This window comes from Papaver somniferum, chromosome 8 (assembly GCF_003573695.1).
Source record: "Papaver somniferum cultivar HN1 chromosome 8, ASM357369v1, whole genome shotgun sequence".
Lineage (NCBI taxonomy): Eukaryota > Viridiplantae > Streptophyta > Magnoliopsida > Ranunculales > Papaveraceae > Papaver > Papaver somniferum.
In genome coordinates this window covers 174364804-174508982 of record NC_039365.1, presented here as the reverse complement: position 1 = coordinate 174508982, position 144179 = coordinate 174364804, and the positions used below count along the sequence as shown (strand labels likewise).

The 144179-nt window shown below is 38.3% G+C and overlaps 9 protein-coding genes, 3 non-coding genes and 2 pseudogenes across 13 annotated transcripts; 9 read left to right on the top strand and 5 right to left on the bottom strand.

Annotated features, from left to right (window-relative positions):
* Positions 1–16896: 16896 nt before the first annotated feature.
* Positions 16897–16968, bottom strand: TRNAD-GUC. The gene has a single exon. It is a non-coding gene; the product is annotated as a tRNA-Asp (tRNA).
* A 32842-nt stretch (positions 16969–49810) lies between these two features.
* Positions 49811–50472, bottom strand: LOC113302761 (ethylene-responsive transcription factor ERF107-like). The gene has a single exon (XM_026551701.1). It carries the CDS (start codon positions 50456–50458, stop codon positions 49949–49951), a length of 510 nt encoding a protein of 169 aa, XP_026407486.1. The 5' UTR covers positions 50459–50472; the 3' UTR covers positions 49811–49948.
* A 3064-nt stretch (positions 50473–53536) lies between these two features.
* LOC113304019 (NADPH-dependent diflavin oxidoreductase 1-like) lies at positions 53537–63485 on the top strand. 2 transcript variants are annotated; one of them, XM_026553118.1, is made up of 14 exons: positions 53537–53731; positions 55194–55315; positions 55433–55572; positions 56878–56955; positions 57043–57147; positions 57549–57640; positions 58104–58288; positions 58622–58704; positions 59879–59953; positions 60107–60217; positions 61453–61587; positions 61765–61884; positions 62128–62344; positions 62575–63485. In XM_026553118.1, the coding sequence occupies exons 2-14, from the start codon at positions 55243–55245 to the stop codon at positions 63102–63104; spliced, it is 1944 nt and encodes a 647-aa protein (XP_026408903.1). In that variant the 5' UTR covers positions 53537–53731; positions 55194–55242; the 3' UTR covers positions 63105–63485. The 2 variants fall into 2 exon arrangements, with proteins under 2 accessions (XP_026408903.1, XP_026408902.1); XM_026553117.1 differs by having other exon boundaries at positions 58607–58704.
* Positions 59518–59669, top strand: LOC113307374. The gene has a single exon (XR_003339151.1). It is a non-coding gene; the product is annotated as a small nucleolar RNA snoR137 (small nucleolar RNA).
* Positions 63486–64209: 724 nt separating the features above from the next.
* Positions 64210–66127, top strand: LOC113304796 (slit homolog 2 protein-like). The gene is made up of 6 exons (XM_026553937.1): positions 64210–64497; positions 64640–64816; positions 65052–65138; positions 65232–65357; positions 65500–65595; positions 65698–66127. The coding sequence occupies exons 1-6, from the start codon at positions 64392–64394 to the stop codon at positions 65772–65774; spliced, it is 669 nt and encodes a 222-aa protein (XP_026409722.1). The 5' UTR covers positions 64210–64391; the 3' UTR covers positions 65775–66127.
* Positions 66128–68003: 1876 nt separating this feature from the next.
* LOC113304017 (cytochrome c oxidase assembly protein COX19-like) lies at positions 68004–71545 on the bottom strand. Its single transcript, XM_026553116.1, has 4 exons — positions 71412–71545; positions 70062–70150; positions 69850–69947; positions 68004–68454 (listed from the first exon to the last, which is right to left on the bottom strand). Exons 1-4 carry the CDS (start codon positions 71419–71421, stop codon positions 68310–68312), a joined length of 342 nt encoding a protein of 113 aa, XP_026408901.1. The 5' UTR covers positions 71422–71545; the 3' UTR covers positions 68004–68309.
* A 362-nt stretch (positions 71546–71907) lies between these two features.
* On the bottom strand, positions 71908–77977 carry LOC113304016 (exosome complex exonuclease RRP46 homolog). The gene is made up of 8 exons (XM_026553115.1): positions 77846–77977; positions 74010–74134; positions 73725–73838; positions 73470–73591; positions 73159–73231; positions 72996–73063; positions 72397–72529; positions 71908–72292 (listed from the first exon to the last, which is right to left on the bottom strand). The coding sequence occupies exons 2-8, from the start codon at positions 74113–74115 to the stop codon at positions 72189–72191; spliced, it is 720 nt and encodes a 239-aa protein (XP_026408900.1). The 5' UTR covers positions 74116–74134; positions 77846–77977; the 3' UTR covers positions 71908–72188.
* A 188-nt stretch (positions 77978–78165) lies between these two features.
* LOC113304015 lies at positions 78166–79897 on the top strand. The gene is made up of 3 exons (XM_026553114.1): positions 78166–78300; positions 78623–79670; positions 79764–79897. The coding sequence occupies exons 2-3, from the start codon at positions 78723–78725 to the stop codon at positions 79764–79766; spliced, it is 951 nt and encodes a 316-aa protein (XP_026408899.1). The 5' UTR covers positions 78166–78300; positions 78623–78722; the 3' UTR covers positions 79767–79897.
* Positions 79898–80813: 916 nt separating this feature from the next.
* On the bottom strand, positions 80814–81054 carry LOC113304018 (annotated as a pseudogene).
* A 28895-nt stretch (positions 81055–109949) lies between these two features.
* On the top strand, positions 109950–113670 carry LOC113304014 (probable glycosyltransferase At3g07620). Its single transcript, XM_026553112.1, has 4 exons — positions 109950–111224; positions 111316–111446; positions 112040–112388; positions 112523–113670. Exons 1-4 carry the CDS (start codon positions 110382–110384, stop codon positions 113189–113191), a joined length of 1992 nt encoding a protein of 663 aa, XP_026408897.1. The 5' UTR covers positions 109950–110381; the 3' UTR covers positions 113192–113670.
* Positions 113671–113980: 310 nt separating this feature from the next.
* Positions 113981–116955, top strand: LOC113304013 (probable glycosyltransferase At3g07620). The gene is made up of 4 exons (XM_026553111.1): positions 113981–115273; positions 115361–115491; positions 115674–116025; positions 116144–116955. Exons 1-4 carry the CDS (start codon positions 114842–114844, stop codon positions 116801–116803), a joined length of 1575 nt encoding a protein of 524 aa, XP_026408896.1. The 5' UTR covers positions 113981–114841; the 3' UTR covers positions 116804–116955.
* A 151-nt stretch (positions 116956–117106) lies between these two features.
* Positions 117107–117180, top strand: TRNAI-UAU. Its single transcript has one exon. It is a non-coding gene; the product is annotated as a tRNA-Ile (tRNA).
* Positions 117181–118390: 1210 nt separating this feature from the next.
* LOC113306488 (iron-sulfur cluster assembly protein 1-like) lies at positions 118391–118750 on the top strand. The gene has a single exon (XM_026555417.1). The coding sequence runs from the start codon at positions 118391–118393 to the stop codon at positions 118748–118750; it is 360 nt and encodes a 119-aa protein (XP_026411202.1).
* A 15338-nt stretch (positions 118751–134088) lies between these two features.
* Positions 134089–134188, top strand: LOC113307234 (annotated as a pseudogene).
* The last annotated feature ends 9991 nt before the right edge of the window (positions 134189–144179 follow it).

The following is a 144179-nucleotide window of genomic DNA, read 5'->3' as shown; positions in this document are numbered from 1 at the left end:
TAAAAATATTTTATTAAAAATAATAAAATAATAATAATTACTTTATTTATTATTTATTAATAATATATTTTTTTATTTTACTGTAATTATTTTTATCATTAATAAAAAAAATTATGATTACGATTTGCTTCAAAAAAAAATATTACTGTAAACATTATTATAGATTCACATTTTTCTTTAAAGCAAAATAATTAAATTACAGAGTTTTTAGCTGGTAGCCGAGCAACAAGCTGAGCATTAACTTCTTTTTGAATAACAACACTCAATCTGTGAAAAATAAAACTACCTATACCACTACCAGCGTCATGGCTAGCTAAACAAGTCTTCAGACGCTTGAAAAAACAAATAGTATCTTCACTAAGTTCCCCTAAGGTAGTAAAAACTAGCACACCCAAACCATAACCATGTGAAGTACACTCGTTCAAATATTTAGAAAGTTTGCGCGAAATTGCTTTAGAGATAGCCTGGCCTGGGACAAAAGAGTGAACACCGTCTCCAATAAAGGGTGAGACACCTGTGACATCCATAAACACATCTTGGTCGTTTTCCAAGTTGAGAACAACGATATCCGCTGGGCGTAAATCCTTGTTATTATCTGACACAAGACCCAAAGCAACTCGTGCAGGGACACCAACTTTGAAACAAATATTCGCAAATACATCATGTAGTAAATCATGGCGAAACTTAATTTAGACCAACGTCGGATTATCAAAGATATCCATAGGCTTATTTCAACAAGAGCACAACCCGTCTTCAACAAATAAAGGGATACCAAGACGATAACAAACTACATCTCTGAACGGTCCGGGACCAAGGCACTTATCCAAACCACTGATTGGAATCTATTAAATCGAATAAAAAACAACAAAATAACAAAATAGAATTTAAAAATGTAATGATAATTTTACAATATTCTAGGGTAAAATTTGTCTTTATAATAAAATAAAACAAGATTAAAATAGAGAATCTATTAAATCGAATTACTTGGGCCCATAACTTCTACTTTTATAGCTTGCTAGTGCTGAGTAGCTTTTAAAAGCAGGCCTAAAATGAAAGTACTTCTCTTAAAAAACACTTTCGAAAAAAATTACCAAACACAAATTTTGATAAAAGTTTATTACAAGTCAAGAATACAAAGCACAGCTTGGATAACTTAGCCTATATAAAGAGTGTTCAGGATTATTTCTCACAAAAGATAAATCTATGGATGTAATTGTTTTTCATAATTGATGGTTGTGATTAGAATTAGAAATGCATCTAATGGATAAAATTTACCATGTCATTAATGTTCCATTAACTAATAAATATTTATTAATTTGCCATAATAAATGTCAAATTAAAAATGATAATAAATAAGTTATTCTACTAATGATGATAATAAATATGTTTTTATACTTAGGATTAGTTTGGTATTGTTGCGAGCTTTACAAAAGTGCTTTTACAATGTACGTTATTGTGTCGAGCTATGTAAAAAAGCAATTGAATGGTCGCCGATGTACGTTACTATGCCGAGCTCTATAAAAAAATGCAATTGAATGGTTGCAAATTATAAACTAAAACCAGAACTTATTTTAATGGGAAAACATCAGGTTTAGATATAGTTAGCTAGAAAATGACAAAAGCAGACATATCTCTGAAAATTGTTTATTCTATTTTATTGTGCTTAAAATCAATAATTGCTTAATCTTTATTGTTGATAAAATTAAAGTTTATTTAAGTGATACGGTATAACATAAAATGTAGTTTAAAAATAAAAAATAGTTATCTTTAAAGAATAAAATATAACGAAAAAATATAGATCCAAGGCTAATTTTTGTCAGTTATAAAAAAAAGATAGGATAAGATTTGAAAATCAAATAGGAAATTAGGATGAACCGTAGCTTTTGCTTTTGAAGCTTTAAAAAGCTTCTTCTCTTCCACTTTTAAAATTGATAGATTTTGGATGTGTCCTGCATAATAAACACTTTATGAAATCTTTACCAAACACCAGGATGAAAGAATATTGCTATTAATATGTTTTCAAAGTACTTTTTTTTTTTAAAAAAAATGAAAAAAAAGTCGTACCAAACTTAATTAGATTGGCTAACAATTATATAAGTGGACCATAGTGACGGTTGAAAGTATTGGTGCCCAATGAGTAATTTCGCATCGTCTCACGTATTTCTTGATAAATGGTTTAACATTATTTTTATTCAATGATGATGGATAATAAAGTTTATTGTTAGTAGAGCGCATTGTTATTAGATTAAGTACTTAACAATTTGACTAACTAACTAATCATGGTTTTATTATTTTTATCCAACGAATAACCTCACGTTTGGAAGCGTAATGTCGTAGAATGTAATGGCCTGACTCTCTAACGATAATGTCCTTACTTAGCCACTGCAGTCATCTGACAGTATGGGGTTTTCAATGGTCACTGCTGCGGTCATCCAACAACAGCTTCTCAGGTGGCCACCCATTCCAGGATTACTCAGTACCAAGCATGCTTAACTATAGATATTTTTCTCCAACTATGAAGCCAATTATGCTGAAAAGGTCTCGATATTACGAAAGGAAAAACCATTATCTATATTATATTTGACAAATCCTACCTGCCGAGTCGGAGAACTATAATACCACCAACTTAATTTGAAACCATCCTCAGCTCCGGAATATGTTCAAACCTTGACTCTTGCATTTTTCTCACTCATGAGACTCTTTACCCATATAATCTGTCAAGCATACTCTTTCACCCTCAACAGGTAACCTGTGGAAACTCTAATATCATTTGTAAAGATCTGATCCTCCGCCAATACTGTCCCTACTTGGTCACTGCGGTTATCCGACAATGTGGGATTTCAACTTACACTGATGCGGTCATCCATCAACATTTTTCCGGGAGGTTTCCATCCTCAGATTACTCTCGCCCGAGAACGCATAAATACAGTGTTTTTTACCAAATCTGGATCCAACTATGTTGAAAAGTCCACAATGTTATGAAAGGACAAGCCATTACCTATATTCCTTTCAGTAAACTCTTCCTGCCGAATCGAATTACATACATAATATATCTGGAAATTTTGAAAAACTAGAACTGCATCGTATGGGAGTAAAATGGTTGTCATCTAAAATGACTTAACATTTAAAATATAATAGCTTAAGTGAATGAATTATCTTTTCATTAGGTCATTGAAATAGTAAGAACATACTATAAATTATGTGTTGTTGAGTCAATTTTAAGTTTTACTCTTTTCAGACTATTCTTAAATGGGAAAAGAACAACAAGGATCCGAACACTGTTAATATTTACATAATTATTCTTGATACAAATGAGTTCGGTGTTGTAATTTTGTTACACCTTACATAGTTTAATTTTTTGGTTCCACCCGGTTGTTGGAGTATCTGGCGCGATAGACCACATATGTATAGCTAGGGATAGTCCCTCATGGAATGAAGAGGAGTACATGTGGATCTTAATAAGCTTGGGCATCTACATACATATCACTGAAACCTTATCCCAAGGTGGTCAAGTGACAAGTGGGGTTCGGGGTTATTGGATCGGGCCCCGAGTAGTGTCCGATGGTCCGTGAAGATTCTAATAATTGTCCTTGGTTGGGGATACTGTCCAAACGTATAAGTGGTTGTGGATGTCAACCAGTTTTGGGCGCAAGTGGATTCTGACTCAAGGTGGAGCAGGTAAGGCACAAAGTTGAACTGGCGCTCAAGGTGGAGTTAGTGTCTCACCCATTAACTCAGGTGGTGCATGGTTCTAGATCCGCAAGGCAATGCTCAAGGTTGAATTGGCGCTTAAGGTGGAGTTAATGTCTCACACATTAAATCTCAAGTGGAGAAAGGTTCTAGGTGAGCAATAAAATGATCAAGGTGGAGTTAGTACTTGCCTTATCATTAACTCAAGGTGGAGTAGGATTCCAGGGCGCATGGTAACAATAATCATGATCGATAGGTAGCATATACAAATGGTAATCATATGATGGAGTCTGATTGGACTGGTGAAGTGGTTTAATCTCTCCAAGGTGAAGATTGTTGGAATATGTGGCGCGATAAACCACATATGTATAGCTAGGGATAGTACCACATGGAAGAAAGAGGAGTACATGTGGATCTAAATAAACTTGGTCATCTCCTTACTTAGCACCGAGACCTTTTATATTAAAACCGCACACCTCTTATCCCAAGGTGGTCAAGTAGGGACAATACCAGTGCTATGTGGTCGGGCCCATAGTAGGTTCCTATGGTCCATGAAGATCCTATGGTCCATAAAGATCCTAACATCCTTCACTAAAATAAGGAAGATGCAGGAAGGTAATACCATTTCAAAGGATCGATAAGATATCTTTGTAAACTAAAAACATATCAAATAATGTTTTTGTTTTTTTTTGGGGGGGGGGACAAAATATTAAAAATTAATTCCGATATAATTTCATGGCTGGCTTGAGGATGCAACTCGAGAAAGGAGAGGCATAGTATGGGACAATGTCAAAGCGGAAAATGTTAGAAAGGATCCGTGGAGTGAAGAATAAAAGTATCTATCAGGTTTTTCTTTACTTTTGTAATGATAAGAAGGGTAAACTTCCTATTAAGAAATATTATTAATATTCATATATTGGAAAATGCATAACTAAATAAAAATTATGCATGTGCCGTTACGGCACGGGTTAAGCCCTAATTTGTTGCAAAGTGTTTTTGATAGAAAAAGAAACAATCCCAAACAGGGGTTTAAGCTGGGGAGTTGGACAGTCCGGAAGAGTTTTGACTTTATCTTGTTTTCATGTCGAAATAGGTTCCAAAAACTCTGTGTTTTGTTTATATTATTGTTTGAGGGTGAAAACAGTTTCAGCTGGTTTCGGTAATTTCGTGTGATGTGGGTGAGAAACAAATCTAAACCCTAAACAACGTACTGCAAGGGAGTACTTTAGATTCGAGAGATCAATCTGTACAAGTCCGTCCTAAACCAAGAAATGTCCATTCCAGACTTGCTTCGGTCACAAAGCGATATGTGTTTTGTGACTTGTATCAGAAAATGGGAAGCTAACAGATGGGAAAGCTAGCAAACGTTTTCTGATTGTTGTATGCTCCTGACCATCACTTGTTGTTCGGTGGAAATAGGTAATGCCTATTTATACAAGTCGAAGTGAAACGTACTCTGGTCTCATTAAGAAATGGAAAATGGGTAAGTAAATGGGAGGAGGTGATAACCGGCAACGCTTGGAATTTATGTTCCATAAAAGAAAGCGTTTCACCATTACTCCCTGTATTTACTAACCGCCTCATCCTTATGACACTTTCTTATAACGAGCGTAGTGTACGCCGCACGCTGTAAACCTCCAAACCAATACCCAATGAGCATCCCCCAGTTTGTGACATGTGTTGATGTCTCGAGTGTTTTCGTGGAAAACATGTATCATGTTGTTGTTGTATGGAAAGTTGATCTTGGGGGACTTGCCGGCTCGGTGGTAACCTTCAACGGTCGAGATTTTGCATCTTAAGAGGAAGGTAGCCGTTGACTATTGCAACCTTTCGTTTGGTAGAAAGTGGCATGAAAGTATGATCAGTATGGCTTTAATATGGTCCAGTTTAGGCGCGGCCAAAAGTTAGGGTTTTTCGCTTTGTTTAGGCGCGACCAAACTAGGACCAAAGGTTTCCATGCGTTAGATGGTAACCTTGGACGGCTAAGATCTGCATCTTAGATGAAAAAGTGGTCGTTGATTGTTGCAGGCCTTTGTTTTGGTAGCCGCATAGGGAAGGCCGGCATGGTATGGCGCGACAAGGTGATTGGCATGCCATTTGGCACATGTGGCATGGCATGCCTTGGCGTGGTTTGGCGTGGCCAGAATTAGGGTTTTGGGCCAAAGGTTACCATGCGTTGTTTGGCGACCTTAGACAGCTAGGATTTGCATCTAGGATGGAATGGTGGCCGTTGATTATTGCAACCTTTCATTTGGTAGCCAGTGGCATGAAAGTATGATCAGTATGGATTTAATGTGGCCTAGTTTAGGCGCGGCCAAAAGTTAGGGTTTTGGCTTTGTTTAGGCGCGGCCAAACTAGGGCCAAAGGTTACCATGCGTTGTTTGGCGACCTTGGACGGCTAAGATTTGCATCCAGGATGGAAGCGTGGCCGTTGATCGTCGCACGCCTTTGTTTTGGTAGCCACATAGGGGAGGTCGGCATGGTATGGTGCGGAAAGGTGGTTGACATGCCATTGGCACATATGGCATGGCATGCCTTAGCGCGGTTTGGCGTGGCCAAAACTAGGGTTTTGGGCCAAAGCTTACCATGAGTTGTTTGGCGACCTTGGACGGCTAGGATTTGCATCCAGGATGGAAGGGTGGTCGTTGATCGTCGCACGCCTTCGTTTTGGTAGCCGCATGGGGAAGGCCGGCATGGTGGGGCCAAGGCCAATGGCGCGGATGGCTTTTCATAGTGGGGACAAGGGTTTGGTACGGGCGGCTTGGCATGGTGGGGCCAAGGCAAGGTGCGTTTGGCTTGGCATGGTGGGGCCAAGGGTTTGGCATGCCATTTGCGCATGGTGCGGCTAGTATAGTTAGAATGCCTTGGCGCGGTAGACGTGGCTGGCATGGTTGGCATGCCTTGGCGCGGAGATGTGGCTGACATGGTTTGCCATTGGCACAGTGGTGCGGCTGGCATGCCTTGGCGCGGAGATGTGGCTGGCATCGTTTGTCATTGGAACAGTGGCGCGGCTGGCATGGTTGGCATGCCTTGGCGCGGAGATGTGGCTAGCATGGTTTGTCATTGGCACAGTGATGCGGCTGGCATGGTTGGCATGCATTGGCGCGGAGATGCGGCTGGCATGGTTTGCCATTGGCACAGTGGTGTGGCTGGCATGGTTGGCATGCCTTGGCGCGGAGATGTGGCTGGCATGGTTTTGCCGTTGGCACAGTGGTGCGGCTGGCATGGTTGGCATGCCTTGGCGCGGTAGCATGAGAATTAGGGTTTTGTATGTACGAAGATGATGTCGGTTAATACTAAGGGTTCTGCCGTGGAACATGACACATGTATATATAAAAAGGTACCCTGGTAATTCTTACGTAGGTATGTTGAATGATTCAATAAATGCTCTATTGGTTGTAATGACGTCATGTCAGATGTAAGGTTTTACGATTTTAACCCTAAGCTAAAAACCACCATCAACATTAAGTCCTCTTCTTAGCTCGGAACAGGAGCATTGTTGCGTGGTAAACATAAGATGGTGACAGGCCAGGACAAAATCGAAATGGAAAGTCATGAAAAGGTGGTCCGGAAGACCCAACTAACCTTTTTCGAGAGGTAAGGAGAATTCCTGATTCTTGTGTTGGCGGTCTTGCGTAAATTCTACTCGTGGTGTTGCTGGCTAGACCTTGAAATGGTAGAGGAGGTTGCTGGTTGAGATGCATATTATCGGCTTGGCTTGGTCACGTGTCATCTTGGCTGGGCTAGGGAACGCAGAGGTGCTGTATTAGCGAGTTGTCGGTGTTGGTGCAGCTTGGAATGGGAGCCGCAGGCATTGGTCAGCTTGGAATGGGATCCGCAGGCGTTGGTCGGCTTGGAATGGGAGCCGCAGGCGTTGTTCGGCTTGGAATGGGATCCGCATGCGTTGGTCGGCTTGGAATGGAAGCCGCGGGCATTGGTCGGCTTGGAATGGGAGCCTCAGGCGTTGGTCATCTTGGAATAGGAGCCGCAGGCGTTGGTCGGCTTGGAACGGGAGCCGTCAGCATTGGTCGTCTTGAAATGGAGTTGCTTGCATTGCTTGGCTTGGAGTGGAGCTAGCTTGAGTTCCTTGGAAAGATGAAAACTGGCTTCAGTTCCCTGGAAGGATGACGACCGGCTTCAGTTTCATTGGATGATGGCAACTGTGTCTGAATTAGGGTTTGGCATGCCGAAATCCTAATTAGCGCCCTTTATTAGAATCGCTGTAGAATTATCGTACGAACTCGTATTTTGACGGTCTTCTCTTCCATTCTGAACGGAAAACAATTTCCTATCTCCCCTCATGGGAATATTTAGGTTTTGACCTCGTTCGGGAGGTGAAAACAGCTCGACAGTAAAATTCAGGAAGAATTGTGGGACCGTGGAATGATGGCAGGTTGCTTTAGTTCCGTGGGAAGATGATGACTTGCTTTGGTAAGATAACAACTTGCTTCGGTTCCCTGGGAAGGTGACGACTGGCTTCGGGAAGATAACAACTTGCTTCAGTTCCATGGGAAGGTGACGACAGGCTTCGGGAAGGTACCAACTTGCTTCAGTTCTATGGGAAGGTGACGACTGGCTTCAGGAAGATAACAACTTGCTTCAGTTCCCTGGGAAGGTGACGACTGGCTTCAGGAAAGTAACAACTTGCTTCAGTTTTTAGCATGCTGCAACCCTAATTATCTCCGCTTACTAGAATCGTTGTAGAAATCTCGTACGAAATCGGATTTTGACGGTCCGTCCATCCATTCTGAACAGAAAAGAATTTCCTATCTCCCCGCGCGGGAATATTTTGGTTTTGATCTCGTTCGGGTGATGAAAACAGCTCGACAATAAAATTCAGGAGGAACTCAGGAGAGATGTTGCGGGCTCGAGGTGGCATAGTCGCGCCCAATCATCCATTTCATGGAGCAAGAAAGGATCTTTATTTTGGTCAAACTCTAGAAACTCCGTCCGCATGAAAAGAGATATTGACCTTCTTCTGTTTTCTGTTGCTCGTCCGGATCCGTGCTTTCGTTTACAGTGTCTCTCCAGTTGATTCCAAAATTTACCAAACTCCATTGCATTCTTGGGACGGATGGATGTGGTTGCGTTTTCGGTCCATCCTTGATTTTAGGTTGTTCAGTCCTGGACCCTCTGATCGCGATGACAATATGTTGTGGATGTTTATATTGGTCGAAATCTTCCGGAGACACTGGATGAAATAGATGAGTTGGGAGACGTTTCGTTGGCGATGCGCTACTATCAAGTCTTCAAGGACTTGGTCCAAGTGGCATCATCCGAACCATCTTCCGAATCTTGGACTATCGTGTGGAATGGGATGTGGTAAGCAGTCCCCAGTTATGCTTCTGTTAGGTACGATAGCTTGGCCGAATATGTGAATGTATTTTTGTGGCGTGCATTTGGAGTCTTCGGTGCACATGTACGGCTTCATGTTGAGAAATTCCTGCGGCTCGTAAAACTTCGACAGTGATGATGTTGAAATCAGAAATAACCTGGTTGAGGGGAGTGAAAGTGTCCCATGTTGGTAGTCCCCATGTGTATCCTACTTTCATTGCATCTCCTTGAATCCACGTCCACGGGATTTGATATAATCTTATCGTACTCTTTTGGATGTGACGCTGGGGTGATCAAAATATCACATGATGAAATATCCTGGATAGTGAAGTGGTATGAATGAGAGAGTTATGTTGTTTATCATAGATCCCTCTGTTTCTTCAAGAAAATGTTTCAGCCTCGTCTCTGGAGTTATCTCATGAGTCTTTGATGGTCGTCGGGATGGACTGCGATGAGCAGTCCCCAGTCGCATTTTTCTTCAGTTTCTGAAGTTGTTTTCCTTTGAGCAGGCTTGGGATCCTCCGCGGCCTTGTAAAGTGTTGAAGGCGTCTTCTGGACAGATAGGTGATGATTTTCTTGCGCTGCACCCTTGAAGAGTAGATGACCTTGTTGTGGCTATGACCTTTTGGTTGAACGTGTCTTCTGAGCTTTGACAATGAAGGGATTCCGTGTATATCCTCAGTCCCCAAGTACGGTTTACATGTTTCCATCTTGTATGGTCAGTGGGTTGACCATGATAAAGACATCACCATCGTGCGTTCGTACTGGTGATTTTGTTACTTCTTTCACGTGGAACTTAAAACATGGAGGTGTACAGGTTACTTTTGTAGTGATTACTGCTGTGGTGAAGCTCTGGGTGGTATCAACAAATGAGCGGAACAGTTCTTGGTAGTAGATGTAATCAGAAGAGACTACATTGTCGTGGTAGCAAAGTAGGTTGGCTGGAATTGTATGGGCATCCATGGAAGTAAAAGGATTGGTTGGACGCATAAGCGAGCAAACTGTCCATGATCACGAGTTTTGGCGAGATGGATCAAAAGGCGGTCATGACTACGAAGGTTGGATGGCTGTGTTCATGATCCTTGACATGGGAAGCGTGGTGGTACGACCCTTTGCAGGAAGAAACGGCATTGAAGCAGCTTCGGCTCTTGGAAAGGATGTTGAAACTTAAGGAGCCAAACGTTGAAGCTTCGGCTTCGGATTATGGAGCAACTTATGGAGAAAATGTTGAAGCGGAGCGGCTGCTTGAGCGAGTGTTGAAGCGGAGCGGCTGTCCGAGCAAACGTTGAAGCGGAGACGCTGCTGGAGGACGTTAAAGTGAAGCGGTTGTTAGAGCGAACGTTGAAGCGGAGCGGCTAAGTTAATCAGTGTGGTGTCAAACTGGACACCCTTCAAGAGAACAATGGCTAGGAGTCCCCAGTTCCATCTATCAATCGTGCTTTCCAGGAGAGGTTAGGGTTTGGGAACAGCTTCTCTGGTTGGAAACAGCTGCTTCCCTTATGCAGTGCGGTTTAGGGATGCAAATATGTCTTGATGCTGCGCCTACAGAATCTCACATAAGTGTTTCATCATAGACTGTACGATTTTGTGGGCGAAGTCCCCGGAAATCATGCATCTCCTGACAGGAAGAGAGTCTTTGTGAACTCAGGGGGGTTGCTGATTTTCTTTGCTTCGATTTTGGAAAAGTCTTTCCTGATCTTTACATGTGATGAAATTAGATTGTTGATTCCGTTCTACTGGGCATTCAAAAGGCAACGCCGGAAGGATGCAAGCTGCTGGCACTGGAAAGATGCAAGATGTTAGCGCTGGAAGGATGCAAGCTGCTGGCGCTGGAAAGATGCAAGTTGTTAGCGTTGGATCGGCTTGGGGCGATGGCTTGGAGTGGACGCGGGCTTGGATTTGGTATGGTGCAGACTGTTGGCTGGGCATGGCGCGGACTATTGGCTTGGCACGGCGTTGGCTTGGCACGGCGCTGTCTTGGCGTAGCGCGGACTTGTTCTTGCGGGCCCAGTTGCCTCTTTCCATACGTAGCTCAAATAGAAAATCATTTCCTTATTCAAATTCCAAAAGTGTTATGCGTATGAAAGGGGTTGGCTCTCCTTTTTATCTCGTATTTTTGTTATCACGTCCTGGTGTTAGCGGTAGCGCGGTAGCAATAAAGTGGGCAAGCGTATTCCAGCTATGTACTCCAACGTTTCTCATTCAATTTTTTTTCTTGTTTTGGGGAAAATCCTAGAAATAGGTATTCCTTCCATGAATGTGTAGAAATATTGTTCTTCTCTTCGAATATCACTGTAGTAGCATCGGCTACCTCATGAATAGTGACTGGTAATCGTTATAATGCAAAGTAGGTACGTACGGGTAGGTGACAGATTCCACGAGGAACTGGGCGTTAGGGTTTCTCTGAGATCCAAAATTTGCAGGACAAGGTGACGGAAAGTCCTTCTGCGGACGTGGTCAAACAACAAGAAGCAAAGGTCGAAAGGTTGTCCAAAAGGTTGGAGCTGAAACAGGCGGTCCTCCAAGTGACGAAGGACGCCTTCAGATCAAAACACAGTTGAATGGCTTCCTTTGAATGCATTTCTGTCTTCTGAAATTCTTTTTTTTTTCTTTTTGAAAGGCAAATGAAACACCTGGCTTTATGGTTTTGATTTTCTGGATTTTTGGGTTGATAGACAAGTGTTAACTATGAGGGTTTTGGATTATTATTCGGGATGAACTGTTTTAGGATGATGCCGTTTTTGGTTATGATTGTAAGTGACACAAACATCCCAGGGAAGATATGGAACCGTGAACGTTGCGTGTCGGTAGATGACATGGGATGAAACATAACATAGCTATCGGTTTTATCATTCCCGTGAAAACTTGAAATAATAAACCATGTATTTTTTCTAGGCAAGACTTCCTCGGTTTTTTGGATCTGCGAACGAAAAATGAGTCAGGTGCAAGTTCGAGTTTTGTGAGAAGCACCGCAATATTGGAAAGTCCCCAGTCGTCCCTGAGTCACTTGATAATCGAGTCGTTAATCCCTGGGCGGATCGTTTGCTTTTAACCTCTGGGAAGTCCCTAGTCGCCCCTTGCCGTGTCATGACTGGTAATCGAGTCGTCAGGTAACTGAGTCGTTGATCCCTGAGCGGATCGTATCGGGCCGTCTGGTAGCTGAGTCGTCGATCCCTGAGAGTATCATTTGCCTCTAGCGTCCTGACGTCTGGGTCGAAGTATGAGATCGAGGATTGAAAATTGACATTGTAACCGAAATACCAATCTCCCACTGTGGTCGCCAATTTGTTTGAGGGTGAAGACATTTTCTGCTGGTTTCGGTAATTTCGTGTGATGTGAGTGAGAAACAAATCTAAACCCTAAACAACGTACTGCAAGGGAGTATTTAGATTCGAGAGATCAATATGTACAAGTCCGGCCTAAACCAAGAAATGGTCGTTCCATACTTGCTTCGATCACAAAGTGGAGGAGAAGGGTTGGTTTTGGGGTGGGAAGCGAAGAATAGTTGATTCTGGAAGAGTAGTTGTTTTGTGACTTGTATCAGAAAGTGGGAAGCTAACAGATGGTAAAGCTAGCAAATGTTTTCTGATTGTTGTATGCTCCTGACCAGCACTTGTTGTTCGGTGGAAATAGGTAATGCCAATTTATACAAGTCGAAGTGAAACGTACTCTAGTCTCATTAAGAAATGGAAAACGAATGAGTAAATGGGAGGAGGTGGTAACCGGTAATGCTTGGAATTGATGTTCCATAAATGAAAGTGTTCCACCATTACTCCCTGTATTTACTAACCGCCTCATCCTTATGACACTTTCTTATAACGAGCGTAGTGTACGCCGCACGCTGTAAACTGCCAAACCAATACCCAATGAGCATCCCCCAGTTTGTGACATGTGTTGATGTCTCGAGTGTTTTCGTGGAAAACATGTAGCATGTTGTTGTTGTCTGGCAAGTTGAGCTAGGGAGACTTTCCGGCTCGGTGATGACCTTCAATGGTCGAGATTGTGCATCTTAAGAAGAAGGTAGTCGTTGATTATTTCAACCTTTGGTTTGGTAGCCAGTGGAATGAAAGTATGATCAGTATGGCTTTAATGTGGCCCAGTTTAGGCGCGGCCAAAAGTTAGGGTTTTGGCTTTGTTTAGGCGCGACCAAACTAGGGACAAAGGTTACCATGGTTGTTTGGCGACCTTGGACGGCTAGTATTTGTATCCAGGATGGAAGGGTGGACGTTGATCGTCGCACGCCTTCGTTTTGGTAGCCTCATAGGGGAGGTCGGCATGGTATGGTGCGGCAAGGTGGTTGGCATGCCATTGGAACATGTGGCATGGCATGACTTGGCGCGGTTTGGCGTGGCCAAAACTAGGGTTTTGGGCCAAATGTTACCATGCGACCTTGGACGGCTAGGATTTGCATCTAGGATGGAAGAGTGGCAGTTGATCATCGCACGCCTTCGTTTTGGTAGCCGCATAGGGAAGGCCGGTATGGTGTGGCGGAAAGGTGATTGACATGCCATTGGAACATGTGGCATGGCATGCCTTGGCGCGGTTTGGCGTGGCCAAAATTAGGGTTTTGGGCTAAAGGTTACCATGCATTGTTTGGCGACCTTGCACGGATAGGATTTGCATCCATGATGGAAAGGTGGCCGCTGATCGTCGCACGCCTTCGTTTTGGTAGCCGCATGGGGAAGGCCGGTATGGTGGGGCCAAGGCCAATGGCGTGGATGGCTTGGCATAGTGGGGCCAAGGGTTTGGTACGGTCGGCTTGGCATGGTGGGGCCAAGGAAAGGTGCGGTTGGCTTGGCATGGCGGGGCCAAGGATTTGGCATGCCACTGGCACACGGTGCGGCTAGCATGGTTGGGTCCAAGGCAAGGCGCAGTTGGCTTGGCATGGTGGGGCCAAGGGTTTGGCATGCCATTGGCGCATGGTGCGGTTATCATGGTTGGGGCCAAGGCCAGGTGCGGTTGGCTTGTCATGGTGGGGCCAAGGGTTTGGCATTCCATTGGCGCATGGCGTGGCTAACATGGTTGGGGCCAAGGCAAGGCGCGGTTGGCTTGTCATAGTGGGGCCAAGGGTATGGCATGCCATTGGCGCATGGTGCGGATAGCCTGGTTGGGGCCAAGGCAAGGTGCAGTTGGCTTGGAATGGTGGGGCCAAGGGTTTGGCATGCCATTGGCGCATGGTGACGCTAGCATGGTTGGCATTCCTTGGCGCGGTAGACGTGGCTGGCATGGTTTTCCATTGGCACAGTGGTGCGACTGGCATGGTTGGCATGCCTTGGCGCGGAGATGTGGCTGACATGGTTTTCCATTGACACAGTGGTGCGGCTGGCATGGTTGGCATGCCTTGGCGCTGAGATGTGGCTGGCGTGGTTTGCCATTGGCACAGTGGTGCGGCTGGCATGGTTGGCATGCTTTGGCGTGGAGATGTGGTTGGCATAGTTTACCATTGGCACAGTGGTGCGGCTGGCATGGTTGGCACGCCTTGACGCGGAGATGTGGCTGGCATGGTTTTCCATTGGCACAGTGGTGCGGCTGGCATGGTTGGCATGCCTTGGCACGGAGATGGGGCTGGCATGGTTTTCCGTTGGCACAGTGGTGCGGCTGGCATGGTTGGCATGCCTTGGCGCGGTAGCATGAGAATTAGGGTTTGGTATGTACGAAGATGATGTCGGTCAATACTAAGGTTTCTGTCGTGGAACATGACATATGTATATAAAAAAAGGTACCTTGGTAATTCTTACGTAGGTATATTGAATGATTCAATAAATGCGCTAGTGGTTGTAGTGACGTCATGCCAGATGTAAGGTTTTACGATTTTAACCCTAAGCTAAAAGCCACCATCAACATTAAGTCCCCTTCTTAGCTCGGAACAGGAGCATTGTTGCGAGGTAAGCATAAGATAGTGACAAGCCAGGACAAAATCGAAATGGAAAGTCATGAAAAGATGGTCAGGAAGACCCTACTAACCTTTTTCGAGAGGTAAGGAGAATTCGTGATTCTTGTGTTAGAGGCCTTTCCTAAATTCTACTCTTGGTGTTGCTGGCTAGACCTTGAAATGGTAGAGGCGGTTGCTGGTTGAAATGCAGACTGTCGGCTTGGCTTGGTCACGCGTCATCTTGGCAGGGCTAGGGAACGCGGAGGTGCTGGATTAGAGAGTTGTCGGTGTTGGTGCGGCTTGGAATGGGAGCCGCACGCGTTGGTCGGCTTGGAATGGGAGCCACAGGCGTTGGTCGGCTTGGAATGGGAGCCACAGGCGTTGGTCAGCTTGGAATGGGAGCCGCAGGCGTTGGTCGGCTTGAAATGGGAGCTGATAGACGCATTTATGTGTCTATTTTCATCTCTTTTGTGTATTTTGTTAGTACCCATTTTTGCTTATTGTGGTGTTTTTATGTTTGTTTAGGTGTTTTTGGAGAAATACCCCTTGTGTAGAAAGAGTTGCTCAATAAGTAATGTTTTACACCCCGGAGAAATGCACTGAAAGGCACCCCAGAAATGCACCGGAAACGTCCCAGAAATGTACCGGAGGATCCCAGAAAAATTATCATTTCCACCCCAAAATTACTATTTCCATCCAAATTACTATTCGCACCCCAGCACTCTGGATAAGGGGCACCTTCTTCTCAAATTCAAATAAACTTTTTGGCGGGAAAATTGGTTCATCAACTGGCAGAATTTCAATCGACAAAATGAAGGTGTTGTGGTGCGATTCAATGGCTCAAACTTGGTAGGAAGATGTGATATAGGTTAAGGAACACGTTTTAGGCTTTTGGTTCGATCAAATTTGGCCATAATTAGCTGGACAATTCACGGAAGCAAAACAGGGAAACACGGGTTGGACACGGGATTGGAGAAGATTTGAGCGTGTTCTTCTCATGCATGAGGGCTCTAGCAACGTTTTGGGTCGTGTTTAAACACTTTTAGAGTGACCAGGATGGAAATCTATGCGTACCAGAGCAAGAATGGAAAGAAAATATTCCCAAGAATATTTTTCTTTACTGCCGAGTTAAAGAGAATTATATGGAGTAATTGAGGGAGATTCAACGAGCTGTAGGTGTATAAATATGTTCCCTGGGAGTACTAGAGAGGCTGTCGAGAGTTGGGAGTCGAAAGGAGGGCCAGAGGAGCAGAAATCAGAGTTTTCAGAACTCTGTTGCTGCTGCTGCTGCTGCCCGTGAAGAACAAGGAATCGGCCACGGTTCCTTCATCCATTTGCAACTGTTTCTTCAACTGCTCTGCAACGTTTATCTTCATCGCAACAGTTTCTTCATCATATTTTGCAACAGAGAAGTAAACCACGGCATTTAATTTTCCGTCACCATTTGTTTCTCTGTAACAGTCCAACATCGTCTTCGCAACAGGAACTGCTGTTGCGATTTCTCTGTTGCATTGTTTACTCAATTGTAATCAACTTTGGAGCAATAATAAAACATTTTGAGATTATGATTAATATGAGGAGCTAAACCCAACATTGGGACGACGGAGGGAGTCTATTTTCGTCATTGTGGTAAATTTAATTTATTCTTTTTATGACTTTTGCACTGATTAAAAATTGAAAAATGATTTTAATTAATTAGTTATCATTTTATTTGATGCGGCATGCTTGCTTAAATGTTTGATGTCCCATGCTTACGATTTATAACTAATATTCTGAGAATCTATTTTGGCAAAATAAGAGTCCATATATTTATGTTTTGAGCAGTAATTGTTAAGAATAAATAAAATATACCACATGCATGAAGAATTGGCCAAGTCCTTAGTCCCAATACATCTCGAACATCTTGTGACAAATTTGTACATATATTTTCGTTTTAAAATCTATTCAAGTCCGAGCAACGAAATTTTACTTACCTCTTGAAAAATACTATAACAAAATGGCGCCGCTGCCGGGGATCGAACCCGGGTCACCCGCGTGACAGGCGGGAATACTTACCACTATACTACAACGACCCACAGTTATTCTGGCTAGTCTTGTACATTTTCTTGGTTCACTGCAGTTTCCTTTTGTCAGCTCTTTTTGGTTTTAAAGACCCACAGTTATTCCGGCTACTGTTATACGGTTCGAGTTGACTAAACCTTTCCCACGTCTGGCTGAAGACTTTAAACTTAGCACTTCTTGGGAGGTAACCCAATCTCATGCAACACGGTAATATCTTTCCTTAACTCTTTCGCTTCAAATGGTAACAGTTTCTCCTTGTTCATGCTTTTAGTTTCATCTTTAGAACATTGAGGACAATGTTAGATTTAAGTTTGGGGGTATGGGAGAAACTTTTTAGTTGCAATAAATAAACTCCAGAGCCTAGAAATTTACGCCTATTAAGGATAGCACTAACCAATCTAAGTGGATGGAAACATTTTTGTTTTAGGAGTTGAGGAACCAATCTGACTAGATGGAAACATCTATAGAGTCTATTCATAAAAGCACAGAGCTCAGGTGTTAGAAATAACATGATAGTTTCGCCATATCTCGTCGAGTCCTTTTCACTTTCTATTTTTAGTTTTCTTTTGTTTCAAGTGATTTGGTGGGGCACACGATTCAAGTTGTTACCTTTGCTAGGGTGAAATAGAGTAACTGAGTTACCCAAAAAAAAAACCAGACCAGTTAGACCAATCGGAATAAGTATTAACACTTGGATAGCAATATGCGTGTGTTCTCCCTGTTTCCGTCGCCTAAGCAAGCGTGGAATGCAGGACCCGTGGGAACTATCGTGTAATCTGCTGACAAGAAGCATGCGCTTGGATCCAAAAGATCTATTCATGCCGTTAAGTTAAAAAAAAAAATGGTTATTGTTATGTGTAGTCAACTGCTGGTTCCCTTGTATTTGCCAGTTTGTTGATCTAGATTTAAGTTATTAACTACTGGTTCCCTTGTATATGCCAGTGTGTTAATATTAGTCAGACCGGTATCTCAGTCATTTAGGTTAGGTTCATCTTGGCAGAGGCCTTCAGACAGATATGGGAAACACCGTTCGCTTTTCAACCATCTACATTTTTCTTTCCATCTTCTTAATCTTTTCATGTGATTAGTCTGACTCCGAGTATGATGTCCATCATGAAACTATCTTAGTAGAGCTCTGTCACTTATATGAATTTTAGTATGCTTCAGTGCAAACTCGTGTACAGCAATTGGAATTTCGCATCAGGGTTCTTCCTCTTAAAGTCAATAATTGTATGCCAACCAAGGAGGTTCTTTAGTGCTTTCCAAGATTTTTCGTAGATAGCTAGGGTCTGGAGTATTGGTTTTTGTGGGTACACCTCTGATAAACCCACCCGAGATTAACTCGGTCACTTTTCAAGAATAAATTTTGCTCGAGGACTAGCAAATAATAAGTTTGGGGGTATTTGATAGACGCATTTATGTGTCTATTTTCATCTCTTTTGTGTATTTTGTTAGTACCCATTTTTGCTTATTGTGGTGTTTTTATGTTTGTTTAGGTGTTTTTGGAGAAATACCCCTTGTGTAGAAAGAGTTGCTCAATAAGTAATGTTTTACACCCCGGAGAAATGCACTGAAAGGCACCCCAGAAATGCACCGGAAACGTCCCAGAAATGTACCGGAGGATCCCAGAAAAATTATCATTTCCACCCCAAAATTACTATTTCCACCCAAATTACTATTCGCACCCCAGCACTCTGGATAAGGGGCACCTTCTTCTCAAATTCAAATAAACTTTTTGGCGGGAAAATTGGTTCATCAACTGGCAGAATTTCAATCGACAAAATGAAGGTGTTGTGGTGCGATTCAATGGCTCAAACTTGGTAGGAAGATGTGATATAGGTTAAGGAACACGTTTTAGGCTTTTGGTTCGATCAAATTTGGCCATAATTAGCTGGACAATTCACGGAAGCAAAACAGGGAAACACGGGTTGGACACGGGATTGGAGAAGATTTGAGCGTGTTCTTCTCATGCATGAGGGCTCTAGCAACGTTTTGGGTCGTGTTTAAACACTTCTAGAGTGACCAATATGGAAATCTATGCGTACCAGAGCAAGAATGGAAAGAAAATATTCCCAAGAATATTTTTCTTTACTGCCGAGTTAAAGAGAATTATATGGAGTAATTGAGGGAGATTCAACAAGCTGTAGGTGTATAAATATGTTCCCTGGGAGTACTAGAGAGGATGTCGAGAGTTGGGAGTCGAAAGGAGGGCCAGAGGAGCAGAAATCAGAGTTTTCAGAACTCTGTTGCTGCTGCTGCTGCTGCCCGTGAAGAACAAGGAATCGGCCACGGTTCCTTCATCCATTTGCAACTGTTTCTTCAACTGCTCTGCAACGTTTATCTTCATCGCAACAGTTTCTTCATCATATTTTGCAACAGAGAAGTAAACCACAGCATTTAATTTTCCGTCATCATTTGTTTCTCTGTAACAGTCCAACATCGTCTTCGCAACAGGAACTGCTGTTGCGATTTCTCTGTTGCATTGTTTACTCAATTGTAATCAACTTTGGAGCAATAATAAAACATTTTGAGATTATGATTAATATGAGGAGCTAAACCCAACATTGGGACGACGGAGGGAGTCTATTTTCGTCATTGTGGTAAATTTAATTTATTCTTTTTATGACTTTTGCACTGATTAAAAATTGAAAAATGATTTTAATTAATTAGTTATCATTTTATTTGATGCGGCATGCTTGCTTAAATGTTTGATGTCCCATGCTTACGATTTATAACTAATATTCTGAGAATCTATTTTGGAAAAATAAGAGTCCATATATTTATGTTTTGAGCAGTAATTGTTAAGAATAAATAAAATATACCACATGCATGAAGAATTGGCCAAGTCCTTAGTCCCAATACCTCTCGAACATCTTGTGACAAATTTGTACATATGTTTTCGTTTTAAAATCTATTCAAGTCCGAGCAACGAACTTTTACCTACCTCTTGAAAAATACTATAACAAAATTTAAATGGAGCCGCAGGCGCTGGTCGGATTGGAAAGGGAGCCGTCAGCATTGATCATCTTTAAATGGAGCTTCTTGCGTTGCTCGGCTTGGAGTGGAGCTAGCTTGAGTTCCTTAGAAAGATGAATATTGGGTTCAGTTCCGTGGAAGGATGACGACCGGCTTCAGTTTCATGTGATGATGACAACTTTGCCTGAATTAGGGTTTGGCATGTCAAAACCCAAATTAGCGTCCTTTACTAGAATCAGTGTAGAATTCTCATACGAACTCGTATTTTGACGGTCTGCCTCTCCATTCTGAACGGAAAATAATTTCATATCTCCCATCTGGAGAATATTTAGGTTTTGAGCTCGTTCGGGAGGTGAAAACATCTCGACACTAAAATTCAGAAAGAATTGCGGGACCGTGGAATGATGGCAGCTTTCTTTAGTTCCGTGGGAAGATGATGACTTGGTTTGGGAAGATAACAACTTGCTTCAGTTCCCTGGGAAGGTGACGACTGGCTTCGGGAAGATAACAACTTGCTTCAGTTCCCTGGGAAGGTGACGACAGGCTTCGGGAAGGTAACAACTTGCTTCAGTTTCCTGGGAAGGTGACGAATGGCTTCAGGAAGATAACAACTTGCTTCAGTTCCTTGGGAAGGTGACGACTGGCTTCGGGAAGGTAACAACTTGCTTCACTTTTTAGCATGCTGCAACCCTAATTAGCGCCCCTTACTAGAATCCCTGTAGAATTCTTGTACGAACTCAGACTTTGACGGTCCGCACCTCCATTATGAACAGAAAAGAATTTACTATCTTCTTACGCGGGAATATTTTGGTTTTGAGCTTGTTCGGGTGGTGAAAACAGCTCGACGGTGAAATTCAGGAAGAATTTAGGAGGGATGTTGCGGGCCCGAGGTAGCATAGTCACGCCCAGTTATCCGTTTCATGGAGGAAGAAGGAATCTTTATTTTTTTCAAACTTTAGAAACTCCATCCGCATGAAAAGAGATATTGACCTTCTTCTGTTTTCTGTTGCTCGTCCGGATCCGTGCTTTCGTCTGCAGTGTCTCTCCATTGGATTCCAAAATTTATCAAACTCCATTGCATTCTTAGGACGGATGGATGTAGTTGCGTTTTCGGTCCATCCTTGATATTAGGTTGTTCAGTGCCTGGACCCTCTGATCGCGATGAGAATATGTTGTGGATGCTTGTATAGGTTGAAATCTTCCGGAGACACTGGATGAAATAGATAAGTTGGGAGACGTTCCGTTAGCGATACGTTACTATCAAGTCTTCAAGGACTTGGTTCCAAGTGGCATCCTTCGAACCATCTTCCGAATCTTGGACTATCGTGTGGAATGGGATAGGGTATGCAGTCCCCAGTTATGCTTCTGTTAGATCTGATTGCTTGGCCGAATATGTGAATGTATCTTTGTGGCGTGCATTTGGAGTCTTCGGTGCACATGTACGGCTTCATGTTGAGAAATTCCTGCGGCTCGTAAAACTTCGACAGTGATGATGTTAAAATCAGAAATAACCTGGTTGAGGGGAGTGAAAGCGTCCCATGTTGGTAGTCCCCATGTGTATCCTACTTTCATTGCATCTCCTTGAATCCACGTCCACGGGATTTGATATAAGCTTATCGTACTCTTCTGGATGTGACGCTGGGGTGATCAAAATATCACATGATGAAATATCCTGGATAGTGAAGTGGTATGAATGAGAGAGTTATGTTGTTTATCATAGATCCCTCTGTTTCTTCAAGAAAATGTTTCAGCCGCGTCTCTGGAGTTATCTCATGAGTCTTTGATGGTCGTCGGGATGGACTGCGATGAGCAGTCCCCAGTCGCATTTTTCTTCAGTTTCTGAAGTTGTTTTCCTTTGAGCAGGCTTGGGATCCACCGCGGCCTTGTAAAGTGTTGAAGGCGTCTTCTGGACAGATAGGTGATGATTTTCTTGCGCTGCACCCTTGAAGAGTAGATGACCTTGTTGTGGCTATGACCTTTTGGTTGAACGTGTCTTCTGAGCTTTGACAATGAAGGGATTCCGTGTATATCCTCAGTCCCCAAGTACGGTTTACATGTTTCCATCTTGTATGGTCAGTGGGTTGACCATGATAAAGACATCACCATCGTGCGTTCGTACTGGTGATTTTGTTACTTCTTTCACGTGGAACTTAAAACATGGAGGTGTACAGGTTACTTTTGTAGTGATTACTGCTGTGGTGAAGCTCTGGGTGGTATCAACAAATGAGCGGAACAGTTCTTGGTAGTAGATGTAATCAGAAGAGACTACATTGTCGTGGTAGCAAAGTAGGTTGGCTGGAATTGTATGGGCATCCATGGAAGTAAAAGGATTGGTTGGACGCGTAAGCGAGCAAACTGTCCATGATCACGAGTTTTGGCGAGATGGATCAAAAGGCGGTCATGACTACGAAGGTTGGCTGGCTGTGTTCATGATCCCTGACATGAAAAACGTGGTGGTACGACCCTTTGCAGGAAGAAACGGCATTGAAGCAGCTTCGGCTCTTGGAAAGAATGTTGAAACTTAAGGAGCCAAACTCTGAAGCTTCAACTTCAGATTATGGAGCAGCTTATGGAGAGAATGCTGAAGCGGAGCGGCTGCTTGAGCGGGCGTTGAAGCGGAGCGGCTGTCGGGGCGAACGTTGAAGCAGAGCCGCTGCTGGAGGACGTTGAAGTGAAGCAGCTGTTGGAGCGAACGTTGAAGCGGAGCGGCTACGTTAATCAGTGTGCTGTCAAACTGGACACCCTTCAATCTAACAATGGTTAGGAGTCCCCAGTTCCATCTATCAATCGTGCTTTCCATGAGAGGTTAGGGTTTGGGAACAGCTTCTCTGGTTGGAAACAGCTGCTTCCCTGATGCAGTGCGGTTTAGGGATGCAAATATGTCTTGACGTTGCGCCTACAGAATCTCACATAAGTGTTTCATCATAGACTACACGATTTTGTGGGCGAAGTCCACGGAAATCATGCAACTTCTGACAGGAAGAGAGTCTTTGTGAACTCAGGGGGGTTGCTGATTTTCTTTGCTTCGATTTTGGAGAAGTCGTTCCTGATCTTTACGTGTGATGAAATTAGATTGTTGATTCCATTCTACAGGGCGTTCAAAAGGCAACGCCGGAAGGATGCAAGCTGCTGGCGGTGGAAAGATGCAAGTTGTTAGCGCTGGAAGGATGCAAGTTGTTGGCGCTGGAAGGATGCAAGTTGTTAGCAATGGATCCGCTTGGAATGGGAGATGGCTTGGCGTGGACGCTGTCTTGGATTTGGTATGGTGCGGAATGTTGGCTGGGCATGGCGCGGATTGTTGGCTTGGCACGGTGTTGGCTTTGCACGGTGCTGGCTTGGCGTGGCGCGGACTTGTTATTGCGGGCCCAGTTTCCTCTTTACATACGTAGATCAAATAGGAAATCATTTCCTTATTCAAATTCCAAAAATGTTATGCGTATGAAAGGGGTTGGCTCTCCTTTTTATCTCGTATCTTTGTTCTCACGTCCTGGTGTTAGCGGTAGCAATAAAGTGGGCAAGCGTATTCCAGCTATGTACTCCAGCGTTTCTCTTACAATTTGTTTTCTTGTTTTGGGGAAAATCCTAGCAATTGGTATGCCTTCCATGAATCTGTAGAAATATTGTTCTTCTCTTCGAATATCACTATAGTAGCGTCGGCTACCTCATGAATAGTGACTGGTAATCATTATCATGCAAAGCAGGTACGTACGGGTAGGTGACTGATTCCACGAGGAACTGGGCGTTAGGGTTTCTCTGAGATCCAAAAGTTGCAGGACAAGGTGACCGAAGGTCCTTCTGCAGATGTGGTCAAACAACAAGAAGCGGAGGCCGAAAGGCTGTCCAAAGAGTTGGAGCTGAAACAATAGGTCCTCCAAATGACGAAAGACGCCTTCTTCGAGAAGATCAAAACACCGTTGAATGTCTTCCTTTGAATGCACTTCTATCTTCTGAAATTCTTCTGTTTCGTTTTTTTTTTTGAAAGGCAAATGAAACACCTGGCTTTATGGTTTTGATTTTCTTGATTTTTGGGTTGATAGACAAGTGTTACCTATAAGGGTTTTGGATTATTATCCGGGATGAAATGTTTTAGGATGATGTCGTTTTTGGTTATGATTGTAAGTGACAAAAACATCCCAGGGAAGATATGGAACCATGAACGTTGCGTGTCGGTAGATGACATGGGATGAAACATAACATGGCTATTGGTTTTATCATTCCCGTGAAAACTTGAAATACTAAACCATGTATTTTATCTAGGCAAGACTTACTCGGTTTTTTGGATATGCTAATGAAAAATGAGTCAGGTGCAATTCCGAGTTTTGTGAGAAGCACCGCAATTGTGGAAAGTCCCCAGTCGTCCCTGAGTCACTAGATAATTGAGTCGTCAATCCCTGGGCGGATCGTTCGCTTTTAACCTCTGGGAAATCCCCAGTCGCCCCTTGTCGTGTTATGATTGGTAATCGGGTCGTTTGGTAACTAAGTCGTCGATCCTTGAGAGGATCGTATCGAGCCGTCTGGTAGATGAGTCGTCGATCCCTGAGCGGATCGTTTGCCTCTACCGTCCTGACGTCTGGGTTGAAGTATGAGATCGAGGATTGGAAATTGACATTGTAACCGAAAGACCAATCTCCCACTGTGGTCTCCAATTGTTTGAGGGTGAAAACAGTTTCTGCTGGTTTCGGTAATTTCCTGTGATGTGGGTGAGAAACAAATTTAACCCTAAACAATGTACTACAAGGGAGTACTTTAGATTCGAGAGATCAATATGTACAAGTTCGGCCTAAACCAAGAAATGGTCGTTCCAGACTTGCTTCGGTCACAAAGTGGAGGAGAAGGGTTGGTTTTGGGGAGGGAAGCGAAAAGATTGTTGATACCAGAATAGTTGATTCTGGAAGAGTAGTTGTTTTGTGACTTGTATCAGAAAGTGGGAAGCTAACATATGGGAAAGCTAGCAAACATTTTCTGATTGTTGTACGCTCCTGGCCAGCACTTGTTGTTCGGTGGAAATAGGTAATGCCTATTTATGCAAGTCGAAGTAAAACGTACTCTAGTTTCATTAAGAAATGGAAAACAGGTGAGTAAATGGGAGGAGGTGGTAACCAGTAACGCTTGGAATTGATGTTTCATAAAAGAAATAGTTTCACCATTACTCCCTGTATTTACTAACCGCCTCATCCTTATGACACTTTCTTATAACGAGCGTAGTGTACGCCGCACGCTGTAAACCGCCAAACCAATACCCAATGAACATCCCCCAGTTTGTGACATGTGTTGATGTCTCGAGTGTTTTCGTGGAAAACATGTAGCATGTTGTTGTTGTCTGGCAAGTTTATCTTGGGAGACTTGCCATCTCGGTGGTTACCTTTAACGGTCGAGATTTTGCATCTTAAGAGGAAGGTAGCCGTTGATTATTGCAACCTTTCGTTTGGTAGCCAGTGGCATGAAAGTATGATCAGTATGGCTTTAATGTGGCCCAGTTTAGGCGCGGCCAAAAGTTAGGGTTTTGGCTTTGTTTAGGCGCGACCAAACTAGGCCCAAAGGTTTCCATGTGTTAGCTGGTAACCTTGGACGGCTAAGATCTGCATCTTAGATGAAAAAGTGGTCATTGATTGTTGCAGGCCTTGGTTTTGGTATCCGCATAGGGAAGTTCGGCATGGTATGGCGCGGCAAGGTGATTGGCATGCCATTTGGCACATGTAGCATGGCATGCCTTGGCGCGGTTTGGCATGGCCAAACTAGGGTTTTGGGCCAAAGGTTACCATGCGTTTTTTTGCGACCTTGGACGGCTAGGATTTGCATCTAGTATGGAAGGGTGGTCGTTGATTATTGCAACCTTTCGTTTGGTAGCCAGTGGCATGAAAGTATGATCAGTATGGCTTTAATGTGGCCCAAGTTAGGCGGGTCCAAAAGCTAGGGTTTTGGATTTGTTTAGGCGCGACCAAACTAGGGCCAAACGTTACCATGCGTTGTTTGGCGACCTTGGACGGCTAGGATTTGCATCCAGGATGGAAGGGCGGTCGTTGATCGTAGCGCCTTCGTTTTGGTAGCCGCATAGGGAAGGCCGGCATGGTATGGTGCGGCAAGGTGGCTGGCACGCCATTGGCACATGTGGCATGGCATGCCTTGGCGCGGTTTGGCGTGGCCAAAACTAGGATTTTGGGCCAAAGGTTACCATGCGACCTTGGACGGCTAGGATTTGCATCTAGGATGGAAGGGTGGTCGTTGATCATCGCACGCCTTCGTTTTGGTAGCCGCATAGGGAAGGCCGGCATGGTGTGGCGCGGAAAGGTGGTTGGCATGCCATTGGCACATGTGGCATGGTATGCCTTGGCGCGGTTTGGCGTGGCCAAAACTAGGGTTTTGGGCCAAAGGTTACCATGCGCTGTTTGGCGACCTTGGACGGCTAGGATTTGGATCCAGGATGGAATGGTGGTCGTTGATTGTCGTACACCTTCATTTTGGTAGCCGCATGGGGAAGGTCGGCATGGTGGGGCCAAGGCCAATGGCACAGATGGCTTGGCATAGTTGGGCCAAGAGTTGGTACGGACGGCTTGGCATGGTGGGGCCAAGGCAAGGTGCGGTTGGCTTGGCATGGTGGGGCCAAGGGTTTGGCATGCCATTGGCTCATGGTGCGGCTAGCATGGTTTGGGCCAAGGCAAGGCGCGGTTGGCTTGGCATGGTGGGGCCAAGTGTTTGGCATGCCATTGGCGCATGGTGCGGCTAGCATGGTTGGGGCCAAGGCAAGGTGCGGTTGGCTTGGCATGGTGGGGCCAAGGGTTTGGCATGTCATTGGTGCATGGTGCGGCTAGCATGGTTGGCATGCCTTGGCGCGGTAGACGTGGCTGGCATGGTTTTCCATTGGCAGAGTGGTGCGGCTGGCATGGTTGGCATGCCTTGGCGCGGAGATGTGGCTGGCATGGTTTGCCATTGGCACAGTGGTGCGGCGGGCATGGCTTGGCTCGGAGATGTGGATGGCATGGTTTTTCATTGGCACAGTAATGCGGCTGGCATGGTTTGCATGCCTTGGCGCGGAGATGCGGCTGGCATGGTTTTTCATTGGCACAGTGGTGCGGATGGCATGGTTGGCATGCCTTGACGCGGAGATGTGGCTGGCATGGTTTTCCGTTGGCACAGTGGTGCGGCTGGCATGGTTGGCATGCCTTGGCGCAGTAGCATGAGAATTAGGGTTTGGTATGTACGGGGATGATGTCGGTCAATACTAATTATGTCGTGGAACATGACACATGTATATAAAAAAAAGGTACCCTGATAATTCTTACTTAGGTATGTTGAATGATTCAATAAATACGCTAGTGGTTGTAGTGACGTCATGTCAGATGTAAGGTTTTACTATTTTAACCCTAAACTAAAAACCACCATCAAAAATTATCTATGTCATTATTGCAATGGTTACGATTTATTTTTTGAATCCATTGTATACATCAAAATGTTAATCGATACACTCTTGGAGGCTTCAAGGAAAATATTCTTTTACCCATGACATACAACAAAATTTTCAAGAGTTGAGAATCATTTTCCAGCAAGGTGTCTGGAAACGCTTCTAGGAAGAATTGACGGGAAGTTGTTACTTATTGTCAGTATATAGGTTTGACAAAGCGTGGCAGTCTTCCAAGCCTTTAGAAAAATGTTATGTACTCGTGGAGCTTGTAGTCTAGATATTGGGTTTGATCGAATCTGTCTCGATGGTAATTGAAAAATAGAAAAATGTTGTTCTTTGAAGATTCCCCGCGTGTATCCGTTTTTGAAATTAATGAAAAACTTTGTGCACCTTCCCTTTCTTCTTGTTCCATTTGTGTTTCTCTCTGGTAATTATCACCACCAATCCCTTTTTCTTCATACTGTCTTTGTTTTATCTTGTTTTTAGAATAGGCTATTGTTTTTAGAACTTTTGAAATTCAGAAGGCCCTGTTTCGTCATCAGTCAAGGAGGTTCGTTGGCATTGACTACTTTCTTCATGAACCTTATGTTCCAATGTCTGTTGACGACAAGGAGTTCGAGGACGATAACAATTTTTTAGAGATCTTAATCTCTAGAAAACTTCTTATGAGAATTTTATTCTTGTGTTTTAAGAAGAATAACTAGGGTTTGGAATAACAATTAGTGTGAGTACACATAGCTATTGCCAACATTTTGCATCTTGCAATGTTTTTTGATTTATTTATTCAAATTCTAAAGTTTATTTGGAAGATGATTTTGCAGTATTAATCTTTATTGGTTTTATATATTGCAAATAATGTTATGGGATATGTGTGTTTGCGTCAGTGAACTATGATTGTCCCATATATGCCAAAAGTTAAGCCTATTATGTCTTTATCAAATATTGATGGAAGATAGGATGAACTTTCGATTGCAAAGATTAAGTCTATGAAATCATTATGCAAATGTTGATGAAAAATAGAATGAATCGTTGAATATTCCACAGTATTGGTCGTCCCTGATCCACTTTTTGTGATATATTGTGTGGCTCCGTAAGTTCTCTTATGTTGGGCATCTCCGATGAAATTAATCATGGGTTCTCTTGTGGTTAATTTAATTGAGTATTTTGGATACAAATTCATGTCTTCATGTTATTTTTTAATGTCCAAGAAATTCTTCTTTTCATGCAAAAGTAAGGTCGCTCTTGTTGTTCTTTCTGGAATGACATTTTATGGGGGAGAGTTCTTAATTAAACTTGTAATTAATTGATAAATTTTTGTGGGGAGTGCGGCTGCGGAATATTATATGGGTTATCTTGTATCTTTATAAACTCCTCGATGAAAGCATTTAGTTTCAGATATATGATTGCATCTTAACAAAGTTGCTATGTTGTTTTTTAGTCATGAAGTATCTCTATGAGAATTTCATTATGATTTCATTAGTTTTCGTACATTTGCCAATTTTTATTGAAAAAAAGGGGGAGAATTAATATGTACTTCACACTACAAATACATGTCGTTTACGGATCATTATGTAAGGAGGAGTGGTTTTCACGTGAGATGAAGTATCGACTAAGGGGGACTTATACATATCACCATAATATTGTTGTCAAAGTTGTGATAAATTGAACTTTGATATTGTGTAATAATACTATGACACTATATAATAATGATTGAGAACAATTGTTTTGTTATTTTTATGACTACGGATCTTCAACAACAATGATGTTGGGTTGAACACGTTCAGAATCACTGGAGTACTTGGAAGTGACGAAAATTTCGAGTAATGTTAAAGAACCAAGGAGATCAAACATTTAGATGATAAGCTACAAAGTTTATTTATTTTTTAATCCATACGTATTGATAGTTTTGTCACTAAAATTGACGAAGGGGGAGATTATTAGATCATTGCTCGGTCGAACTCGCAAGGTATTGCTATCCAAAGCATATAAAATATGAAATTACGTATCTATTTGCCGATTCATATAAAATCAGTGTAGGTTCATTTAAAATCAGTAACCCATAGAAATCATCCCTTTTTATATAAATCTTTGAATTCAAATAATAACCAAAATCTCTAATAGAATGAACTCGTTCTTATCATTGTGCTTAATTTATATTTTTGGAAAGTGAGAACGTGAATTAATTTTGATAGATAGGAAACCTGTCAGCTATCACAATTTAACAACAAAGACTATGCAACAAATATATATTATGCTCGTGGTTTGTCTACTTAGCTATACGATTCCACGTAAGTTTGTGATATTGTAATGCATATTTGGTTGTAAAATTCTAAAAAAATGTTTGGACTATTTTGTGTTTCCTCCCCTGCCAAGATTGTTAATTAGCGTTTTTTTTCCAAAAAGATTAAAATTAATGTTCCCTCCCCACGTTAGTTTTTGCGTCCATTCCTCAGTTAGCTGAGTCGGCACCTGTGCACGCTGGCATAAATTGTGCACGTTTTTCATGATCTTCCGAAAATACCCTCTAATGTTCTCCTCCTTCTCACCAGTACGCCGGCCTTTTCCTCCATTAAGCAACACCATAACTTTAATTAACCCCAGAAATCAAATCCACCATTGTTACTGATAATGCAGCCATCTAATTCATCCGGTAAAATAATTAAATCAGCTCTGACTCGATCAATTTCTTCTTGGTATTTTCGTTGTTTAATTTCTCTTCAAGATCTTTCATCTCAAATTCAATTTCGTACCACATCAAAACTCCAAAACAGATCCATATGATAATCCCCAGATTTTTCTGTTGTCAAACCATCAAATAGGAATTAAAGCTGTAATATTGGGGAGGAAATTAGCGTAATGTTTGTTGTTGTCAAACCCTCTACAGCAAAAACAGTTGTTCCATACACCACCAACATCAATTTCATTCATGTTTCTTCTTTATCCAGCTGGAATCACTAGCAAAGAGGCAACCATTTTATTTCCCAATTACAGAATCATCACGACCCATCTCCTCCAATCATACTCAAATTTCATCTGTTACTGTGAAACCCTAAATCCACCAAACAAGCAACATCCACAAATTAAACGCATATACAACCATAAACTCCTCCAATTCCATTAAATATGAACCAAACCCATCTTCAATTCATCACCTGAATCATTCAATTCCATTTCTAGGTTTTGGTTTCAAAAAAGAAAAAACAGAAAATAAATCGAACATATTAGAGAATCGATTGACCTTTTATGTAGTAAGACTTGACGATGATGGTGAGCGTAGTTCAAATCCCACCGTTGTTGTTTTTTAGGGCCCTAGAAATACCACAACTGCCTCAATCAACCACAACCATAATTAATCTAATTAGGGTTATAATTGCAGCAAAAAAATCAACAAGAGTTTGGTGGATGCGATTAAATCAGCCATGGAGTTGAAGCTTGAGATTAGAGTGGCAAAGCAATAGAAGAAAGAAGAAAGGCACTGGTATGGACGGGAACATGAGTTGAGCAGAGAAAACAAAACTGGTTTCTATGCGTTTATTAGTGAAGAAGGCGAGGGTATATTAGGAAATTCACAGAAATAAATTTTATATATGCCACATGTGCAAGTGCTGACTCATCTAACCAAGCAACGGATGGAAAAACTAACGATGGGAGGAAACACTAATTTTAATCTTTTTGGGGAAGAAACGCTAATTAGCGATCTTGGGAAGGGAGGAAACGCAAAATAGCCCAAAATGTTCCTTACATGTGAGCCTTTTCTTCTTTGATAGGACATAGTTGGGCATTGTTAGAGAACTGCTCTGTTGAACCCACCAAATGTTGGTATGTGAAAGTTGGTTTTCATATTTTAGTATCAATACTCATAAGTCGCTTGAAGTTAGTAATGTATTTCTTGACTTGTTTTCATTTCAATATCGCTTGTTTTCAAGTCATTTCTGATTGAAACATAACATGATAAGTTATATATGTGAAAATATAGTATAATAGACTTGATCGTCATATTGTGATCAAGTGTCAAGGACCAATATAGCAATAAGTAATAAGCGTTTTATATTGGTATATTGATGTACGAAGTATAATGCTTATCTTTTGGACTTCGTAATGCCGACATCATCATAATCTTTGTAACTCGTTACTTTTTTTTTTTTTGATAAACAAGGAACCTTTTCATTAATGAGATTTCAAGGTTACAATGAGTTTAAGATCGAAAATAAGAGGATATAAAGTAACAAGAACATACTGTAAGTGTACAATACCGAGAAATCCGACAAGAGAAAGAGAAGGATTACCGGAGTAAGACAAATACAAGTATGAATAAGATCCGGTTAAATCGGAAGAGGGGTGGTTTTTCTCGGAATTCAATTCCAACATTTAGTTTTTTTTCTTCTATAAAAAGAAATGCTCCAAAAGTAGGAGTGATTTGCTCAAATATGTTGTAACTAGTGATGAAGCATCCGTCGTCAAAAAGACCATCTATGGATAAGTTGATGATGAACATTCCGTCTCCGGAACAACCAAGATGAATATTTCGTCGTTGAAGAGCATGGAGAGCATCACTATTGATCTTAACACCCAACCCAATAACCAAAAATTGCCATTAAAGCGAAGATAAACCTCAAAAGAGTAGATAAAACCACAAAAACAGTGTAGATAAGTAAAAAATATAATAAAAACTAAACTAAACTACTAGCCAACCTAGAAAGAAAGGAATAATGAAGAAATCTGCTCAGATCTAGTTCAAAAATGGACTAGATCTAAGCAGAGAGGGGTTGTTTTTGATGGTTTTGTTGGAGAAGAAGAAGGGTGAGAGAGAGGAAAGAGAAAAAATGAAATTATTAGAGGCTCAATGAAATCTTGAGACCACGTCACATGTAACTCGTTATTAGATTGTGTAGTGAACATAGGTTTTATTTCATACCTAAAAAAATAGGTTTAATTACACAAGTTCAAGGAAGTAGATATATGAACTTGTTTCATAGTAGAAAGGAAACCAAAAGGATTATGGTCTCGGTTTCATTGAAAATCTTAAGTATGGACCAATCCTAACCTATATAGGGAATCAAGGTAGAACATATCCTAGCTTATGTTGGGAGTCAAGGTAGAACCGATCCTTACCTATATTAAGAGTCAAAGTATAACCGATCCTAACTTGATTTAGGTATCATGGTAGAACCAGTCTCAACAGGAAAAACCGATTTCTATAAGTGAAGTACACTTTTGTGTTTGTGTGATTTGAAAATTTTGTTTGCAAAAGAAAGTTCAAGATGTCGACATAATGAGTAATTTTAACATGTGTTTTAATCTTATTTCTTAATTGTTTAAACATATTCCTTGATATTCAAGGTGAGATCCCAAACAGAAATTAGTAGATAATCTTTTTGAGATTTTCAAAATTAATATATTCTTTTTCTAGTAATCAAAAAATATCTCTGGAATTATATATTAGTTAATTGATAGCTAATATTGAGGTTTCCATGGAGATTTCGGGTTATACAGTTGTGTTGGTTGGAATTCTTAGAATCAAATATAAGTGTTTTATTGCATATCTTTTGTCTCTTGGTTGGAATTAACCATGATAGAGTGAATCTAAATACGTATCCAACTTAATTCCGAGCATCTCTATCTAAAATATGGAAACCCTAAATTTTATGACCGTAGAAATTTAATTCTATGAAAAATCTTGAGTTTTCGTCCTGAAGTACAAGTGCAAAAATAGCTCCAAGATTTTACCTGAGTCTTTCTTTCTCAACCTTTATTCACAATGGAGACATCATAAAATTTACGATCAATGGAAGCAACAAAAAATCAGAAAATAAAAGATCCAAAAAACTTGTAACTACTGTAATCGTCTCATATAGTTGTGATTTGCTTATATATTTTATATACAATAAACATAATTTGTTGATACATGTAGGCAAAAACATTCAGAAGGTAGTTTATACACCTTTTAAATATCTCAACCCGGATTACACTCATTGGAGAACAAGAGAACAGATAAGTTGTGGAGTCTTGACCTTCATCGTTTGGATCAAGATGTAAGTTAACAACTATCATCACTTTTATTATTTGTAAGATGATAATAACATTTAAACATATGCAACAATGAACTCAAATACATGCTAAGGTAAAGAAGGAAGATGTTAAGCTAACGTATACTCAATTGACATAATTTTTGTTTAAGCACAGGAAAATATAAAATTGTTTCATATAGATATGTAATGTACTGAGAAGATACTAGATGTTGATGTGTCAACATTTCCAAATCAAGCGTTCAACTTTTTGAACTAAAGAACTTACAGAGCAGAAAGAATAATTTTACATACTACACGTGTATCACTAACTTAATTCTCCTACTCAAACCCACAGCTGCACTAACAAAAATGAAAGAATGGCCTTTAGAAAAAGAATATGAAAGGTTCAAGAAGATTATAGCCAACTCAGGGTTATCTACTGCTGCTGAGAATCAATGTTGTAACATGATCGGGTCGCGATATCGGATTTTGTGGAGAGATTGTATACCGAGATTGACACCTTTCATATGTCTTTTTCGGAGATGACCATTACTCCGGATGATGTGTAGAAGATTCTTAGTGTCAAAGACCATGGTGTAGTTGTCAAGTATAACTGCACAAAGAAGTTAAGTTGGGTACAACCTTGATACTTTTTAGTCGAGTTATATTGAAAACATAACCTACGAAGATGTATATATAATGTATATAATACTCTAACGATGAGACTTGGTCATAATAGCATGATCAAAGTATCAAGGAAGCATAGTATGAAGTATAAACGCTTATCTTTTCGAACTTCGCTAAGACGAATCGACATAATCTATTGTATATATTTATTTGATTATGTGTGCATCATATAAGCTTGATTTAATCCTATAAAACTATGTATCTTTACATTAGTTTAAGGAAGTAGATGTATGAACTTGTTTTCATAATCGAAAGGGAAATCATCATTGGTCTTGTTATTCTTTGAATATATTTTTTGTATGACCAATGGAGTTGATAGTGGTAGAACCTATCTTGACTATGTTAAGAATTGAGGTATAACCAGTCACGACCAATAATGAGTAGCTAGTTTGGTTCGGTCACTTGAGTGTAACCGATCACATGCTATGATGGGATATTAGATGTAACCGGTCAGATAAACACTTTGGATCTAAGTGTAACCGGTCATGATGTATTGATGGTTAGTAGTAACCAGTCATATAAATAATTTGGATCTAAGTGTAACCAGCCACATGATAACAAGTGTAACCGGTCACGTGATGGATTCGGTAAGCAAGATATAACCGGTCATATAACCGATTACAATATCTTGGGTATCTTATTTTATCCGATCACGACATTCTTTGGAGTGTTGACAAACATACCTAATCTTTTATCGCCAAACAAACTGATAATAAAAAAAAAGAATACAATTTAAATATAAATAAACTATAGATACTACCCACCATGACTAGCCTAAATCCAACAAGAAAACATTGTTTATCGTCCGAACTTCACAAAGGAGCAAAAAAATTACTAAAGATGGCGACAACAACAACAAGAAGTATCAGAAAAGTTTATTGAAAATGAACTTGTTAATTATCTTCAAACTTGGCTCTAAGCAGAATATTTTCTATATCTCTGATAATCTGAGATGACTGCGCTGAATCATCCTCCTTTCATTCCTCCCAACTTCTTCACTATCTTCACCACCACTTGATGTTGTGGTACCATAACCATCGGAAGCACCTCCACAACTTACCTCATCCTCTTCAATTTCGTCAACATCCTCATCAGTATCTCCATCAATGTCCTCAGCTTTCTCTCCATCTGATTCTCCATCTAATCGTTCCCTCATGGTTCTTGCGAAGATTGGTGGATTTGCCTTTTTAGCTAAATACATCTCATACCGTGCATCATCTACTCTCTTTTCCTTATTTTCTCCTTATTATTATTTTCTGCATTCTCTCCATCTTCTTTCTCATCTTCTTCAAGCTTACTTTCTGTTACACTACTAATATTTATCCAAACTAGAAACGCATTCCTATCATCTATTTCTTGTATATTTCTCTCATATCTTGCAATTTTCCTCACCTTCCAGAGAGCGTATTCATGAGAATTATCTTGACGCACTCTAGCAAAAGGTAGGTGTTAGCCACAACATATGGTGAGGCAATAATGTGAGGCAAAAGGGTATTTAATAATTTTTATTCAATATTTATTTATTTTTATTTTTTATAAAGTTTTCTCTTGCAACAACATAAGTGTGGCAAGAGGACCTTCATTAAGGACATTTATACCGCAAAATCCTATTAACAGAATCATTTTCTATCATAGTTTATAGACCAATCTTTTGGTATATGATTCATAGACAATAAAGTAATATCTAAATCAAGCATTTCATTGACAAAAACTGCTTCTTGGCACAAAGATTTCAAATTTCATAAATATAAGTGATCCCGAATTTCACATAATAAATAAGAAGAGATAAACTAAATTTACACAATCTCAGACTCTAATACCATGCAAAAATAGACAGACTTGATACTTCAAATTAGACATATACTGTGTTAAATCCACACCACCAGTCAATTCCCAGGCCACAGAATCCTGCTAAACAATCAAAACAAACACCAGTAAGCAAAACACATCAACAAATGGTCAAGTTAATCGAGCTTGAATTGTAATTATGAGATTATCATCATATTAAAATCTCAAACTTATGGAATCAAGTACGTCAATTTCCAAAGAAGATGATGAGTGCACAAAAAGCTCGAACACCTTGTTCATATTTCGTAAAATTATTTGATTTTAAATTTAAATTAAATTTTCAATATAGGTATAATTGAATACCCTGATATTAGATTCTTGTACAACTATTTGGCTTCACTTCATTCTCCTTATAGCGTTTAATAACTTGTAATGCAATCAAACCTTAATAACAATCACTATTCATTACCCTGTGGACACAGACGAATGTCGAACCACGTAATATCATGTGTTGATTGTTAACTTAGTTGCATTTAATTTATAATCGTTGTGGTAACTATTAGATATTTATCGTCATTATTAGATGTATTACGAACATACCTTTTATTACTCGCATATCTGCTCTATTGAGATATATTTGTTCAGTCCTATTAGAAAACTATATTACGTAGACTATCGGTAACAATAGTAGTCACAGTTGGGCGGTAGCAACAGTCTTAGAAGTTATATTTTTTTTGTTATTTCATCTTTGTTTTTCTCTAAGATCGTCTTTCCAAAATCATATCTAAGAGTAATAGAGGTAGATCTCGCTTCCTAGTGAGGAATCATCTCTTTTCTACAACTTTAATGAGGGTTTAATACTCAAGAATCTTGTTTACTCAAGGATCTACAAAATAGTCAAAAAAAAGGTTCCTTCTAGGAACTTAAAGGTTACTCTACATAAGGTTGATCTAACTCGAGCATATATCTTTTGAATCTGAGCACCTTTGTTACCAGGGAATCTCAGTTACATTTAAAAGTGTTTTGTTCTCAATTGTGTTTTCAACTAGGAATCTTTAAAAATCAACGCTCTTTTTCGAGACATCTTTACGATTTTCCTTTACTTTTTCATCTGAGGGTCGTTTAAGAGCTAAGTCCCAACGATTGGACAGTTCTATTAAATTCGAACTTAGAAAAATTACGACACCATCCGTATGAACAAAATCGCTAACTACTTTGTAAGAAGCATATACCACGTACCATACTTGTGTTTTCGGTGTGAAGGAAAACACTCATAAGGAAATTGACAAACCAGATTACATACCGTCGAGCTTAAGGCTTTCTATCACACGTGGGAGGTATCAAACTTTGGAAAGAACCAACCTAAGAAATGAAGTTGAGGATGTACAAAGCGAAGTATAAAGATTGAAACTCTATAAATTTGTTTCTATTTTGAGAATTGTTTAATAGTTTGTAAAGTAAGATTGATTATTTCAGTATCCTTGTCCTAGTTGATCTTTAACCATAAAGGAGTATATTTTTATTATATGAAAGATCCTTTGACTTATCTCTGATTAAACTCCTTTGATCTTGGATAATTATAGGTGAGTGGTTACTGAAACGGTTTAGTTCGTTACTGTTTCGAGTTACAACATGAGTCTTCACAGCAGGTGAAGCGACTTCAGATACATGACTTTATCTTGGGATTCATGTGCGTAGACCAGATTGGTTGTAAACGCATGGATACCGAAGGAACTAAGTAACTAGGAGTAGTTTAATCGGTCTCAATTATACGATGTTGCGGTACTCAATTCATATAACGACTTAATTATGAGAGTATTCAAAACTATACTAGGTCCCGAGGTTTTTCTTCCTTGCAGTTTTTCTCATTAAAAAAAGATCGTGGTTGCATGATTTATTTTACTTCTGCATTATAGTGCTTTGTCTTTATAATGAAATTAAACATACTTGTACGTTAATCAAACTTGGTACGATCCCATAGATTGGGTAGGTCACAAACTTTAGATATTTACCAAGTTTCATCTTGTTGAAATAATATCTTGACATTTAATGTCTTTATAAGATTATAGAAGGTGTACTTGGTAGGTTGGTACGAAAATATTGTGGTGTACTTAGTACCTATATCATTTTAGGATTCTCATCAACCACCAAATGAAAACGAAAATGATGTTTTAGTTCACAGTGCATGATGACTGGGCTCAATTTCATGAATAACAACTAATATATGGGGACATATAGATTTTTCACCACCCCTTTCATTTCATAACTTATAAATGGTATGGTAGCCAACCACTAGATTCTTTTGCACCATCTGTTCATTTCTAGGATGTTTCATTATTCATTTTTTTTTAAATCTCGTAACCATGATATTTCTAAATAATATATTTAAGAAGAACCAAATTTTTGCAAGGAAAATGTAAAAATAAATTGCAAAATCCAGTCCGAGTATACATGTGGTAATTATATTTTAATTTTCATTTAATAATTATTTCTCTATGCATTTTATGTGGGTGAATGAGTTTGTTATATTAGGTGATCGTATCGTATTTTGGTTAAATTTACAATCGGGTTTTGGTAAATTTATTTATGTCTTGTGCTGGCAGGTAATACTAGTCTAACATATCACCATGGAAAACTTTGGATGTCGTAGAAAATGATAAAACTTCCAAGTAATGTTGATGAACTCAATACATATATGTTATGCTACAAGTTTCAAAATTCAGGTGTGTTAGAGAATAGCTTCGTTGAACTCACCAAGTGTTGGTATATCAAGTTTGGTTGTCATATTTTAATATCAAACCGCATCTAGAGTCGCTTGATTAAATACTAGAGTCAACTTTGTTTAGGTTAGAATAGAAAGTTCAAGAGTGTTGAGACATACAATTATTACTCGGAATATCTGGATAATGTGAAGAAGTAACGACTACACGAAGACATCATCCTTCTGCTTGAGGTTAGTAATACTGACTTGAACTGTTTCAATTCTCAATGTATCTTTCAAGTCTTGCTATATTGAAAACATAACCGCGAAGCTGTATATATTATAATCTAGTAATGTGACATGATCATAATATATAATATGATCATAGTATTAAGGAATTAGAATACGAAGTATAACGCTTATCTTTTGAACTTAGTATTATCATGACATCGACATAATCTTGTATATAATTTATGATTATATGTATGGGTTATGGTGAAGATATCACCTAAGAAACAATGTTTTACATTTATTTAAAAGAAGTACGTTCGTGAACTTGTTTCATGAATCGAAAGGGAAATCATAAATGTATTAGTCAGGGTATTCATTATATATTCATTGGAATGACCAATATGTGACTTATGGTTTGGTGTAACTGATCCTACGTGAAAAAACGAGGGTCTAACAACCACACCTAATATTTCGTTTGGAAATCTGAATAGACAAACTCCAATATACTTTCAAGAGAATCAACTAGACAGTTAGACTCAATCTAAGAAAAGTATATCAAAGAGTTAATATCTCTATCTCTTGATTCAATATGCAATCATAAAATAGGAATTTTCGAGCCCGATTGAATATAAGAGAAAACAACTTGAACGGTACCAAGGACCAATTTTCAAGGATCAATCAATTTCAATCAACAACCAAAGTTTGGATTTCTCAATTGATCGATTCAACGCACAACCTGTGATATTTCAATTATATAACAAAATATAATGCAAAAAATAAATAACACAGACACCAGAAGTTTTGTTAACGAGGGAACCGCAAATGCAGAAAAACCCCGGGACCTAGTCCATATTTGAATACCACATTGTATTAAGCCGCTACAGACACTAGCCTACAACCAATGAACTTCGGACTGGACTGTAGTTGAACCCTAATAAATCTCACATTGATTCAAGGTACAATTGTGCTCCTTACGTCTCTGATCCCAGCAGGATATTATGCACTTGATTCCCTTAGCTGATCTCACCCACAACTAAGAGTTGCTACGACCCAATGTCTAAGACTTGATAACAAATCTGTCTCACACAGAAAAGTCAATAAAATGAATAAATCTATCTCCCACAGAAATACTCAATAGTTTTTTTTCCGTCTTTTGATAAATCAAGGTGAACATGAACCAACTTATAAACCGGTCTTATATTCCCGAAGAACAACCTAGTATTATCAAGCACTTCACAATAATCTTAATCGTATGGAAACGAAATAAGATATTGTGGAATCACAAACGATGAGACAAATATGTTTTTGACTTCTTTTTATTTTGCCTATCGGAGATTAAATCTCGAGCAAATCTTAGAGAAGATAGTACTCAACACGATAGAAACAAAAAGATCAGAACAAACAACTAAAAAGAAATAGTTGGGGTCTGGCTTCACAATCCCAATGAAGTCTTTAAGTCGTTAACCTACAAGGTTTTCTGAAAAACCTAAGGTTAAAGGAGAATCGACTCTAGCTTATGAAACTAGTAACACACAGGAGGTGTGGGGATTAGGTTTCCCAGTTGCTAGAGTTCTCCTTTATATAGTTTTCAAATCAGGGTTTGCAATCTAAGTTACCTTGATAACAAAGCATTCAATATATTCACCGTTAGATGAAAACCTGTTTATATTAAAGCTATAATATATTTCAACTGTTAGATCGAACTTAGCTTGTCATACACAAATGAAATGCACTTTTCATTTAGGTTTGAGTAACCGTACCTAAAGATGTACACCGGGTTGGCTCAACCGTAGTTAACCGAGGTTAGCTATATGAACACTTTTATATCAGCCTTATTCATCTTAATCACAACTAGTTCAAATGACTTCCAATGAACTAGTTCTAGAGTTTTTCAATTGATATCTTCTCATAGACGTATACAAGAACACAATTGAAGCAAAATCGGTTTGACTCACATGAATCGATTCATGAACAATATAGTCACGGTTTGAAAATATTGAATTCCTTATTATATAAATGTATTATGTATTAGTTCATGAACAAACCGATTTTAGAACAATAACCACTCATGTATGCAAATAGGTACGCATACTTAAGTAGCCGGTCTGGGTTTTGGTTCGCCGGTATGCGAACAGGTACGCATACCTCAAAACTCAGCAGAAATTTCCAGACCCAATACCTTACGCGAGTACGCGTACCGGTATGTGTACTTAGGTACCCGAACTTTCATAACCAATAGGTACGTATACGGGTATGCATACTTTGGTTCCCGACTACGGATTTACATATATGCAAGTACGTATACTATGCTTATATCCACTTGCTCTAAACTCTATTTCAATCACTGAAACTTTCGTCGAGGATGACAATAGACATTTTCACACACTATTAGCATCAAAGCGATTTTCAAGTTATTGAAATAATCATAACGAAACATTCCAAGTCTATACCAAATGATTGTATCACACAAACCATGTAAGATGTTACTCGGCAATTTTCACATGATCATATTTTGACTTTTTTCAAGAATTAAGATGAACTTGGTTGAAGCGAAATCTTACCAACACATATTTCGAGAAATAGATAAGCTTAAACTCAGCTCGAAGTCTCAAATGTGTATAGACGAAAAGTATCGTAATACGACATTTGTCCCAATATAGGAGATAGAGTAGAAATAGACTTTCCAAGTGATAGATGAGTTTCAGTATCCACATAGCTTTTGTCGATGAAGTTCCACAAGCTCTCCTTAGTAGTTCTTCTTTTCAAATGATGAATGTCGGGAAGTCTGAAACTTAACTACACAAAAATATCCTAGTCTGAGACATCACTATAAGCAGACTACAAATCAAGACTTATAGTTTTTATCACTAACATTGACAAACAAGATTGATATAGCAACGCTTGCAAGTTCGACCGAGCATTGCTCTAACAATCTCCCCCTTTGTCAATTTTAGTGAAAAAATTACCAATACATATGGATTACAAAATAAATAAGACTTTGTAGCTTCACATCCAAATGCTTGATCTCCTTGGTTCTTCAACGTTACTCAAAATCTTCGTCACTTCCAAGTATTCCCATGATTCCATAGATGTTCAATTCAACATCATATTTGTTGAAGATCCATAGTGATAACAATAAACAGTTGCTCTCGATCATTGTTATACAATGTCATAGTATGATTATACAACATCAAAGTTCAATTGTACCACAACTTTGACAACAATACTATGGTGATATGTATCACTCCCCCTTAATCACTATTTTATTTCACATGAAAACCACTCCCCATTATATAATGATCCGTAAACCATATGTATTTGTAGTATGAACTACACATTAATTATCCCCCCTTTTGTCAATAAAAATTGGCAAAGGTACAAAAACTAGTGGGATCCAAATGAAATTTTCATAGAGATACTTCATGACCAAAAGAGAACAACATACCAACTTGTTTAGATGCAATCATATTTCCGAAGCTAAATGCATTCATCAAGGAGTTTATAAAGATACAAGAAAACTCCTACAATATTCCGCAGCTGCACTCCCCACAAAGATTTGGCAATTAAACACAAGTTCAATTAAGAAATCTCCCCACTAAATGTCATTCCCGAAAGAACAACAAGAGCGACCTTACTTTTCCATGAAAAGAAGGATTTCTTTAGACATTAACAATCAACACGTAAGCATGAAATTGTAATCCAAAGTATTCAATTAAATTAACCACAAGAAAACCCATGGTCAATTTAATGGGAAGTGCTCAACATAAGAGAACTTACGGAGCCACACAATATATTCATAAATATATGGATCAGGGAAAGACCAATACTGTGGAATAATCAAAGATTCATTCTATTTTTCATCACTATTCGCACAATGACATTCAATAGAGTCAATCTTTGGCAGTCTTATACATAAAATGGTGCAAATTTTTAGTTTTGAGTCCTTATCTACAAAGAACTAACCAAAAAGATTTTGTAAAAATAACATACAAGTAATGGAATCTTGCAAAATTTACCGCCATCGTCAGGAGCGAAGCCAAGAATCATGGGAAGGGGCTATAAAAATTTGCTATATGTGCAAACAAAAAATTTAGGGGTGCAAAAAATGCAAAAAAGGCTTATTTTTAAAAATAATATTCTTAAAGGGCCTAACATGGGCTTTGATTCCCAGTTGGGCATGGGTGTAAGTGCACACCCATACAAATTACAATGGGCTTGCTCCTCCCCTGGCCATCGTTGCTATTTATTAAAGGGAACACCATTTCTAACGAGGTTCATACCATTTCATATAGTTTTGGGAACAATAAAAGAAATGAGGACGGTGTAGTACTAGGAATAAATCAATTTCCTGCCTCGGGTGAAAGTTTTTTATTCTCAATCTGATTTCTTTGATGATTTAATGTGTTCTTGATTGTTTCCTTCAGCTAATTTTGTTTCTGTCTTGATGATTTTCTTTCTTCACTGTTGATTTTAGTCTAATGATAATATAGGTCTCATATTTTTCTCCCTTTTCTAATCTTTATAACTTTTGCTTGTACCAAAAAATTTCTTTCTCTCTTGTGATTTATGGAATTCTAATCGTTGCGACTTGCAGCACGTTGTGATCTAAGTAGTGTACCGGTTCGTGAATTCGTTCACGGGCCTTGTACACACCGCCCGTCACACTGTGGAAGCTGGCCATGCCCAAAGTCGTTACCTTAACCGCAAGGTTGTGGTCTTTTAAGGGGGCAGTGGTGCAGTTTGATTCTATCTTACTCATTAGGAACTTTAGTGTTCCCCATATTGGAAATATGGTCATGGTCATCATCACCAGTGTACGTCGTATATTGGTCTCCGTCATTATGATCTCATTCATTTTAATCCATGAAGCAGTAGGCTTCACCATCAATTATAGATATATTTATCATTCTTGCCTGGTTCATTATCAAAATTAATCGACTTTCCTTTGTTACGCTGATAGAGATGGGGGTATTTTAGGTAAGAGCTCTTGTTATCGGGCGCACTTCTTGGAAAATTCAAAAATTGGAAACCACTTTCCTAAATTAAAGCTATATTCTGGCGATACTCATAAGAATAATCACTGGAATATCTCAACAATATACAGTATACTAGGAAAGAATATCTTCAAAATCAAAGTCAAAAGTCGTAACCCTAATTCATATCTTGTATATATAGTTAGATACCTTAGGAGAAAATCATCACATCCTACAATATATTCATTCTCAGAAAGCCTTTCAACCCTCACAATGTCTCAAAGTTCTAGACTCCAAATGGATGCTCTTACCAAAAGGTTTAATGAATTTACTCTTGGAGGTGCCAATCCAAGTCGTTCAAGAGGAAGTCTGATTTCTGTAGAAGAGATAGCTGCTGCTGCTAACAGATGGAGAAATAGTCTTCTTGGTAAGATTATATCTAAAGAGGATATTGACTTTGAAAAAGTCCAAAGAGACGTCAACATAGTATGGAGGAAATATAGAAGAGTTGAGATTAATACCATGGGAAGGAACTTGTATGTGTTCAAGTTCAGAACTGCAGAAGATGTTGCTGAGGTCATGAAAAATGCTCTGTGGATCATTCATGAACATTTGGTGGTGTCAAAACAGTATGATAACTCAATACCTCTTGAGAACTACACTTGCACCCACCATATTTTTTCAGTTATGATAAAAGGATTATATCTCGAGCATCTGGATGAAGGTATCATTAATAAACTATGTGAAGACATGGGGAGGAATATTTTTGAGGAGGGATCAAGAGGTTACACTATTCGGGGTAGAGTCGTCTTAGCTAAGATAGAAGTGGATCTCAGTATGCCATTAAAAAGAGGTAACTGGCTCCTCACAGCTGTTAATCAAAAAGTATGGGATCGATATCATTTCGTGAAACAACCAAGGAAGACTTGTACTGAGTGTTTCATAATAGCGCACAATGATACGTTATGTGAAGAGAGAGCTTGGAATATTTTCATTTTCGGCATGACAAAATCAGCATTTGAAGCCTATTATGCCCGAACATCCCCACAAGGTCTAAGAAATGCTTGATAACTCAGCTGATAATAATGGGCAGAATGAAATGGGTAGTAATAGTTCGGGTACTGCAGTCGGGTCAGCCGGGTCGGAGGATAAGAAACGGATCTAAGGAAATACAAGAGAAGTAGAGACTAGGGTTTAGAAGATAACTATGTTCTTCTTGATATGAACTCCTCTAACCCTAACTCTCTCAGCGACAATTATACTTCTGTTACTGTTAATGATGAAGGAGATCAAACATACATCGAGGGTACTAATATTAATAGTGGTGACATGAACATGGTAGATGTAGAGAATGGAGAAAGAGGATCAAACAATCTGGTGTTCCATCCCCCTGCTACAGATCAAACAACATGTGTAGCAAATCATGTTTTTATAATCCCTTTTTCTACCTATACGAATTACCCAATTATTTATCCTGCAATCCTTTATTTAATTCATGGTTCTTTGCTTGATTTGAGAGTAATTTTAATTTTTAGGGTTTCCCATTATATTAAAACAATTTCTCGAATTTGTTTTCATATCTTTAGGATTCAATTCTCTGATTCCCTCTAGATTACCTTGTTGGATTAGATTGTATGCGACTCGTCACCTAAATGATTGTCGTTGTTCTGTAAATCGTCCTCATTGGCTGTACGTGGTCAATAGTCACTTCAATCATATTTGCTTGTATTGTTTCAATTTTAAGTCTGGTAGTAAATCCAAGCTCAGTTTTGCCATTTATCTTTTTTCTAAAATGAGAATCATGTCATGGAATGTTCAGGGCTTTGGCAACCCTATTACCAGGAACTCACCATGGAATTTGATCAGAGGTCAAAACCCTGATGTGATTTTTCTACGTGAAACCAAAAATGAAACTGCTAAGATGAATCAATAACTTAGCAGATTGAATTACCCCAACTCTTGGGCTTTTCCATCTATTGGTAAAGCTGGTGGAATTTCTTTAATTTGGAAAACTGGTTTTCATTGTGAAATTGTTCATTATACTGATAAGATGATTAATGTCATGCTCTCTGATAATCCAAGCAAGCCAACATTCCTTGTCACTTTCCTTTATGGTTCTGTATACCATGAAGAAAAGATGACACAATGGAATTTCATCAGTGAAATTGGTGCTAGAGCTAATGTTCCTTGGGTTATCATAGGGTACCTTAATATAACTATGCATGATTATGAAAGATCTGCATTGTCTACTCCAATTATTGTTGAATATCCTGAAATTCAAACAATTTTAGATAATGTTGATCTTTCAGACCTAGGTTATATTGGTAACAAATTTACCTGGAACAAAAAACAATCTGGGGATAATTGCATTTATGCAAGACTAGACAGGGCTTTAGCTAATGGTCACTGGCTGCACCATTATGGTAGTACACCAGTACATCATATTGATACCATAGGCAGTGACCATGTACCAATCATATTGGAGACTAACTCTGTGTCTTACCAAGGTAGTAAACCCTACAGATATTTCAAATGTTGGAGTAGAGACCCATCTGTAAAAGAAGTCATTAAAAATGCTTTCTCAATAGATGTTAGAGGTTCTTCTTCTTTTCAGTTCACTAATAGATTGAGAAATGTTAAACATGAACTGAAATTATGGAATCTCAATCATTTTGATAATATTAATTACAAGGTTATTGCTCTGAATAATCAGCTCCATGATCTTAATAATCTTCCACATTCTCCTAATAATATGGAATTGACTAAACAAGTAGAGTTTGAGCTAGAGCATTGTCAAAAAATTCAAGAAGACTTTTATGCCCAAAAGTATAGACAAGAGTTTGATAGGAACAATGGATTCTACCACAACTATGCCAATTTGAGAAAGCATTTTAATCACATTAATGCTCTCAAACTGGATAATGGTCAGCGGGTTAATGATAGAGATTTTCTTGAAATTCTCTTGGTAAATCATTTTAGTTCCATTGGAACTAGTTCCAATCCTTATAGAAACCCGAATATTCTTAATTGTATTGACTCTTGTATTACAAATAGTGATAATACAAATCTTCTTAGGCCAGTCTCTAAGAAGGAAATCATGGATACAATTAACCAAATGACCCCCTGGACTGCACCAGGGCCGGATGGTTTTCCACCTGGGTTCTATAAGGAAAATTTGGATCTTCTTTTTTATGATGTTTGGAAGATAGTCAACAATTTCTTTGAATCTAAACACCTTTTAAAAGAAATGAATCACACTTTCCTTTCTTTAATTCCAAAAATAAATAATCCTTCTAGTCCCACTGAATTTAGACCAATTTCCTTATGCAATTCTATTTACAAAATAATTTCAAAAATCATTGTAAATAGAATGAAACCTCTCTTGAGTAAAATGATAAGTCCTTTCCAAGCTGCACATGTCCCTGGGAGGAATATACAAGACAATGTCATAATTGCTCATGATATGGTGCACTCCATGAAAAGGAAAAGGAAAAAAAGATAAATGGGGAGTCATGGGTCTTAAACTTGATATGTCTAAGGCCTTTGACAGAGTGGAATGGGCTTTCCTAAGGGATGTTCTTAAAGCTTTTAGATTTTCAGATCACTGGTGTGATTTAATTAACCAATGTGTTAGTACTACTAGCATTTCTGTAATGCTAAATGGTTCTCCATGCAAATCTTATAGACCAACTAGGGGTCTGAGAAGACCCCTTGTCTCCATACCTGTTTATCATCATCATGGAATCCTTTTCTAGATACATTAAAAATGCTGAAAATTGAAATTTAATACATGGTTTTAAGGTTACTAAGGATGCACCTAGCATACGTCATATTCTTTTTGCAGATGACTTACTTATTTTTTTCTAAAACATCTCATTCTGAAGCTTCAAATTTACTGAGTTTAATAAATGATTTTAGTATGGCCTCTGGCCAAGTTATAAATCTTCAGAAATCAGGTTGTTTCTCCAGTAGTAATGTTCACCCTGACCATGCTGTTTCTCTCATAAATGATTAAAAGTTTAAGAAGATAACTCTTAATGAAAGATACCTAGGTATTCCTTTATTTATATCTAGGGCTAGGTATGATTCCTTTAATCATTCAAATGGACATTTTGATAAAAGAGTAGCCAAATGGATAGGTAAACACTTCAACCAAGCAGGTAGGTCAGTGCTGGTTCAGAATGTGTTAAAGACTTCCCCTATTTACCACATGAACACTTTCACTATTCCTGATAAAATAATTAATACCATGGGGTCTGATCAAAGAGATTTCTGGTGGGGTAAGTCTAAAGCAGGAGGCATTTATCTTAGGGGTTGGCCTAGAATCTGTACTCATAAGTATCAAGGGGGTCTAGGATTTCGTAATCTTACGCATGTTAATCTATCACTTTTGACCAAAACTGCTTGGAACATTATTCATAATCCCGATAAACTGTGTGTGATTATCTTGAAATGTAAGTATTTCAAAAATTATCATCATATACATGCTGTTAGAAAGATTGAATGTTCTTGGGTTTGGAGAAGTATTAGTCGTGGCATAGAGGTGATCAAACAAAACTCTATCTGGGAAGTAAAAACGGGTAATTTTATTTCTGCTTTCGATGATAATTGGATTCCTAATCTTGTGGAACCCAAGTGTGTTGCGTATCCTAACCCTAAACCTTCTGTTTCCGATTTTATTGTTAAAGAAAACAATTCTTGGAATAATGATCTTGTCAATAATTTATTTTCAGCTCAGAATGCTAGTCAAATCCTTAGTATTAGGATCCCAGTTTCAGGTGAGGATAGACTTGTCTGGCCATATACTAAGAATGGACAGTTTACTGTCAAATCAGCTTATAAACTGATTTCTGGTCAATATGCTTATATCAACAACCCTCTGAACAACAATCCTGATTATAAAACTTTGTGGAATCTTGCTATTCTTCCCAAAGTTCAGATTTTCGCCTGGAAGTGTTATGAACATCCTTCCTGCTAAATCTGTTCTTGCTAGATATTCTCATGGTCATGACACCTCTTGTAGTATGTGTAATGCTGGTATAACTGAATCCTCAGAACACATTATTCTACACTTCACTTTTTCTAAGAATGTTTGGTCTCTAACTCCATATGCAGATGCTATTGAAAAGGATTATGCTTCAAACATAATCATTCATGAATGGGTACATAAATGGCTATCTGATGATAACCTCAAGGAGAAAGCAGGAGCCATCTTCTCCATTGCTTGGAGTATATGGAAAGAAAGATGCTTTAGTACTTACCAGGGGAAAACCCTGAATCACCAATCTACAACTAGACTTGATCTTAAGTTAGTCAATGATACCAAAATGTTCTTGAATAATAACAGTTCCCTGGTAGCTAATAGACCTGAACCTATAGAAGACAGAAATATTACTAGCATTATTGACACACTACCGCAGGACTGTCATATTATCTTCAGTGATGCTGCCTTTGACAAGAATTCTAATCTTTCTGGTACTGGTTTGGTGTGGGTTGAACTTGCAGGTGCATTTCGTGGATGCAAATTACAAGCAGGGAAACTTAGAAACTCGGAAGAAGCTGAGAGCCTAGCTTTGTTTGAAGCAGTGAAGTGGGCAAAAGCTAAAAACCTGGAGAAAGTCTGTTTTGTCAGTGATGCTAAGTCCATCATTGACTCTATCAATTTCAATAATAACCAATTACATTGGTATAATAGCCAGTCTTAGAAGACTGCAAAGCAATTTCATCTACTTTCAATTTTGTTAAGTTTGAATTCTTGCGTAGAAATCATTTAGAGATGGTTGATAAAGCAGCTAAATTCAGTAGAAGATCTAGAACCTCGGGTGAATAGATGGATCAAATTCCCGAATTCCTTAACCTGCTATGTAATCGTTTTTTTTTATCAATACAAGTATTTTTCTGGCAATTTAAAAAAAAAAAAAAGCCATTCCATATAGTCCTATTCATTCTTGGCCACCAAATCAATCAAATGGTATTTCTTTGCTGGTCGCCAAACCAGCCTATATGGATCATGAAACAATAGATAAAGAGATAACCTTGAAGAGTGATTTAAAAATTACAATCATAGTTTTTTTCCATGTGATACGCACGTAGACTAAATTTAGAGGAAGTTTTATTATTATAATAAAATTGCCAAGTATAATATCGGTGCACGGCCAAACTGAATTCCACTAGACTTTTTACGGCCGTGTTCCCACAACTATAAATTTGGGTGGAAATACCAAATTACTATAAATGGGTCTCACTTGATGAGTCATGCCTCTGTTTAGAATGCAAATTTCCAGCTTCAAGTGGGAAATTAAGAATAGCTCTACTCCCTCTCAACTGAAATGCAGCAACATCGTAAGCTCTAGCAGCATCAATATCAGTATCAAACGTACCTAACCAAATCCTACATCCTTTTTTATTAGGGTCTCTAATTTCTGCCGCAAACTTCCCCCATGGTCTTCTTCTTACTCCTCTGTAATGTTTCCATTCACCCAAACTCTTTGATGCCTTTTTATTATTCTTTCGATAATTATCATCATTTGACGACGTCGATGATGATGGCGTGCGAATAGTATTTTGAGATTTTGGTTCGAAGATGATGGAACTTTGGGTGTGTGGAATATGAGTTTCTAGTTTGGGGTTCATGAGAGAAGTTGGAGTTTGAAACGAGAAATCTTGATGATCATCAAATAAATATTTTTCAACTTGATCAAGAGTTGAAATATCACTGTTCTTCATACCCATATCCATTATACCAGGAGAAGTGTAGGAAGTACCAACTTTGAGAGTGGAAAAAGAGGAGTGAAGCAAAGAGGTTTATATAGAGAGGACGGGTCAAAATGTTGACTTTGACTTTGAAAGTAATTGATCGAAGGGGAAGGAAGCTTCTGTTTACTTTTGGGATATTTTGTTTGTTTCTCTGTTAAGGTAAGGTCCACGGAAACGAGTACGGTCATTAATTCACAAGCCTCGAAGTACACTAATAAGACCTGATTTGGTCTGTTTTGGTAGTCTTAGAGCAACCACAGTCAGGAAACCCAAATTTGGTCCCAGAAAATGCCGCAGTGGTGAGGAGTAAAGCCATATTTAGTCCAGAGAATTAGGGTTTGTGACCAAATGTGGTCGCCAACCCAGACTAAAATGATCAATAGTGGGACGGGGTTATTACGAGCGTATGAATCGAGACGGAAGTATAGTGGGCGCTTCACACCGGGCGTATGTATAAAGAACGTATGATATTGGGGCGGATGTATACAGAGCGTTTGAGTTAGGCGTATTTATAAACACCGCCGGGCCATACGGAGATAAAACATACGCCCCATAGCAGGCGTAATTAGAATGTACGTCCCAATGGGGCGCAGTTATTAAAAACGCCTGGTTTGGACGCATGTATTACGTGCGCCTGTGTGAGGCGCATGTATTATGAGCGTCTGTGTGATGCGCATGTATTATGAGCGTCTGGAATTCCTGTCATTTTCCTGCTCCGCGTATCTACCTAGCGACCACCACCTTCCTTCACTCATGATTTATTTAGATTTTTTTTCCTTCTATAATCCTGTACCAAAAGATACCTTATATATATATTTTTGATTGATCAAGAGAATAGATTCGAAAACACATAAACCATGTGTAGACGCATACAGCTAGAAGAGAGCAAAAAGCTCTAGAAAAAGCAACAAAAAAATGGTAAAGCTAAGACGGGAAATTCAAAGTACACAGTGAGTATCGACAGAAACAAACACAACTCGATGTACTTTAAAATCAAACCGTAATTTTCGAAAAAGAAAGGAGACCATTACCCATTATCATTTAACTCGCCAACATCCCCTGCAACTAAACCATTGTGATTTTTCACGAGATTTGTAAACATTTCCTCACGGCGACTCTTAAAAGAGGGAAAGTCTAACCCCCATGAAGATCCGAAATCCTATTAGTTTATCTGTTGAGATTTTGTCAGGAGCTTCAGATTTTGGATTTTATTTTTTATTTTTTGTAGTTAGAGAACCATTTGAAACATACCTGTTGCTTTGGTTTTTGAACTTGCTTCCTAGAACCGAAAATTGGCTCGGAAGATGATGGCTTTGTAATGCTTATCTCTGGATCTTTCAAGACTAATTGAGACGTCGTTATCTCCTCCTCCTCTTCTTCTTCTTCTTATTGGATTCCACAAAATCTGTTATGGATTTCAAAGCCGGGGGGAGCGGAGGGATCACTAGATGATGAGCTTGCACCTTCTACTACTGGTTGAACATTCGTAACTACATCCATATGCATACCCTCTTGAATCTCCTCAACAAAAAGTGTTTCCTTGGTTTTTCTGGACCATTTTTTTTCTTCTTCTTAATAGTCGTTTTTCCCCCGCACCCAATTAACGAATTAGATTACTCGTTTCTTTCACAAGACCATAGATTAATGGCCATCACATGAGATTTAGGAAGAAACTTTGCCCTAGATTTTTACTTAGGTTTCGTCGTCGTTTTTTTTTTCTTCTGTAAACATAGGTTATGTAAAAAGAGGAGGAGAAGAGATAATAACGTATATATCCAGACGGTCTTTCTAAAAACGCCCCACTCAGACGGATATTCTATGCACGCTCCACTCAGACGCTGCTTCTATAAACGCCCCACTCAGACGCTGCTTTTATAAGCGCCCCACTCAGACGCACCTTCTATGTCCGCCCGAGTCATACGCACTTTCTATCTCCGTATGTATCACACACACATAACTTCTCCGTCCCAGTAGACGCACTTCCCATCGCCGTCCCATGTTAGGCGTGAACTATACCTACGCCTCAATCAGGCGCACGTAATAACTCCGTTTCATTCAGACGCATATTTTAAAGAACGCTCGGTCAAGAAACGTGAGTATAAGTTCCGTCTGCACCAAGCGTTCGTATAAGTTACGCTTCACCAAATTTTGGTCGTCCCCCATTGCGCTTGAATACCCAGAATACCAAATTTTTTTGGCTTTTAGTCTGGCTTTTGGTATTTGGTCCGTCTCATGACTGTGGTTGCTCTTAGAGCGTCCACAGTGGTATGATCATAACCAAAGATCAAAGACCAAAACAAACGATCAAATTTGAGTTTAGTCTGGTGTGTGACGTTACGGGTGGAAGACTAAATTTGATCGAGCGTACACTATATATTCGCCTGATGTGAGGCGTGGGCTATACGTCCGCCTGATTGGGGAGATTCTGAAAAAAGAAAAAAAAGAAAAAAAAAAGAAAGAAGTGGGGCGGAGGTATAAAGCCCGCCCCACTAAAATTGTTTTGGAAAACAAAGAATGGGGCGGGGTATAATGCCCGCCCCATACAAAATTAAAAAAAAAAAAATGGGGTGTAGACTTTGCGTACGCCCCATGTGGAGCGTAGACTTTACGTACGCCTGGTGTGGTGCGGGGACTTTACGTACGCCTGGTGTGGGACGTAGATTATATAACCGCCTGGTGGTGGGACGTGAATTATACGACCGCTCGACTATATTTGGATTTGGTCTTGATCGCCGACCAAATTTGGTCTGGGTTTTACTCTTTGATTAAATTTTGATCGATGATCCGTCCCACTACGCCTGCCCACTCGACTAAAAATTTGGATTTAGTCGTCCACTGCAGTTGCTCTTAGACAAGAAAGTGTCCGAAACACTCTTCTAATTTAGTAGACTGGCTGGTAGTATTATTATTGTTCCGGTCAGAACCAAAAACTTGTTTGTTGGACGTATTCAGTTTAAGTGGCAAAATTGTAATTATGCCAAAGAAGTAAGGGTTATTACTTGACTATACCGCAGGACGCGTCCTCTATTAACAAAGATTTTCCAATTCAAATAAACATTGTTTGTTTTTTTTCCAAATCAGGGTTCATTGCTGCTGCTGCTGCTTGTTTTTCAGTGGGCAAAAAGGGTTGTAGCTCGGCATAGCAGAGACGACACTGAACTAGTGTTTGTTTTTAACCAGAAGTAGAGATTTTGATTGCATCTCTCAAAAGATACTCAACACTTTTTCCACCCAGAAGAAGCCGGATTTACACAGGTGGGTGAGGTAATTTAGGTTTTCGTTGATTACTTTAAGGGTTTTCTTTATAATAGTTGGATTTATCATGTTGATTTTGTGGGTGAGTTTTCTTTATTTGGTGATTAAAGTCTGATTTGAGTTATTAGGAATGCATGTTAACTGTTTGAGGAAACTATGAAGAGAAAATTAAAGTTAGGGTTTCTATTAGCTGCCGCATCATTAGATTATCTAGGTTGTACATGATGTTAAAATTGGAAAAGAATGTACTTCATGAAAGGAAATTCATTTATTATATCTGAATTGCATCACTTTGCTATTGGTAACTGCGGAACTATGGTTATAGGATATAGTTGAAGTAGACGCTAGGCTAGCCTGTTGTATATGTTGGGAGATCAAATCCTCATGATGAAATGGTCTCTAATAAGCCCATAGTGGGGAAATTTTTTACGGAGGAATGAATAAATGCCTTAATTGAGTTTAATAGCATTTTGGGGTCTGGCAAGTGACTGTTGAATGTGGTAGAGAGTTTTAAGATTGGTGGTAAACATGTTTTCTGTCAAATGCTTGCTTGAAGATCGATGTCCGCAGGTCCAAAACTTTCGTCGGCCATCAGCATGCAACTAGTTGTATCCGTCCCCATGTTTATAATATTTCGGTTTCTTCTTCATTCTCTCAGTCTCACATGTTTTGTATTTGTCCATTTGAACCAGTAAAACTCTCTCAACTTAGCAATCTAGCAAAAGCTATGTTTGTTACCGACTAGCTATTAAGTTTTGAAAACAAACGGCAATAATTAACAAGTCTTGGAAGTTTTAGGTTATTATTTTGTCTGACAAAATGATGCTTTCATATACCCTCAATCATATTCATAGGACTGCCTATAGTATATTCACAAAATTGGTTAAAAAGACCAAAACCAATAATTCCTGGGTGAAAAGGACACTTAGATTTTAATACTGTTTAAATGGACAAAAATGTAAAAATAGTCAGGATGTAAACAGTTTCATCCTGCCAATTTTCAAATACTTTTTCTTATATTTTAATTTACACAGGATGCATCCAGTTTCATCCTCGCTATTTTTTAAGTTTAAGCCAGGATGAGTCCAGTTTCATCCTTGCTATTTTTTTTTTGTCCATTTCACCCATACTAATTTTTACTCGTCCATTTGAACCATGTTTTAAAAATATTTGGACAAATGACCCATTTTCCCTAGTATATTTCCTGACTTCATATGATTGGTAGTTCTGTTGAAGTAACAGAGGCAACAGGTTTGTCAATGAATAATGATCGAGAGTATGGAAACAGAAAGAGGGAAAGAATGCAGGTTACCTTTTATATATCATATCCATACTCTCATATATGAACTGAAGGAAACAAGTTTTTTCATTTTATTGAAAGAAACTGTGATGTCCTTTTAGCAAAATTAAAGTTCTCATCTTTTATATTGATTGTTGGATACTGACTTGGTATTGATTACAGGGGACCCTGCATTCTTTTCCCTCTCTTTAATAATTCCTGACTGTCAACAATGGGTTTGAAATCAAATGGCGAAGAAAGTCAATCACTTGACGAGGGCGAGTTAAGTGTGGCCGAGATCAAAGGTTTGGTTTTAGTTTCAGATTTTGTCATCTTGTTTCTTGTTGATCATATGAATGATTTTTTCTTTCATGATATTCTAAATGAGTAAATATATGTATTTTGGTGTTTCTAAATTTTAGGCATGAGAAAATCTAGACTGTTGATTCTGTATGCGTCACAGACTGGAAATGCATTAGATGCTGCAGAGCGTGTAGGTCGTGACGCAGAGCGCAGGGGTTGTCCTACTACACTAATCATTTCGATGGATAAATTTGATGCTGTAAGTAAAACCCAAACCTTTTTTCTTTCTTGTTTATTTCTTTATGTTCTGGTTTATATCTTTAATCATGTTTACGCCTAAAGAAAGCGTGGTTTAAAAGAAATTCCAATATATGTTACTTACAGATAAGATTTCTTCCAACAAACCCCATTTGTTTTTCATTCTCAAACTACCCAATCCCAAATACATCGGAATGTCGGTGGTGTTAGGCATGGGTTATACCTTATATGTATATTGGGTCCTGTTAACTTATATACCAGGATATAGGTTAAGGATGATTAAAAAATTATTATCTTACATTGGATACTATAATCCTCGTTGGGAAGCTTAAAATATTGGGAATCAAATTTTATTGTTTCTTGAAAGGGCTATTTCCACTAAAACCCATCTAAATTTAATCCTTTTTTAGTTAAATATTGGTGTCTACTTTTTCAATGGCCTTGCGACGTGGCACTCAAGATCAGTTCAAACGTTAACAAAATACAGACAAAGATATTCAAGATCGTTGACATTTCTTATTTCGTCACCTTCCGTTTTTCTGTTTTCTTATTTACTTATTCTATTATTTTGAGATTCATTCCATTATATTTTTCCTGTAATACTCTTGCATTGTGCAGAAAATATTACTATGTAAATTGTAAATTAGTCAAATTGTAAATATTACTTTAATCTTCCTTGACCTCTATCCTGGTATATAAGTTAACATTTGCCATGTATATTATAGAAAGGTGAGAAGAGCTCAAACTCCGTAGGTAGTTTAAACATGTGTAGAACGCTGGTAAACAGATGCTCTAATGGAAGATATGGTAGTAGTAGCAGTAGTTGTAGTCTCATATAACGAGAAATCGGATTGTATTGCAACCTTAGTCCTCCAGATCAAAAGGTATAGGCTTTCGGTTAAAGTGGAATCGGATTGTATTGCAACCCTAGACCTCCGGATCAACCTATATAGTGATTTATAAAGGTATAGTCGTATAGGCATCTGGTTAGTGCACATTTAATCATTTGCTGTCCAATGTGAAAAATGTATAGGTGTTTCTTTAGCTCATAGGCTCGTATCCGTGGCTGTTTTTACATCAATGGTATTGTTGAGAAGTTTCTTATATACCTTTAATCAGGCAATGGCTGCTTTTGGCAGTGTTCAGATCAGTTCTGTCACATTTCAAAGTTGTAATACCAAAGCGGTCGATTTATCATGGGTTATTGTCAGTTGTCAATGGACAGTTTTAGAAACATGATTCATAAATTATATTAGGAGACCTTGACCACTGGAATTTTAAACTCCTTTCATGTTTATTGTATCAGCATTGTTTACCGTATGAAGAGACTGTGGTCTTTATTGTCTCTACAACCGGGCAGGGAGATATACCAGATTCCATGAAGGTTTGTTTATCAATTTATGTCTGTCACCTTTTAACAATCCTCGAGAGTTTGTGATTTTAATGTTCTATTTTTGGGTGAAATTTGTAGGTGTTTTGGAGGTTTCTTTTGCAGGCAAAACTTGGTAACCAATGGCTGCTAGGAGTCAAATGTGCGGTGTTTGGGTTGGGTGATTCTGGTTACCAGAAATACAATGTAAATATTCGATTTTTTAGTTTTTGTGACATACGCTGAAATGTTGACACTCTAGCCTGTTTTTTCTTCAACTCGGAATCATCTCAGTTTTCTATATGTAGTTCAGTCAATCGAGATTGCTGAGATATCATAGATCATGATAAAACTAAGAATATGTCGGGAAACCGAATAAACCGCCAACTAATGCTAGTTCGAATGAATGATAATTGCTCTGTCTTTATATATAGGTTTAACATGGTCCACCTAGGTGGCAAGCAATTCAATCTTTATTCGTAATGCACATTAGCTCTGTATCAACTCTCTATATGGTGCTTTTGCGGACTTTTCCTGTCCATCTGTATCTCGATGGGAAACAAAATTATGTCCAGGATAGCTAATTTGTTTTCATGAACTGGCTGCAGTTTGCGGCAAAGAAGCTGGACAAGAGACTTACAGATCTTGGGGCAAAGCAAATAATTGAAAGAGGTCTAGGAGATGATCAGCATCGTTCAGGGTATGTTTGCCTTTTGATTCTTTTTATGAAAGTCCGCTATAAGTGGAAAATACATTCAAAAGGGTGTTTCATTCGTGCATATATTGTTGGTGTATTTTAGTAAATTAGAGTTTTTCTCTATTCCTGAGGTAAATATTAAATAGCTGTACACTTGTACGAATTTTAGAATACTGGTACCTAATATGCTTCTCGTTCATAATATATCAATTGTTTTGGAGTGGCTATGTTCTTTATTATGTTTCCCACTTTGTGATAGAACATTTCTATAGAAGACGCTCTCGTAAAACTTATAAAGTTGTTGGGTATTGATATCGATGACCCGAGTTCCAAACTCGTCAGCACCCTGTCCTCGTCATGAATGTTGATGTTAATGTTAAGATATTGGACACCAGAGCTAACTGCGTTCCTATTTTTAAGATACACCTCTTTTTCAATTTGGAGTATAAAGCCTTGTTTTTCACAGATATGAAGGTGCTTTTGATCCTTGGTTGGCATCTCTATGGAGTGCACTGCATCAGATAAATCCTACTATTTTACCAAGAGGTGCCGGGTTCATTGATCCTGCAATGGCAATTTTAGATCGTCCCAAGTTTCAAATTATATATCATGAACATGACAAGATCGAGTCACTATATTCATATAATTCAGGTAATGTCCTATCTCATGCAATTTCATTTTTGGATGCAAGAATTGCATATTTATCGATGCTGTCTGTTTAGGTAAAATCAAATCCCACCAAGGAAAACTTAATTCTAAACAATCAATTCTGTGGAAAATTGATATGTAAAACACAACCTACTACTGGGTGAGTAAGGTCACATTGCACTCTTATAGGCGAATGGTGTGGTTACATAATTTAATGCCCTAGACCACGTAACTAAAAAAAACATATTGTCTTCATGCTGAATTTCCACTCATCTTCCTGAATTGGTTTATATACTAATCAACTCCTAATTATTGTCTCAGATTTTGATTGTGCAGAGAGGCAGATTATGAGTGCTCGCTCAATGTCCCCTGGAAAACTTTTTCATAATGAAAATAGGCCTCCCTGCTTCTTACAAATGGTATAGGTAACATGCTCTATCATCTTAAACTCTGCTCTTCCACCTCAAAGTTACTTGTGGGTGGAAAATGAAAATTGTTTCTCAAATCTGTCGTGTTAGGTTTTACGTTAACATATCTGGTGAGATTTTTTGTTGGTTACCTGTTTGATGCAATGCCAGTCAGATTTGGTCCGCACTCTCCAAAAAGTGTCCATGAGACATTCCAGACTTATCTTTTGATTTAATTTACGTTGTCATAAAACGAGGGATAGATTCTTAGCACGTGGGGTGGTATAATCAATCGAAAAATACTTATTTAAAACTAACTAATTAAATGTGAATGTTAAAGAGTGTCCAAAAAATTGATTTGTACAAGCATTGTGATGCTCTAGGGACAAAACACCCTGTCTTTGTTAATTGGATGTCAACTGTCCAATCATTAGTTTCTCCATTCATTATTCAATGTATTACATTAGGACAGATTTTAGAATGAGGTCTCCTGAGTTGATTCTAATATCTATAGTAGGTAATTTGGTGAAGCATGTTTATACTATTACCTTTTCAAGCATTACCCGAAAGACGCAGGACTTAGCCACCAAAATGTAACTTCTAAGTTTCTAATGATATCCATTATATTTTTCTTTGATGAGGTTCAAACTGATAATGATATTTATTAGATCAATCTTGTTTTCTAATGATATCCATTATAATGATATTAAGCAGTTTGGCTATGATGATCTCAATTTTTTTGAGCTTTTTCGAGTCTCACCTTTTCTCTTCTTGTTCTTCAGTTCCTTTTCTGTATTTTTTTTTTGGTTGGTATTGTCTTACTTTGTTGCTTCTTAGAATCTTAATAGTTGAACTCTCTTAAATTTTGAAATAGAGAAGTTCATGTATTTGGAAGCATAAATCAAATTGTGATCCAGTATTAAACAGCATGATGCACTTTTCCGTTGCACCATTGTTACCTGTCTTCTGGTACATTTTTCATTTGCATATGCAAGGAGAAGTTATCTACCGGTACTTGTCGTTTGGTAGTAAACACAAATGGTTTAGCACTACCAACTCTGTTAATTGAAAATTGAAAGTCATCAAAAAGTATTTCCTAGTACTTTTGACAACCCCATGCTTTGCGTGTGGTACAGAGGCTTTATTTTCTTATGATTCCAAGATGCTAACTAATTATCTTTTGTAGATAAAAAATAAGCAGCTAACCAATGTGGGTTCTGAGAAAGATGTACGTCACTTTGAATTTGAAGCTGTTTCATCTGTAAGTCATACACCATGCTTCAGAATTTTAATCTGGATTGTAGTTTTTCTGCAAGACCTTTTACACTTCCAGCTCCATAATCCCCATGCATCTTCATATAATGTTTCTTTATGCTCTAGAACATGATCCATCCAATGTTATTTCATTTTTCAGACTATTAAATATCAAGCAGGCGATGTTCTTGAAATTCTCCCTGGGCAAGATCCTGTTGCAGTGGATGCTTTCATACATCGATGTAATCTTGATCCAGAGATGCTTATAACGGTATCTTTCTGCGGCCTATGTTTCAGTTTCTTCTTTGCGTTTATCATCTTTTTTCGGCATGTCATAGATTTGTAGTGCCAGGAAGCTACTATTTTGTCCTGTAAATTCTTCATTATTCTGAGGAAGCACTATTTTTCTTTTTGGGTACGTTTGAAATCCAAGTGTTCCCTTGTAGAGAGTTGATACTTATCTCCATGCTGCAAGCTTCTTTATTTCCAAGTGCAATTGACTAAATTTCATAAGTTAGAAGATTTGAACTATATCACTGTGTGAGGGTGCTGTCAAGTAGTGAACCTAGGGTTTTTATTTTCCATGTCTTTCTCTAAACTGAACCTAGGGTTTTGGTATCAAAAACTGAACTTAAGGTTTCAGTGTCAAACCAGACAAAATGATCAGGACTGCTCTAGTAGTAACTTCCTTCCGATTTCTTCTTCTTGATAAAGACAAAGAGATTGTTGGTTATTTTGGTTGCAAGGTTGTTCCTTGTTTTGGAGATGTTGATTTTGATCAGTCTGATGTCGATGATGCTGATGATGATGATCCAAACCAAAAGAAGTGTTTTGGATCATCTAAATCATCCTCCTCCTCATCATCCTCTTTTTGATACTGAAACCCTAGGTTCAGTTTAGAGAAAGACTTGGAAAAGAAAAAGCGGAGTAGTACTCTCCCTTCCTTGCTCGTGTTTTATACCCCGACACACGTTTTTCATGGTTTATTCTAGTCTTGTACAAGTGTTATCCTGTTAAAAACGGTTTTTGCTAATTTGGTCTGCCTTATCCAAGAACATTATAGTCAAACATCTTCAAACTCAAGTTCTAATGAGACTGAATATACAAAAAAGAAAACTCCATGTTTCAGGACTATATTCATAGGAGTTCCAAATTATGTCGCCAGACCTCCTAGAGGCAGTTTGTACTCTTCTTAACCAATTTAGTATCTGAAAGAAGATACTTATCTCCAGGATTAGTCACTTGATCTAGTTGAAAAAATATCAATTTTGAGACCCATCATCTTTTACTGTGTAGGGTAATGTTCATAATCTGTTTTTTCACCTCCCAAGTAATATCCGAATTCCAAAGGTCCTCTGCAGTACATTGTCGTGAAAGTGCATGGTTCTGATAGCCTACATTCTGGTACCGCGTTCATTGAAATTGGGGTGTTGAATTATTTGGTCTTTTAATTCTCGGAGGAGTCTTCACCACTCATTTGAAATTTTATCATATTCTCAATTTCAGGTTCAGCCGATAGATAATGAGAATGGAGGTCTTGAATCTGCCATAAATTCTCAAAGTGGTCCTGTGAAACTGAAAACCTTTGTTGAACTGACAATGGATGTGGCATCAGCTTCTCCACGTCGATATTTTTTTGAGGCAAGAGTCTTTTACACTCAGCACTTACTAATACATGCTATATTTAGTGTCTTTTACATCCTGGTGAGATTTTGTAACTCAGCCTTATCATAGACTGGATGAACGAAGCATCTGTATGTTGTCCATAGTTGTTTTCTCCTTTCATGATTTTATTATTTTCCTCTTAAAAAACTGCAGGTCATGAGTTTTTTTGCAACTGCTGGACATGAGAAGGAAAGGCTTCAGTATTTCGCTTCAACTGAAGGAAGAGATGATCTATACCGGTACAACCAGAAAGAGCGAAGAACAGTTTTGGAGGTAAATTATTTGTTATTAATATTATTTCTCGTTGCATGAAAGTGATTATTGTTGTTTTTACTTGGTTATTCTTAAAAACTACCCATGCTTATAGTAATTATAAATAGCACCTTGTCTATTTGTTCTCTATTTATTTACTTCTCCATTTTGTTTTATCTTAATCAATCCTCGTGTAACAGATTTTCGGTTTCCTGCTAGTAAAATTTTCTTACCCTTCTAATTAAAAAATGGTTTTTGATACAGGTTCTAGATGATTTTCCCTCTGTGCAAATGCCATTTGAATGGCTTGTTCAATTGGTCCCACCACTAAAAACAAGGGCATTCTCCATTTCTTCATCTCCTCTTGCTCATGCAGATCAAGTTCACCTTACTGTGAGTGTTGTTTCATGGAAGACTCCTTACAAGAGGTTGCGATCTGGTCTTTGCTCAGCATGGTTGACCGGGATTGATCCAAAAGAAGGTATATACTGTAGAGCTAATATACAGTTTAAGGGTCAAGGTCTTAATTCATGCACCAAGAGACATAAAAACTGAAACCAACTAAACTGGTACTGAAATTTGGAAGCCTAATTAAACTTCGGTTCTCAGTAGTTGGGGACCCCAAATTATGAAACAATACATGAACCATTACTACAGATTGTCATAAACCCCCGGGCCTTGGCTGACGCTGTTTCCATTCCTTCTGAACAGGTGTTAATATTCCCGTCTGGTTCAATCGAAGTTCTCTTCCTCCACCTCCGCCGTCACTTCCTCTTATTCTCATTGGACCAGGAACTGGGTGTGCACCATTTCGTGCATTCATATCCGAAAGAGCTGCACAAAGTACTTCTGAGACTACTGCTCCGATACTCTTCTTCTTTGGTTGCAGAAACGAGGAAAATGACTTCCTATACAAAGACCTGTGGCTATCTCACACAAAATCTGGTGGAATACTCTCAGAAGAGGACGGTGGAGGCTTTTTTGTTGCATTTTCAAGAGACCAGCCGAAGAAAATTTACGTGCAGCATAAGATGAAGGAAGAAAGCAAAAGGATTTGGAACCTACTGATGGGCGGTGCTGCTGTTTATGTTGCAGGATCATCAACCAAAATGCCTGCTGATATCTTTTCATGCATGGTGGAAATAATAAAGAAAGAGGGTGGAGTTCCTGAGGAATCTGCTATAAGGCAGCTGCGGTTGCTGGATAAAGCTGGCCGGTACAATGTAGAAGCGTGGTCATAAAACAGGATTAATTTTGCTCTGTCAATTTTTTGATTTTTTCCTGGATGGCCGTTAATTACATTTTATTCAACAAGACCTCTACTCAAACAACGAACAAAAATCACGGGTTTGGTGTAAGAGTGAGTAGAAAAAAGCAGTGTGAGCAGGACAAAGTGAAACAGCTAGCGGACAGCCAGTGGTGCCTGAAGCAGATTTCATAGAGTAAGACAATTTATTATTTTAGTTTTTTTGAAGCATAGAGTAAGACAAGTTATGTCAGTATGAGGAATGTAATTAGCTTCCATCAGCATTTACAACATACTATGACATTCTAACTACAATGGTCGTATTCACCTAAGATTAAAGGTTGATACGACTCACAAGGAAGGAAATATTTATACACGGAGCATTCCTAATTTCAAGTTATACTTTCACCTTTTCAGTTTGGCCTAAAAATAGGTAAAAAGGAAAAAACGAAAGTATCACTTTTTTTGAAACGGAGATGATATTTATATTATCAATGAATAAGGGCCTGATAAGATACTTGTTGACACATGTTGGCTTCGTTATTAGGTCGGTGAGTGGATCCTTATGTCATAACGGATATGATCCTACATTTATTATGAAAGGGAGACAAATTGAGATTGTTGAAGGTTGGTCAGCTATCACATAGTCAAATTAGAAGAAACTCGCAGGACCATAAACTTCAGTTCCGTAGGAATGGAATTTCTGGTTAGTTGTGTGGTAGTTGTTGGGGCATCAAGTAACATCAGCATCTCATTCTTAGACGTGATGGGTGCCTGACTCGGTCCTAGTCTATGTCAGACTTGTTTATTTTCTAACTCAACTGATTACTCACCGGAATCTAACTCGTTACATCTGACTTTGACTCAAAAATAATAAAGTACTATGATTATTTTTTTATTCCAACTGAATAAAAACCTAGAGTCGGACCCCAGAAAAATAAAAAAAACCAAACAACTTGACATTTGACTCGGTCTGAGTCCGATCCAAACAAGCACGATGTAGTCAGATGCAACTCAAACGAGTCACACTAAACTGAGTCAGAAAAAAAAAAAAAAAAAACTTGTTAGTTGTTAACAGGAGGAGATCAAAATGAAAACACGCGATGAAGTATTCAAAATTTTCTTAGTTCATACTCCTAACCACCCTCTTTAATTCTCTCCTCACCCCATTACTCTCATTCTCTCTGTTGAAATTTCAAAATTTTCCTCCTCCATTAAATATCCCACCCACACACTCTCTTCACCTCCTCCATCTCTGTCTCTATTTCTCCCAAACAGTACTATGGCTTTTTCCAATGGTATCATCTTGCTTTTTCTTGTCATCTTTTTACAATCACATCTCACTGCTGCAGACTTCAGTTTATCTCCACTCCTCTCCCCCTTCTTAGGTAATACTTTGATCACTCTTCCATTAATCTTTTAATTTCATTTTTGATATTTTTTCTTTCTTTTGTAATTCCAATCTGGCCATCTGGGTGTTCTTGTAAATCAAAATGATTGCATCTTTATCAATGTTTTTATTTCTAACAGAAGATGTATGTAAAGAAATTGGGTGTGGAAAAGGAAAATGCGTAGCTTCCATGAGTAGTACTAATGATCTACTTCATCCATTCAAATGTGAATGTGAACCTGGATGGAAACAATCACTTGGTGGTAACAACACTGACCATGAATTTCTCCAGTTTATGCCGTGTGTCATCCCTAACTGTAAGCCTCTCTGCAATCACTTTTACTTTGATTTTGTGTGCTCATGGTTTTGGGGTTAGTAGTGGCAACTGAAATCAGCATTTTCTGGATTTGGCAATTAGGCCCTTCATAGAAATTTCTCAATTTTCATAGAAATTACTGTAAATTAGCTGACATGGACTGACTGACCAGTTCAATTACTGCCTGCTACTATTGTACCATGTAATGCATGCGGACTAATTTTTGGAATCTGCAGGTACAATGGACTACGCATGTAACTCAGCTGCGGAGCCCCCAATGCCGCAAACAAGAGAACCTCCAGCGAATGAATCTTTATTTGATCGTACGTTAATTACCCGCTGTGCACTAATTATATTCGCTAACCGAAGAGTTAATAACTTGTTTCTGACTGACACTATTCTACTTCTTCTTCTAGCTTGCAACTGGGCATATTGTGGACACGGATCGTGCATCAAATCGAATGCATTCGGGCACAAATGTGAATGCATGGAGGGTTATGGAAATCTTCTAAATGTCACTGCATTCCCATGTCTCAGAGAATGTAAGAAATACTTGAAAGTCATAATATTTGGTTGTGGATATGTCAGCTTAAATCTTCTTTTTTATGTGGAATTAGTATGATGTTCTGACTAAGTACATTTAAAATGATTGTTACATAAAAAGTTTGTTGTTTGGATGTTAAGGTGCCATTGGAATGGATTGTCTAAAACTTGGAATCGCAGCACCGAACAGAACCACAAATTCAACACCAAATATGCCTGACAGGAGTGGGAATCATGGTAAGCTCAACAACTGCCTAATTCAGTAGTATGTGAAACAAATAAGGCTTTGAATTTAGAAAGCAGTCTCTCACAGCTTTTGTTCTATCTCTGTTGCTGCAGCTAGCACAATTTTACACGGAACGTTTCTTTCGTTAGTGATCTTTGTGGTAACCATTGTGATGGTTCCATGGAAATAGTACAGTGATGAGGCGAATGACAAGGACTTGAAGGAATGGGTGGTTTCAGATGTTTGAGGTTCCAAAACCACTTTTTTTTGGTGGATTTTGTTTCACATGTCTATTAGAGAAAGTAGGTTTCAGATGCTTCATCTATTAGATTCTTATATATTCCTGCAGTTTATATGGATTATTTATGTCTGTCACTTAATTTTTACGAGGATTGGGTGCGATGGCATTATCTTGAGTCTTCACATGTCTGAGGTTTGGAGATGTATATAACACTATGTTGAACTTTGTTAAGAGCTACTAGCTAGCTTTATTGAATTTGAACATGTTCTAACTAAGATATACATGAATCGCCCATTGGCCTACGGAGACTTGAGCTCTTCTTTACTTGAAATATATCTTTTATCTGCCCACCACATTGATTCTGGCTATCTGATCAGATCACTGGAAGAAGCAAAACCAACATTAAGTTAAATTAACATGATAAATTATATGTTGAAAAATCATAAAATGAGAGAAAGACCCAGATCGGACGGCCGTCTTGGAAAGAAACTTTGTTAGTTACAACATATCCATAGGCTGCATAACTTCCATTGTATTCGTGCAACATATTACCAACTGCATCAGGCCGCTGGTTTGAATCTAAATGCTGCTGAACCATACCAGCAAATGGATCCTAAATTTAGGCAGATTAGTATGTTACCCATGGATAGGACACTTGAATAGAGCAATATTGACCGTTCAGTTCAGTCAGTGACCTCATCTGTTCGTCTTTATCAGCAAATCTAACAAATCCATAGCCCTTTGAACGTCCAGTGATAACAACTCTTGCACCCTTGACAGAGGTATACTTAGCCTTAAATGTTTCTTCCAATGCGTAATCTGTAACTTCATCAGCCAAATTCTCAACGAATACTGAGAATTCAGCACTGTCATCCTGACGCTCATCTGCCGCAGCATGACTATTAAATCCAATGGACCCTAAACTCACAGATTGACCTGTAGCCATGTTGCGGATAGCTTCCGCATCCGGAACCTGTTTGCAAGAAAAGAAAAACACCATTAGCAAAAAAATTAATTAAAGTAATCAAGAAACAGATGAATTTGATTACTGTACCTGCGAGGATTCTGCATCTGCTGCGTGGCTTTCTTCTGTAAAACCACTGTACCATCCTTTTGCATATGATTCTTCGTAATGCCTCTAGAGCTTAAGACACGCGGATATTAGTGTTGTGCATGAAACGAGAGAGCAGAGGAGAAGAGGGAAAAAAGAAGAATTGAATAATGAAGAAGAAACCCGCGATCTGTTTCCCTTTTATACATGCGTGGCCAACTAAACAAGGGATTAGGTCGGTTCCAATTTTTTGGATTCCGCTTTATCATCAATTTCCTTTTCCACTGCTAGTGCTCTGCAGCTTGCTAGGTAGGGGTGGGCCTAGCTGTATCAAAAATATAAAAATATTTAACCAACACAAGGACTCTGCTACTTCCGGCTAACTGACACAACAGTGCCCATTGGGGTATGTTTAACCTATCTTTCTAGTCAGGTTGAGCATGCATTTCCTCCATTGTTTACTCTTATAAGTTTTCTAGACTTTATATCTCTCTTACTGCTCAACTCTTTGTAAAAGTTTCCGGAACTAGGCTTTGCGCAGACGGCAAAATTGCTTGGTCCATGGTCTTCCTTTATGGTGACAACACAAAGCTCTCAATCAAGGCTACTTTCATTTCAGGTATTTTTCTCTCTACTAATCTTCACTTTGACTTGACATTCCTAATTTGTATCCATATTCTCTGTTGGACCATGTGAACTGGTATCTATTGATCTCAGATCCCTCTGTTCATGAGATGCTTTAAGACATTGGAGGAAGCTAAAAAATCAGTGGTAAAGAACGTTGTTTTACAAGTTCTTTTAGTTAAACAAATCCAATATTCACCATAGCGTATAGGGGATTTTTTATGACTAATTTTTCTGTGTATAGACTTGGAGCACCCTAAAACATACCGGAGATTTATCCAAAATACTCCCAGGAACATGATGCGAATGTGGCTGGAATGTCTTATTGTCACCAAATTGAAAGATACCATGTGGATATTCACCGAATGATGATTTTTTCTTGGTCACCGTATGAATTGTTTGTTAGTAGTGAAACTGAAACCTAAACATTTTTGAGCTGACATTGTATTGGTGAAACATAGTACAAAGTACACCATTATAGTAAACCAGTTTTAAGCTAAATAACTAAGAAAATCTGCATTCATAAAATAAACCAGTGACAGAATTTAAATACACGCTCCCGACAACCTACAGACCATTTTACTCAGTCTGCAGAGACAGAAAAATGTAAATCAGAAAAGGGTTCATCAATGACACGGCATTTGTTCATTTGATATGTCAGAGAACATCACAAAATTCATTTACAGTGGAATTTTCCACTAGTTCACCTATCATCTGACATTATGTTACAATAAATTGTCTATTCTATGTTTGAAATCTGAAGCTCTGTTTGAAGAAGTCGTCAGAACACAGTCCCAGTAATTCCAACTTCACTTAACTAAAGTTTTACCCTGTGCACCAGGTGATTTGACGTCCTTGCCATCAATTTTCTCAGTCTTGCCTTCTTCCTGCTCTTCGTCATCATAATTTTTCCCAAATCCAAGCTCTTTCATGTCTTGTCTAGCCATCAAATTCCTGGAGAATACAGGTAGTAAATAACCCTAAGAATATCAGCCACAATGTCTGATAACAATTGTATGAATTATAAAATCATATACTTCCTCCGTTTTAGGAAAAGTGATACTTTCACTTTTTCATAGGTTTGTGGTCTAACAATTTTCCTGCATATCGCCCATTTAGTGTCAGAACTCAGAAGCTCTATTAAGGTATCTATACTACTAATTGTGGTGGGGAAACTTGGCAATGGCTGTCTATACTATTACGTTCTCAACCATCCGAAAACGTAAGGCTTTAATCACCGAAGTTTTAACTTCAAGGCAATACCCTTTTTGATTTTCCGTTTGCGAGGTTAAAAATATACTAGGAATGTGAAAACATATAACAACAATGTAAGTAGAAGTAAAATACTTGATTAACTGTTGTGGGGAAGAGACCATTTTATATAGGCCTTCCACTATACAGAGCCTCAATTCACCAATTACACTAAATAGAGTTACAAGGTAGAAGAAGGCCTGCAGAAGTGGTCTCTTCCTGTTTGTTTGGACACAACAATTAACAAAATAATTGTCTCCCACTAACACTGCTAGTTCTTAGTTTTTTTTCACAAGCAATGATATTTGTAGATCAGCAAACATCAACAAGTTTAATTAACATATCCCAAAGACACTAAGATACCAGTGTCGTTAGATGACTTGGCCGCCACATGTCATTATTCAAATGCGCACTTGCTTTTCGGATTACAAATAATTTTAGACATCCCTCGAGAGAAATCCCGAGATTTATCCCGACACTCACAGTTTTCTCGGCCCTCCATCCCCAAGAGATTAACAGGGGGCAACTTGATGGGTGGGCAAGTCCCATAAAGTTGTGAGGGTCGGGAGAAATCTCGGGATTTCTCCCTTGGGACGTCTAGAATCATTGTTTGATTAGACAAACGATTTATGGGTAACACTAAAAATATCATGAATATAAAACTCACTAAAAAAAATCTAGAATATAACTGTAAGAAAAGCCCCGTATGCTTTACACAAAGTACAGAGACTTGTTAGTTCAGTATAGTATCACTTATCTTTTCATACTTATTGTGTGTTTGCCATACAAATTTATTAAGAACAAAGGGGTTGGTTTATCATTTGATGAATCATAGTTAAACAAGCACTGTAATATAGCTTCTCAAGATTTATTTTTTGTTTACAAGTCTCAGCAAACTGCCTCATTTCCTTTACATGTAGTAAGAATTTATGCAAGCACAACCCAGTTCGACAACAGCAAACATGTATGTTTGTATATAGTGATGAAGATTGAGAAGTATATTTTACTATTAGTGTTTTAGCTAAGATCTTTGCTAAGGCGAGGTGATAACGTGGAACCAGAGTGTAATATACATAAAAGCTATGATGACTTACTCACTTCTCCATACGGCATTCGAGGTATTTCTTTGAAAAGCGTCTACAAATTTCTGATTGAAAGCCTGATGTTTTAAGGCAGCTGATGTATTCCTTTTTCTCCTGATTGTTGATAACCAAAAGTGTATCAGATACGTCATAATGGGTTTGAAATGTAATATTTTACAGAGTTCCACACAAGTTGGTATGTCAGTGAATAATTTGAGTGTGTAATACCAAGTCACATTCATGCATGTGGTCCAACGGGAAAACACCTTTCTCAGGGGCAACGGGTCTCATTCCCCTGTTACCACCAAATGCACCACCTGCAAAATCGCAATATCAATAGACAAATTGTAGGATAAAGCACAACTAACGGCCTTCTTTTGACCCTTTCTACCAAGAAATTGGGATAACATGAATAAAACAGGATAGCTAGGAGAAAAACCATACATGTATTCGTGATTTCACGAATTTTAATAAAAATAGGTTTCACAAAACATATGAAGATAAAAACTGGAGCAGAAGGAAACTACGACTGTCAAGAATGGCATTTGATGGGGTATGAACTTCTAGGTAAACTTATCCTATTACACACTGATAATCGGACAAGCAAGAGTCTAGAATCTTGCCTGGATTCTTCCACTCGGTAACTAAGCATAACAATATCAGATAGTGTATGTGATATAATATTAAACTCCTACACATGATGTTTGTGTGAATAAGTGTCCTCACATGCAGGCAAACACCTACAGTTTCCCAGATCACATTCACTAGATGGGGAAGCCGAATGTACTCATCCATTAGAAATTCAGATCTTTTTTTGTTTGCCTGAGGCACAGCCCGACAGAGGCTTGAAGAACCCAAAACCTAAACGTTCTCCCCCTTTTAGTTCAACAAAAAAAGTTCAGATTTTCTTTTCGTCTGGTCAATAGTGATAAAGAGGGAGCACAACAGCACGTGTTAGAGGCTAGAGCCCTGCAGAATGGAATTTCAGATCGAGTTGCAATAAAGAAGCCTACTTCTTCAAATGAACAAACTTACAAATAGTCAGTTAATGGAACCGGTCTTAGCAAAGCAGGTTAATGTCACATTCACAATCATCAAAAGGGTCATTCCGTACTGATTCCAGTGAGTAAAATCCCTAACTATCCAACATTCTATATCATCAATTCACCAAACAACAAGAAATAAACATTGGGAGGCGAAATAAATATAAAACCCTTAATACCAAGTAACAAAACATTAACCTAAAACCTAATATTCAACACCTAAATTCAGACCCAGCAACACAAACTCCCTACAGAATCACAAATTTCTTCCATAACCCACGGAATTAAACTAACCCTAGAAATCTAAAACAATCCCAATTTTTCTAAATGACGATTCTCCGTTCAACTCACACTTCAAATTTATCTATCTTATTAGATCATTATGATTTTTCTACACTCAAAATCAGTTCGTGAAACTAAAGTAGAAAAAGTTTCGAGACCAAATCGAAACAAAAGATATTAACTTAAGCTTTCCAAATCAAAACCCTAGAAAAATCGGAAGATACAGGGTTTTAGAAAGAATTTTGGTAATTACCTGCACTCATCTTGTATTGTTTTCTGCTCCAGTAACTGAAGATCCTAATTTAACACTAGCTAGGCTCCAAAACACGACGGGTGCATCACTGTAGAAGAAGTGAGCAAAGTTTGGCGCACAGAGACATGTTCGGGCCGGGCTAAATGAAAGAAGAAATTGTTATTGTTTTAACTCGAGAAATGGTAGAAAACACCCGAGGTGGAGCTGCACCCATACGAAGGCTGTCGGGCGATCTGCCTCAACAATTCGACCAATTTCATTCGTCTGATTTCACGTAGAATCACTTACGGACATTGGGAGTTGAATCTGATGCAAAATTATCATTTTGATGGTGGTATAATTTCCGACTGGAACAGTCTTAAGAGATTTTGAAGCATCGTTGGTATGGTATTTTTTGTGCAATATATACAAGGCATAGAGTGATGGCCGTGTGATCGAGATGGTAAGGTTCACAAACAGGAAGAAGTAATTTCATTACTTTAGGACTACTAAAGAGAACAATGAACAGCCAAGAGCTTCAATACCTGTGGATCACAACCAAATCTAAGAGATTATAACAACCGAATAGAAAAAATGAACAGCCAAGAGCTTCATAACACCTGTGGATAACAACTAAATCTAAGAGATTATAGCACTAACAACTGATTTTGGCATTACCCGTAAAACTGAGGTAGCCAAATATGCATATACCATGACCCGTTAACAGTTAAGGAACACAATCTATTTCTTCTTCATCTTACAATCGATACCATGTTATCACAAGCTATATGCAGCCTTTCATGAATCAACTGGGGCTTTTGACTGAAAGTTCCTTCTTAGAAACTCTGACAACTTTGAACATGCAGATCGTCCTCCTCCTAGGCAGTTTAGGTAGTCATCCACTGAACATAAAATAAGATAAATCGGTGAATAACACAAACTTTCGTGAAAATGGTATTTTGTATTACTAGCAAATGGAAGAGAACTTCAATGGCATGCACTGTACCTGACATTGCACCGCGGGTAACAGATGTGATGATTCCATGTTCCATATGTTCACCTTCAGCCTGTTTTGATTCCTCGGAAAGGACTGACTCAGTAGAGTTGGGGAAGACCAAATAACTGAACGCCTGTAGTTTCTGTTAATTAACCCAAATGAAACATTTAAAGATCAGTTCACTTTTATGCACTGGATAAACTAAGAAACGCAAACAAGTAGAGGGATTCTGATAGAAGATAAAAGGTACATCTGGCGACGGAGAGTTACATATAACTAAGAAGCCAACAAGTTCTCATGTAAAATAAATGAAACATTGCACAAAAGGGGTCTCTTTTTTCAGGGGTACGTATAAATTCCCACAATATATGAAAAAGACACAGAACATTTGTGGTTTGACAGTCTAAACTCAGGAACATCTCTGGTCACTCAGGAAGCTATACTAGAACATCATGTCCTCGGGAAACAAAACAAAGGAAAAAAGCAAAAAAGATCTCAATAGTGAAAGAGTTGCACTCAAGATCATATTTGAACTGTAAAACATAAGGTGCAAACAGAAAAAATGTATAAGGAGATTGAGAGCAGTCAAGTTGTAATAAGATACTAACCTGCTCTTCAGCCTTGGTGGGATCCAGAACTAGGGATCCTGCTGCTGACACACCACAACAGATAGAGACTACGAAAACAGCAGCGAAACAGTAATTAGGTTCGGAATATAAAGTTTCTACAAAACAAATTGGTAAGTAAAAAGGAAAGACACCCCATGCTTACCAGCAAGATGTTTTAAAGGAATCCCAGCATCCACAAGAGCTGCACAAGCAGCATTAACTGCACAAGGAAGAAGCTAGGAAAAATCTGTGTCAAGGAAGTGTTCAACACCCTAGGAAAAATCCATTACCTAACAGAAGGAACTCATATGACAAACTGACCCAGGAACTTTAGGTATATAACAAGATGATATCAGAAAAAGCTGCCTACTTTTACAAGCATTGCCTTATTGGTGGTTCAGACTACCAGATGTATGAACTCACGACTCTTCTACAGACAACGTGGAAAAAACATAATATATGTATGAAGGATACAGCGCCGTCATCGTTAACAACCTGAAGTATAACAGAAGTTGTGGTATTCGGATTAATAGTCAAATGACAAATACTTAGCAAGGTCCTTCTTAGTATCATTTCATACTCCCTTTCTGCTTTTCCTGGAAAAGGTGAGAAAACATGTTAAACATGACGTCATGCAAACTAAGAATGAAGCATTTGTTGGGATCAGTCCAGTTGTATAGATTAAAGACAAATAAAGCCACGGTTTCTGATATTATATCAAAATCTCACCAATCTGCCCCGTTTTAGGCTTCCAAACGACCTCTATCGAAGCTTTTTCGGGGTTCTCATTCTTTTTTGTTCCCGCTTTTGGCCCGTAAACCGCAGCTAGCACTATGGTATCCCCTATGTATGAGAAATAAAACATGACAATAAAAGTCAAAACTTATCATGTTAACAATATTAGAATTTCGACACAGAATGATGTTAACCTGAAAAGGCAAATACAGGAAAGAGCGAACAAAAAAACATCATCCTTCCATTTTCAGTTTTAACATTATTGCGTTTACAGAATACCTTGAGACCAACGAGCTGAACCATGAGCTCGATTGAGAAGATTACGAGAACAAGCAAGCGGTCTTAGCTGATATGGTGTACGGCCATCCACTCTATCTACCTCCATTTTCCAGCACTAGTTTTATCTAGTTTCAAACAAAGTAAACAAAATCAGATAACTTAACCGTATACACTTTATCAACTAAAAACAGAAAAACTCTCACCCATTTTAATAAACATGGGTGAAGCAATAATTTAACAAGATAACCCGTTACAACCTTACAAGTATGAGCTACACAGGAACTTGCTTCTGAGGGTCTGAGGCAAACTCACGAAATCGCTAATAAAAATAAGTACTAATAGCCCAATTTATAATATTTCTCCAAAATACTAAAAACCCCAAGTTTAAATTTCATAGTCAGAAGATATTGGCATAAAAAAAGAAAGAGATTTTATACATCCAAGCTTGAAAACAGATCACTGCAAACAGTACTTGTAAAATCAAATAAAACGCCCAAGTATCTAACAAAAAAGAAAACAATACACCTTGATCTTAAATTTGTTTTTGAATGTAAATCATGTATAACACAATCAACCACAGTCAGGAGTCAGCAATGTTGACGCGCCAGAAAGATGCAACAGTTCCATCCTCAGGAAATGAATTCATGGCACCTAGGAAGGGACTATTAAACTTTCATATTTTATCTGTCTCTGAATATAGGGCTTAATATCTTGGGTGTGTAGGGCTCTGACGGCACATATTCTGCAGTTTAAGAAATTTAAGTTCTTCTAGTTCAAGAACCAAGAACGTGGACAAACATCAACTTGGTATGTCTTACTTGTTACCAGCATGTCTCATTCGATATTTAGATGAGATCGAAACTGAAGGACCCTTTTTTTGTCTGTTTAGATGAATTTCATACCAAAGCAAAACAAACTGCCTAGTTAAGAAGTGCAACATCCATACTTAAGTCGGTAAGGGTTGGAAGGTAGGGGGCAGTCAGCTCTTAGATCCAGCAGTATTAACTTCTAATTCAAGTCAATTAAATCGCAATTCCCTTTCTACACTATAGTAGTGATCAAGTAGGTAAATTCATAACTATGTAGCCAAGTTATAACCATAAGATGAGCTCTCAAAACCCAACAGTAGAAGTCCCTAGTGAAGTTGTGAAAATACAGGTCCCAGCAACTATCCAATAGACTGTACTGTAATCAGAACAAGTCCCTCTCTGATCAGTGGTAATCCTAATCTTGTAATCTAGTTGAACGATAAGCAATTCCCCAGAAGTGAAAACTGAGCCATATTCAAATATTACAATTACTACTAAAAGTATTAGACCAGCCATATTACAAAAATAACAGATTCTTGTTTAATTCAAAGTGAAGGCTAGCATATTAATTAGGGGTGTAATACTAAGTTTTGATGATTTGGAAAAGATAAAAGAAGAAGAATTGAGCTGATAATGTGATACATGCGCAAATGCCTTTCATTATACACAGATGCAACTCTTGCATCTATTGCGAACCTATATCCATTTATATACAACAAGACAATCAACCTGCTACCATGTACAAGCTTAAAACCTGCAGCTTTCCTACCGAGGAACCTAGTGGCCAACTTCAAGGATATAAGACAGACACCCAGGGGCTCACATTGGCTTGCCCCGAGCTTCTTCCCCGAACATATATGAGTTGAAGGGGAAGACATTCATTTAAGGTTTGCAGGGGCTCTAACATTTCCATACCTCCACCTCACCACATAACATTCCTATTTTGTGTGAGACATTTACTTAAATTAAAATAAAACCTAGACTTATTTTTGTCGCGTTCCCATTTGAGTATGTTATGTAGTTGAACTGAACCACATCAAAAATATTTCCATGCCTCTACCTCATCCCAAAATTATAAATACACATGCTAACCACCATAACTACCAAAACCCCGTTTTACATTTCAAAAATCTCAGATGAATGGACGACGACAAAGAATGGCACAAAGAGATAACAAATCCAGGAAGTACTGACTTTCCCTGACAATCGACAGATATGGGGACACAGATCACAGAATACTTAATTGAAAGGTGTATATTGGCACCAACAAGCGAGAGTGTAGATGACTAAACTATTTCAACTATTCCCGGAAAAAAAGCATAATTTCTCAAGTTCAGACAGTATTATCCTGATGAAAAGATTCATTCAAGATCAAGATATTCTGTATCCTAACGGATTTCTGAACTCCGTTCAATTTCCTGGAATACCGGACCATCAGTTACAATCTTAAAATGGGAGTACCAGTTAGGCTAATATGGAAAATAAATCAGAGCATGGATCTTTGCAATGGAACACGGTTAATTGTCATGGGTCTTTGCAATGGAACACGGCTAATTGTCATGGGTCTTTGCAATGGAACACTGTTAATTGTAAAGTAAATTGGTAAAAGATGAGTTACTTAAGCACATATCATAGCAGGGAACCACATAGGATTGCTGGTGTATATTCCAAGAATAATAATGTCTCCTAACTGCAAACTTACCTTTCCTATTAAGAAGGTTACAACCAATAGACATCATCAAAAAATTATAAAGAAATCCATTGTCTCCTACAGCCAAGGTCAAACTGAACACAATGTGGGAATTATTTGCCAAGACCAATTTTTACTCATGGACAGTTGTATGTGGCAGTGTCAAGAACGGCATCAGGTGAGGTTTGAAGGTTCTGATAAAGAACCAACGGGTTTCGCACCGAATATTGTGTACAAAGAAACCTTCAATGGCTTACACTCAGGTAGCAGTCCTTTTAATAAACAATTTCATCTACATGACAATATCTATTATATTAGAGGTTAGAGCTACTTTGTTTTATCTATCTATCAATCAATAACAAAGAAAATATCATGGAGTCGTATGCCATCTCTTATACATAGTCGAGGTTCCGCTACAAACGCTATCTACATTCACACTGAATATTTACTATGGGAAACGGTTCTACGACTCGCATTACAGGGCTAAGATATTACATATTTTAGAAGACAATATATGATAGAATACTCCACACTGTTAACTGATGATGGATACAAAGACTACAGAAAGAGGTGGTCTGGTCCACATCAACCAGATCCGACTTCCCCAGCCTATAAAAACAGAAAGCTACTCTCTTAGAAGAAAACCATCTTCCTCCTTATTCTTACAACTGCCAGTTCATAAAAACCAAATTTCTTCGCTACACTACTCGATCAAATGTCAAACCCACTTTGATTTTCATGAGTCGGACAAAGTGGATGCATACTAAAAAAGGATGGTGGTGCGGACGAATTATCGAGAAACGAAACACACTAGTGACTTTCTCGAATTGAGGCTACACTACGATGATTGGATTGGCTTGGCGGTACCGTGCGTTATGTGACTTAAGTTAGAATGGTTGTTGAGTACTATCGCCAGAATTTTCTTATGCTTAAATGTAATACTATTATTGGAACCACAAAACAAACACATTGTTGTAACATAGAAAGAATGCCAGATAAAATACCTATATCAAAAATCACTTAGCTCTACAGAAACTGCCGCAGCGGTAAGATAAGAAGTCTAAAATTACACCCAAACTAGTTTTAAACTTCAATAACCCTAAGAATACCATAGCATTGATTTACAAACCCTAAATCCTCTCAAATCGGTAGTAATTTCATACCTATCCTACATTAATCAGAGCCAGAGATTAACAAACTTCAACGAAACCAATTACTTTTGATACAGATTCTAAGTAAAACCAGAAACCCATTTTCAGGGAAATCAAATTGCAAAGATAAACACACAGTCATGGAAGAAGAGAAATTGACAGAGAAATAGGAGGTTGAGGACATACCTTCTTGTTGCAGAGAAAGAAAACCTTCACTTCAGATTCTGAGATAATCCCAGAAATTGATACAAGAGTTTTTACAGAAATGGAGAAAGACAGATGAGAGAGACGAGGGTTTTGTTTTTCTGGGCTTGAAAAGGGTTTATGAGGCTATGTTTGTCATAGACTTTCTTTACGGGGATATTAGTGTCCAAACACGATATTCACCGACTAATCCCAGTGGCATTTATGTAATATGTTGTAAATAAAGGGGTAAATCAAATAAAATTTGTCGTAATAGCATTTTTTAAGCTGAGTGTTTACACTTGGCGGAAAAACAAAAATAAGAAACTTCTTTCAAATCTAGGACAGCAGCAGAGAAGAAAAACACAAACTCAACAGCTGAATGGGAAAAATCACGAGAATGGCAAAATGGAAATTATCATTTTTTGATGAAGAAATTAAGATACAAAAATCTTAAGGTCATAATCAAATCCTTAATTATACTTGTTTTTGATTTCATTTGTTTTAATTTTTATGTTAATTAATTTTAGATTGAAGTTTAGTAGATCTTAATACTGAAAATTCATAGTTAAAAATCTGATAAAGAATATGATTATCGGTTCGTCTCGATGATTCATAGTTAAGCAATTTGCATGTTTAGTGTAGTTCTAATGATGTATGAATGGGTTTGGATTTCACTGATTTGAATTTCCTTGAGAGATTCATTTTTTGGAAATTTTGAAATTCTTACTTCAAATTGCTTTAATCATTACGCTTAATTTTTGGGTGATTTTTTTACAGGTTTTAAAGATGTTGTAGAAGTTTAAGCTTGAGACTCATTTAGTGCTGCTACTACTGTGTCTAATAGGTTATTGGGAAGTTGTTGTCTTAGTTTTACAATATGGATTTCTTGTATCATTTTCAAAAGTTGTGCCACGTCGAAACGAGAAGATCGATTTTAGCTGTAGGGATTGTACTAGCTATTGTTTTAGTTTATCAATCTTCGACCCTCCCTGATGGGGATGCATTGTTCTCATTATTTTCTTTTGGTAAGAATTCATTGTCACTTGGGAGAAATAGTTCATTGGTTGAAGATTCTACGATGGTTAGTAATAACTCAAAGGCAATGAATTCTTCGATAGTGTTAGAGGGGTTAAATAATACTGAGGTTTCTGTATTGGGGAACAATGATAATCTCACGAATGGAACTCAAGGAATGGATGAAAGCCTGAAGAATGACTTTGAACAGCCAATTAGAGGTAATAGTTCAGTTAATGATACTTCAAGTGAGAATGTTGCAGTTGTAGATAATAACGATACCGGTTTGGGGAATGCCACAACTCAAGATACTGGTTATAGTCTAGATAAGGCAAGAGAACCTGAATCCGCCCTTGCTCCAATGCAAATATCAGATTCTGGTTTTACAGAAGGGAATGTTGGATCTCCAGAAGTTAGTGTTTTATCTGTACCACCTGAAGTATCGCTTTCATTGTCTTTGAATAGCATGACTCTGCCGAATTCTTCAGTGGGAAGTGGTCAAAGATCAGATTCTGGTTTTACATTAGGAAATGTTGGAGCTCCTGAAGTTAGTGTTTTATCTGTACCACCTGCAGTATCGCCAACATTGTCTTTGAATAGCATGACTCTGCCGAGAGATTCAGAAGGAAATTTAAGCACTTCAGAGGAGAAACAGGCAACTCCAATGCAATCGAGTACTAGTTCGGTTACTTCAGATATTAACCTTACAAAGTTTCATGAAGCCAACATCAAGAAAGGATGGGCACCACGGACATCTTTGTCTAAGATGTACAGTTTATTGCTTCAGAGTCGAATTTCTTCTCACTCCGTGGTATGGATTTTTGAACTTCGGCACTGATTTGAACGAAGAGGTTAAGTTGAACTTCTATTGAGAAAGCTGTTTGCTAACCCTGGTCTTTTGCAGTAGAAACCGCAATGGCCTTCAAAATGTGATGATGAACTTCTCTATGCAAAAACACAAATCGAGAATTCTCCAATTATAAAGGAAGATAAAGATCTTGACCCCAACATTTATCGAAATTTTTCAAGATTCAAAAGGTGAGTTAGTAGCATAGATTGTAAAAATTGATCTTGTCGGTGAAATTCCTTATGTAATTTTCTGTAATCACATTTACAGAAGCTATGAAATGATGGAACGCACACTAAAAGTCTATATTTATAAAGAAGGAGAAAAGCCCATCTTCCATGAGAAAACAGAACCGATTCTAAAGGGAATTTATGCTTCAGAGGGATGGTTTATGAAAGTCATGGAGGACAACAAACAGTTGGTAGTGAGTGACCCAACAAAAGCTCATCTATTCTACATGCCCTTTAGTTCACGCATGCTACAGCTGACATTATACGTACGTGACTCTCACAAACGGAACAACCTAGCTGATTATTTGAAAAATTATGTGGATATGCTTGCAACAAAATATCCCTTCTGGAACAGAACTGGCGGTAGGGATCACTTTTTAGTCGCTTGCCATGATTGGGTATGTTTCATTACTGCGCAATATTCAGATGATAACTCAAAGATTGATTACCTCATAATATAATATCTATTTTTGTTATTGTACAATGATTTTCTTCAGGCACCCTTTGAGACAAGGCACCACATGGATAATTGTATCAAAGTTCTTTGCAATGCAAATGCTGCTAGAGACTTCAAAATTGGAAAAGATTTGACTCTTCCGGAAGCACAAATACGCAAAGTGGAAGACCCTCTTAGAGATCTTGGAGGAAAACCTTCTTCAAAGAGATCCATTCTTGCTTTCTTTGCAGGGGGGATGCATGGATATCTTCGTCCCATTTTACTTCAGCATTGGAAAAATGACCCTGAGATGAAAATCTATGGAGAGCTTCCTCGCTTGAATAACAGAATGAGTTATGCTCAGCACATGAAGAGTAGTAAGTATTGCATCTGCGCAAGGGGTTATGAAGTTAACAGCCCACGAGTGGTGGAAGCAATTTTCTACGAATGTGTACCTGTTATCATTTCAGACAACTATGTTCCTCCTTTCTTTGAGGTTTTGGATTGGGACGCATTTGCCGTATTTGTCGCTGAAGATGATATTCCAAAATTGAAGGATATACTCCTTGCAATCCCTGAAAAGAAATATCGTGAGATGCACAAGAGGGTGAAGAAGGCGCAACAGCATTTTCTTTGGCACAGTAAGCCTGTCAAGTATGATATTTTTCATATGATTCTTCATTCTGTTTGGTTCAGCAGGTTAAATCAAATTCAAGTATAAATTCAAGCTTTACAAGTATAAGCTTTCTTTTATAACGAGGGCTTAAGCTAGTCGAGATCTCGAGATTTCTCCCAAATCAGTTCAATCCACGTACAGTTTGTAAACCAACCTTCTGTGTCATAATAATTATCAGCAGAATGTCGAGTCCCGAATGAGTGATAACTACCTGTTTCAAGCGAATAGAACAGCACCCCTTCGCCGTTCAAACATACATAATCTAGGGAAATAGCTTTTATTCTCCATGCGCCTATTCGGAGCAATTGCTGAGAAACACGAAGTGTAGCTGATGAACAACATGTGCTTTCCCAGATCCCGAACCTCATCCCATACCATTTTGGAGAAATCCAATCTATATACTCTAACAGATGCGCCAAGGTGTCCTAATTTTACTAATAAAATCTGTCGTGCGCACCCTACCAAGAAACTTGGATATATACCACTAAATTGTTGAAAAGTCTTCTCCAGAACTTTCCAACTATCATCTTCTAAATTAAATACTCCCAAAGAGCCGTTGTAGTCTACACAATAGACAACTCCACGTGGGGTGTTATGCGAAGGCATGAACTTTTCCACATTCGTATTTTGGAAGTTATAGACACTCCATTCCCCTCCTCTTTTAATTAAGTAAATGTTGATTTCACTGGAAGTTCCATCACTGGCAGGCATTTGTTCAATAGCGAAAATTGTACTGTCTGACGAAGTTGGTGGGGAGGAACATGCGATGCCAGAAAAGCTGTACATGTCGACTGGCAAGTCTACAACATCCCAGATTTCTTTCGTGAAGGGATTGTAAAAGAACATACTGGTTAACCCTTCAGACATAAGTAGCCAACCGCGCGCCCTTCTGAGACCGTACAGTAGCACCTACTAGATCATCAGCGACGTTCATTAAATAGTTCTCGTTATTATGCATCGGGTTTACAAAATTGTAGACGTTGCAGCATTTATCCAGAGAGAAAACCAACCATGGAGATAAATTCGTGCATCTAGTAGTAATACTGGTGGATTTCAGCTTTGCCATAGGCATCACTGCTCGATTCGCTTTACAGACAAGACGAAAATGTGAACAATCCAACCGGTGAAGATAGTTTGCTATTAACTCCACCATGTCCTCGTTCAGAATATCCCAAGGGATTGCTTCTTGTTGTTCTCCTCTATTGTGCGTATCCTCATTCTTATCATTGCAAGTTCTACTTGTTTTGTGATCCAGTGCTGCCTTCAGTTCTCCGTCTTTACCAAACATAGCTTCGTTCCTACGATGTTTATCACGTATCATGATCCAGCCAGAAGTATACCACGTCGTTGGTAGCTTTAGACATGGCAAAATAACACTATTACCATTACTTTCTATTTCAAACTTGTACAAACTTTGATCGTCATCGAGTGCATAGTACAAGCAACCCTTAGAGTCCCAGATCAGCCGCTGAGCAACTAACAGAGTTGATATCACTTATAAATATAACATGATCACCAAAACTGTTCACCTCCTTCAACTGCATTGCAGAGAAATCAACCTTTGCCACTGACAGTGCGAACTCTACTCTCTTGTATCCTCGTGTAGGATAAGTTATTTCAATCCTGTAAAGTTCATCACCACACTCCACGAAATGCGTACCAACCACAGTTTCTCTTCCTCCTACTGATGTCCACAAGATGGTGTCAGGTGTAATGTTTGTTAATAACCTTCAGTACAAGAACGTGGCCTTCAAGATAACCAAAGCTTGGCATTCAAGTATTTCTTAAGTTAGGAAACAGGTAGGAGTCTAGACTTAGGAAATTAATAGAACTTGGTCGGCAAGTATTATTCTTGGCCTGCAAGATCTGTCAAGTATAAATAGGTTGGTTTTCTGTAGAAGTAATACATACAGTTGAGAGTCTTTCTTTAGTCGGAGGTTTACACAACAAGGAGAGTATTTTATTCTTGCAAGGGTTGTGTGACTAGAGAGAAACGTAAGGGGTTAAGGTATCTTGTAATTGTTCTTCAGAGATTTTCATATAGTGAAAAGGTAACATCATCACCAGTGGACGTAGGCAATTTGCTGAACCACTATAAATCATGTGTTCCAGTCTTTGATTTCGTTTTTCCTTTGTTTGAGTGTTTGCTTGATTATTCTTTGATGTGTGCGTTTGATTGTTTGAACTAACTAGACGATTCTGACCTAACAATTGGCATCAGAGCCAGGGTCGTCTAGTTTTGTTTACTCAAAGGTCAAAGTATAGGGTTAGAGATCGTAGATCCAACGGGGGAAGGTCCATCTGCACCAAAAACATCAACATCAAAGTATGCAACCATGAGGATCGATGTGGAGAAGTTTAATGGGAGGACAGATTTTGGACTTTGGCAAGTTCAAATTAAGGATGCGCTGATTCAACAGGATTTGCATAAAGCCTTGAAAGAAAATAGGCCGACAGATATGACAGATAATGATGTTGCAGGCTTGTGCTGCAATTCGTTCGTGTTTAGCCAAGGAGGTCATGTACAATGTTATGTCTGAAAAATCTGCAAAATCTTAATGGAAAAAATTGGAGGGTTTGTACATGACAAAATCTCTCACAAGTAGATTGTTTCGCAAGAAACAAATGTATCGATTCCGATTCAAAGAAGGTACGTCTGTTAGCGAGCATATCAACAGTTTCAATAAGTTGATGACTGAAGTGACTAATGTTGGAGAAGTTGTTAAAGACGAAGATCAAGATATGCTACTACTATGTTATTTTCTAGATACATATGATACATTGATACAAAGTACACTAGCATCAAAGGATACTATCAAACTAGATGACGTAATTGTTGTTTTATTAAGTGATGAGTTTCGTAAGAAGGACACAATGGAAAGTGATCAAGCTGTAGGGTTATATGTAAACAATGGGAAGAATGAACCAAAACCTGGAAAGAATAAATCCAAGTTTAAGGGAAAATCCAAAGGGAAGTATGAATGTTATTGGTGCCATGAAAAAGAGCATTGGAAGAGAGATTGCCCGAAGCTCAAATCTAAGGAGAAACACGAGTCAAATGCACAAGCAAAAATAGCTGAAGAAGGTTCTGAAACAGGAGAGGTGCTGACGGTTACATGTGGTGATAATCATGAAGTATGGATTTTTGATTCTGCTTGTTCTTATCATATGAATCCAAACAAGGACTGATTTACCTCTTATGAATCTGTAGGAGGTGGTACTGTACTACTTGGTAATAATTATGCCTGTGGTGTAGTCGGGATTGGAATAATTAAGATCAAAAATCATGAAGGTAAAGTACACACTTTATCTGGGGTAAGGCATATTCCTGATTTGAAGAAAAATTTGATATCACTTGGTACTTTAGATTCCAAGGGTTATCGTATTGTAATGGAAGGTGGATTTACAAAGGTTTTAAATTCAGATTCTAAAGTGGTAATTCAGGCTAAGAGAGAAAGAAATTTATATTTATTACAAGGAGGAACTGTGGTAGATGGAGTTCATGTTGGAGTCGAGAATAATGAAGATTATAGTATTTCGAAACTTTGGCATATGCGGCTAGGGAATATAAGTGAGAAAGGACTAGAGATTTTATGCAAGCAAGGTTTTCTTGACAAACTGAAGAAAGCCAAACTTGATTTCTGTGAACACTGTGTTTATGAAAAACAACATAAGGTGAAGTTTGGTAAAGCAATCCATCGTGCTAAGAGTATTTTGGATTACATACATACTGATGTATGGGGTCCTTCTAAGGAAGTATCCGAAGGAGGAAGGAGGTACTTTGTCACTTTTATCGACGATTTATCAAGGAGAGTGTGGTTGTATGCTATGAAGATAAAGGATGAAGTTGTCGAAATTTTCAAGATATGGAAAACTATGATAGAAACCCAGACAGGCAAGAAGGTGAATCGGCTACGGTCAGATAATGGTGGGGAATACAAGAACGACCCACTAAAGGAGTATTGTTAAAGTGAAGGCATAGTTAGACATTGGACAGTGAGAAAGACACCTCAACAAAACGGAGTTGCGGAACGAATGAATCGTAACCTTATGGAGAGAGCGCGGTGCATGTTATCCAATGCTGGTTTGGGTAAAGAATTTTGGGCTGAAGCAGTAAATATGGCGTGCTATCTCATTAATAGATCACCATCAGTTGCTATTGAGTTGAAAACACCTATGGAGGTATGGTCAGGTACACCTGCTAGTTATGATTCCATTAAAGTTTTTGGATGCACGGATTACTGTCACATTAAAGAGAGTAAGTTAGATCCTAGAGCAAATAAGGCCATATATATTGGAGTTGAAGATGGAGTCAAGGGTTACAAGTTGTGTTGTGAAGAAAGTCACAAGGTTGTTATTAGCAGGGATGTTACTTTTGACGAAAAATCTTTGTTACACCCTAGAAAAGAAACTATAACTCAGGTGGAGGTAGATACTCAGGTGGAGTTACATAATGGTGAGTCTGGAGAGGAAAAAGAAATTCCTCAAATAGATTCTACATCTCAAGAAGATGCAGTCGAGGAGGAGGTTTAAGATGAATAATCTCAGCAACAAAAAGATGTTATTTCTTTAGCAAACAATAGAGAACAACGCAACAGGAAGCCACCAGCATGGATGGATGATTATGTAGCATTTGCTTTTATGGCTTATGGTGATGAGCCATGTACTTTTCAAGAGGCGATGAAAGATTCCAATGTTGAAAAGTGGCTAGCAGCTACGGAAGATGAAATAAATTCTTTACATAAGAATGAAACTTGGGACTTAGTAAAATTGCCTAAGGGTAGTAAAGCAATTGGTTGCAAGTGGGTGTTTGTGAAGAAAGAAGCAATTCCAGGTACAAATAGCATACGGTATAAGGCGCGTTTGGTAGCTAAATGTTATGCACAAAGGAAAGGTGTTGATTACAATGAAATATACTCTCCAGTTGTAAGAGGCACTTCAATCCGTACCTTGTTAGCTATAGTGGGATCCTATGACCTGGAGTTAGAACAACTCGATGTCAAAACAGCATTCTTACATAGTACATTTGAAGAAGACATTTATATGTCATAGACCGAAGGATATGTTGTTGCAGGTAAGGAAGAATATGTATGCAAATTAAAGAAATCATTGTATGGGCTCAAACAATCGCCTAGACAATGGTATAAAAGATTTGATATATTCATGAAGGAACAAGGATTCACACATAGTCTTTATGACAGTTGTGTGTATACAAAGAAGCTACAAGATAGTTCTTTGATTTTTCTACTCCTTTATGTGGACGATATGCTCATTGCTGCGAAGAGCATGGTGGATATTGAGAAGCTAAAATCTCAGTTGAGTAAGGAGTTTAAAATGAAGGAATTAGGAGTTGCTAAGAAAATACTTGGAATGGAAATTCAAAGGGACAGGAAAAAGGGAAGATTGTGTCTTACACAAAGACAATATCTAGAGAAGATTGTACAAAGGTTTGGAGTACAAGATTCAAAGCCTATGAGTTTACCGTTAGGTGGGCATTTGAAGTTGTCCGTGAAGATGAAACCAAGTACTGCAGATGATGAAGAGTACATGTTTCGTGTTCCATATACGATTGCGGTTGGCAGTTTAATGTATGCAATGGTTTGTACTCGACCAGAAATTGCACAGGCAGTTGGTGTTGTTAGTAGGTTTATGGAAAATCCAGGGAAGCAACATTGGCAAGCTGTGAAGGGCATACTAAGATACCTAAAGCAAACAGTGCACGTTGGTTTGGTTTATCAACAGGTTGCTGGTAAAGACCCTCAAGTATGTGGGTATGTAGATGTTGATTATGGAGGAGATATTGATCGTTACAGATCAACAACCGGGTATGTTTTTACTTTGGCTGGCAGTCATATAAGCTGGAGGTCTTGTTTACAATCAGTTGTAGCTCAATCAACAACAGAGGCTGAACTGATAGCTATAAATGAGGCCATAAAAGGAAGCAATTTGGCTTAAAGGATTGGTTAAGGATTTTGGAGTCAAACAAGAATGCATAAGTGTGCATTGTGACAGTCAGAGTGCTATAGCATTGTTGAAGCATAAAGATTTTTACGGAAGGGCAAAGCATATCAATATTCGGTATCATTCTGCGCGAGAGAATATAGAAGGTGGAAAATTTTCAGTACCAAAAATTCACACGGAGGACAATCCTGCAGACATGCTGACGAAGGTGGTACCATTGAGTAAGTTCAAACATCGTTTGAACTTAATCAATACTTTATCAGTGTAGGCACCGTAAGGTGCAAAGTGGTGGAATGATATACGTGAAGTGAAGAACAAAGTAGGTAGATGAAGATTATCAACAAAGGTGGAGATTTGTAATGTTTGTTAATAACCTTCAGTACAAGAACATGGCCTGCAAGATAACCAAAGCTTGGCATTCAAGTATTTCTTAAGTTAGGAAACAGGAAGGAGTCTAGACTTAGGAAATTAATAGAACTTGGTCGGCAAGTATTATTTTTGTCCTGCAAGATCTGTCAAGTATAAATAGGTTGGTTTTCTGTAGAAGTAATACATACAGTTGAGAGTCTTTCTTTAGTCGGAGGTTTACACAACAAGGAGAGTGTTTTATTCTTGCAAGAGTTGTGTGACTAGAGAGAAACATAAGGGGCTAAGGGTTCTTGTAATTTTTCTTCAAATATTTTCATATAGTGAAAAGGTATCATCATCACCAGTGGACGTACGCAATTTGCCGAACCACTATAATTCGTGTGTTCCAGTCTTTGTTTTCGTTTTTCCTTTGTTTGAGTATTTGCTTGATTATTTTTTACTGTGTGCGTTTGATTGTTTGAACTAACTAGACGATTCCGACCTAACATCAGGTACCTCAATTTCTAGGTGCCGATCGCCCAAACACATAACATAGAATTTATCTTTGCAACACCAGATCGATAAAGCATCCTCGAAATCTACCATATCTCGAGCCACCCTTTGTGTTCTCCATTGTTTTTCCCCAGGAAAGCAATATAAAAGTACATGGTCATGCCGTTTATCTTTGCATTCAAAGAGAGTTGTTGGGGTATATATTTAAAAACATAGTTTTGTAATAATATGCCAAAGTTAGAGAGATAGTATGGTGGCATTGTTTTGAGCTCCCACACTATAGGCATGGGTTCAATTCCCACCCCACACAATTTCACTAGGGTATATACTATTTATACTATATATTATATTACATTAGTCCGGGAGCGGGGCCTTGGGGCCTTGGGAGGTCTGCTGATCCAGAAACAATTTTTTTTGCTGTTTTTTACGGCCGTTTTTTTGCTGTTACAAAGAAATTTAATTGGCATTTAATCGAAAATTAATTTTCCATTAATTCCATTGATTCTTTTTGATTATAAAAAAAAAAAAAAAAAAAAAAAACTGGTTTCTGGAAGAGAAAAGATAGAACATTATTTTTATTTCCAACAAGAGTTTTCTGAGCAAGTGTTGTTGAAAGAGTTATTATTGATTCGATTTCTCAGTGCAGAGAAATCGAAAGAGATAAGCTGTTTTATCCCATAGGGTTTCGACAAAAAACTGACTGCTAGCACAATCAAGAGGCAGAGTCGCGAAACACCTTAAAGATAGCGACCTAGTACGCGACTCAGCGGTTTCTTTGTGTAATTTGATTATAGTGCTTTGTTTCCAACAAGAGTTAAAGCCATTGAATTATTATCCGCCATATCTCCACAACAACTAGGAGGCGACGACAAAACACAGTCCACATAAACATATTCCTTCTTGTTCCTCAGCCAAAGTAATATATTAGGCAATTGAATAGTCTCTAATGTTGCAGGATTCCAAAGAAAACAATCACCAAAATTCCAATCTGGTGCATAATCAATATCATCCTCATCACATATAACAATCAACCATCCTTGATGAGATATTTTCTGCTTAAAATCTTTTGAACTCAATTCTGGTATACATCTTCTAAGAGTTTTGTTATTGGGTTCACAAATATTATATAAGGCTTGGTTTTTCCTCGTACCTTTGCCATATGGAATCACAAGCCATGGTGCTGGTTTTGGTTGGGGTGTACTCTTGCGTTCACTTCTTCTCTCAACTGATACAGCAGCTACATCATCACTTGCTTCACCCATGGAAATCGAGAAACAGGTGACAGGAGTGTATGTATTTCAAAGTCTGAAATCGAGAGAGGGAAAATACTACGAAATTGAATCAAAGTCTGTTATAAAACTGGAAACAGCCTGGGTTTCCTTGTTCAGTGATGATTTATATTCCTTTCACTACCCACTTATTTTTGGAATTCAGTTAAGAAAGGCTTAGTTATTTTGTAATTTATGTCAACTGTGGAGGCATGTATGGTTATGGAAAATTTGGTGTGTGCCTACAGTTATATACCCCGTATAACTAGTTAATTTTGATTTTCTACCCTTTGTAAAAAAAAATCAGCCAATCTCATAAGAAAATTGGAACAAAATATTGTTTGGGCAAAATTGATGACATTTGTTTTAATTTTCTTTCTCTAATCACTTGGAATTAAGCTGAGCATTATTTAAGCAGACCACAGTTGTCCGCGAGTGTTTGGATTTTTTCTTGAAAGAGCATGCATTGTTATCCTGGTTGGATTAGGGTTAGGGCTGCACAAGACCCGCCCACGATACCCATACCCACCCGTACCCGCTAAGTCCGTGGGTTTTTAATCCATACCCGCCCGTTGTGGGTGCGGGGTTGGTTATGAAAAAAAAAACCGCTGTCTGTGGGTGCGAGGTTGGTTTAAGCTAATACCCGTTCATACCCGCCCAAAAAACCCGCAGATTATATACCATTAGATAAAACTAATCCTAATCGTCCATTATGAAACCCTAATACTAGTAGATAGGATAACTGATAACCCTCATTCACTTTCTACACTCTTCTTTCTGTTCGGCCTCTCCTCTTCTTCCTCCTCAGTTATTCTTCTTCACCTACGAACGACAATTACCAGAAATCTTCACCAGAAATCGACAACAACAACTTCGAATCTTCACCAGAAATCGACAACAATCGAAAAATCAACAGATTCAACACTTAATCTTCATCTGTGAACTTCCTAGATATGAATATTTTGGGGGTTTTGGTTTTTTTTTCTCACTTAATCAAGGAGAATAGAAGTTACTCTAAATACTTGAATATAAAGCGGGTTTAAACCCGTTTAAACCCATACCCGCCCAACCCGTAGCGGGCGGGTAACAAAACCCGCCCGCTGTTTGTGGGTGCGGGGTTGGTTATGAAAAAAAAACCCGCAGTATGTGGGTGCGAGGTTGGTTTTAGCTTATACCCGCCCATACCCGTCCATGTGCAGCCCTAATTAGGGTATACCCGAATTTAAATGGACTTTTTTAAGGGCTAAGAGGGTGTTCTAATGGATTGAGTTACAAAATTATCCTTATCCATTATAATTAACATTACCCATAATCATTTTATCAACTCATTTTCATTTCATCTTCTCCTCTTCCCTCTTCTCCTCTGCCATATCGACCACCCCCACCACACCTCCATCGAAAACTCGTCGATTCGAAAATTTCATCGTTGATTAATCTTCAAACATGAAACCATGTGTGAAACAAAATCATAGAAGACCTAGTATTGAAGACTCTGGCATTGGAAAATCAGTTCAATGCAGATGGAATAAAAAATTAGTGGGTGAAAAAGAAATCACTTAAACTGTTGAAACCGAAGAAATGACGTGATTGAGAAACTAAGTGACTACTTAATTAAACTCACTCCAGTACTTCAATTTTTTGTTTGCATGTCAAATTAGGTCAGAAAATTAGAATTTCTGAATTTGCAGTTACGATGACCTTGCCGACTTTTCATATTTAGGAGTAGTAGTTGTTTTCTTAGGTTGAATATCATGCCGACTTTTCATATCTGGAAGAGCCATTTATAGGGTCGTCGCGATATTCAACCTTAAAACCTTTCCTTAGTTGTATTAGTCGTTCGTTCTTGAAATTTCTAACCTGCCGACTAATGCTGTGAAAATCCTTGTGTTTCCTGAGTCCCATTTGGTTATTAGTCGGCATGTTATTTGAATACATCCATGTCGATTATTTATTAGTCGACACTATATAGATTATAGACTCTGCCGACTAATTTCTGACCAAAACCAAGTTTCTCTGTATACCTTTTTGTTATCCGTCGTTACTGTTGTATTTTTGCTGAGGTGACGACTAGGGTTTAGTCTGCACCTGATATTATTGTCGTCCCTGACGACTAAACCTATTTGTTACTTAGTCGTTTCCTTGTTCAAATATTAACTTCAAAAATATTTTCATTGTTCTTGTTTAGGATGCAAAAGGTCAAGCAAGGAAAGAAAAATGTTACTCCTCCTTCAAGACATCCTTGCATAGGTGACAAACTCTTGACTGCAACACATCAAGGAGAACATGTGGTTCCGGGAACACTAGCTTAGGATCCGTGAACGGGAAGAGACTCATCCACCTGAACCAAGTGATTCTGATGAAACTCCAGATGAAGACCAATCAATTCCATCTAGTAGAGGAGGTAATGATGATGATGATAATGATGATCAAGAAAATCCACCTACTAGAGGTGGTAATGATGATGATGATCAAAGTGTCCCACCTGCTGGAGGAGGTAATGATGGTGGTGATAACAATGATGATGTGTGATAACCATGATGATGGACAAGGTGAAATTGCTGAAGATGAAGAAGATGGATAAAAAGAAGGTAATTTTCAAGAAACAAGGGTTGTTCAAGAACCACAGGTACCACAACAACCACAAGCTGCAACGACAAAAAAAAGGTTATCAATAAACCTATTGATTCTCACATGCCTCCTCCTCACTTGAAGAAGCAACAAAAAATGGTGAGCCCCTCCTAGGATTGCCTAAAGATGGTGGACATGTTATTTTTGGATACAAACACTCATGGGCGTATGAAGTACATTCTACTATTGTAAGTAATCTCAATTTGTTCTTATATAAGTGTATATATCTTAAATTTGCTTAAAGTGTTTGTATTTATTTTGTAATTGTATGTTTTGGTTTATGTTATTTTAGGATCATAAGAATTTCATTCATCTTTTGAGGCACCAAGCTTCAAATACTATGATGAAAAAATGGCCACTTGACAAGGAATCTGACGTCGTGAAAGAGATTGTCAGGAACTCCGGGTTGTGGCCTGCAGTGAAGAATTCAGTTGTTGAGTTTGACAAAGTTACCATATCATGCATCTGTGAGAGGTTCTAAGGGTATACGGATATAGTGTTATTCCCATTCGGTGAGATAGCGATAACTCCTGATGACTTCCATCAAATTCTAGGCATCGAGGTTGATGGAAAAGCTACCAAAGATGGATACTATGAGGAAATTTCTTGGAAGGATATCTTCAAATTGACTAAGCTCTTGTTAGGTTTGGATGAGAAGCAGTCAGAGTCTATGTTTGTGATCAGGGATGGTTATAAAAGCAAGTAGTTAAGTCTGAAGCAGTTGAGGGACACATACTCTGGGACCCAGAAAATCTTTGATAAGGAAGGAAGTGTGGACTTGGTGAGAATTAATGTTACTGCGTCAACTTATTTGCTATATATCCTGGCCAACTGTATCTTCCCAGACAGTTCCAGAAACTTGGTCGACGCCAAGTATCTTCAATTATTGCATCCCCTTGATAAGATGCATAGAGGTATTCATGGGGTACTTCAGTGGTTGGCTTTTTGAATGCAGAGTTGACAAAAGATTCAAGGGATCTAGTCAAGCAAGTTAACATGAATCTAAGTCTCTTCCAGGTAATTCAATTTTCCAAACCATTAATTTATATTATCAAAATGCTTGTAAGATGAGATTCTTACTATACCTTGTGTTTACATAGACCTGGATATACGAGCATTTCCCATTCTTGGTGAAATCCAATCTCAGCATCAAAGTCAATGTTGATCTTACGAAACACAAGACAAGATTTCGCAAGTACACTTTTACTGGTTGTCAGAAGAAGGATATGCCAGGGAAACTTATCAACATGCGAGCTGCCTTCGACAAAATAACTGCGGATGAGGTAATCTTCAATATGTATCGAGACGATAGAAAAGATAGAATAATCATTAGGAGAAATTGTGCTGCATTTTACTACGGTCCATTGTTTTACCCCCAGGGATTTTCAATATACGATCCATATCGGGTAATGCGAGATATTGGTTACGTCCAAGAAGAACCCCATCCCGGTGATGAAGCATTCTCTAAAGTGGTAAGAGAGGAGTGAAGCACGTCCCAAAAGACTATTAACATCGTTTATGCTCCACCATATAGATTTCTTATTGAGATGAAAGACATGATCATAGAGTTGATTTGAGTATTTTGGAAGAGGTGACCGAAGTCAGGAAGCTCATGAGAATTAGATGTCGTTGTACTCCGGTTTTGCTCGTCCTACTGTGATTAGGGAATAAATTCTTGTACAACCAGTGTAATAAGAAGAACACCGCGAAATGAAAAGACGAGGGTACCCAAATATACCTCAATCTAAAACTTTTCCACCTATAAGTCCTTTCTCAGAAAGTGATTGTGTATGGACTGAGTCGAGACAATACAACTAATCGGTTCACAATTCGTTTGATCGTCTATGGATATAAGATCGAGACACTACGACAACAAGATAACTTGTGTGATTGACTATGGATTCAAGATCGAGACAATACAACAACGAAGTATGATTACTTGATATTAGGTTCGGACTTAACAAAACATTATATGATCGCTATCAAGTAATTAGGAATTAACGTTTGTGTATTTTACTTCTAATTATAATAAAAACAATTATAATTGCAGAAATAAAAAAGTAAAAGACACAGAAAGATTTTGTTAACGAGGAAACCGCAAATGCAGAAAAACCCGGGACCTTGTCCAGAATTGAATACTCTCATAATTAAGTCGTTATACTCTCAAAATATAAACCTAGTTCCCTCAATATCCCTGCGCCTCCAACTTGCAATAAGTCACTCACTTGGAACAATTTCTTTGGTTCGTATTCCAAACAGTAAAGGAACAACAAATCTGTTCGGTAACAACTCTTTTCAAACAAGTGATATGAGTTTGACAAAAGGCTATTCCTTTTATTCCAATAAACTCTTTTGTCGGGTTCTTAGATCAATCTATTCAGCAACTACCAAAGTAATTGTTTAGCCTATGCAATCAATAATAGGATCTGATCAAGATACTAAATACTTATGCCGATCTTCTCAACTAATCAATCCAATCTATCAAAAGATAAACCGATTATAGTTGGATCCCCAGCCGATCAAGTTTTGTGCACACCAAAGATTATGACCTCAAATAAGAAATCTTCTTTGTCTTCAAATCTTCTTAGATCTTCAATAAATACCTGCACACAAACAAGTTGAATCTCTTGTGATCAATCACACACATAATGGAGTCTGTTAACGATGTATTATCACAAGATGTCTTTAGATCTACAAACAGTCTAAAGATCCCCGTTGATACTTCGATCTAGTTTGAGTGAATCTTATATCTCAAGAGAAGATTCTCAAGCATAAACAAACTAGGTGCAATCAAAGTTCAACAACCGTTAGTCAATCAAATCAATCGAAAACTAATAATAAACTGCAATTATCTAGTTTCCCACCAACGATACTCGTAGAGCTTCTCAATCCCAAAGAAGTCTTTAAAACGAGCGGTCGTAAGAAATTTCGCCTAATTAGGGTACTTCCCTCTCCGAATAGACGGCTCCACCAGTAACAACACAACTAGGTAGTTTTGCAGTCTCTGAGGATTAATTTGCTCGAAATGCAAACTTCAATATTTAAGTTTGGACACCAAGGAATTTCCAAAACCGAATATTCTCAAAGATATGCAATAAACCAAAAACGGTTTTCATAATTCCTGGAAATGCTCTGTCCAAATATTGACCGAAATCTTAGTAGAAAATCTCCAATTAGTAAATGCACATTACAAATTTTTATTTTCTAAAGATATGCATTTAATTGCTGGAAATTAAAAGCATATAAAACTAAAAACCTTAATTAAAAGATTATCAATTTATTTCGATCCGGGTTTCTCCTTTAGTTATTTAGGAATATCTTTGAACAATAATAGATAAGAATTACTGCACGTGTTCAAAGTATGTCGACATCTTTATATGTAAATTCTTTTTTATATTTACAATCTTGGAACCAATTTGCCACACTTCCAAACGAGTTTAGAATTGGTTCATCTGATTTCCAAGAACTATGTGATTGATCAAAAACATTCAATCACCAATCATGGGTTTAATGGTTCTACCAAACAAGGTTCAGTTCTACCTCCAAGTGGCTACTAGGTCGGTCACAATAGTTTCCAAAAATTTGTTAACTAAGTACCAGGATCGGTTACCGATTATTTATGGTACTTACTTGTGATCGGTTGCACAAGTTATAGGATCGATTACACCAATTACTAAGACTTGTTAACCTACTACAAGGATCGATTACACATATTGTGATTAGTCCAACCAACTTCTAGGATCGGTTACCCAATGACTAGGAATGGTCACACCAATTACAAATATCGATCATATCATCTCAGGTGATTACTTAAGATTGGTTTCACTAATAAAAGTCATACTGATACATAAGTCAGGAATTGTGAATAGTTTTACCAAGATAAATAAACAAGTTATGAGAGGTTATACTAAACACACATATTGGTAATCCAAATATTTGCAATGAATAACAATACCAATAAGCCTAGCGATTTCCCTTTCGATTCATTAAACAAGTTTATGAATTGTACTTCCTTTAAACGAATGTATACATTGTTTCCTAGGACGAAATCTTCACCCATACCCATACATATAATCACAATAGCATTCATATGATTATGTCGATGTCTTATATACGAAATTCAAAAGATGGGCGTTATACTTCGTATTATAATTCTTTAATACTACGTCTAACTAGAGTATAATCATTCACAGCTTCACAGTTATGTTTTCAATGGAGCAAGACTTGAAAGATACATTAGGAATGAAACAGATCAAGTCAAAATATTACTAACCTCAAGAGGAAGGATGATGTCGTCGTTGTAGCTCTTTATTTCTTCACATTCTTCAAGTCTTCAAGTAATACTTGTATGTCTCATATCCTAATAACTTTCTAGCTAACCTATACGAAGTTGACTCTAGTAAATAATCAAGCGGCTCTTTAAATGAGTTTTGGTTCACTAAAATATGATAACCAAACTTGACATACCAACGCTTGGTAGGTTCAACCGAGCTATGCTCTAACAATGATCCAACAACAAGTCTTAAGAACCCTGTACGTATTTTAGAGTTGCTCTTATTACTTTAAGATTAAATTATCGAATCAGTTTATTAATTATTAATTATTTAATTGAAAATAGAAGGACCACTTAAACACCCTTATGAAGATGATGTGTTGCACGAGAGATGGAGGAGAGCTTTTGTCGGTTGAAGAGCAAACTAAGCACATTTACTATTCTAAGAATTTTGACTACGAAAATGCCACTGAAATGTTCCAACGAGCTAATGCTGAACTAAAGAGGCCTCGTAACCGTGTAATTGGTATCCAAAGAAGCAAAAATGCTAAACGGAGTCGTGGTGATGTTCGTGGAAGTGAATGAATAAATTTCTAGTTTGTTTCTTTATGTGTTAGACAATATGTTAAGGTTGGTTGGATAATTGTTTCTTTAAGGTTGTTTGGACATATGTTTTTCTATTTTGGATAAATTTTGGATTCCTAGTTGTTGAATGAATGGTTTGTTTAGATATGTTAAGTTTCAATAATTCAGCCGACAGGGTGTTGAATGAATGGTTTGTTTAGTTACGGTGACGATTAAACTAGAGTCAGTAAGGTTGTAAACTGGCAGACTGCCGACCCTGACAGCAGAAATGATGCAGTTATCGGGGTCATCAGGTTAAGAACATTACGACCTAACCGACTATATTTTAGTCGTCATTATTGTAAACCACTACCATGCCGACTAATGGTAGATGAAACTGACCAAAGTTTAAACCCAAAACCCATATGTTATGCTAAACATAACATATGTAAACATGAATAGATATCAACATATTGTGACTTTTCACACATGAGTTTTAATCTTATCACCTTATGATCCTTTGGTAAAGCCTACCAACAAGGGCTAGAACTTAATCCCGCTAAATCAAAAAGCCACATAATCATAAGGGCTACCACAATATGAGATCGAAGAAAAGGTTAATAAAAACCGAAACTAACATCTCATAAACCGAAAGCAGTAGAATAAAATATAATCATTCACACAGGCTACGAAATCGGAACTATCAAATAATGAAACAAGGATTATAAAATAATATTTTATTCATTCATAAATAATTGATAGTTTTATACGAATAGACCTTATACAAAATATCGAAATAAATCAACAATTTGAATAGTCTATTCCTAAATAGAAAAGATTTGAAGATCAAATCTCTTCATGATGTTGAGATCTTCTTCGCTTAATATGAATAATTCTTCGATTTCATTGAAGATATCCTTGACCAAAGAATAATTCCTCAACCCTGAACAAATTAGGTTCTCCTCATTTAATCTTTTTAGAAGAATTTCTTGTTGTTTGACAAGATCAGCTTGAACAAGTAGAGATTTCTGAATAAAACGCTTCAACATCATGACCTCTAATTTTGTTTCTGCACAGGTACGTGCCACTTTGTGTAACTCTTTTTCATAATCGGTCATGGAAATGATGGATCAATATTTTTGCAAGAGGTGACTTCGTTTCCATCTACACCATTGGAGTTGAAGTATACATAAGGATCAAAGGTCATTATTTCAGCATACCTTTCGGAAACCCTTGAGAGTTTTGCATGGTAATATGTATTGTACATAATTCTTGTTCTTAGAGGAATATACAAGATTTCTCCTTAAGAGATACAATATATTACTGAATCTATAAATAACAATAGTTTCTAAAAACTTGGTCACTGATTATGGAAGTCAAAAATATACTCTTTTAATATAAAGGAACCGAATTTTTCTTTGTATTTAGAGTTTTAAGAGAGTGCCTTTGTGAATATCTTTCATATATCTCACAAGTTTTTTACTATTATGCTATATAAACCAAACTCATCAAACAAAAGTTTGAGCACTTTTGTGTCAGTGTACATAATCAAGATACTAAGTATCTAGGTGACACGGACTATTCTCTTCAATAGTTATGGAGAATTTTCCTTTGTTTGTTCTCTTGGAGACTTTAATTCTCTTGTAGGATGAACCAAACTTATCATAGAAAAGACTACCATCAAGATATGTAGGAAATACCTTATGTAGTGATGGACTGGACACTACACCAAATTTATGGATTAGAAACAAGTCTAAACCGTTAAGAATCGGGGTTGTAACGACTTTTACCAGTTATAAAAGTGGTACAAATTTTTCGTAACAGAAATGTAGCCATTACGAATTTCGGGTTGTAACGGCGTTCACGATAGAGTTAAGACGTTACGAATTTCCATGTAGTAACAGACCGAAGCCGTTACGAATTTTTTGTAACAATCTGGTCGTAACAGACAAGAGCCGTTACTACGTGGTACATTAGTAACAAGCCAAAGTCGTTACTACGTTTCAGGTTGAAACAAGTTCAATCCCTTCTGAGGATTTTTACGTGAACTCTTTAATCTGGGAAAACTAGAGTTATATATGAGTTTTGTCGAAAAAGGTCTCTTGTTACAACTTTGATTATAAGTTGTTCTTTTAGAGCTTGAACAAATTGATTGTTGACAATCTCTTAAAACATGACCTTTAATTATAGAATACAAACATCGTTCGTAATGATGTTTATGATGTTATGGAATACTCTGATGTGAGTAGTTCATCTTAGAATCACCTGAGAGTATAGAAGCTTCTTTAGAAGATGAAAAATCTCTTTCGAGAGCCTTAAATCTTAAGCTTTTTCCTTTTTGAGGAATAAGTTAAATCAGACCTTTTGGAATTTATCCAGATAGGGTATTACCGGTTGATTTTTTGACATCAAAGTTTGATTTTCATCTTTTAGCATTTTGACAAGTTCGGAAAATGTCTTAATCTCAGAATCATATGAGATTTTTAATGCATTGTATCTTTGTAAATATGATATTCTTATGAGCTCAGTCCCCTTTTCTTAATCAATGCTTTTACTAAGTTTCTCTTCTAAAAAATTGAATCTTCAAGGAAGGTGTATTCTTGAGAGAGACTACTTCTGCTTGCAAGGTGGTGAGATCAAGAACAAGTTGCTCATTTTCAGCTTGCATGCTGCACATGTCTTCTAGAAGCTTTCATTCACTTTCTTGTGCAAGAGTAAGTTCAGTTGCACATGAGAGAAATTGTTAGCTCAGTTCTTTTAGTTGTGGTGTTTCTATGTTCATGTAATCAATGTATTCTCTGTCATCATGAAGATATTTTCAGAGTCTGAATCATTGATTGTGAATACATGGCTTAACTTAACCTCTTCTTGAGAATTTTCAGACATATTTTCAGAAGAGCAAGTAGAACTTGAGGACGAAGCTCCTTTTAAACACTTGCTAAAATTAAATTCATAGATTGATTTGGAAAAATCTTGTGATACCTTAACTGATTCCATTATAAGTTTTACTTTACCTCTTTGTATACTTATATCGTATAGATTGGATCACACCAAACACATATTGTTAGATCTTTTCATTTTTTTCTGCTCATATACCAATTGAAAAGACGAGGGCACTCAAATACACCACAATCTTTTAAATATCAACCTATAAGTCTGATATCTTAAGTGATCGTCTGTGGATAGAGTCGAAACAATAAAACTTAAGTCCTATATATATATATACCTTGTGTGATTTTCTATGGACGAGGTCGAGACAATACGACAACAAGATAATTACTTGATAATATTTAAGGTAATAAAACCGATTGACTGTTAGGATCAATGTCAAGTAATTCGGATTAACGTATGAGTGTAATTTACTTTATTATAGTAAGACAATTATAATGCGGAAGTAAAGTAAATGACACGACAAGATTTTGTTAACGAGAAAACCGCAAATGCAGAAAAACCCCGGGACCTAGTCCAGTTTTGGATACTCCCACAATTAATCCGCTACACAAAATCTAATACCAACTTCGTAAAGTTGAGACCAAGTAGACTACCCCTAGATACTTAGTTTCCTCAGTATCCATGCGCCTTCGACTTATAAAGTCATGCACGTGAATAGCTACTCATTTGGATCATATTAAACAGCAAAGGAATGAATCTGTTTGGTAACCACTCTAATCAATCTTTGGTAAAAGATATGTATGATTTGTTGACAAAGACTCTTTCGTTTAAACTAATAAACTCCTTTGTCTGGTTAGATCAATCTAAAACTTGATAACCGGAATAACCAATTTATAGATTCACAATCAATCAATATATAACTCAAATAGTGACTACATAGCGATGCTGATCTTACACAACTAGACAATCAAGTTTATCAAAGAAAAACACGATATATTTGGATCCCAGCAATCAAGGTTTGTGCACTATATTCACAAGATACGAAAACTAATAAGAAAATCTTTTTCGCCTTCAAATCTTCGATTTCCTTCAATAACCTGCACAATACAACTTGAATCCTCTTGTGATCTATCACACATAGAACGGAGACTGTTAACAATGGATTATCACAAAATGTCTTTATATCCGCAAATGGTTCTAAAGATCCCGTCGATACTTTGATCTAGTTTGAGTGGCCCTTATGTCACAAGAGAAGGCTCTCAAGAATAATCAAACTAGGTGCAATCAAAGTTTCAACAACCGTTAGTCAGTCAATTCAATAATAGAAAACTAAAATAACAATGTAATTATCTAGTTTCCCACCAACGGTACTCGTAGAGCTTCTTGATCCCACAAAAGTCTTTAAACGAGCGGTTGTAAGAGATTTCACCTAATTAGGGTACTTTCCTCTCCGGATAGACGACTCCACCAGAAATAACAAGAATGAAGTTCGCATGGCTCTTAGGATAGTTTGCAAGAAATGTAATGACCCGTCCATACACCGATATTGTCCCCACCTTGCCACCACGGTTATCCGGTAGTGTTGGGTTTTCAACGGGTGTCTCTGCGGTAATCCGACAACAACTTCCCGGGAGGTCACCCATCTTGGATTGCTCCCACCCGAGCATGCTTAACTGCAGAGTTTTCTTCCTACTCTAGAGCCAATTGTGCTGAAAATGTCTCGGTGTTAGGAAATGAAAAACCATTACTTTTATTCCAACCGGCCAACCACTGCCAAATATCGGGGTATTACAAGAAATGCAAACTCAAGTATTTATAATCCAATGTTGTTTGGACAATAAGGAAATTCCAAAACCGAAAATATTCTCAAGATATGCATTAAAGTACCTGATTTCGGTTTTCCTATTTCCAATTAATACCAAACCATTTTTCCGAAATCTCTCTTAGAAAACTTCTATTATTAGTGTAACAAATTAACTAATAATATTTTCCAGAAGATATGCTTTAATTGCTGGTAATTAAAACATATATTATGTAAATCATAATTAAATGTTTTTCAATATTTTTGTATGGGATCACCTTGAGCATCAGGTAATATCTTTGAACAATTAATGATAAGAGTTATGTACATGTTCAAGTAATGTCGACATCTAAAAGTCTCTCCCAGCAAACCCTAATTCCAAGATCACACAAAACATAAAGAGATATGTGAATGTAGGAAATTCGGTTTTACTCCTTGGGATCGGTTATACCATGATTCATAATTTAGTTGTGACCGATTATACCATGCTTCCAAAAATAGATTGTGACCGGTTACACCATGCTCCCAAAGGTAGCTTGTGATCGGTTACACCTTACTTCCCAGGTTAGCTTGTGAATGGTTACATTTTTCTTCCCAGGTTAGCTTGTGACCGATTAAAACTAACTTCTCCCAATGTAGCTTGTGACCGGTTATACCTTGCTTCACAAAGTATCTTGTAACTGATTCAACATGCTACATATTATAGGCTATGACCGGTTATACCTCAATTATCAACATAAGTTAAGATAGGTTTTACCTTGTCATCTTGTATTGGTCATCCAAAATATATTCAATAAAGAACCATACCAATCATGATTTTCCTTTTGATTATGAACCAAGTTCATACATCTATCCCTTAAACTAAAGTATTGATACATAGTTTTCTAGGATGAAATCACACCTATATCTTACACATAATCAAGTAACTAAATACAAATATTATGTTGATGTAGTATTTAAGAAGTTCCAAAAGATAAGCGTTTATACTTCGTAATTCAATAAATTCCTTGACTTTTTGATCATAATGATATGACCAAGTCTAATCACTAGAATATTATATATATATACAGCTTCGCATGTTATGTTTTCAATATAGTACGACTTGAAAGATACGTTAGGAATGGAAACAATTCAAGTCGTTATTACTAACCTCAAGTGGAAGGATGATGTCTTCGTTGCAGTCATTACTTCTTTTCATTCTTCAAGTCTTTGGAGTAATACTTTTACGTCTCAACATTCTTAGACTTTCTAGTCTCACCTAAACGAAGTTGACTCTAGTATTTAATCTAGCGACTCTAGAGGAGTTGTGATACTAAAATATGACAACCAAACTTGACATACCAACGCTTGGTGGGTTCAACCAAGCTATGATCTAACAAACATTAATATCTTTTTGTGAACCCGGAAGACCAAAAAAAGTGTGTCATGTCCAACAATCATAAGAACCATCAGCTTCATGGGTAACAATTAGTTTCGGGTAATGACCCTTTTATTGACCATCCCAATAAACAGGGCATCACTTCCATACCTAATACATGAAGCCAAGACTACCCAGCATCCCTGGGAATCCCCTTTCCAGATTTTCCCTCAATATTTGTCTAATATCTTCCTCGATTGATTTTCGTAAATACGTTGGACCAAAATGATTAATTATTACTACTTCGCAAAAAAATGAAAGATAAGTGAATCAATTTTTTTCCCATGCGAAGGTACTTATTGTTCGCATCCGTTGGTTCTCCATAACCTAGAATCCTTAGAGATGAAGTAACTTTGTGTTCAGGATTATGACCTCTCATATTTAGTGCATCAAACGGATAATTAAATTGAGGTTCTATCTCATGTCACCAGGTGTCGAGGCATGCAGAATCAACGTTGGAAATCTTAATCAGAGTACACATAATTGTGTGCTTCATCTTCTGGTGGTAAAATTCCTTCCCTCGAATATCTTCTTGAAAATACTTCTTTTGGCTATGGAACTCTTGGTATATGGACCGAATGTACGAGCATCATAGTGCCGATTAGTTGTTTATCTTCAGCTTCCTCATCTTCAAGTTGTTGCAACCTCCGTTGATGAATTTCTTGCTGTAATATAAACCGATTCATAATAACATTTCTCTCTTCAATGGATATCACCATTGATGATTATGAAATTTAATATTAAGAATCAGATAAAGAAATTGGTAAAATATATATGTAGAAATAGGTGTAAGTAATTTGAATAAGTATAAAGCGTATACATAAGAACCCGCAAGGGAAAATAATTGTTACAAAATAGACGTTGACCGTTATGCATAATAATACCAGCAATATTGAAAGGATCGCGCGATGAAGACTATGACGCTAACGATATTCATAATATCACCAGTTTTGTTGATAATAACTGTCGGTAGCAACTCAATCACTTTGTTGTTTTCCCATGCCACCTGGTATGTCAAACAAGATTTTAACCTTGTGCATATGAATAGGCCTAATCTTGCTAGAACAACTGAGTACCACTCGCAAGATTATACTCAGGTATCTCAGCTCATATATCTCTATTCAAAAGAAGGGGATGTGGATTCTCTTATCGAATTATTTATCCTGAATAAATAGTGCAAATTCACCGCATTCACATTCACTACTCTGAGGATGATTGTATTAGGTGGTCACTTACCAAGTCTGGTATGTTCTCGACTAAATATGTTTACAAAGTTTTGTTAACTAATCAATGTGTGGCTACTGTACATTAGCAAAAACAATGTTTCAGGTTATGGCATATGGACATATTACCAAAACTCAGATTGTTTATTTGGAAGTTCCTTCAGATATATTACCTTTAAAAGATTATCTATTTAAAATTAGAATTGTTGGTAATGAATGTTGTCCACTTTGCTGTAGACATCCTGAATCCATTGATCACCTATTTTTTCATTGCGACTTTGCTAGAGTCGTTTGATTTCATTTAAATCCTCAAGTGTTTGCTATTATACAACAATTTGCTTCTTTAAGGGACTGGAATATGCTGTGGTTTGTGCTAATATTACTTCCGATCTTCATAAAACTTTTAATGTTTACATTGCTATTCTGCGTAAAATTTGGAAAGTACGTTGCATTTCCAGTATGGAAAACAATAACGAATGCCCTGTTGAAACTATCCATAAAATTCAAGTTCTGCTAAAGTCTCTGACTCAAACACGGAACTTTTATCTTAGCCAGTCTTTAGAAAAATTACTTTGATGCTGCTACTATATCAAATAAGTATCAATTCTATTGCTCTGATATAAATCAACATCCTAATACTTGTTTAATGTTCATGGATTCTTCCTTGTGGAAAATTTCACTTGCTGCGGGTTGCGGGATCGTCTTCTATCGATCCAATGGTCGATTTGCAGTAGACAAATGCTGTCCAACAATATAAGATTTGGTTACCGAAGAAGAGGCTCAAGCCCTTTCGAAATCTACTGAATGGGCTAGTGATGTGTGTGTTCAAAAAATTATCTTCATTTCTGACAATCTTTCACTGGTCAATGCTCTAAATGGTGATGTTACCAATATCCTTTGGACAATCTTGTCTTATGTTCAAGACTGTAAAAACATAGTTTATATGTTAGGTAGTTCTTTATGTAAATATGGTCCGTGTAAGCTGAACGGGGCAGCAGACAGTTTAGCTAGGTTAGCAAGGAAATTCTATGTATCTAGTATTTGGGATAACAAACCCTTGTATGTGTTGTATGGTTGAACCTCTGTACTTTACCGATAAAAAAAAATAGGTCTGATTAACCTTTGTATCTTTATTTTTTTGGGTTTTAGTAAAGCTTTTTCTCTTCCTTCAAAAAAAAAACAAACAAACAAACCAAAACAATATTTAGAGGATTTGAATGTCAATTACAATAAGTTGGTGGGTATCCTGGCAACAAGCTGGGCATCAACACCCTTTTGGATAGATAAACCTATTTTATAAAAAAGAGTACCACCTATCTTATAATTAGCGTCATGGTTCGTGATACAGTTCTTTTACCTCTTCAAGAAAATGATAGTTTCTTCACCCAATTCGCCCAAAGTCGAGAAAGGAAAAACACCAAAGCCATAACCATGAAAGGAGCACTTGTCTAGGTATTTATTGCGTTTACGCTTAATAGATCTAGATATGGCATGACCACGTAGTACGAACTCCCCCGACAGTGAATGGTGAAACACCAATAACATCAAAACACACATCCTGACCGTTTACCCAACAATGAACAAGAATATCTGCAGGTCTCAAGAAAGTATCGTTATCCGATAAAAAACCATGAACTACCTCCTTCCTCGCATGTACACCAGCCTTATAACAAATGTCAGCAAATACATCCCTCACAAGGTCGTGGCAGAATTTGAGACCGATATCATTAGCGCAATACAAAGCATGGTCGCCGAAAATATCCATCTTTTTGTTACAACTAGAGCATGTACTATCTTCCCTGAAAAGAGGTATGCCAATCCATATCTTAACATGGACCTAAATTGACGAGGTCCTAGATTTTGATTTAAACCACTAATGGGAATCGCCTTAAGAAAATTCTGAGCATGAGCCACCCTGTTACTTTTCCATAAAACAGAATCTCGACTTTACATAACGAAGTTTGACGAAATATTCTTCTTAACAACATCAAAATATAACACTGCCAGAGAACACATTGGATGGGGGGCAATATTATTGAGGTTGAAGGAAGAAAAAAAAATCCAATACCTCTAGGAAACTATTCAAAGCTTGCTGAAAACACTTGCTAGGCACATCAGTGGAGGACACATTAAGCATGGTCTCTTGTAAACCCCTAGTCTGGAAACAGGATGCGATATAACAATAGTGGCTAGTATCTTCCATGGTGTAAACACCAAAACGCCTTCTTTCATCGGTAAGGTGGCAATACACTGTTGGAGGGGTCCAATGCCTGTGTCATCTCCTGTGACCACGTGTCTCAAAAATTGAAACAAACATTGATCAAAAAGGGATTTAACTTAAAAAGGAGTCTTGTATCCAAGTTATAAGGATCTATTGGAATCATATAAACTCTGTTAATCCAGATATTGATCTGTTGAGAAATATTTCAATACTAGGAATAAACTTACAAACTTGGAAAACAGATGTTTTTGGGAAACCAAACAAGAAAATTAAGCTTTTACTAAAAACAATAGAACACCTAGAAGCTAAAAACACGAGCAGTTATAACACAAGTTTGATCAATAAGAAGCGGATATAATTAGAATCTTTATACGACACACAAGAAGAAATAGCAAGACAACAATCCAGAAACAACACTATTGCACTAGGAGAAAGAAATACTAAGTTTTTTCATGTTACCACTCTAAAAAGAAGAAAACGAAATAATATTGACTGTATCCAAAACGCTCATGATCAAGTTGTTTCTTGTAGAGATGAAATAGAAGAGGTTTTAACAACTTACTTTTCTGAGTTATTCACCGGATCTTCTGCAAAAACTGAATCTCCAATCTTTTCTCATTTAAAACCTTGCATTTCTAGGGAAGAAAATGAAGATCTAACTGAAATACCATCTGCTACTGATATTTGGGAGGTTGTTAGAAAATTAAAACCAAACAAAGCGCCTGGGCCGGATGGGTTCCCGGTTAGTTTCTTTAAGAAAAATTGGGAAAAAGTGGGCACTCAATTAGTTGCTGTAATCCAAGATTTTTTCAAAGATAGAAAACTAAATCCTGATCTTAACAAGACCTTCCTATTCCTTATTCCTAAAGGTAAGAATCCTAAAACACCAGCTGATTTTAGACCAATAGGATTATGTAACACCCCATACAAGGTCATTGCCGAAATAATGGCAAATAGGTTTAAAAACTCACCAGAAAAAATAATCTCACCTCTTCAATCTGCTTTCCTCTCTTCTAGACAAATCTCAGATAACATTATTGTGGCACATGAAGTAGTTCACTCTATGAAGAAAAGTAGAAAAAAGATAGGCAACATAGGATTAAAAATTGATATGTCGAAAGCTTTCGACAGGGTCAATTGGAATTTTTTGATTAAAACTCTAACTGTCTTTGGCTTTTCCAAAGATTGGTGTGAATTAATATTTCAATGCATATCATCTTCCAACATTGTTGTTCTCTTGAATGGAATTCCATGTAAAGAATTGAAACCCTTTAGAGGAATTAGACATGTGGATCCTTTGTCCCCCTATTTATTCATCATGTGTATGGAGGTTTTGTCTCGCTTCCTCTGCCATCTTGAAACTACTAAAAAGTTTCAAGGAATCAAGTTAACACCAAAATCACCACCAATCTCCCACTTATTTTTCGTAGATGACTTGCTCTTATTTACTAAAGCCGACTTAGGTAGCTGTCAGAACTTGCTAGATGCAATCAACATGTTCAGTTTAGCCTCAGGGCAAGTCATAAACCTATCAAAATCAGGTTTGTTCTTCAGTAAAAAAGTGCACAACAAACACCAAGGGATTATCTCAAGACTGCTGAAAATAAGAAAAATCAGTATAAAAAACACTCACTTAGGTGCACCTCTATTCATTGACAAATCTAAGTTAAAAACCGTTGATTTCATAATTGAAAAACTAGAACTAAGAATAAAGACTTGGCTAGGCAAAATTTTGTCACAACCTAGTAAAATGGTGCTAAATAAGTTTATTCTTTCTAGCATGCCCATTTATAGTATGGGATGCTTTGTGCTACCTAAAAAGATTAACAAAAGAATTAATGATATACATAGATATTTGTGGTGGGGGAAACACACTAATTCTAAAGGTATATACATTAAATCCTTTGACTTCCTTTGTAAACCTGTTAATCAAGGAGGACTAGGTTTTAAAGAGGCAAACAAAGTAAACCAAGCAATGATCAGCAGAATTGCTTGGAGGCTGGTGAGTCATCCTGATGACTTATGGGCTAAAATTCTAAAAGGTAATTATACTTCAAAAAAACGGGTGTTCTCCTAGCCAAGAAGAAATCACAAGCCTCTTGGATCTGGAAATGCATTCTTCAAGGGATTGAACACATACAACAGCATTTGGGAGGTGGGTGATGGCACCTCTATAAATATTTGGGAGGATAAATGGCTTCCCAACAGAACTGAACCTCTTGTGAATCCCTTTCACAATGACCATTCCAATATAACACTTGTTTCACAGTTAATTGACTGTGAAACTAAGAAGTGGAATACTACTCTGCTACTTTCTTTGTTCGACATTACTGTAGTCAATGAAATCAGTAACATAAAGCTATACACCACAGACAGAGGCATCTTGAAGAAAGACAAACTCAGATGGATGCTCACAACCAATGGGGATTTCACTGTGAAATCATTATACGCTATACTTCACAATCCAACATATTCTACTCCCATCAAAACTAAAAAAATTTGGAAACAACTTTGGAGCATGAATACTTCACAGAGAATAAAACTATTCATCTGGAAGTGCTTACAAGACATGTTACCTACTAAAACTAAACTTGGAATAGCATCAGAGGAAGAAAGGAAGTGTGTTTTCTGCAAGCAAGTGGAAGAAACAACCTTCCACTTATTTTTTGATTGTGAATATGCAACTGCAGTTTGGCGGCTCTACCCAATGCCTTGTCAAGGAGTATTCTCTAATTTTTCTTACATGAATATCTCTTTCATTGATATGTATAACAACTGGATGGCATGAGATAGGAATTCAATTTCCATGGCATTAGCTGCTACCAAATATTGGTTCATTTGGAAAGAACTTTGTATTAGAGTTTTTGAAAACAAAAATAGAACCCTGAATCAGCTGGCTATAGATATTGCAAGACACTATAACTATTGGCATCCTAAACAATTGCTAGGAATACCACAGAGCATCACAAAAACTCATGTCCAAATCTGCTGGACTTTCCCTGCTACAAACTTCTATAAATTAAATTGTGACGCATCATGGTTATCTGCAAACACTAATGCAGGTTTTGGTTTTGTCTTGCGCAATTGGACATGAACTTTCAAAGGTGCAACAATGGGCAGTTGCAGGACAGAATCAGTAGAAGAAGCTGAAGCTGTAGCTCTACTACAGACAACAACATGGGTCGCTACAAACAATCTGACTAATCTGGCCATTAAGGTGACAACCAGAACACCATTAACTATTTGCAAGGAAAACCAAGCTCAATCAAGTGGCAATGTGAGGCAATCCTAGATGAAGTTAAGAAGATAGCTCAAACTCTGTCCTGTTTTGGAGGCTTTCAATATGTAGATCGCAAAGCTAACAAAGTGGCAGTTGTCTTGGCTAAGAAAGGAAGAAAATCTACACAACAATCTACTTTTTTTTTTTTGCTGAAACACCATCTTTTTTATTTCTAACAATAGCTTTAGACATTTTAAAAGTTTATGAAATATGTAATATGAATGCTACTTGTGTACCTTTCCAAGAAATGGAAAATCACACAGATTCAGTCTATAGGCGGACAACTCAACCTGAGTTAGTACCAAATGGGTCTAAATCTGCATATTAGTTTTTCTTTTAATAATATATCTTGGTTATTTTCAAAAAAAATAATCTTATGGGCTAAGCGTAACAAAACTCCACCCACCTTACAACACTTGGGCATTTGCTCCGTACTTCCTTGATCAGAGTGGTCCTTCCACTAAATTAAAAGCATAGGTGAAATCAACCAACAGTACCCCAACATTAACAGTGTCACCTGAATGCAATTGACATACAGAACAAGGGCATTTGCTAATAATTCTGAATACATTTGTCTCTGTCTCTGTTTTTATTTTGAAAATTGAAATGTTCCTCTCTCCATCACACAGTACCCAACATTAGAAACTTTAGATTAAAACAAAAAGAAGAAAGTAGAAGAAGAGAAAAACGGAATCTTTCTTCAGTCTTTTCAAACCCCAAGATTAAGGAAGAACATTTTCAATTTTGGATCCTAGGGTTTGTTTTATTGTTCTTGTTTTTAGCTCCGGATTTCTCTGTTGAAACACCCATTTTTGGATTTTTTAGATTCTTTTTTGTTGCTCATTTTAGTATCAATTCTGCAATGTTCTTGAAATTAATCCATGAATCTTAAAAAAAGATGCAATTTTTTGTTTTTAATTGGGGGTGCAATTTGAGCTTCTTTAATGGAGTTTTCAGTTCCATTTCATCAAAAGCCATGTCAAGTTGAGACTAAGAAACTGTTATTTCTGATAGGGATAATCACAATTGCAGCTTTTGCTGTTCAGATTTTCTCAACTCCATACCAGAATACATTCTTCAATATCCCAGCTGCAAATTCTTCAAAAGTTGGTAATTTTTCGCCTTTGCATGATTCAAAGATAGCTAATTTATCACTGGTTCATGAGGTAGTGGTGACTAAGAATGAAGAGAGTGAAATGGAGGAGCAATTGAAGGATGAAACTGAGGTGGTGGTGGTGGATATAAAGAATGAAGTGGCTGAAATGGGGAAACAAATGGACAATGAAACTGAGGTGGTGGTGGTGGTGAATAATAAGAATGAAGTGACTGAAATGGGGGACCATGCCGCCGCGGCATCGCCGGACGAAAGGGATGGAGTTTTTGAAGAGAAATTTGATTCATTAGCTCCAGTGGCTTCTCCAATTACTAGTCCAAGTAATGCAGGTGCAGCAGAAATTTTGGATGCAAATTTCAGTGCTTCTGATTCTGTTGTACCCGTGGAGACTGACAAATCTGCTGTGGACGAGCAAGTACTTGGAGTGGATGTGAAAGAGGAGAAGCCTATCTTGATTCAAAGTGCTCCGGCTACTTGGAACAGTAATTCAGTTGAGACTAGTGATCGTGTAAAAAAGATGTCTCAGAAAGCGATTAAGTCAATGCTGGATGAAATGGTTCTGCCTACTGATCCTTTAACGAAGATTAGAATGAAGATGCCTCCCAATAAAGTAACATCAATTTCTGAAATGAATGTTTTGTTGCTTAAGAATCGTGCTTGGTTGCGTTCAATGGTATATGTTTTAGTTTCTTGGATTTGTTTGATTTGACCCCATGATTGAGTTTAGTGCCGGAAAATGTTAACATTTGTTGTTTGGCTTGCAGAGACCACGGTGGTCTTCAAAACTAGATCAGGAAATTCTGGCTGCAAAAGCACAGATTGAGAGTGCTCTGATTGTAAAGAAGGATCGGGAGCTTTATGCTCCTGTTTACCGTAATGTGTCGGTGTTCAAAAGGTAAGTCTAATAGTAAAACTGAACTACTACAACTGCTTGTGTACATACTATTAGGCTTAAACCAAAGGCATTTCTTAATGCTTTCATGAATTCAAATGATTTGTTTGCCTTCATAAGTGTACATCTTCGAAAGAATATACGGTTCGTAAGAATCATTCTTATGGTTTTGCTTGCTTGGTAGTCCCTTATTCTGTTATTTAATCGTTGCTGTTGTTCCTCCAGTAACCCTTACATACAAGCAAGCCATTAAAAGTAACAAATTGTCAAATTTAAATCTAGATTCATGTATCGCGTCTACATTTCTCACCCCCGTGGCATTATAATACCCTAAATTCTGATCTAGCTTCTGCTATACTCTGCTGTCCATAATAACATGCTTCTCACATGGACTTCGAAATCAAGATGAAGATTGACTGGAGGCGGAATAAGAATTTTCTCAGCTGTAAATTTTTATGGATGTGTTAATATTTTTTTTCATACACCCACTTTGTTCCAGATCTGTTGTCAGACATCACATGTAGTAGCAATGACTGCAAATATTTAATCCCACAAATGCAGTTGGAAGAATTCTAAATGTTAGATTGCATGTGCAGGAGTTATGAACTGATGGAAGAGATACTAAAACTTTATGTGTACAAGGAAGGTAAAAAGCCCATTTTCCATGACCCAATATTGGAGGGAATCTATGCTTCTGAAGGATGGTTTATGAAACAGATAGAAGGAAATGAGCAATTCACCGTTGAGGACCCCAGAGAAGCTCACCTGTTTTACATACCGTTCAGTTCACAAAGTCTTAGGTACACTTTGTATAAAGCTAATTCACACAGTAAGAAGAACCTGATCAAGTATATGAGTGATTACTTGAACATGATCACTGCAAAATATCCTTTCTGGAACAGAACTGGTGGAGCGGATCATTTCTTTACTGCTTGCCATGACTGGGTATTCTTCTCAAGCTCTTCAACTTTATGATTATAATAAGTAAATATTCAACCTTGTTGAACATTCTATTAGTATGAATTCTCCTCATTGTCAAATGAAATTATGAAAGATTCTAATAACCTGTAATTTTTTAGGCCCCAGCAATTACTAAGAGAATTATGAGTGCATGCCTCAGAGCTCTCTGCAACTCTGATGTCTACGAGGGTTTCGTACTAGGAAAGGATGTTGCTCTCCCAGAAACATTTGTGCTTTCAAAAAGTGATCTTCTCAAAGATAAAGGAGGAAAACCTCCCTCAGAGAGACGAACTTTGGCCTTCTTCGCAGGAAATATGCATGGATATCTACGTCCTATATTACTAAAGTACTGGGAGAACAAAGACCCTGAGATGAAAATCTATGGTAAAATGAGTAAAACACAAAAGAAAGAAATGAACTACATCCAGCACATGAAGACAAGCAAGTTCTGCATCTCTGCTAAAGGGTATGAGGGGAATAGTCCTAGAGTTGTCGAAGCCATCTTCTTCGAGTGTGTTCCAGTGATCATATCAGATAATTTTGTTCCTCCTTTCTTTGAGGTTCTTAATTGGGAGGCCTTTGCAGTTTTTGTCGCAGAGAGAGATATTCCCAACTTGAAGGAGATACTCGCTTCGATACCTGATGAGAAGTATGTAGAGATGCATAAAAGAGTGAAGAAGGTGCAGAAACATTTTCTTTGGCACAGTAAGCCAGTGAAGTACGATGTCTTCCACATGACCCTGCATTCTATCTGGTATAATCGAGTTTTTCAGATTAAAGCCAGGTAACTTAGTAGTTAAAAGAAAGTTATAGTTGTTAAAAAAAAAATAACGTATGAAGCCAACAGAATCAAAAGGAGGAAGGAATTGAAGAATATGCCTGAAACATCTGAGTCCAAGTGCTGCAAAGAATAGGTCTACAAACTGAAAAACAGAGTTCTTTTGACCTGTCAACTACCTTGAAATAGATGGACATCAGTCAATTCCAGAATGCGCTGTGTAAGGTGGAAATTGGTAGAAGTAGCTTTCAACTGAGACACAATTAACTTTTAATCCTTTAGTTTTATCTTCACACTTGTAAATTCAACCTGATAAATTGATAATATTTCGTGATTGCTAGTCAGTCGTCAGAAATCCAACTTCATGTAGGAATCACATTCATGTCTGTAAAATCACATGGTGATTTAAAAAATTGATTAGTTACTTTGTGATCATGTTGTAAGCTTTTATGCAATATTTTTAATAAAACAATTCAGCATTCTGGATTTCTTTTTGAATCTTTGGCCTCACCAGGAATCATAATTGGGATGTATTTTGGAGCCTGGCCATTTGGCCAATCAAATTTATTGCTCACATCATCGTCAGTGTCTTAACTTTAGATTTTGGACCAGTATGTGATTAATCCATTGGGTTTTGAGTGCTCTGAAGAATATTGGCCAATTAAGACTGCATTTAAAGGTAATACCTGTCTACTTCCTAACTTCATTTTGCAGTGTACTGGTTAGTCATTTTTCGTTTTTTGTTTTCTTTACTAAGTTTTTCTTCATCTTGCAGGAAATAGAAGGCAGTAGCAACTATGATCAGAAAATCGTTCGGATTGCTGTTGTGTAGCTCAGGTCCGTTTACTAATAAGACCACTTATTCATAATTTAGTTTAACATTTAATAAAACACTCAAAACAGGGTGCTGGGTAATTTGGTATTACATTATATTCTCTTTGTGTGCTATGTGGTGGAGGCTAAGTTTGTTCAAGTGTCTTTTTCCTTCAAACACTATTGAAGAGTTCTCATTTCAAATTTGGCTACTTAAATATTTGTCATACTTAACAATAAAATTTTGATTGCTTAAAAGTCAACATTGAACAGTTGTGCCACTTTAGTTTATACTCAACAGATTTCACAGGCTTTCTTCTAAATAAAGAAATCTTCTAATTTCGATTCTTTTCAATGTTCTGGACTTTTTTTGAATATTTGAAATGTCTCTGTAATGACACAGTAACCAACTAGCAACAACCACACAAGCTGAAACACATAGCACAAAGATGATTTTTTTCAAGACACCAAATAGGAATAATGGGATACAAAGTCAGACATAATCTGTCATCAAGTTACCAACTTATTCTAATAAAATTTATTCATAAGTTTATAATTGTATAAGTTCTTTATTTTGTTGTAGAGTGCAAACTCAATATCTTAGTGAGTATCGATTTTCAATCCGGTGGATTCTTTTTTCTGTGTTCTTTGTATTCTAGTGTTTCATGTATGTTAATTCTTAAGAAATAAAAAAGATTTTTGTAAACTTTTTGAAGTTTTGTCAAAAATTCTCTGCTGCTCTGCTATTAAAACTTTGAGTATAGCAAATTTGCAGATACTTTTCGAGGTTATGACACTTTGAAGTAAGCTTCTTGGGTTATTTTGATTACCATATATAATTCCGGATATGGAGTTTTCGCTTCCATATCATGGGAAGCCATGGAGAGTTGAGACTAGGAAATTGTTATTTTTTATAGGAATTATCACTTGTGCTGCTTTCTCTGTTCAAATTTTCTTAACCCCGTACGAGAATGTATTTCGTACTTTATTTCTTGTGAATAATGCTCCAGCTGGAGATTCTTCTCTTGATATTTCGATGATGGGTATTTTTACGCCTTTTTATGATTCATCTATGGCCACTCCAAGCGAGAATTGTACTGAGACTATTGATCCTGCTAAGAAGATGCCTCAGAAATCAATAAAAACGATGTTGGCTGAGATGATTCCATCGAGTAATCTCATGAAGAGGACTTGGATGAAGATGCCTCCCAATAGAATAACATCAATATCTGCAATGAGTCGTTTAATGCTTAAGAATCTTGCTTCTTCTCATTCAATGGTATAAGTTTTTGGTCTTTGTTTGTTAGTTTGACCCTGCAAATGATTTAAGAGAATACAAATGTTAACTTTTGTTGTTTGGTTGCAGGGACCAAAATGGTCGTCAGAACAGGATCGTGAAATTCTTGCTGTAAAATCAGAAATTGAGAATGCTCCTGTTATGACGGACGATATAGATCTCTATGCTCCTATTTACCGTAACCTTTCTACATTTAGAAGGTAAGACTTGTTACTTGTTAAGATTACTGAAATACCCGAACTTTGCACAGGACATCCTGTTAAGTTGCTATACTAACCTCATGCTCATGTGTTGATCGTGAAGTACTGTCTTTAAGCGAATAATTAAACATCATCTAGCTTTTCGTAGTTTTCAAAATCTCTAATTGTTAGTACATGTACAGGAGCTATGAGTTGATGGAAGAAACACTTAAAGTTTACATTTACAAGGAAGGCGAAAAACCTTTTTTCCATTACCCAATACTTGAGGGAGTGTACGCATCTGAAGGATGGTTTATGAAACAAATGGAGGAAAACAAAAAATTTGTTGTTCAGGACCCGACAAAAGCTCACCTATTTTACTTACCTTTTAGTTCAGAAAGCATTAGGTACAGTAGTTTGTATGATCGTAAAACACGCAGCAAGGCAAACTTTATCAAGTTACTGAGTGACTACTTGGACACTATCAAGGCAAAATATCCTTTCTGGAACAGAACTGGCGGAACAGATCATTTTTTTACTGCTTGCCATGACTGGGTATGCTTCTAAAGTTCTCTTATGTTTTCCACTCTTTGAAGTTCTAGCATTCTATTGCTATACATTCTTTCTCTTCGTTATTGACTGGAAGATTCTCTAACTGTTTCTATTTTCTTAGGCGCCAATAATGACAAGGCCATTTATGAATCAATGCATCAGAGCTTTCTGCAATTCTGATGTCAATGACGATTTCGTGTTAGGAAAAGATGTGCCTCTTGCTGAAACATTGGTTCTTTCAAAAAGTGATCTTCTCAAAGACATAGGAGGGAAACCTCCTTCAGAGAGACAAACTCTGGCTTTCTTCGCAGGAAATATACACGGATATCTCCGCCCTATCCTACTAAAATTCTGGGAGAATAAAGACCCTGACATGCAAATATATGGTAAGATGAACAGCACTGTCACTGCAAAAATGAATTACATCCAACGTATGAAGTCCAGCAAGTACTGCATTTCTGCCAAAGGGTACGAGGTGGCTAGTCCAAGGGTCGTGGAGGCCATCTTTTTCGAGTGTGTCCCCGTGATTATCTCTGACAACTATGTTCCTCCTTTCTTTGAGGTTTTGGATTGGGAGTCGTTTGCGGTTTTTGTGGCAGAGAAAGATATTCCCAATTTGAAGGAGATACTCCTTTCAATACCAGAGGAGAAGTATATAGAGATGCATAAGAGGGTGAAGAAGGTGCAACAACATTTTCTTTGGCATAATGAACCAGTGAAATACGACATCTTTCACATGACCCTTCATTCTATCTGGTATAATCGAGTTTTTCAGGTTTAACACTCGATGAAAGTATTGTATAGTATTTGAGAGTCTGAGACAGGAGTCGATTCATTCATTCTAGTGAACAGTTATATGAACATAACAGATTGTAAACTTGTAATCAGTAGTTGTTCATGTGTATATCAATAAAGCGGAAAGATTTACATAAACATATTACCTGTCAAATAGAAGGCTAGATTTTTGGTCTCTACCCTGAAGAACGTTGAGGTGAGCAACAAATGATGAAATGCTGCAGGAAACGAGATATTTACTCGGAAGTATAGTTTAAATCTGATTAACATCAGAAAACAATCAACACCTGCTCGCGTAGCTCAGTTGGTTAGAGCGTTGGTCTTATGAGCCGAAGGTCGCGGGTTCGAGCCCCGCCGGGAGCAATTTTTTTGGCGGCCAGGCCAGTCTTTAGGTATCAACTGTATTTGAGTATTTCTCTTCTTTAGAATTGATTTTCTTCAATGTATTCTCGTTTTACTTGTGTTAGATGTTCTTCTGTAGACTGTAAGGTTATTTATATATGTATCACGGTGGTTATCTAGGTCTCCATAAGGTCACGGAATCATGCATTTTATATCCATCTGAGGATTGAATAACCTTATATCTGAGTCTTAGAGATTTTTCGCTATGATATCCAGATTTTGCGTTAAATTACTAGGATATATGTTAACTGTGGTTGATGACCTAATTTATGAAATAATGCCGAGACCTATGTTGTGAAAGGCCAGCTAGGCGCTCGCCTAGATAATAAAACGCCCTAGGCGCAAAACTGTAAACAATTTTTTTTTTTGGCGCCGAGACTCTGCTATTATATGGTAGCCGACACCTCTGCTTGTCGCTTTTTGCCCTTTTGTGAGTAGCGCTATTCTGCAACTACTACTTTTGGTTCCAAGACTTGATTCTAGTGTTGTTTCTGGTCTAGTTAACTGCAAAACATCAGTTTTTTCGGAAGTCTATCGCAACTCCCTCTCATGGTGGTTTGTGTTAAATAGTACCACATCGTCTAGGGCAATCTAGGATCCATGCTTAATAAGCCATGGACAATCCTAATCTTGCAAGTCGGTTTTCGAGGTTAGTTAGGTCCATGGATTTCTAACATGGCATCAGAGCCAGACCCCTCTCAACGCTACCCGTGTGTCCGTGGTTTCCGTACCACTCCGTATCCCCGCCAGTGTGTGACCGTGGTTTCCGTACCACTCAGTATCCCCGTCAGTGTATTCCGTGTCACTCCGTCTGTGTAGCCCTAGTCGTTGAGGGGGGTGTTAAATAGTACCACATCGCCTAGGGCAACCTAGGATCCATGCTTAATAAGCCATGGACAACCTTAACCTTGCAAGCCGGTTTTTGAGGTTAGTTAGGCCCATGGATTTCTAACAGTTTGCACAAAGAATCCCATCTATTACACCTGGGATGCTTAGATTTTGTGACTTTGATTGCTTATACTCCCTCTGTTAGGCTAAAATGAAAAAGTGAAAGTTTTTTTTTTTCTCTTTTTTGCAGAAATAGAGGTAGTACATACGCTTATCTTGTCTTAACTTGTCCTTGTCACAGAAATATCTACAGGAAACTCACACAGAAGGAAAGAAAGGGAAGATGTTGAGGTATGGTTGTAATGGAATTTTGGGGTTAGGGAAAAGAACACCCCGAACCGGAACACGAGGTGTGTTGGTAAGATTATACCATGAAAGAATTGTGGATCATTACAATAGCCCACGGAACGTTGAATCTTTTGATGAAAATGATCCTACAATAGCTTCTTTATCGGTAGCTACTGAATGGATCAAGGGAAGGCAGGAAGAGGAAGTCTTAACCAACAAAAACACTGAAATAGTGAATAATCCTTCACTCACTGCAGAGGATGTAATCAGGGTTGCATTGAAAGATTTTAAAGCAAAGCAAGTCAAGGCTGGAATCAGTGCCAATGCTAAGGAGAACGAGGCTGCTCATGCGTGATGATGTGCACAATCATGTAATCTGGGTTGGTTGTAATATATTTCTTTAACCAAAGCGCGATCTTTCTTTATTGAAAAATTGAGCGACTTGAGAGTCCCAACTCTGTTATTTCTTTCGTTTTTCTGGATAAAGCTTGTGAAATAGTTGTGCTCAGGTGACATTACCACTCCAAGTTATTATCTTGTTAATGTGAACATTATTTAAATACTCCTCAAAATTCACCCCTTAAAATATACTTTTATTCAATTTTTAAAGATACCCCTACCTTCTGGAAAGTGGAAGCAACTAGCACAAGTTGCTTTCAGAAAATGGACGCAACTAGCACAAAATCCAGAAGTGGAAACAACTTTCTCAAGTTGACTCCGAAAAAATCATTTTTTATCTCACGGGAATATTTGTTCAAGGTCAACAAAAATGGAGGGTATTTATAACATTTCCACCTTGTTAATCTTGCCGCAGCTGCTTCCTATATGAAGATATAGATCACTAGGTAAGTGGTTGTGTTCCATTAGTCTGAACACCATGGAGAGCTCCACCATATAAAAGTGGAGAGCTAAATGGTTATTTTCGGAACTGTAGTAGCAAATAACTGGCAAACATACGCGGCATAATCTCGGGCGACGACCTACCAAAGACGAAGCTGAATGAAACACCGAATCGTCCTCTATAACACGGGTTCAAGAAAATAGCTACCTACCAAGCACATGTGAGACGAGCACGTGTAAAGAGAAGAGTTGGACGTGATAAAGAGAGGTGTATCGGGAATCAAGGCATTAAATACACTGACAAGAGATACAGAAGGAGCAGAAGGGTCAAATCATGATGGGCCATGGAGCAGAGGATAAGATACTCAGATCGGGAGGCATCATAATATCGAGTCAATACATATATCGGGTCACTAATATCAGATCAGGGTTCAACCGAGCTAGACAACCTACATCGGGGAACACGTCCTTCAGGAGAGATAAAGATCGTGCACGAATTACTGAAGGATTACTCGTGTACACTAGTACCCGACAGGAGCATCAAAGCGGATAGACTGTGCCTAGCACTGTATTCTCGTTGTATAAGCATTTCGGCCTGTAAATATAGACCCTTGTTAAGAGAAAGAGTGCAAGCAATCTGTAAGTGAATGAGAGGAGAGATAGAGTATTGCTGAGAACATTCATCCTCGTAAACTTGTATGAAGTAATAACATCATCCTTTCACCCCTGTGGACGTAGGTAAAATTCTCGGGGAAGAAAGGAGACCAGATCCGATGGCCAACACTTCGGGGATTGGCAGGATTCTGAGGAATAGAACAGCAGCATGAACCAACATGTAAGAGGGAGTGACAGACTCGCGACAAGAGAGTAGGCATCGACAACGACCCGAGGAAAATCGAGTGCCATATGGGGGAATAACAACTGTCAACGAGGGGGTCAACTTAGGCCAGGATGACGACCACACCTTCATAGGACGCATCGAGCCGAGTCAGAGGAGACCCGAGAATATGGTAGACGGACTACCGCATCAGACATTAAAGACAATAAGGAGGCACTGATGATGCAGGAGGATCGCCAACGAGCCAGGCATCATGCTGAATACCAAGCCGCTTTGGAACGATAGGAGGAGCGACTCCAACAAGTTCGATTAAGAAAGAGGAATGGGACCCGAGAACCACCAGTAGTGCAACCCCCGGTACTACCTCCACCAGTGCCACCACCAGTAGCACCACCTGGCGCACCAGGGAACCACCAAAATGATCCTTCTAGTCATGAGAGTACGGACCTAGCACAAATGGCGATTTTGGCAAACCAGAGAAGGTAGGAAGAATTCATGAGAGATCTACAAAGGAGAAACATACTGCTTGAGCACGAGAATTACCAACTCAGAAGCCAAGGACCGAGGTCGCGAGGTTCATCCAGCCGAGGAACATCAAGTGGCCAAATCCGATCAGGATATACCCGAACACCTTCACGACACCGAGGGCCCGTACCCGAGCCCAACCGTCCAGGATCCGGGTATGGTCCCCCCGAGGACTCGTCAACCGAAGAAGAGGTACCCGAAAAAAACGAAAGATCCGATAATGAAACCAAAGGCAAGCTCAAACAATTAGAGGAAATGGTTAAAAAGTTGGCTGAAGATGGTGAGGATGAAAAATTTACAGTTATCAACGAAGCTGAAAATACCCCCTTCACACGGGAATTGGAACAAGCACCACTCCCCCCAAGTGTACTCTCCAAACTTTCCCATCACGATTTGACGCACCAGAGACGCTATGGAACATGTCGCTACTTCAATAGAAGAGCAATGACGTAGTTATGTGCAAGTTTTTTCCCACTAATCAAGAAGGAGAATCAAGGAATTGGTTCTACACTCTACCAAAGGATCTATCGAGAACTATGGAGTCTTGGTGGAAACCTTTCTCGAAACCTATATGCACAATTATATCACCAGAACCAGGGTAAACAAGCTGTTCACTTTGGAAAGAAGGTTCAGCGAGCCTCTGAGATGCTTAATAGATAGATGGAGAAATCTATGCACCTATATTGGGAAAGTACCAGTGGACCAACAAATATTCGGGTTTGAAAATTCCCTTGGGAAATTAGACCCTATCTGGATATCTATGTTCACCGAGAAACCACAGACATTGAAGGAGATGAGGAAAATGCAAGAGCATTACATCGCCTTGGAGGATATACAAGAAGGATCATAGGACATGGGCGTCCAAGAGGCTAGTACGCGACAAAAGTACCTCCCAAGGAAATCTCAAAAAGGCCCGAAAAGAGGTCTGGACCCCAACACAAAGGGTCGGGCAAAAAGGAGTGGGTCGAAAAGGGAAAGAAACCTAGGTACGAACCAAAGGCCTATATACCCCTGAATGCACCATTGGGAAAAATATTCAAGGAGATAGAGAAAAGAAATGATATCAGATACCCGAAAACTAGAGGAATACAGTTCGACGAGACAAAAAACCATCCCGAATTTTGCAACTATCATCAGTTCATGGGACACTCAACTAATGACTGTCGAGAAGTAAAATACATAATTCAACACTTAATTTGGGAAGGATATTTGAGGCAATTCTTCAAGCAGGAAGTACCAGCAGCTGATGTGTCACTACATCAAGTCAGGACTGATCGAGGAACCCAATTTGTATGCAACACGATCTCGCACTCCGTCACCCAATGACTAGATTTGGGATTGGGAATAACATCAAGAATTCATAAGCGAGACCGATCGGGTAAGGATATCTTTAATATGGCCAGGACCTTGCCTATGTAGGTGTGGATGATGCAACCGATAACATTCTCCGCTAAGGATGTCCCGATGAATGGTCAAGCACATGGAGATCCGCTAGTTATCACTTTACTGATCGAAGAGCGGGGGTAAAGAGGATCTTGGTTAATAGTGGGAGACCTGTAGAAGTTCTCTTTTACGATACATTTAAGAGGATGGAACTATCCGAAGATATCCTAATCCCCTCAACCTACATGATTTATGGCTTTAATGGGACGGTGACTATACCAAAGGGAGATGTTACATTGAGGGTCTCAGACGGAGAAGGGTACCTAGATACCCTTACCACCTTTTGTGTAGTAGATGTCGTGTCACCATATGAAGCGATCATCGGGAGACCATGGATTGCAGGCATCAAGGGGTAGCGTAAGCTTACCATCATAGGTTGAGGTTTCTCACCTACAGGGGCGTGGTCGAAGTCTTGGGAGACCTACAAGTCGCTTGAAAGTGTATCCAGGTGGACATCCATCAAAATGAAGATAGGCGAGCCACATTGCGTCGAGAAAGGAACAAGGCCAAAGAAATCAAAGCTAGCGAGGAATTGGAGAAGGTAATCTCACAAGCGGTTATGTCCTATGAAGCGGGCAAGGACAAAATCTTATAGCAATCAAAGGAAGCAACACTGAAAAGAGATCCAAAACCGAACTTCACAGCTCTAGAACCTACTCGGGAGATCAACCTGGGGACAAAGGAAGAGCCAAAGATAGTAAAGATCGGATCATTGTTATCAGAGGAGGAGTCAATCCAATTGATAACTTTGCTACGAGAGCATATAGACGCGTTTGCATGGAAAATGAACGATATGGAAGGTATCGATCCCGAGGTATGTTTTCATCACCTAAAGATAGACCCAAAGTTTAGACCAGTCCGACAGAAAATGTGCAGGTTCGCACCCGAACTACAAGAAGCAGTAGAAGTAGAATTGAAGAATTCATAATTATCTGGGATCATTCGAAAAGCACAGTACCCATTATGGATTTCAAATATGGTGATAGTAGTACCTAAAAACAATGAAGGAGTCAGAATTTGCATTGACTTCAGTGATCTGAACAAGGCCTTCCCGAAGGATAGCTTTCCCCTCCTGAACATTGATCAACTAGTAGAGTCAACAATGGGACACAAGGCGATATATCTAATGGACGGATACTCGGGGTATAACCAGATCCCTTTGTCTTCCGAGGATCAGGAGAATACATCTTTCTTTACGCTGAGAGGGATTTATTGCTATACAAAGATGCCATTTGGGATAAAGAATGCGGGTGCCACATATCAAAGATTGGTCGAAGACATGTTCGAAGATAAGATTCACAATACTATCGAGGTGTATGTAGATGACATGTTAGTAAAACGCAGAGTGGAAGCCAATCATGTGGAAGATCTTCGGGACATCTTTCAAACAATAAAAAAGTATAAAATGAGGGTTAACCTAGCCAAATGCACTTTTTGGGTGACCTCGGGAAAATTTTTGGGATACATAATCACAGACCGAGGAACTGAAGCAGATCCCGATAAGGTTAGGGCCATCTTAGACATGCCATCTCCGGTAACGGTAAAAGACGTACAAAAGCTGAATGGAAGTTTGGCGGCACTAGGTCGATTCATCCCACGATCATCTGACAAATGTAAGGATTTCTTCGGAATGCTGAGAAAGGGAGAGGAGTTCAAATTTAGCGAGGAATGCGTGGAAGCGTTCCAGAAAATCAAACAACATCTCGCGAGCCTACCAGTGATACAACGAACCGAACCCTAAGTAGTGCTTACATTGTATCTCGGGAGCTACAACTTGTGCTATCAGCGCGGTACTGGACAAGAATGTTGGAGCGAAAGAGAAACCAGTGTATTTTATTAGTAAAACCATGAGCCCAGCCGAAAAGAACTATACAAAAATTGAACAGCTAATACTTGTACTAGTATTCGCAACACAGAAATTTCGAACATACTTCCAGAACCAGAAGATCATGGGATTTACAAAGTCCTCTATCGAATCAGTACTTGACAGCGTAGCGAGATCGGGACGAATCTCCAAGTGGAGTGCTCAGATTAAACAATTTAACGTCTTTTATGAAATGAGGACAACTGTTAAAGCGCAGACGATAGCAGATTTCCTCGTTGATGTTCCCATTGGTAAGGAGGAATAAGTAAAGGATATCCCTGGAATAGAAGAAGATAAGGATGACCCCTCTGACCTTCTTGAGACCTGCAGCCCGACGCGATGGGAGGTATTCATTGATGGGTCATCAAACAAGGACGTTTCGGGCTTGGGGTTGGTCTTCACAATGCCGAAAGGAAAGAAGATAGTCCACTCGTTTAGGCTTGAGTCTGAAGCGACCAACAATGTCACTGAGTATGAAGCGGTAATACATACTTTACGACTAATTGTAGAATTGGGGCTTAAAGAGGTGAGACTTACTAGTGATTCATAATTGGTGGTCCGACAAATTAGTGGAGAATATGTTATTCATGACCCGATACTTCAGAAACAATGGAAGTTAGCAAAATTCACATCGACCAGATTCCCAACATCAAGTTCTGACATATTTTCATAAAAAACAACCGACATGCGGACGCCCTGGCATACAATGCGTTTATGTTAACGGACCCGAGCATTGAAGCTATACGAACCGGAAGAGTGTTAATGCCATCAATATCTCAGAAAGGGAATATAGAAAAAAAAATGTTGGAGGCCACAACCGATAGATACGAGGCAGGAGATTGGAGAAAACCGATTCCCCAGTATTTAGAATCGGAAGAATTGCCAAAAGGGCGAACCGAAGCTAACAAGATCAAAACCAAAGCGGTAGGCTACGAGTTGCGAGAAGTTATACTGTACAATAGATCATACTTGGTTCCACTTCTGAGATGTTTGAGCAAAGAGGAAGGACATTCGATCCTAAATGAGCTACATTATGGTGGCGCAGGTAATCATAGTTCGGGACGAAGCTTATCGGCGATACCTAAAACGATGGGATATTACTGGCCCTATATGAACGAAGATGCGAAGCACATGGCACTAATTGTGATGAATGTCAGAATTTTGGGAAGAAGATACACGCACCCTCGGTATCGTTGAACTCATGGTGAGCCCATGGCCTTTTGCCAAGTGGGATATCGATATTGTGGGACCATTATATATCGGGTCGGGACAGAGAAAATACTTGATAGTAGCAACTGACTACTTCACGAAATGGGTTAAAGCGGCAGAATTAAAACATATTCAGGACAACGACGTATTTCGGTTCATCTTTGAGCATATTATCCGTCGTTTCAGAATTCCTGCAGCTATCATATTGGATAACGAAAAACAACTACAAAGAAAGAACATAGATTTGTTATTTAACACTTACAACATCAGGAAGAGTAAAGGTACACCCATTTATCCACGGAGTAATGGGCAAGCCGAGATCACCAACAAGATAATAGCGGATAATCTGAAAACGAAGCTGGAAGAAGAGTATAGTGAATGGTGTGAAGAACTGCACAATGTACTATAGGCCTATTGAACCACCCGTAGAGAGGCAACAAGTTTCTAAACTTTCATGCTCACATATGAGACCGAAGAAATCCTTCCAACCGGGGCAATGATACACACTACAAGAACTGAAGCATGAAGACGAAATCTATCATCAGATTTGATCTTAGCTAAACTTGATGATTTGGAAGAAACAAGAGAACCGACTCTACAAAAAATGGAGAACTTAAAAAGGCGAATGCAACGCGAGTACAACAAAAATGTTCTCCCGAGAGAATTCCACCCAGGGAAATTAGTACTGAAAGAATTACCTAAAAACGAGCGCGACAAGAAGGGCGGAAAACTGGTAGCCATGTGGGGCGGACCATACACTATTGTGTCAAAAGTCGGAGAAGGAGCGTACAATATACTGAAACCTGATGGTACTCTGTAGGAACGGCCATGGAATGCCCAACATTTGAAGCTATACCATCCATGAGAGGTGGAAATGCAGGTATGATATATAGTCATTCGAATCCTTTTATTATCCACGAGAGATAGATAAGGAAAATTACGTATGCGACTAATGGTCATTCGAACTTGGGGCGATGGCAATGTGCAAGTGCCGAGGTGACTTACAATCGAATGGTCGTTTCGAACTCGGGGAGATGGCAATGTGCAAGTGCCGAGGCGACTTACAGTCGACGGTCCATTCGAACCCGGGGCGAAGGCAGTGTGCAAGTGCCGAGGTAGTCTAAGGGTTCTGGTGGTTGGGAACCAGTGAGTCCAAAGGTTATCAGGGCGCGAGTCCCTGATAGCTAGGAAATATACCTACATCTGAAAGGTTGCTCCCATCGCAAGTGACCAGATTCACTTGACCCGTGATAGTCGATTGAGGGCTAACCCGGAATGATCGGTACATAGAATCTAGGAATGACTTGGTACCCTTCCACTGGTTCGGAATACCAATGATGAGATACTTCAATCCGGACATGGCATTAGGCCCGATGACCCTCCTTGTTGAGTGTGTTCGACATAAACGGAATTCATACTAACAAATAAATAATGCTATTAGATGCATGAAATCGAAATGTTAAGGGTTATGAACGACCAATCATCACATAAACAAATGAAAAATATTGTCAGAAGTAGCAAGCCTCAACACAGAACAACCGATTGGTGACACAACACCCCATAAAAGAAGTTATCCAGAAACTATAGGTGTTCAAGCGAAATGAAAATTACAGCCCGGGAAGAGAGGAGAAATAGTGTCGCAACACTACAAAAGGAATAAACTATTCATTGGGCGGAATCGATCTCGAGCCCGATTTCTTTGCAGCAACTAAGGATTTTCTGTTCTCGATGAACTCCTTAAAACCCTCCTTTATCTTTACGGAAAGCTCAATCTCATACTTCTCTTTCGCGTTAGTCAGTTGGCGGGTTAACTCGGTAGTAGCAGTGATGTGATTTGTAGATAGTAGTAAAAGTGGTTCGATTCTCAGACTTGTGAAGGATATTAATTAGACTTAAATCCTAATATTAAAATAGAAAATTCACTAAAAATTATAGCAAACTCAATCAAAGATGATATCAATACTAAAAGAAACACTGAGGCTAAGATTCCACTATTTTCCAAGTTCAAAGTGATTAAACCAATACTTATATTTATGCAATTTTCTTGTTTAATTTGATTCTAAAATATTGCAACAAGTAGATTTTCAAAAGTAATAATTGTAAATACCAAGTATGAAGCATCAAAAGTCTTAAAACTGAGCATACTCCATCAAAATAGATCACAATCATTCAAATAAAAATCATATTCAATAATATTTCAAGGCAAATAATCATATAATTATTGCAAATAAAAAGATAAAATAGCATATACCACTTTTTGTTGGAAAAATAGCTTCCTCTATCGCCTCAGCAATGGGGTTTAGCTCCTCTTATTAATCATGATCTCAAAATATGTGTTTGTTGCTCAAAAGATGATTAAAAGAGTGAAAAGTAATAACACAGACTGTTTGCAACAGTGTATTGGTGTTGCAAAACAGCTGTTACAATGGAACTGTTACAGAAAAACTGTTGCTTTGTCGCTGATTTTAAAACCCTAGAATAAGACTGCCCTGAACAACTTAATGTTCTTCAGCTGTTAAACAGCGACACTTTTCTGCGACTGTCTACCGAGGGTCAATGTTCTTCTGCTGTTCTTCTTCTTCAACAGCAGCAGCAGCAGAAACAAAGTTTGGTAAAGCTCTGATTTCTTCTTCTCTGGCTCTCCTTAGGTTCCCAAACTCTCGACACCTCTTCTATATGACCCAAGACATCTATTTATATCGAAAATACTAATTAAATCTCTCCCAAATCTTCCAAAATCTCTTTCCTTCTCTTCACGGCCAAGTTGCGACAATTTCTTGTTTTAGGATTTCTACGCGTTTCTGAGCTTTCCTTTTTATTCTAAACTCTTCCTTAGATAGATACAAATCTTTGGGAAGGTTTACAACGTTTTAATCACTCTAAAATTCCCTAAAACAGGTCACACATGTGACTTTCCATATTTTCTTGTTGTGAGAAAAATCCGTCGTTTGAGCCCATTCTAATCGATTTAAACACCCATATCAGATTCCTAGACCCATAAGGAGTCTATCTTATGAAAATCAGAGGTTTAATCGACCTCAAACTCCTCCAAATCATGATCACCAAAACTGTTCTTTAACTGCACTATTTTCCCGCCAATTTTCTGGTTTTTGAATGTTGAAGATGGTTTCCCCTTATCCAGAGTAGGGGTGTGATTAACAGAACCTTGGAAGGCACTAAAGAATCTCCTTGGTCGGCATACTTATTGACTACAGGAGGAAGTACCCTGATGCGAAATTCCAATTGTTGTACACGAGTTTGCACTCAAGCATACTAAAATTCATATGAAGTGATAGAGCTCTACTCAGATAGTTTCACTATGGACATCAATATCCGGAGTCGAAACTAATCACATGGATAGATCAAGAAGATGGATATAGAAAAACATAGATGGTTTTGATGTTTACTAGGTGAACGGTGTTTCTCATATCTGTCTGAAGGCCTCCGCCAAAATGAACCTATCCTAATGGACTGAGATACTAGTCTGACTAATATCAACACACTGGCATATACAAGGGAACCAGTGATTGATAATCCTAACTCTAGGTCAACACAACTGGCATATACAAGGGTTCCAGTGGTCGACTTTATTGAATTTATTCCAGCTGGTCAGATGGTCTGGTCTTTTTTTTTCAACTCTTTTTTTTCTACATTTTTTTTTGTGGTATCTCAATCACTCTAATTCACCCTAGCATTGGTAACAACTTGAATCGTGAGCCCCACCTAATCACTTAGAGAAACATAGTTTAAAAACAAAACAAAATAAAAACAGAAGTGAAAAGGACTCAACGAGATATGGTGAAACTATCATGTTATTTCTAACAACTGAGCTCTGTGCTTTTATGAATAGACTCTTTAGATGTTGCCATCTAGTCAGATTGGTTCCTCAACTCCTACAACCAAAATGCTTCCATCCACTTAGATTGGTTAGTGCCATCCTTAATATGGATAAATTTCTAGGATCTGGAGTTTAATTATTGCAACGAAAAGGTAACAAAAAGTTCTACCCCACCCCCAAACTTAAATCTAACATTGTCCTCAATGTTTCTAATCAAAGAACAATACCAAAAATATAAGTAACATGAGGAAATAGTAAAGAAAGAAGTCGGAAAGATAGTACCTGGGTGAAGTGTAACCAAAAACCTACAAAAATGTTATACAACATACAAAATTGTCTCGATGGTCAATCAAGGTAAACAGGGTCCTCCATAGGGACCTCCTCAACATCACCTGTAGGAAAAGGCTCTAAAAAGGGCTTCAATCGCTGACCGTTAACCTTCGAAGAACTACTACCATCTGGTATCACAATCTCAACAGCGCCATGAGGAAAAACAGTACGGACCACAAAAGGACCGGTCCACCGAGAGCGCAACTTCCCGGGGAATAGATGCAAACGAGTGTCATACAGAAGAACTTTTTGACCTGGAGAAAATGACTTTCGTAAAATATTCCTATCATGCACAAGTTTCATTTTGTTCTTATACTCCTTAGCACTATTGTATGCATCTCTACGAATCTCGTCCAACTCATTGATATGGAGCTTTCTTTGAGCTCCTTCCTTGTCAAGTGAAAAGTTTAAGTTCTTAATAGCCCAATAGGCTCGATGCTCTAACTCAACAGGAAGGTGACATGCCTTTCCAAACACTAAACGATAAGGTGACATTCCAATGGGTGTCTTAAATGCGGTACAGTAAGCCCATAAGGCATCAGTAAGCCTCGACGACCAGTCTTTCCTATTTGGATTAACTGTTTTCTCTATAATACGTTTAATTTCCCTATTGGAAACCTCTACCTGACCACTAGTCTGAGGGTGATATAGGGTTGCTACTTTATGGGTAATACCGTATTGTTTCATTAAAAGAGAAAACGGTCTATTACAAAAGTGTGAACCTCCATCACTAATTATAGATCGCGGTACCAAAACGTGTAAGTATATTCTCTTTCAAAAACTGGACTACGACCTGTGGTCATTCGTTTTACACGGAACCGCCTCAACCCACTTAGACACATAGTCTACAGCGACAAGTATGTAAAGATAACCAAATAAACTAGGAAATGGACCCATAAAATCAATGCCCCACACATCAAAGACCTCAATCACTAAAATAGGGTTCAAAGGCATCATATTTGTACAGGAAATGGTTCCTAACTTCTGGAAACGCTCACAAGAAACACAATGACTATGGGAATCTTTAAACAACGAAGGCCAGTAAAATCCACACTGCAAAATCTTAGCAGCAGTCTTCTTAGCACTAAAATGACCCCCATATGCATGTTCATGACAAAAGGAGATAATACTATACTGGTCACTCTCAGATACACATCTCCTAATAATATGGTCCGGACAGTACTTAAACAGATAAGGATCGTCCCAAAAGAAATGCTTAACCTCGGCTAAAACCTAGAACGATCTTGCTTACCCCAATGTTGAGGGGTTCGACCAGTAACAAGATAATTCACTATATTTGCATACCAAGGTGATTGGGAAACAGAGAACAATTGTTCATCAGGAAAGCTATCCCTTATAGGAAGGGAATCACTAGGGGAACTAACAACTAGCCTAGACAAGTGATCTGCTACTACATTTTCTGCACCCTTTTTGTCTCTAATGTCTGGGGAAAATTCCTGTAACAATAGGATCCATCTAATCAATCTAGGTTTGGTATCCTTCTTAGATAAAAGGTATTTCAAAGCAGCATGATCTGTATAGATTATGATCTTAGAACCTAATAGGTAACCTAAACTTATCCAAGGCAAACACGATGGCTAAAAGTTCCTTCTCGGTAGTTGTGTAGTTCATTTGGGCATCATTCAGAGTTTTGCTAGCATAATAAATCACATGAAGTAATTTGTTTTCTCGTTGTCCTAAAACGACGCCTATAGCATAATCTGAAGAATCACACATAATCTCAAAGGGTAGGTTCCAGTTAGGTGCCTGGACTATCGGGGCAGTAGTGAGTAAAGTTTTAAGCTTCTCAAAAGCCTCTAAACAAGCATCATCAAAGACAAACTTAACATCTTTTGCAAGCAAATTGCAAAGAGGTCTAGAAATCAAGCTAAAATCCTTAATGAATCGACGGTAAAAACCTGCATGCCCTAGGAATGACCTAATATCTTTTACGGTTTTTGGGACCTGTAAAGTCTTAATAAGGTCAACTTTGGCTTTGTCTACCTCTATACCCTTTGAAGAGACGATGTGCCCTAATACAATTCCTGATTTAACCATGACATTTTTCCCAATTAAGCACTAAATTTTTTTCCTTACACCTAGTCAACACTAATGTCAAATGATGCAAGCACTCATCGAAAGATGAACCAAACACTGAAAAATCATCCATAAAGACTCATCTAAGAACCGTTCTACCATATCAGAAAATATGCTCATCATACAACGCTGAAAAGTTGCAGGGGCATTACATAGCCCGAAAGGCATGCGTCTATACGCAAAGGTACCAAAGGGACAGGTAAAGTGGTTTTCTCTTGGTCTTCTGGGGCAATAACGATCTGATTATAACCGGAGTAGCCATCTAAGAAGCAATAGTGACTATGTCCAGCTAATCGCTCTAGCATTTGGTCGATAAAAGGAAGGGGAAAGTGATCCTTCCTTGTGACCTTGTTCAATTTCCTATAGTCAATACACACACGCCATCCCGTGGTCACTCGGGTTGGGATTAATTCATTATTATCATTCTGGACTACAGTGATACCTGATTTCTTGGGGACAACCTGAACAGGGCTGACCCACTTACTGTCTGAAATTGGGTAAATAATACCCGCATCTAACAACTTAAGCACCTCTTTTCGAACTACCTCTTTCATGTTAGGGTTCAGTCGACGTTGCATCTCCCTAGAAGGTTTGGAGTCTTCCTCTAAATGAATCTGATGCATACACACAGTAGGACTTATACCCTTAATGTCTGCTATAGTCCACCCTAAAGCTTCCTTATTGTCTTGAAGTACATTTACTAGCCTACTTTCCTGATCACTATCCAAATTGGAAGCTACAATCACAGGTAAAGTCTCAGATGGGCCTAAAAACACATACTTTAGAGTATCGGGTAGTGGTTTAAGGTCCAACTTTGGGGGCTCTTCTAAAGAAGGAATTAGGGTAGTCTCAGAAACTGGTAACGGTTCGAACCTAGCTTTCCATCTATCAGTGTCTAACACAGGGGTAGAATCTAATAGAGCATTCACCTGTTCAATAGTGCTATCGTCGTCAAAATCTAAACCAAAATGGGATAGACAACTTTCTAATGGGTCTTCAGACAAGATGTTTGGTAATGACTCCTGAACTAAGGCTTCTATCATGTTCACCTCCTCAACACATGTGTCATCTAGCTCATGAGGTTGCTTACTGACATTAAAAATGTTCATCTCCATAGTCATATTACCAAAAGATAAACTCATCACACCATTTCGACAGTTAATGATCGCATTAGACGTAGCTAAAAATGGGACCTAAAATCACAGGTATCTGGTTCTCTGGGTCAGGGACAGGTTGGGTATCTAGGACCACGAAATCCACTGGATAAATAAACTTGTCGACCTCAATAAGAACATCCTCGATAACACCTCGAGGGATTTTAACAGACCTATCAGCTAACTGCAGTGTCATCTGAGTAGGTTTCATTTCACCAAGTCCTAGCTAAGTATACATGGAATGGCAGTAAGTTCACACTGGCTCCTAAGTCAAGTAAAGCTTTTTCTACCCGGAAGTTACCTATTGTGCAAGCAATGGTAGGAGAACCTGGGTCTTTGTACTTTGGAGTTGTGGTGTTCTGAATGATTGAACTTACGTGACTAGCTAAAAAGGCTTTCTTATGGACGCTAAGTTTTCGCTTTCGCGTACACATATCCTTAAGGAACTTGGCATAAGCAGGAATTTGCCTAATTGCATCTAATAAGGGAAGGTTTATGGTAACTTGCTTAAAAACCTCCACTATGTCATTAAAGTTCGATTCCTTCTTTGTTGGTACTAATAGCTGAGGAAATGGGGCTCTAGGCCTAAAATCAGACCTTTCAGGAACCGAATTCACATCATCAGAAACTTTATCAGTCTCTTCAGCTACTGGTCCTGAGAGGTGAGATCCTGAGGGGTGAACTACAGTATGTTCACTATCGGGCATGGTTACCTTATTGTCTACAACTCTACCACTTCTAAGGGTTCTAACAACATTCAATTGATTCGATGGTTTTGCACCTAATTCATGAACTCCTCTAGGGTTGGGTTGTGTTTGACTAGGAAACTTACCTTTTTCTCTCAAAGAATCACTTATCAGACCAACCTGGGTTTTTAACTCGGAAATAGCCTGACTATTTTCTTGTCCTATCCTGTTACTAGCTTGTAGACTCTGTTCTACGGATAACTGGAATTTTGCAGTTTGCTGAGTTAACAAGGCGAGAGATTCCTCTAAACTTAGGATTTTCTTATCTGACTGATTCTGAAACTGAGCTAGTCCTGAAGGATTCTTAGTATAGCCAAAACCTGGGGGAGCATTAGAATTACTAAACTGACCTTGACTTTGGCCCTTAGACCACGAAAGGTTCGGATGGTTTCTCCAACCAGGATTATAGGTTTCTGAATATGGGTCAATCTTTTGACGGTTATCAAATCTAGTGTTATTATAAAGAGCATTGGCCTGCTCTTCAATATTCTGGCCTTCCCAAAAAGGCTCCACTCTACCACTAGTCTGGCCCACTTCTAAGGCTTCTAATTTTTGCTATAGCAGCAATTTTGGCATCTGATTCATAGCCTCCTTCTACCCTATTAACGTTTCCTCTACTTAAAAGAATTGTTTTCTGGGGTGCCCTACTATTTTCCCATTGCTGGGTTTTTTCGGCGATTTCATTAAAAAATTCCATCGCCGCATCAACAGTTTGGTTTTCAAATCCACCAGTGCATAGAGACTCAACCATGGTCGTTGTGGAATAATCTAAACCCTCATAAAGGATCTGAACTAGCCTAACCTTTTCTAAACCATGATGAGGACACTGGGATAATAAATCATTGAACCTTTCCAAATACCTATATAAAGATTCTCCCTCTTGTTGTGAAAATGTGCATATTTGCGTCCTAATAGACGATGTTTTGTGCCTAGGGAAAAACTTATTGAAAAAGGCAGATGTAAGTTGTTCATATGTCTCAATTGACTCGGAGTCCAAACTATACAGCCACGACTTGGCCTTATCTTTCAGGGAAAATGGGAATAACCTAAGTTTCAAAGCATCATCATCTAAGCCTCTAATTCTTAGAGTACTACAAATTTCCTCAAAATCCCTAACATGGTAATAAGGGTTTTCATTTTCTTTCCCTAAAAAGATTGGGAGCATCTGTAAGGTCCCAGGTTTCAGTTCATAGGGTGCCTCCGTTTCAGCTAACTTAATACACGAAGGACGGGTAGTCCTAGTTGGATTCAACAAAGCTTTCAAAGTTGCCATTTCTGGCGCTATCGGAGCAACAGGATTCTCTCCTCAGTCAAAGAACGTTCAAAAACAGACTCTTCAAAAGCCGGACTTTCTAGATTAAGGTAATCGAGACGCTTCGAACTACTAGGTTTCTCTTTAACAAATCTACCTAGTGCGTCTCTTTTACGTTCAGGCATACAATAGAATTTTCTAAATTGGAAGGGTAAGCAAACACAGATCAAGGCCGACTCAACCAAATCAAACCTATTGATTTCTAGCAAACAAAAAGCATGATGGCTCCACTTAGATTGTTTCTAGACCAGCTTCTAATCCTTCGAACGGGAATTCGTTACAATTTAAGCAAACCCCTCTGGAATCAATCCGAGTTAACGTAAGTTGAATAGAGGCGAGGGAAGCTCGGTGGAGCTTTGATACCCAAGGCCTCACCGGTATTACAAGGCGGCGCAGTCACGCATTCAACTTACAGAAACCGTCAAGAACTTCGAAGTATGCTTAAAAGAGTAACCAATATTTTTCGAATGTTCCTGTTAAGCTCGTTACCCTATCGGTCTCGTTCTAGTCAAAATTTTAGGCTTAGGTTCGCGTAGGTTACGTGTTCCTAAAGCGGGCAAGAAGAGAACGGTGATGAAATCCGAACCCTTATCTTGTATGGCCAGGCCTTGCCCTTTACTAGAAAAATAAATGTCCGTATTCAGTCCTCAACATATATGCATACGAAGGAGTCCAGTAACTCGCTGACAGGGGATTCGCGAGTGTTTAGAATCTTACCTCCCGTTCCAGACGGGGGATGAATCGGTTGTAGTCGACTCGGGCCACTGACTCCGATGTCTAGTGTACGAACCCAAGGTGCAGAGACAATATCGTAATTGTCCTCCTTCTCTGCAAACAGTTTATATTTAAAGTACCCTTCCGTAGGGTAATAAAAAAAATAATGTCCCAAAGTCCAAAAGTCCAAAAAAATAAAGAAAAATTACAAAAATAATAAACCCTAATACAGTTTTTTTTAAATAAAATAAACAAACCCTAAACTAAAATTGTCTAAAAAAAATTGTCTTCTTTTCTGTTCTTTTTGCTTTAATCTTTAGCTCCAAGTCTTTATGAAATCACCAAACTCCTTGGCTCAATTTTCTTTATGATCCAGAACCTGTAGACACAAGATAAATACCCAAAAACATAAAAAAGACAAAAATAATAAAAATAAAAAATAAATCTAAAACCCTAAAAACAAGTCCGCGTCGGCGGCGCCAAAAATTGATGTGATTTGTAGATAGTGGTAAAAGTGGTTCGATTCTCAGACTTGTGAAGGATATTAATTAGACTTAAATTCTAATATTAAAATAGAAAACTCACTAAAAATTATAGCAAACTCAATCAAAGATGATATCAATACTAAAAGAAACACTGAGGCTAAGATTCCACTATTTTCCAAGTTCAAAGTGATTAAACCAATACTTATATTTATGCAATTTTCTTGTTTAATTTGATTCTAAAATATTGCAACAAGTAGATTTTCAAAAGTAATAATTGTAAATACCAAGTATGAAGCATCAAAAGTCTTAAAACTGAGCATACTCCATCAAAATAGATCACAATCAGTCAAATAAAAATCATATTCAATAATATTTCAAGGCAAATAATCATATAATTATTGCAAATAAAAAGATAAAATAGAATATACCACTTTTTGTTGGAAAAATAGCTTCCTCTATCGCCTCAGCAATGGGGTTTAGCTCCTCTTATTAATCATGATCTCAAAATATGTGTTTGTTGCTCAAAAGATGATTAAAAGAGTGAAAAGTAATAACACAGACTGTTTGCAACAGTGTATTGGTGTTGCAAAACAGCTGTTACAATGGAACTGTTACAGAAAAACGGTTGCTTTGTCGCTGATTTTAAAACCCTAGAATAAGACTGCCCTGAACAACTTAATGTTCTTCAGCTGTTAAACAGCGACACTTTTCTGCGACTGTCTACCGAGGGTCAATGTTCTTCTGTTGTTCTTCTTCTTCAACAGCAGCAACAGCAGAAACAGAGTTTGGTAAAGCTCTGATTTCTTCTTCTCTGGCTCTCCTTAGGTTCCCAAACTCTCGAAACCTCTTCTATATGACCCAAGACATCTATTTATATCGAAAATACTAATTAAATCTCTCCCAAATCTTCCAAAATCTCTTTCCTTCTCTTCACGGCCAAGTTGCGACAATTTCTTGTTTTAGGATTTCTACGCGTTTCTGAGCTTTCCTTTTTATTCTAAACTCTTCCTTAGATAGATACAAATCTTTGGGAAGGTTTACAATGTTTTAATCACTCTAAAATTCCCTAAAACAGGTCACACATGTGACTTTCCATATTTTCTTGTTGTGAGAAAAATCCGTCGTTTGAGCCCATTCTAATCGATTTAAACACCCATATCAGATTCCTAGACCCATAAGGAGTCTATCTTATGAAAATCAGAGGTTTAATCGACCTCAAACTCCTCCAAATCATGATCACCAAAACTGTTCTTTAACTGCACTATTTTCCCGCCAATTTTCTGGTTTTTGAATGTTGAAGATGGTTTCCCCTTATCCAGAGTAGGGGTGTGATTAACAGATGCCTTGAAATGGGATGCCCCTTAGTAATTAGGTTTCTTATCCAAAGTGAGAGTCCGAATAGCAAATGTCCTCCGGGTGCTTTCCGACAACTTTTCGAGCTAATTTTTTCCAAAAATGTTTATTAGCCAAAAATACCTACAAATAAATAAAACACCATAATAAGTACAAAAATGAACCCTAAAAATATATAGAATCGAGACAAATCGGACACAAAAATGTGTCTATTAAGCAGCATCAACAATTTTCATATTAAACAAAGTTTCATTTTGCTTCAATTGGGCTGTTAGAGCACTGCTCGGTCGAACTCACAAGCGTTGCTATCTCAAGCTTGTTTGTCAATGTTAGTAATCAAAACTATAAGTCTTGATTTCTAGTCTACTTATAGTAATGTCTCGGACTAGGATAGATTGTGTAGTTGAGCATTAGACTTCACGAAGTTCATCAATTGAAGAAGAATAACTACTAAGGAGAGCTTGTGGAACTTCATCAACAAAAGTTATGCGGAGACTAAAACTCATATATCACTTGGAAAGTCTATTTTTACTCTATCTCCTATATTGAGACAAAATGTGTATTACTACATAGTATTCGATTATGCACATTTGAAATTTTGAGATGAGTTTAACTCGCTTACATATTTATCATAATATATGTTGGTAAGCTTCCACTTCAACCAAGTTCATCTTATATTCTTGACGAAAGTCAAAAGATGATCATGTGAAAATTTCCGAGTAACATCTTACATGGTTTGTGTGATACAATCATTTGGTGTAGACTTGGAATGTTTCGTTATGATTATTTCAATAAATTGAAAATTGATTTGATGCTAATAATGTGTGAAAACGGCTATTGTCATCCTCTAAGAAAGTTCCAATGATTGAAATAGAGTTTATAACTAATAAATTTTTATATATTAAGGAATGCATTCTTTGCAAACCGTGGCTATAATGTTCATGAATTGATCCGAACGAATTAAACCGATTTTGCTCCAATTATGTTCTTATATACATCTATGAGAATATAGCAATTGAACAACTCTTTAACTAGTTTCATTTGAGTCATTTGAACTAGTTATGGTTAAGATGAATAAGGTTGATATGAGAGTGTTCATATATGGCTAACCTCGGTTAACTACTGTTGAGCCAACATGGTGTACACGTTTAGGTACAGTTACTTAAACCTAAATGAAGGCACATTTCATTTGTGTATAACAAGCTAAATTCGATCTAACTGTTGAAAAATATTAGCTTGAGTCTAATCAGGTTTTCATCTAACGGTGAATATTGAATGCTTTGTTACCGAGGTAACTTAGATTGCAAACCTTGATTTGAAAACTATATAAAGGAGAACTCTAGCAACTGGGTTATCCAATCCCCAAACCTCCTGTGTGATACTAGTTGCGACTAGAGTCGATTCTCCTTTAACCTTAGGTTTTTCAAGAAACCATGTAGGTTAACGACTTGAAGACTTCATTGGGATTGTGAAGCCAGACCTAACTATTTTCTCTGTAGTTGTTGTTCTAATCTTGCTATGTTCTATCGTATTGAGTATTATCTTCTCTAAGATTTGCTCGAGATTGATCTCCGATAGGCAAGATAAAAAGTAGTCCCAAACATCTTCATCTCATCGTTTGTGATTCCACAATATCTTGTTTCGCTACCATACGATTAAGATTATTCTGAGGTGATTGATAATACTAGGCTGTTCTTCGGGAATATAAGTCTGGTTTATCAATTGGTTCCTGTGCACCTTGATTTATCAAAAGACGGAACAAAACTCGTAGGTATTTCTGTGGGAGACAGATTTATCTATTCCAATAGACTTTTTTATGTGAGACAGATTTGTTTATCAAGTCTTTGACTTTGGGTCGTAGAAACTCTTGGTTGTGGGTGAGATCAGCTAAGGGAATCAAGTGCGTAGAATCCTGCTGGGATTCAGAAACCTAAGGAGAGCAACTGTATCTTGATCAATATGAGATTGATTAGGTCTCAACTACATTCTGGTACGAAGTTTATTGGTAGTAGGCTAGTGTCTGTAGCAGCTTAATACAGTGTGTTGTTCAAAACTGGACTAGGTCCCGGGATTTTTCTGCATTTGCGGTTTTCCTCGTTAATAAAATTCTGGTGTCTGTGTTATTTATTTTCCACATTATATTTTGTTATATAATTAAAATATCACAGGTTGTGCGTTGAATCGATCAATTGATAAATCCAACCTTTGGTTGTTGATTGAAATTGATTGATCCTTGAACATTGGTCTTTGGTACTGTTTAAGTTACTTTTCTTATATTCAATCGGGCTCGCAAATTCCTATTTGCTGATTGCTGATTGAATTGAGAAACAAAGATATACACTTTTTGATATACTTTTCTCTAGATTGAGTCTGGCTGTCTAGTTGATTTTCTTGAAAGTATATTGGAGTTTGTCTATTCAGATTTCCGAACGAAATATTGGGTGTGGTTGTTAGACCCCCCGCTTTTTCAATTGGCATCAGATCAGGCAAACACGTTTAAAGACCTAATAAGTCTGTGTTTGTAGAAATCTGAGTATGGACGACTTTGTCTTTAAAAACGCTTCACCAGAAATGGATAAATTCAACTTCGAGCATGTTCTAGAAATCATCGATATGGTTGAGAAATCTAATTTAAAAAATTCTTCAATAATCTTTGTCTAGAAAAACATCGTTTGATAAGGAAAATAAATGGACTTCATTGCGAGATTTATATAAAAAAAATCTGAGCTTCAAGAACGTTCTGAAGAGGTTGTTGATCTCCAAAACAAGTTGGATGAAAAAATCCAGATCAACTCTGATCTTGTTGCAGAAATTGCAAAACTTAAGGATTTGAAACATGTAAAGTCATCTTTAATGTATTTGAGTAACTCCTCTAATTCTTCATTGAAGAATTGTCGTATGTCAGGAAATAAGCAAGGTTTAGGCTTTGTGAAAACTGAAGGTGCTCAGAATTCTTCGAACAAGAATAAAGATGTTGGTACATGCGTGTTTTGTGGTTCTCATGATCACTTTCAACATGTATGTTTGTTTTTTAGAAAAAGATTAAATGTTGCACGTAATCTTCACAAGAATGTTGTACAACTTTTTTCTGCTCTTAAAAGACAATCAATACTAACAAGAAAGCCTAATTTGGTTAGTAGTTATAGTATTGAATCTTTTTCTCTGAAATCAACATCACCCTTTCAATGGTTTCTTGATAGTGGATGTAGCAAGCATATGACTGGAGATCTCTCGTGGTTTGTCAACACAAGCGACTTTGATGGTGGTCCAGTAACATTTGATGATGGGAGCTACTTCTACAGAATCAAGAAGGGGACGATCAAATTACCCGGCGTTCATAATATTCATGATGTAGTATACGTTAAAGGTATGACTGCTAATCTTCTTTCTGTTAGTCAAATATGTGACAAAGGCCATACGGTTGTTTTCAATGCTAATGGAAATTAACATTGTAGACAATTCTGGAAAAGTGATTTTTTGAGGACCACGTGGAAAAAATAACTGTTATCATTAACAAAGAAAGGTGAAAAAATAACTGTTAGCATTAGACTTCACGGCGTTCATCAATTGAAGACGAATAGCTACTAAGGAGAGCTTGTGGAACTTCATCAACAAAAGGTATGTGGAGACTAAAACTCATCTATCACTTGGAAAGTATATTTCTACTCTATCTCCTATATTGAGATAAAAGTCGTATTACTATATAGTATTCAATTATGCACATTTGAGATTTCGAGCTCAGTTTAACTTGCCTACTGTTTGTGGGTGAAAACGGTTTCTGCTGATTTTGGTAAATTCGTGTGTGTGAATGAGAAACGAGTCTAAACCCTAAATAATGTACTGCACGGGAGTACTTTTAATTCGAGAGATCAATCTGTACAAATCCGGCCTAAACCAAGAAATAGCCATTCCATACTTGCTTCGTCACAAAGTGAAGGAGAAGGGTTGGTCTTAAGGAGGGAGGCGAATAAAGTATTGAGACCAGAATCGTCGTTCTGGAAGTGTGGATGTTTTTGTGACTTGTATCAGAAAATTGGAATGCCTAGCTGAATCAAAAAGCTATCAAGTGATTTCTGAATGTTGTATTGTTCTCTTGACCAGAAACTTGTTGTTTGGTGGAAATAGGTGAGACCTATTTATACAAGTCGCAACAAAACGTACCCTAGTATCGTAGGAAGTGGAAACGATTGAGTAGTGGAATAAGGGAGTGACGGATAACGCCTGGAATTGATGTTTCCATAATCAAGGATACGTTTCACCATTACTTCTTTCCATTACTAACCGCCCCGCTTTATGACCCTTTCTTGTAACGGGCATATTGCACGCCGCACGTTGTAAATCGCCAGACCAATACCCTGATGAGTATCCCCCAGTTTGTGACATTTTTTGATGTCTCGATTGTTTTCGTGGAAAACATGTAGCACTTCGCTACGTGTGGAAAGTTGAAATTGTGAGGCTTGCCACAGGTAAATAACATGTGATGCTATTACGCTCGTCTTGGATGGTCGCCTAAAACTTTCCACAAGCTCGCCGTCTTGGTGGCGAACTTCGATGGTTGAGATCGCATCTTATGAAATAAGGGTATCCGTTGATTGTGGATACCTTGTGTTGGCGCATGAAGATGGCGTAGTGGCGTTTTTTGGTGCACGTCAGTAGCAATGCGGCATGGATGGCATGGATCGTGTATGCCCGTGGCACGGTGGTGCAAGTGGCGCTTGGCGTAGCCATGGCCATTAATTTTAGGCGGCTAGTCGCATGAAAGTTTCCACAAGTCTGTCATCTCGGTGGCGAACTTGGATGGCTGAGATTGCATCTCATGAGGAAGGATAGCCGTTGATTATGGCTACCTTCTGTCGGCGCCTGACAACTTTGTCTAAATTAGGGTTTAGCATTTTTGATCATAGTATTTTTCAAGAGGTAAGTAAAAGTTCGTTGCTCGGACTTGTAAAGATTTAAAAATGAAAATATATACACAATATTTGTCACAATGGGCGAGAGGTACTGGGACTAGGATTCCGCCAATTTCATTTCTTAAGGTTCAAATAATAATTCTTTTATCAATAATAGCTCAAAAAATATATTAAATATATCGACTCTAATTTTTTGCCAAGATTGATTCTCAAAACATTGATTGTAAGTCCTAAGCATAATGTATCAAAACACGTAAGCCAAGCATACATCATCAAATTAAATAACAACCAATTAATTCAAATCATATTTCAATTTTAAATTAATGCAAAAGTCATAAAAAAGAATTAAATGAAATTACCCCAAGTATGAAGTTTGGCCTCCTCCGTCGTCCCAGTGTTGGGTTTTAGCTCATCATAGTAAAAATGCTCTCAAAATAATTATTTATTGCTCAAAAAGTTGTTTACAAATGATAAAAATGAGTAAAACAATTGAACAGAAAAATCGCAACAGAAATAACTGTTGCAAAGGCGCTGTTCAGCTGTTACAAAAAGAACGATAAATGATAACTGCTGTTGTACGAAGAACTACGACCCACGCGTGTGCGTCTAGACACTGTTGATAAACGACTGCTTCTGCGAGTCCGTTCTTCGTGTTCTTCATCTTCATCAATGGCAGCAGCAGCAGCAGAGAGAAATCATGGTTCTCGATCTGCAGCGTTCCTTCTCTCCTCCCAACTCTCGACAGCCTCTCTAGTACTCCCAGGGAACATATTTATACACCTATAACTCGTTGAATCTCCCTCAATTACTCCATATAATTCTCTTTAACTCGGCAGTAAAGAAAAATATTCTTGGGAATATTTTCTTTCCATTCTTGCTCTGGTACGCATAGATTTTCTTCCTGGTCACTCTAGAAGTGCTTAAACACGACCCAAAACGTTTCTAGAGCCCTCATGCATGAGAAGAACACGCTCAAATCTTCTCCAATCCCGTGTCCAACCCGTGTTTCCCTGTTTTGCTTCCGTGAATTGTCCAGATAATTATGGCCAAATTTGATCGAACCAAAAGCCCAAAACGTGTTCCTTAACCTATATCACATCTTCCTACCAAGTTTGAGCCATTGAATCGCACCAAAACACCTTCATTTTGTCGATTGAAATTCTGCCAGTTGATGAACCAATTTTCCCGCCAAAAAGTTTATTTGAATTTGAGAAGAAGGTGCCCCTTATCCAGAGTGCTGGGGTGCGAATAGTAATTTGGGTGGAAATAGTAATTTTTGGGGTGGAAATGATAATTTTTCTGGGATCCTCCGGTACATTTCTGGGACGTTTCCGGTGCATTTCTGGGGTGCCTTTCAGTGCATTTCTCCGGGGTGTAAAACATTACTTATTGAGCAACTCTTTCTACACAAGGGGTATTTCTCCAAAAACACCTAAACAAACATAAAAACACCACAATAAGCAAAAATGGGTACTAACAAAATACACAAAAGAGATGAAAATAGACACATAAATGCGTCTATCAAGCATGTCGAAACCCTGATTAGCGTATATGGCATGCCGTTGGGCATGTGCGCCTGGCATGCGCCGTTTTTGGCAAGTTAGGCATGCCTATTGACTTGTGCGCCTGACATGCGCGTTTGGCGAGTTTGGCATGTTTGGCATGTCGATTGGCATGTGCGTCTGGCATGCGCGTTTGGCGGGTTTGGCATGCTGCTTTGCATGTTTGGCATGCCGATTGGAATGTGCGCCTGACATGCGCGTTTGGCGAGTTTGGCATGCTTCTTGGCATGTGCGTATGGCATGCACGTTTGACGGGTTTGGCATGCTGCTTGGCATGTTTGGCATGCTGATTGGCATGTGCGTCTTACACGCGCGTTTAGCGGGTTTGGCATGATTCTCGGCATGTTGGCGCGGGTTTGGCATGATTCCCTGGCATGAGTGTTCGGCGAGTTTTGCATGCTGCTTGGCATGTTTGGCATGCCGATTGGCATGTTGGCGCGGGTTTTGGGAAGCCAACTTAGTATGGAAACCTCTTTTAAGGCTGCGACGGGTTTGGAGCAACCTAATTGGTTAATGAAAGTAGTGGGCCGGCCAAGCATGGGCGTGGATACCCTTTTAGTGCGA

Excerpts from the sequence above, each read along its gene's own strand:
- LOC113302761 (XM_026551701.1), bottom strand. The coding sequence starts at position 50,458 with ATGGATATGGGTATGAAGAACAGTGATATTTCAACTCTTGATCAAGTT.
- LOC113304019 (XM_026553117.1), top strand. The coding sequence starts at position 55,243 with ATGGGTTTGAAATCAAATGGCGAAGAAAGTCAATCACTTGACGAGGGC. Across the intron at positions 55,316-55,432 it reads AAGTGTGGCCGAGATCAAAG|GCATGAGAAAATCTAGACTG; the intron begins GTTTGGTTTTAG and ends TCTAAATTTTAG. Across the intron at positions 55,573-56,877 it reads CGATGGATAAATTTGATGCT|CATTGTTTACCGTATGAAGA; the intron begins GTAAGTAAAACC and ends TTATTGTATCAG.
- LOC113304796 (XM_026553937.1), top strand. The coding sequence starts at position 64,392 with ATGGCTTTTTCCAATGGTATCATCTTGCTTTTTCTTGTCATCTTTTTA. Across the intron at positions 64,498-64,639 it reads ACTCCTCTCCCCCTTCTTAG|AAGATGTATGTAAAGAAATT; the intron begins GTAATACTTTGA and ends TATTTCTAACAG. Across the intron at positions 65,358-65,499 it reads ATTCCCATGTCTCAGAGAAT|GTGCCATTGGAATGGATTGT; the intron begins GTAAGAAATACT and ends TTGGATGTTAAG.
- LOC113304017 (XM_026553116.1), bottom strand. Across the intron at positions 69,948-70,061 it reads ACATGCATGAATGTGACTTG|GAGAAAAAGGAATACATCAG; the intron begins GTATTACACACT and ends ATCAACAATCAG. Across the intron at positions 68,455-69,849 it reads CTCGAATGCCGTATGGAGAA|GAATTTGATGGCTAGACAAG; the intron begins GTGAGTAAGTCA and ends TGTATTCTCCAG.
- LOC113304016 (XM_026553115.1), bottom strand. The coding sequence starts at position 74,115 with ATGGAGGTAGATAGAGTGGATGGCCGTACACCATATCAGCTAAGACCG. Across the intron at positions 73,592-73,724 it reads GCCTAAAACGGGGCAGATTG|GAAAAGCAGAAAGGGAGTAT; the intron begins GTGAGATTTTGA and ends CACCTTTTCCAG. Across the intron at positions 72,293-72,396 it reads TACCCGCGGTGCAATGTCAG|TGGATGACTACCTAAACTGC; the intron begins GTACAGTGCATG and ends TTTTATGTTCAG.
- LOC113304015 (XM_026553114.1), top strand. The coding sequence starts at position 78,723 with ATGGATTTCTTGTATCATTTTCAAAAGTTGTGCCACGTCGAAACGAGA.
- LOC113304014 (XM_026553112.1), top strand. The coding sequence starts at position 110,382 with ATGGAGTTTTCAGTTCCATTTCATCAAAAGCCATGTCAAGTTGAGACT. Across the intron at positions 111,225-111,315 it reads GTGCTTGGTTGCGTTCAATG|AGACCACGGTGGTCTTCAAA; the intron begins GTATATGTTTTA and ends TTTGGCTTGCAG. Across the intron at positions 111,447-112,039 it reads AATGTGTCGGTGTTCAAAAG|GAGTTATGAACTGATGGAAG; the intron begins GTAAGTCTAATA and ends TTGCATGTGCAG.
- LOC113304013 (XM_026553111.1), top strand. The coding sequence starts at position 114,842 with ATGGAGTTTTCGCTTCCATATCATGGGAAGCCATGGAGAGTTGAGACT. Across the intron at positions 115,492-115,673 it reads AACCTTTCTACATTTAGAAG|GAGCTATGAGTTGATGGAAG; the intron begins GTAAGACTTGTT and ends GTACATGTACAG. Across the intron at positions 116,026-116,143 it reads TTACTGCTTGCCATGACTGG|GCGCCAATAATGACAAGGCC; the intron begins GTATGCTTCTAA and ends CTATTTTCTTAG.
- LOC113306488 (XM_026555417.1), top strand. The coding sequence starts at position 118,391 with ATGTTGAGGTATGGTTGTAATGGAATTTTGGGGTTAGGGAAAAGAACA.